General features: G+C 41.9%; 1 protein-coding gene across 1 annotated transcript; it reads left to right on the top strand.

The window, feature by feature from the left end:
• Positions 1-72,986: 72,986 nt before the first annotated feature.
• LOC135574798 (transmembrane protein 132C-like) lies at positions 72,987-142,134 on the top strand. The gene is made up of 5 exons (XM_065026998.1): positions 72,987-73,327; positions 80,805-80,948; positions 114,511-114,697; positions 139,742-139,885; positions 142,111-142,134. The coding sequence occupies exons 1-5, from the start codon at positions 72,987-72,989 to the stop codon at positions 142,132-142,134; spliced, it is 840 nt and encodes a 279-aa protein (XP_064883070.1).
• The last annotated feature ends 2,045 nt before the right edge of the window (positions 142,135-144,179 follow it).

The raw sequence follows: 144,179 nt of genomic DNA, 5'->3' as shown, positions 1-144,179 counted from the left end.
TGCGTTAGCAGAGAGAACAGTCAAAATGTCGGTCTGTGGTGATGGACAAAAAGGGAATTTGGCCGATGTGAAACGGGCAGGCCCTGTAAAGGAGACAACAGCAAAATGGATGGACGTGGATGTTTTATTGCATAATATACACAGGCTTATGCAGGAGCTGAATAAATCATCTCTTCTTCTGCTTGAAGTGTAGATGTCAAACCAAACATGGGCCCTCAAATACCTCTGACATTGAAGGTTGTTTTAGTGGGCGATTTTATAAGACATTCAATCATATCTCTCTCCTCTTCTGCCAAAACAGCCCCCCTCCAGTCTCTGCCATCTCCCTATTAGTTTATTTGGGTTGGATCAGAGTGGTGTAGCGGACGTGTTTACTCACTAGGCTGCGATATATGAACCCATTGACTCACCTCTATGTCATCTATCTGAACCATACATTCTCTATCCTTTCTCTGGTGGCTGTGCTGTCAATGTCAACAAATGATCTGCTTTTTACGTGCTCTTTGTGGAACTCTAAAGGTAACGGCCTTTATTTGGAATTACATTCGGTTGTACATCTGTTGAAACAATACAGAAGAAATACCTTAACTGATTGATTGTGTTTTGTCCACTACCAATCAGTCATTTAAATGGCCTGAGGAAGAGAACTGTAACTATGAGTTAGTTGTGTGTAATTGGAAAGCAGGAGTGTTTGTTTGTCGCCAAATAATGTGCCCAGAATCCTCAGAGCCTAATCAGTACACTTGCCTTTCAAACAGGAATTGGTTAATATTCATTAATTCCACTGAGTGAACGTTCACATCGCCTACACTCATTTTAGATAAATAACACCAAAACCCCAAGGATACACTCAGCCAGAAACAGTGTCTGTGAACTGTGCAATGTTACTCTTAACTATATTTTAGACAACTAAATCCTAGGTGGAGGTACTACACCCAGACCATTCTCTCAAACTCTAAATACATTTCTCTATTACTTGTTGCAACCACCTCCATTCTGCTACCCTCCCATCCTGTCTTTGCTGCGATGCCCTGTTGGATCCTACACAGCAGTTGCCCTGTCCTTGGCGTGCCAATGGCCTGCGACTCCTGGGCTCTCTTGCCATGGCCGTGTGGCATCAGTGAGTCAGAGACCCCCTGGCAGTCTCAGTGTAATGCTCAACACAGCTCTGTAGGCTCTGTGCACAAGAGGCTGCAATGGCACTGAGCATGACCTTCCCTTCCCTGCTCCATTATCTGCTCCTGCAGCCTTTCCACACCCCAGGGCCCCCTCTTTAACACAAATTGGATGGGGCCTCTACAGAATGCTGAGAATGAAAGAACCCGAGGATAACAGAGGATTAGCCAGAGAAACGTATAAAAATTGGATTCAAATTGGATGCAAAATGTATGAAGATGTTAATGTATCGCTGAATGATTTAGTGCATCACTGTCTGCTCCTTTTACAATCTGTCTGCCTCTAATTTCACTGTCTATCACAATTTTAAGTGCAGCAGACAGTTCATTTTATTTTCATGCTCAACTACCTATCCATTGTTAGAATATAAAATGCATAATCTGTGACACTGAAAGGTGATTTACTTCTGGATAGAAATCCTATGATGTCAACTATCTCTCTCTCTCTGTCTCTCTTTCGCTCTCTCTATTTCTCTCTGTCTCTCTTTTGCTCTCTCTATTTCTCTCTGTCTCTCTTTCGCTCTCTCTATTTCTCTGTCTCTCTTTCGCTCTCTCTATTTCTCTCTGTCTCTCTTTCGCTCTCTCTATTTCTCTCTCGGTCTCTCTTTCGCTCTCTCTATTTCTCTCTCTCTGTGTCTCTTTCGCTCTCTCTATTTCTCTCTCTCTGTGTCTCTTTCGCTCTCTCTATTTCTCTCTCTCTGTGTCTCTTTCGCTCTCTCTATTTCTCTCTCTCTCTGTCTCTCTTTTGCTCTCTCTATTTCTCTCTCTGTGTCTCTTTCGCTCTCTCTATTTCTCTCTCTCTGTCTCTCTTTCGCTCTCTTTTTGCGCACAAATCCTCTAGTGGTGTAACTGTTCACCAAAACCACAGTTCGGTACATATTGTGGTTTTGGGGTCACGGTTCGGTTTCGGTACTGTGGGGGAAATTAAATGCCATTCACAATGTTCAGCATTCCGTTGTGACTGGATTGTTATGTTGGGCCGCTCACGTTTCCACGCTGATGCTATGCTTGTAACCATGTGGGAGGCGGGAATTTACCAGTTGTGAAGTTGTAAATATTAGTTGGATGCATTCATGTGATTTGAGAAATGCAGATTGGCTAATGGCCAACAAGCTTTGTCAACCATAAACTTAAAGTACAGCTATCATGCTTGTAAACACAAAACACATTAATAGATTGCTTTTAATAAATCATATTTTGTTGTTGCATTTAACTGCTGAAAATGCTGTTATATAGGCCACTTCCTAAGTAGATGACGTCAGAGGTCACAATGTGTGAGATGTGGGTGCACAGGATGATAGGCGAGTTTCCCACTAGTAATTACCATTTTGAGGGCCTTTCAGGCAAACTTTTCTCAGTCGTATGTGGTACATTCCCTCTTCCCACTTTATTACTAATGCACCATGACACTGCCTCGTTCAATTCCAGATGTGCACTTGTGACTCTCATAAAGGGGGCTTGTCTGTAGCACGGTACATCTTCCTGGGGAAATTGTGATGTCACTGTTAAGCACAACACGGGGTGCATTGGGCCAATTCATTGAAAACTTAGGCTTTGGTTTGCTTACGTAGAGCGGGTACTACCTCTTTGCTGAAATGGTTGCAAAATGGAAGTTCGTAACGTGGCTCGAGCACTTTCATGAGGTGCTGAAACCCCTTATTCTCAACCACTGAGAAAAGGCACATATACGGGGCTATAAACCAAAGACTGTAAAAAAAATATATAAACATAGCCTGCCTATTGCTCTTGTAATTTCTTTGATCCGGCCATAATCAACTGCCAAGTGCTGCTTGAATGCAGAGGGGAGACGATGTCGTGTTGTTGTTTCTTTGCGTTTCCGTCTTGCTCTGGTATACTGAGGTGATGTCCGCGTAATTGTGTCAACATATTTGAGGTGTTAGCAGCTGCTATATGTGTACCGTTCCAGCCCTAAAATCCTCACAACCCAGCAAAAAGCTCTACAGGAATTTCCCTCAAAACACTTCAGAAACAAAAGTTTACCATCATCACTCACCAGTGGCAGTGATCCACAGACAGAGACAGAGGCCTTGGTCAGAGTGGTGTTGTGCTGCTACGGTTACTAATCCTTCAGTTACAATGTCAGACAAATAACAAATAAACAAACAAGTAAACACTTGAAACAATAATAGCAACGTCTCCTGCTCTGCCATGATGATAGATGTTGATGTTTAAAGTGTATGTTCATTTTTACACCAAACCAAGAGCATTAGAGATTTGAAGTAAAAGAGGTCTAGGCTATTTGTCTAAAAACAAACTAAAAAACTATTTAGATTTGTGAATGCAATGATATTTTGTGAAAGTGGATTAGCCTATCTAATCCTATACTGATGTTCAGATTGGTGTCAGAGCTGTGTCTTCGTCTCCAATTATTAGTAAGAATCAGTCAAATTAAATTACAAGATATAGCCTCCCCTGGCTGTGCATGATGTGTTTGGTTTGTTCTGCTCATCCCTGGCTATGTATGGTGTGCTTGGTTTGGTCTGCCCATCCCTGGCTATGCATGGTGTGCTTGGTTTGGTCTGCCCATCCCTGGCTATGCATGGTGTGCTTGGTTTGGTCTGCCCATCCTGGATGTGTATGGTGTGCTTGGTTTTGTCTGCCCATCCTGGATGTGCATGGTGTGCTTGATTTTGCCTGGCCTGAGTGTGAGTTGTGTTTGATACAGAGGGCTCCATAGGATGCGTCTCCAAGCTTATCTGTGTGTAGAGAACCACTTGTCTCTTTTGCAGATATCCATCTCCCTCCAGTTTACCTTCTCCCTCTAAAGTTACTCAAGTGTGAATTACTTTCACAGGCCTTTCATGACTCACAAACCACAAACTCATTCAATACCAATAGACAGACAGAGCGCCGACCAATCCATTGCTGCAGCTAGCTACAGTATGCAGTATTTATGATTCTTTCCACATAAGAGAAGAAACAATTGAATAGAAAAGAAGATGTAGATAGGAGAAAACTTTAATTATAAAATACAGACTCTAATCTGGCAGCTTCTAATGTGATGAATAAAGCATTGTCCTGTGCAGAAAAGGCCAGGTGTTTCTCTGTGAATGAGAAAAGTATACATAATCTGCTCGTCACAGAGTTGGGACCCAGTGTCTTAAGAGCAGAGCGATATGCAGGCCCTGACCCGCATGTCAAGGAGGTGACCTTTGGATGGAAATAAAATGTGGTATGACAGGGAGTGAGAGGCGGCAGTGTGCAGTCTAACTCTGCAGCCAGCCAGTGGCCCCCTGTGAATGGAGATAGTGGTTCCTCAAGTGAAAGTGGCGTCATACCACGGTATATCCTGCTCTCACTACTTTGGTATTGCACAGTAAACACCAGGAGAACATCTCAGGGAAAAACACTGAGACGCTAAGAACAAAATCATAGATCCTCTGCTGTGTACAAGAAGAATAAGTTCCAATACTCCAAGAACGAAACTGTGATACGTTGTGCTGCCCTATTACACTGATCACTAGATAACATATTCAGAATTGCTAGCCTTCATCAGCTCCTGAAAATAAGAAAAGTGAGTAAGTATATATCAGCTATTCTTTTATGTTGAAGAAAGTGTAACAGAAGGTTACAGTACTGGTATTTTCAGTAGCTATGGCACGACTAGCCTTTCTACAGTCCAGTGATCTCTCTCTACAGTGCTATAGTAGGCTGTGGTGATGAGAGAGACAGTAACTAACCCATATCGAGGCAGAGTTGGATACTGTACTCTTGCTCACTCGGTCTCGCTGTCGTTCCCGCTCTCTCTCTCAGCCCCAAAGCAGCCACTGATACAACGGCCCCGAGTTAAGAACAGAGACCTTATCTGGCCCTGCATAAAAGGAGCGCAGATGAAAAGAGGTGGGTTGTCTTTTGAAAGAACACATGAAAAGGAACTGTCATTTTAAAGCCCTTTTTAAATCACAGATGTTTTAACAGTTTACCATTTTCTGCTGTTTATGTGTAGCTCATGGATTTGATTGGCAGTATCATAATGCGTGTATTTTCAGATGTTGATGGCACAAAAAAATGACTTAAAACTGTGAGGTACGGGCCTCCTGAGTTGCGCAGCGGTCTAAGGCACTGCAGTGCTTGAGGCGTCACTACAGATCCAGGTCTCAATACCAGGCTGAGTCACAGCTGGCCGCGACCGGGAGACCCATGAGGTGACGCACAATTGGCCCAGCGTCGTCCGGGTTAGAGGAGGGTTTGGCCAGCTGTGATGTCCCATTGCGCTCTAGTGACTCCTGTGGCGGGCCGGGCACATGCATGCTGACACGCTCACAAGTTGTATGGTGTTTCCTCCGACATATTGGTGCGGCTGGCTTCCTGGTTAAGCAAGCAGTGTGTCAAGAAGCAGTGCGGCTTGGCAGGGTCGTGTTTCGGAGGACGCATGGCTCTCGACCTTCGCCTCTCCCAAGTCCGTAAGGGAAGTGTAGCGATGGGACAAGACTGTAACTACCAATTGGATTTCACGAAATTGGGGAGAAAAATATGTAAAAAAATACTATCTCAGGCTTTTCATGGTAGTGAAATGATTTGCGGTGAAGTAGTATCTCACACTGATTTTTTTTCTTTTTTTTTTCTGTTTTTATCTTTAGCTTTACCATGAAAAGCACCATGGTTCTGGAATGGGGGAGTAAAATAACTGCCCTGTCCCGGTAGCATTCCTCAAGACCAGCCTTCTTGGCCGTCCATCTTGGTAATCAAACAGGATGGCTTTGAAAACAAAATGTGCTCAGCATTGCCCTTCCCACAAATATTTATTTTTAAGTAAGAGACATTGTAGAAGCAAGACAGCACACCATATTTCTTTGTGATCTAGTCTGAAATAGAATACTCCCTCTCCCCTTGTTGTTGCCTTAATGGCTTTCTTCTCTTGGACAAAAATAGAGCTACTTGTCCATGGAGTTAGTTCTCACTCTGACAGCTTTTGGGTTAAACCACAGATTTAGAGCCAGTCCATCTGGAGCCGCAACAAAAGCTTTAAAAAAGCAAAGGGCCACAGTGAGGTGAATGCACACTTCCTCTTTAGAGGGTCATGAAATAAAGAATTCAAAGCCATTTGTGTATTTCATAATGGCTTTCACATTGAATACATATCTGTGGATTTCTTCAAAACATTGCAATATTTCCATAGATACACAATTAGGTTAGTAAGGTTCTGTTTTCAGTAAATGTAGAAATGACAGTATTTAAGAAAAGAAAGATTAAGCCAGGACAAAGGTCTAGCTGAAAAAGCTATGCATGGTTTTGCAGTCTGGTTCCCTTCATATAAATGCAGTGTTGTCAGGTTGTAGAAGTGGAATTTATTATCCAGTAATATGGTTGACCTTGGTGGAAGTTAACCAATATATCTAGGGAGGGTAGGAGTGCCTGTGTAAGTGTAAAATAATACTTAGCCACCGTACTGCACAAGCTCCTGCTCCCTCTTGAAAAATCTTGCTGTTATAAAGAGATTTGAGGAAAACCTTCTCTCAGCACAAACTGAGGAACCTGATGTAGCCCTTTCCTGCAGTGAAATGACCAAATTGCCCTTTAATGGCCTCATGGGTAGAATGTTATTCATATTCTTCCTAATTTAAGAGTTAATTAACATAATTATTTATTGAATTCCGAAATTCCGGTGTTTCTATGTCAAACGGTTTTGTTCTATTTCAGTCTTCTATGATTCATATAAAGTGTAATATTGTGATGCACACACAAAATGTAATACATTTCAACTCTGTATCTGACATGGTACAGGTGTCTTATTTCTGTTAAGCCCATAACCATGTGTGTGAGGTGTATACTTTTGTTTCAAAGTACATTTGTTTAAGACTACCAAGAAACACTCTGTGTGACCCTGATTTAGCCCACTGCAGTAAAGGTTAATGTTATTTTAGAGGTATTATACATGTGTTCCTTGGCCAGGTACAGTACAGACAAAGCACTGGGTTATTAACAAACTGAAAGAAATTATGAAAGGAATGTCTGGTCATCTTCAGCTTGGTAGTTCTGTACCAGATGTTTGACTGTTGTTGGACTTTTTGAGATGTTGTGAGAAAGTAGGCTTCTCTTCCCTGTCAGCCTAGGAGGATCTCATCTCAGTGAGGTGTCTGAACTGTGGCGGGATGCTAAAGAACATTCTGAGGCTGAACTCCACATCCTCCATCCTCTAATGTGAGCTCCCGTCCATCTCTCACATTCATTAAAGAACCCTGTAGCTCAGTCAGTTACTGGCCTCAAGCCCACACACTTCCCTTCACCACAATGCATAACAAATTATTGCCACTGCCACACTGCAGTATTTGGTATAGTCAGATGTAGTGACCAGCACTGTAGAAATATCCTGTTGAATATTTCCCATTTTTCATATCTATTTGACAGATTTGAGAATGTTGAGGGAAATAACTACGGAGAGGGTTTGAAAAAGTATGTGGCGGATGACTTTCTTACCTGAGATCACACAGCCACATATTGGATATGTCCTTTTTAGACTGCCTGGGTGTGTGTGTTCAATGCCAAGCTAGAGGCTTGACCTCTGACTGAAGAAGGAGCTATTGTCCTCAGGTCTCTCATGCGAGGCGGATGAGGCAGTCATTGTTCCACAGATCCTCTTACTCCTAAATCATTAAAAGTAGCTTTGATTACTTGTCATCGTTGACATTGTACGCAATCAGTGGTAATGGTTTTTCAATGTTCTGTACATTTCCTGATTTATGGTGATAAGAGGACAAGAGATCGACTGGTACTGTAGCTGTTATACTGTCCAATGAAGAGAGAGTCAAGGGGTTTGTCAGGGCCACTTGTAGCTGGTAAGAACCAGAGTCATATAGAGTCCCTCCATATGACTCGGGCAAGGACTATCCTTGACAGATATGACTGTTGCTTCAAAAGAAAATTAAAGGAAAAATATGCAATTGCTACATCAATTTTTGGGCTTAAATTAATTATATGTACCCGTTGATTCTTAAATAATATAATTTACAAATGCCTCATGAGCTTAGTTCAACTCATCAGAACCCCTTATATATGTTTGTTTTACTTCAATGTTTGTAAACAAAGTAAATGCAAACAAACACTGTATACCTTCAAGTCCTGGTTGAAACTATACTCTTGATATCATAGATGGTCAGTCCTGGCATCCATAGTTCTATCAATGAATTTGCGACTGGTTACATTTCTTCAGCCCCATCCCTCAGCTTTTGAACGGCAGAGAGCTTAACTGTTTTTTTTAAAACTCATGTAACGCCCAAATGACGCCAGTCAGTACAATTCCTTATGTTACAGCAAGTATCATCTTTTTTTCATATTTTGCATCGTAAGCCTTCTCGACTGAATATCACAGAGAAGCAAGTTGTGTTCTGAGAGCAATCCTTTGGGGGTGATATGAAAGTGTATTCAGCCTTTTTTTGTCCCCGTGCTTAATCAGATGTGATGAGAATAGACGTTTCTGTATGCGCTGTTTCCTGTAGTGAGACCTGGGGAGAATAGAACTGTATATCCAGCATTTTTCACACAATTTGGATTTTCTGTATCTTATTCTTATGTTTACTGGAACCTTTCTATTTAGTTACGTACTTGTTTTTTGACACCTGTTGTATGCTGCCCCGGGCAGTAGGCAATGCCGAGCAGCAGCGTATAGATCTTTGGTGGGTTTGTGTCCACTTGTTCTCTTGGTCGTGACAGGGCTCTGCTCTCATTGTTAAATGTCCCTCAGTGCACACAAAGAGGCCGACTCACTCTGCCCTGCAAGAGGCCCTGTGTTTGTCCTGATTTACGATATCGCTTTGCAATAAAGGGCAGTGTGAGGGGAAGAGATTCATTAGGCGGACAGTTTATGTTTTAGAAAACTCCGGAGCGGCCCTGAGAATACTGATTGGCACACAAATCCATGTTTGTCTCATCCTCCCTGTCCAGGCCAAAAGCTCTCTGGCCTGGCCTGTCCTCCCCTACAGCCGTGTGCTCTGCCTGCTCTGGCACAATGCAGCCATTCTTCTCTGCACCCAGGAGACCAGTAATGTCTGCAGCCCAGCCCAGGCCAGGCCACTCACTGACTGATATCCTGCTGTGATAACTGTGTTGCACACACAGGCCTCACCACCTAAAGGTTCCTTTTTAGCCCCTAATGGTGCTGCAGTCTCTCTCAGCCAGGCAGGCAGGCCCACATGGGGACCAGAATATGGTGTCCGTGGTTCTTCTCTTCTCCTCCCCACAGCTTTACCAAACACATCCAAGTAGTGCTGCTACTGCTGCTGCTGTTGTTTACTCTTCCCTGGTCGATACTCTTTAATCCCCAAGATGATGCTTTCTCTCATGAACTCGAAAGTAGCTCTTCCCTTAGTGAAGCCACAGGCCCATTAGTCTTTATTACCTCTAACTGTCTTAAATGTGGCCAATAATCACAGGAGGCTGCTGAGGGGAGGACGGCTCATAGTAATGTCTGGAATGGAGTGAATGAAATGGAAACCATGTGTTCCAGCCATTACTATGAGCCCTTCCTCCCCAATGAAGGTGAAACCAGCCGCCTGTGGTGACCATCAATTGGATGTCAAACAACAAACAGGTACAGCAGGTCCCCCACTATCGTCGAAGAGGAAACTGTTCTACAAACATAATTTTGCATTGCCCCTTATTCATGAGTAGTTATTATAGATTTAATTTAGCTCATCTCAGGGATAGAGAGGGGTAAAAACACCTAGGGAAAATGTCGGTTTAAAATGACCCCTTGACTTTTTTCACATTTTGTTGTGTTACAGCCTGAATTTAAAATGGATTACATATACTTCTTTTGTCACTGGCCTAAACACAATACCATAATGTCAAAGCGGAATCATGTTTATTTATTTATTTATTTTTTACAAATGAAAAGCTGAAGTGTCTCGAGTCCATAAGTATTTAAGTCCATAAATCCCTTTGTTATGGCAAGCCTATAATAAGTCCAGGACTAAAACTTTCCTTAACAAGTCACATAATAAGTTGCATGGACTCACTCTGTGTGCAATAATAGTGTTAAACATGATTTTTGAATGACTACCTCATCTCTCTACCCTACACATACAATTATCTGTATAGTCCCTCAGTCGAGCAGTGAATTTCAAACACAGATTCAACCACCACAACAACCATGGAGGTTTTCCAATGCCTCGCAAAGAAAGGCACCTATTGGTAGACGGGTAAAAAAACACAAAAAAACAGACACTGAATATCCCTTGAGCATGGTGACGTTATTAATTACACTTTGGATGTGTCAATACACCAGTCACTACAAAGATACAGGCGTCTTTCCTAACTCAGTTGCCAGAGAGGAATAAACTGCTCAGGGATTTCACCATGAGGCCAATGGTGACTTTAAAACAATTACAGAGTTTAATGGCTGTGATAGGAGAAAACTGAGGATGGATCAACAACATTGTAGTTACTCCACAATACTAACCTAATTGACAGAGTGACAAAAAGGAAACCTGTGCAGAATAAAACATATTCCAAATGCATCCTGTTTGCAACAAGGCACTAAAGTAATACTGCAAAAAATGTGGCAAAGCAATTAACTTTTCGTCCTGAGTACAATGTGTTATGTTTGGGGCAAATCTAATACAACACATTACTAAGTACTGCTCTCCATATGTTCAAGTATAGTGGTGGCTGCATCATGTTATGGGTATGCACTGTTATGCACTGGGCAGTTTTTCAGGATAAAAAATAAACAAAATGGAGCTAAGTCTGCTTTCCACCCGACACTGGGAGTTGAATTCACCTTTCAGCAGGACAATAACCTAAAACACAAGGCCAAATCTACACTGGAGTTGCTTACCAAGAAGAAAGTGAATGTTCCTTGAGTGGCCGAGTTACAGTTTTGACTTAAATGTACTTGAAAATCTATAGCAAGACCTAAAAATGGTTGTCTAGCAATGATCAACAACCAATTCGAGAGAGATTGAAGTAATTTTAAGAATGATGAATGAATTTTAAGAATGATGGGCGAATATTGCGCAATCCAGGTGTAGAAAGCTCTTAGAGACTTAAGCTCTTAGAGCTTAAATCAATGCCAAAGGTGCTTCTACAAGCACCCTTGGCAGACTCAGGGGTGTGAATACTTATGTAAATGAGATATTTCTGTATTTAATTTTCAATACATTTGCTAACCTTTCTAAAAACATGTTTTCACTTTGTCATTATGGGGTATTGTGTGTAGATGGGTAAAGATCCATTTTTTATCCATTTCGAATTCAGGCTGTAACACAACAAAATGTGTAATAAGTCAAGGGGTATGAATACTTTCTGAAGGCACTGTAAACAAGCAAAAAGTAATATCATATTATATTGTGTATTGATTCATCCACTAGTGCCTTTGCCATTTTCTTACATTTCTTGGTGACTCAACAACACAGTAAATCATCCTCAAATTCTAATTGAAAGAACAACTGTATTTATTATTCTTGACGCTTGGACACAAATTCAATACCCCTTCTTAATTAGATATGATGATAAATACGCTGTGGGTAATGCATAGGGAAGAGAGAGCTTTCTGTCATTCTTTATATTTAAGGAATGTCCCATTAGAAGTAAAGTCAGGCCTGGGGCCTGTGGGAGTCAGAGGGGTCAGAGAGAGATACATGTGACTGTGGGAGTCAGAGGGATCAGAGAGAGGTACATGTGACTGTGGGAGTCAGAGGGATCAGAGAGAGGTACATGTGACTGTGGGAGTCAGAGGGATCAGAGAGAGGTACATGTGACTGTGGGAGTCAGAGGGGTCAGAGAGAGGTACATGTGACTGTGGGAGACAGAGGGGTCAGAGAGAGGTACATGTGACTGTGGGAGTCAGAGGGATCAGAGAGAGGTACATGTGACTGTCAGAGGGGAGTCAGAGGGGTCAGAGAGGTACATGTGACTGTTGGAGTCAGAGGGGTCAGAGAGAGGTACATGTGACTGTGGGAGTCAGAGGGATCAGAGAGAGGTACATGTGACTGTGGGAGTCAGAGGGGTCAGAGAGAGGTACATGTGACTGTGGGAGTCAGAGGGGTCAGAGAGAGGTACATGTGACTGTGGGAGTCAGAGGGATCAGAGAGAGGTACATGTGACTGTGGGAGTCAGAGGGGTCAGAGAGAGGTGCATGTGACTGTGGGAGTCAGAGGGGTCAGAGAGAGATACATGTGACTGTGGGAGTCAGAGGGATCAGAGAGAGGTACATGTGACTGTGGGAGTCAGAGGGGTCAGAGAGAGGTACTGCCCAGGGAGAGGAGAAGAAGAGAGGAGGAGAAAACTGTCAAAGTCAAACATTGTAGCCCTGTTCTTATTAATTACAGAGAGCTCCTCCCCTCTCTTTGTTTCTGTCAGATCCTTTTGCTTTTTTCCTGACTTTTCTCTTTACGTTTATATCTTGTGGAGTTCTTTCTCTTTGCTACATTTTTGTTCTGTGCTGTTAAACTTTTGTCTCCCACTTTTTGGCTCTGCATTAGGCATACGAATCATACTGTCTTGTTGACGTTTGCAAGGAGCAGGAAGGCAGGGGCTGTCCATCTCTCCAGTGGCCCTCCAGTGGACACCCATATCATTAGACAAGGTAGAGGGCAGCAGAAACATTGTCTCCAGTCCTGGTGTCCTCTCCAGTGGCCAGTCATTTACCCAGCCTCATCCATGTGTGAAGGCTGCTGCTCTTCCCTGCCCGCTCTGTCAGTCCTGCTTCAGCTGTACACACACACTGGTCTGGAGCCTGTGTGATAGCACTGCTGAGCATGTGTGGATGAGGAGTGCTGCTTGGTTAGTCAGGAGCTCTGACTACCTGGTTTCTTCCTGGGATCTGCTGCACACTGTCCACCTGCCAGTCTATCTGTCATAACAGCTCAAACATTGTGTAGTTCTCCCCACGCCCATCCCCATACTGACAGTAGAATGAGTGGTCAGCTCTTCTCGGAAGAGAAGAAATGCCTCAAAAGGATTTGGAGTGGTCCCGCTCCAACAGAAACATGCAGACTCACCATGATTTGCATGCTTTTGCTTTTTATGGTCGCTACTTTAGAACGCTGTACTGTGATCATTTTATGTGATGATTAGTCCATTTCTTGCTAATAACACTGACTAGAAAATATGTTAGGAAAATACACATGAAACTGCCACACATTCACATGCCTGAATGTGTTGTCTACGATAAAGAAAATGAACCTATTTAACTATGAATCAGCATAATGCTGTATCGTATTTCAGATTCAAATCAAGATGATCCTGGTACAGCAGGCAGGTTGGTGACTCGGAGGAGGGCCACTGACCGACATGCTGGCCTTTCTGGCCCATGTCTGTCTGGACATTAGTAACACTCAGTTCCATCTTTACTGCAGGCGAAGTGGGCACAATGATTTCTACAAAAAACATCAAACCATGTTATGTTATGCCATGTTATGTCATGTTACTATTTCTCCTTTTAGGAGCACAACATCGAATGAGATACTGAAAGGTTTGAAATAGACTAAAGATTACAATACTGTGGTCCCCAGTCCACTTCCTTCACCTCAGGGCACAACTGGGAGCATATAAAAATTCCAGTAACCCTCAAGATATTTATATGCTTTATACATATATCTTATTTATTTCAATTCCAAACACTGCTGACTCTTTATTACTGTGGATTTGGGTTTAAAGTTCTCTTGATGGGAGTTTATTTTAAGGTTGTAAATTCAGAGCCAATTCCAGAGACTGATTGCATTAGAGATTTGCATACAAATATCCACAGTCTGGGAAATGGATCTCACAGTTGTTTGCAGGTATAAGCATATTGTACCTTGGATTATGCTGCAGTTACTCTACCACATACCTACTTAAAGGTTTGTGGCTTCATGCTGCTTTTTGAAAAATACAAAATGAATAAAGCATTAGTGTAAAAGGTTTGAGCATTATCTTCTGATGTAAAAACAAATTCAATGCGTTGTGTGTTTGTTGTAAACATACAATTCAAACATCATTCATTACTTCAATCAATTCCTCTATCTTCAACATATTATTTCAGAATGAGCATAGACAGGGTTCTTCTTTCTACATGGTTACCTTACAAAGGAAGTTCATAACTATTCTTTATTCGTAGGTTTAATGTGCACATGGGTTCCATCGGTTGCTGGTTCTTTGAATGGAATTCAATAAGCTGCCATGATTTATAGATAGCATTCCCTTTTCCCCCTTTAAATATATGTCCTCTAAGTTTAGAAATCATACTACTACATTCAGTCACAAACAGATAAACATTTTGAAGTGTTTGTTGTTATTATATGATGTCACGGTTGTCGTTGGAAGCATAGTTGGACCAAAGCACAGCGTGATCTGGGTTCCACATATTTATTGAAGCGAAACTTAGAACAAGACAAAATAAAGAAACAACGAAAATGTGATGTCAATGAAGTGCTAAATGGCAACATCACAAAACAAGATCCCACAAAACACAGTGGGGGAATGGCTGCCTAAATATGACCCCCAATCAAAGACAACGATAAACAGCTGCCTCTGATTGGGAACCATACCAGGCCAACATAGAACTAAATAACCTAGATAGGAACACCCCCCCCCTCGCCTCACACCCCGACCTAACCAAAATAGAGAATAAAAAAGTCTCTCTATGGTCAGGGCGTGACATCCACATCTTTTTTATTGAATTAAGTGAACCTCACAACAAAACAATAAAGAAACAATGAAACGTGACTACGTGGTGCACATGCACAAAACACAAAATACAATATCCCACAAAACACAGGTGGAAAACGGTTACCTAAATATGATCTCCAATTAGAGACAACGATTACCAGCTGCCTCTAATTGCGAATCATACAAATCACCAACATAGAAAAATAAACTAGAACCCCACATAGAAATAATAAACTAGAATACCCCCTAGTCACGCCCTGACCTACATGAGATCTGTATGTTTTTGTTATTTTATATTACCGTGCTTTCAGAAAGTATTCATACTCCTTGACCTATTCCACATTTTGTTGTGTTGCACATAATACCTCACATTTGTGAGTCTGGCTGGTTAAGTCTGTAAGAGGTTTGCACACCTGGAATGTACAATATTTGCACCAGGGGTTGGAATCAAAATAACTTTCCATTGTTTAGTTCTGAACAGAACCATTGTTTTTTTCAGTATGTTCCACTGTTCCGACCAGCCAAATCAAGTTCTGAAACAGTTGAAAACCCCAAAAAGTACAGGTTTATATTGTTCCTTCTGTTCCTTTTTAAACTTCTGAAATATAATTTTTGTTTACATTAAGCTCGACATTAAATTACTTCACCAATCAGTGTGGATAGAGAAGCTTGCTTTGGAGCGGTTAAGCAATTTAATCTGTATAGGAAAGTCGTTAAGAGAAAATTGTATTTTGCCGTAGCAGCATGGTTTAATCATAATGAAAGACAAACACACACACACACACACTGTGTTGTCACAGTGTAGGACGTGAGATGCATCTGAAATGTTGAGGTTGAGGAGAGAGCGAGAGAAGATGGAGGAAGCTTCCATTGAAACGCTGTGCATCTAGTTATGACATGCATTATCTGAATTAGGTCAACAGAATTATACCTACTGTATGGAGGAGCGGCTTTTTGGAGGAACTTTTCATGTCTTTTTGAGTTGGTTTAACACCGGACCAGAGGAAACAAGCTTGTGTGTGCAGAGCAGCACTACAATTAAAAATATGTCTTACCTTTTTTAGTTGATAAATCCAACGTGAAAAGTGATAACTATAGTATCCTTGAAAAGTCAATCCATTCTTCTCTAATGAAACATTTCTCCCTAATTTCTGAATTACGCCTGTAATCTAGGTTCCACATATTTATTGAAGTGAAACTTGGAACAAGACAAAATAAAGAAGGCTACAGTAACCTATTCTTCAGAGGGGAGGGGCAGGTGGCCTGCACACACACTGGCAAAGATTTCCAGCAGGCAGGAAGACACTGGAATACATTTCTGAGTGACAGAGTGAGGGACTTACATAGACGCTTTATGATTTTTTGTGGGACCCAAAAAAATGCCCCGAAACGTAAAAAAACATAGGTGAAAACTATAATCCCTTATTGATCTTGCTTGTTAAATCCACTTCATTCAGTGTAGATGAAGGGGAGGAGACAGGTTAAAGAATAATTTTTAAGCCTTGAGAATTTAGATATGAATTGTGTATGTTTGCCATTTAGAGGGTGAATGGGCAAGACACAATATTTAAGTGCCATTGAACGGGATATGGTAGTAGGTGCCAAGCACACCGGTTTGTGTCAAGACCTCCAATGCTGCTGGGTTTTTATGCTCAACAGTTTCCTGTATGTATCAATAATGGTCCACCACCAAAAGGACCTCCAGCCAACTTGACACAACTGTGGGAAGCAACTCACTATAAGGAAGGTGTTCCTAATGTTTAGTATGCTCAGTGCAAGTGAAAACTGTAACTAGGCCACTCAGGAACATTCAATGCCGTCTTGGTATGCAACTCCAGTGTAAACTTGGCCTTGTCTGTTATGTTATTGTCCTGCTGAAAGGTACATTTGTTTCCCAGTGTCTGTTGGAAAGCAGACTGAACCAGGTTTTCTCTCTGATTTAGCCTGTGTATCGTTCTATTCCATTTCTTGTTATTCAAAATAAAACTCCCCTGCCAATCAATCAGTCAGTCAAATGTATTTAAAACGCCCTTTTTATATCAGCAGATGTCACAAAGTACTTGTACAGAAACCCAGCCGAAAATCTCCCTGGCCTTTGTGGTTGAATCTTTGTTTGAAGTAACCTGCTCATTCATGCAACTTATTATGTGACTTGTTATGCAAATATCTACTCCTGAACTTATTTAGGCTTGCCATAACAAAGGGGTTAAATACTTATTGACTCAAGACATTTCAGCTAATCGTTTTTTTATTTCATTTGTAAAAATGTGTTAAAACATAATTCCACTTTGACATTATGGGGTATTGTGTGTAGGCCAATGACACCAAATCTAAATTGAATCTATTTAAATTCAGGTTGTAACACAAGAACACAAGTCAAGAGGTGTGAATAGTTTCCTTGTAATTGTAATTACACACATCGTTCATTCATTTCTTCCTGCTTCTTCTTTCTTTCGTATCAAATGTTCACAAGGCTAGAATGGGCCTCACGGAAATTATAACGGAATCAGCCAACCTTCCATTAATAGATTTGTTGACTCCATAGATGCGAAAATGTTGCCTGTGCAGTGTATCGTATCTGTCATTCATGGTTAGAAAATGGCCTAACTGTTAGAAAATAGCCATTTGACAGCTCGTAACAAGGGAATACATTTTACTGACTTTAAAAACAATCTTTCATGATTGACTAAGAAGATAATAGTGATCCCATTCTTAAAGGTGTATACTTGTACTTTGTAGGGTTTCCTTCAGCCTATATACTGTATGTGAGGCACATATGGACATTTAATTCCTTCTCAAGAATGTTATGTCATCTGGAAAGCACAGACGATAAATCTCATTATAGTCGAGACATAAAAAAAAATGCTAAGGCTTTTGGAGTGAGTGCTTTGTCTTAGAAGGCATGCTGGATTGAGACCACCCCTGAGATGCGAGTAAAAACATTGTCACCATGGGACTGCAGAGGATGAGACTTTGTTCCTGATTGTTCTGTCTTGTATTGCTCTTGCTGGACTATCAAGCTTTTCATTTGTCAGTGTCGTTGTACTGTCTGTTTCTTGAGTTTGTTCAGAAAATTACAAACTACACTGCGGTATAGTATTTTTCTATGGTTTCTGTCCTCTGTTGTAAAAGCCCCATATGAGTGCCGGTGTTTACTTTGAAGGAGCTAAGTGATGCTTAAGTGAAGATGTTAGTGATACATAGTGATCTCTGGGGTGATTGGGCTGGGCAGAGTGAGAGAGTGTTGTCAAATCAAATCAAATTTTATTTGTCACACAGATGTTTAGCAAATGTTATTGCGGGTGTAGCGAAATGCTTGTGTTGCCCTTCAGATGTGGAGGCAGCAGGCTGCGTCCATGCTGCCTCCATGGGACAGACAGGGACGAGGTCAAGTGGGCACCATGAATCACAAATCCCTGCCTGATTTGTAAATTGTCGGGACATTGATTTACAAGGCTGGGTCTAAGACGGGAGTGTGGTGTGCAGGCAGGCAGGCAGGCAGGCAGGCAGGGAGGGAGGGAGGGAGGGAGGGAGGGAGGGGGAGGGAGGGAGGGGAGGGAGGGAATAGTAAGCAATCACACAGCAGATTGCTCTTGAGAGGAAGGTCATAGCCCACTCTTTGGGTGATTAACACCTATTTGCACATGTATTGTTTTCTCACTCATCACACAGGCCACCATTGAGTGGGACCTGTTAGCAATGGCCCACCAGAAACAACTCTAGATTACTCCACATGAAAATTAACTCACTTTATCAGAACAGAGTATTTGTGATTAATCTTCACATAATTTAAATGTGTGTGTTAAAGTGTTAATACAGTGATTACATTCACTCATATGTTGATGTACGTATTATTTAACAAATGCTGGATTGTAGGCCACTTTTAGTTATCTTTGATATTAGTTGGAATATGATGAGGATACCTGAGCTCTTCATGAATTGTATATATTGTAGAATAATAGTGAAGACATCATAACTATGTAATAACACAAATGGAATCATGTAGTAAGCAAAAAAGTGTGAAACAAATCAAAATATTTTTTATAATTTAGATTCTTCAAAGTAGCCACCCTTTTGCCTTGATGACAACTTGGCATTTCCTCAACCAGTTTCATGGGGAGTGCTTTCCCGACAGTCTTGAAGGAGTTCCCACATATGCTGAGCACTTGTTGGCTGCTTTTTCTTCACTCTGTGGGGGAATATTGAGGCCAGGTCATCTGATGCAGCACTCCATCACTCTAATTCTTGCATTCCAAGAACCCTAACCTCAACAAAATTGAGATGGTTTGGGATAAGTCGGAACACAGAGTGAAGGAAAAGCATATGCTGAGCATATGTGGGAACTCCTTCAAGACGGTTGGAAAAGCATTCCAGGTGAAACTGGTTCAGAGAATGCGAAGAGTGGGCAAAGCTGTCATCAAGTGTGTCTACTTTTTTCGGTTACTACATGATTCCATATGTGTTATTTCATAGTTTTGATGTCTTCACTACTATTCAACAATGTAGAAAATGGTAAAAATAAATCAATTGGAGTCATTAAAACTCGTTTTTCAACCACTCAACACATTTCTTGTTAGCAAACTATAGTTTTGGCAAGTTGGTTAGGGCATCTACTTTGTGCATGACAAGTAATATTTCCAACAATTGTTTACAGACAGATTATTTCACGTATAATTCACTCTATCACAATTCCAGTTGGTCAGAAATGTACATACACTAAGTTGACTGAGCCTTTAAACAGCTTGGGAAATTCCAGAAAATTATGTCATGGCTTTAGAAGCTTCTGATAGGCTAATTGACATCATTTGAGGTGTACAGTGCCTCTTTGCTTGACATCATGGGAAAATCAAATAAATCAGCCAAGACCTCATAAATAAAATTGTAGACCTCCACAATTCTGGTTCATCCTTGGAAGCAATTTCCAAACGCCTGAAGATACCACCTTCATCTGAATAAACAATAGTACGCAAGTATAAACACCATGGGAACACTCAGCCGTCATACCGCTCAGGAAGGATACACGTTCTGTCTCCTAGAGATTAACATACTTTGGTCCGAAAAGTGCAAATCAATCCCAGAACAACAGCAAAGGACCTTGTGAAGATGCTGGAGGAAATAGGTACAAAAGTGAAACGAGTCCTATATCGGCATAAACGAAAGGCCACAGAGCAAGGAAGAAGCCACTGCTCCAAAACCGCAAATAAAAAGCCAGACTACGCTTTGCAACTGCACATGGGGACAAAGATTGTACTTTTTGGAGAAATGTCCTCTGGTCTGATGAAACAAAAATAGGATTGTTTGGCCATAATGACCATTGTTATGTTTGGAGGAAAAAGGGGGAGGCTTGAAAGCCGAACACCATCCCAACCGTGAAGCACAGGGATGGCAACATCATGTTGTGCGGGTGCTTTGCTGCAGGAGGGACTGGAGCACTTCATAAAATAGATGGCAACATGAGGGAGGAAAATGATGTGGCTATATTGAAGCAAGACATCAGTCTTGAGCTTGGTTGCAAATGGGTCTCCCAACTGGACAATGACCACAAACATACTTCCAAAGTTGTGGCAAAATGTCTTAAGGACAACAAAGTCAAGGTGGCCATCACAAAGCCCTGACCTCAGTCCTATAGAACATTTGTGGACAGAACTGAAAAAGCAAGGAGGCCTACAAACCTGACTCAGTTACACCAGCTCTGTCAGGAGGAATGGGCCAAAATTCACCCAACTTATTGTGGGAATCTTGTGGAAGGCTACCTGAAACATTTGACCCAAGTTAAACAATTTAAAGGCAATGCTACCAAATACTAATTGAGTGTAAGTAAACTTCTGACCCACTGGGAATGTGATTTTGTTTAAAAGGCCTAAATAAATAATTTTCTCTACTATTATTCTGACATTTCACATTATTAAAATAAAGTGGTAATCCTAACTGACCTAAAGACAGGGAATTTTTACGAGGATTAAATGTCAGGAATTGTGAAAAACTGAGTTTAAATGTATTTGGCTAAGGTGTATGTTAACTTCTGACTTAAACTGTATATATTTATATATATGAGAAAATAAATAGTACTGTAATGTGCAATGGTCTTGACCCCTTTTTAATATCAAAACATCACAATAACCATACACCATTAAATACATCTACAACATAATGTAATGTATTGTAATGTAGGCCTAATTTTAGGCATGACCGCAGCTTACATTACTCAATGTCTTTTCTGCTGTCTGTATGTAGTTTTATCAGTTCTCTCTGGTACAGTAAGCTCCGCTCCAAATGGCTGTCAGTACAGCCATTCTACTTTTACTGGAGGGAAGCTTTAGAGGAAATGTACAGGATGTACAACAAGTGAGCACTGACTGAGCTTGTCCTGACTCAGCTCTTCTTTTCTGTCTTCCAGTAGCAGACTGTCGAGTCTTGGAGGGATTGCAGAGGTTTTCATCCATCCCCACCTACTTGCCTGTCAACTACCAAGTGATCAACGCAGAGTCTGCTTTCTTCCTGAGAGAGGCCAACCAGGAGTTCATGAGGAACTCCAGCCTGCTGTCGCGGACAGAGCCCTTCTTCATCTACCAGGCCCGCAGCATGCCCTCAGTAAACGCCAGCTATGGCCCCCTCTCTGTGGAGCAGCCTGTCACCCTGGAGCTCATCCAGAACCCTTGGGCCTTCGTGGCCTCCTCCATGTTCACCTTCAACTGGAAGGTGCAGACTTTCATCATCCAGGACAGGATCTACCTGTCCAACCCCAGGGTCCAGGTGCTGTTCTACGTGGCGGGCAGGGACTGGGATGACTACAGCGCCATCGACAAGCTGCCCTGCGTACGCATGTTTGCCTTCCACGAGACCCAGGAGGTGCGTGGCACATGCCAGCTGAAGGGGGAGCTGGGACTGTGTGTGGCTGAGCTGGAACCCCTGGCCGGCTGGTTCAGCCCCCCCAGCGTGGTGCCTGGGCGCCAGAGGACCATAGAGCTGGCCGAGGGGACCACAGTGGAGCTCTACTACATGTTACAATCAACAGAGGCAGGGGAATGCCACTCGGAGGAGGCCCGAAAAGGCAATTCCATCCGCTCGGATCAGGAGGGTCTGTTTGGCTCGTCCACCTCCACCCCAATGAAGAGGATCGGCAGTGTGCGTCTGTACCAGAGCCCTGCCGCCCTGGCCTTGACAGAACACAGGCTGGATAGTAACTTCCTGGTCATGGTGCCGACCACGCCCATGAGGCAGAGGGACACTGTCTCCGCCTTCATCACTGCCTCGGCCTTCTCTCCTGTGGAAATGTTCACCCTAAGGTAAGCCAATACATTAGCATAGTCTGTATTAAAGGTTGCTCATTAGACCAGTGCATATCTTCATACATAGGTTCTCTGCAATGCTGTATTACAGATTGAATACATTTTTTAATTAACTTTCTGCAGTACACCCTAGTTGTAATTAAATTAGTAAACCCAGATTGTTTGCCAAGGATTGTAGGGCATTTGTAATGTTTGGCAGCTAGGCTGTTAGTCCTGATTTATTTGTTATCTCAGTGTTTTTTGCTGTCTCCAAAATTAAAGTTACTTTACTCAGTTTAGCCACGCTTATATAACACAGCAAAAACAGGGAGTGGAGTATCTTTATCTAAGATAAATAGTGAAATTCAATGAAGCTGTAGGTACTAATTAGAATGTGCAGATGAGACTAAGTGAATTTGATAATTAACACACAATGCAAATGAGGATGTCATTAATTAAAATGCATTCCCATTAGCGTAATCACTGTTAGCCTGATCTTAATCACGCAGGTTGAGAACATTTATAAACCATAAGAGATGCTGTGACTAGGGGTCAAGCCAATTTGTCAACCTGTGTAAATGAAAACAAACCAACTGGCTGATCCGATTGTTTTCTGCTAAGGTGAATGGGAATGCTGACCCAGCTAGCAATGAGGAATCGGCCCAGAAGCGGCCCTGTTCTGGGGGGCCGGAACTGATTGAATCGGCCCGGAATCATGTGTCGGACTCAGCCCAGAATCAAAAAGAATGACTTCCCAGAATAGACCCAAGTACATCGGGCCGTTTCCGTCTACCGGAATTCAGCCGACTTTGCCGGCATCTTACCAGAATCCCCCCAGAAGGGTCCAGATGCAAATTTAACAAGGACGTCCTGGCCAGCCAAACCCTTCCCTAACTCGGACGACACTGGGCCAATTGTGCGTCACCTCATAGGTCTCCCATCCAGAGAGTAGCCCCAATTGGCCCGAGGCTTAAGTAATACATTTGGGCCAGATAATCCTCACCGCAATCGGCCCGAGACCCAAGTAATACGTTTGGGCCACATAACTGACACCAGAATTGGCCCGAGCTAAATCCCCGCACCCTAGCCATAAGTAATACTGCCAAAGGCGACCCAGACTCGGGCCACATGATGTCGGCCGAGTCTGACACTCAGCCGAGGGAACCGACTCTCAGACGGAATCAGCCCAGATCCACTGTGCTAACTGAGGACTGCACACGGCTCAGAGCATATGATGTGTTGCACTGAAAATGGTCCGTGCGGGAAACACGTGCGCCTAATCGTGCGCCTAATGATCCCTGGAAAAGGGCCGCTTCTGGGCCGATTCCTCATTGTTAGCTGGGTCGTTATTCTCTATTTTGGTACACTATGCGTGCATCTTTGAGCAATAATTGTTATGTTAAATTTACAGGAAGTTCAACCATAAACACATTCCCAGGTGTTTCTTTAGATAACCTCTCTGGGATTTGTGGGAGTAGCGTCCCACCTCGACAGCAGCCAATGAAATTGCAGGGCTCCAAATTCAAACAGAAATCTCATAATTAAAATTCCTCAAACATACAAGTATTATACACCATTTGAAAGATAAACTTCTTGTTAATCCAACCACAGTGTCTGATTTCAAAAAGGCTTTACGGCGAAAGCACACCATGTGATTATGTTAAGACAGCGCCCAGTCACAAAAGAACATAAGACATTTTCCAGCCAAGGAGAGGGCTCACAAAAGTCAGAAATTATGATATTTGATGATCTTCATCTCATGGCACGCCCAGGACTCCATGTTACACAATAAATGTTTGTTTTGTTCAATAAAGTCCCTCTTTATGTCCAAAAACCTCAGTTTAAATTGGTGCGTTATGTTCAGTAATGCATTGTCTCAAATAACATCCGGTGAAATTGCAGAGAGCCAAATCAAATTATAGAAATACTCATCATAAATGAATGAAAGATGAAAGATACAAGTGTTACACATAGGTTTACAGATAAACTTCTTGTTAATCCAGCCGCTGTGTCAGATTTCAAAAAGGCTTTACGGCGAAAGCAAACCATACTATTATCTGAAGATAGCACCCCATCAAACAAACACAGACAATCATATTTCATCCCGCCAGGCGCAACACAAAAGTCAGAAATAACAATATATTTCATGCCTTATCTTTGAAGATCTTCTTTTGTTGTCACTCCAATATGTCCCATAAACATCACAAATGGTCCTTTTGTTCGATTAATTCCATCATTATATCTCCAAAAGTTCCATTTATTTGGCGCGTTTGATCAAGAAAAACACTGGTTCCACCTCGCGCAACATGACTACAAAATATCTAATAAGTTACCTGTAATCGTTGTCCAAACATTTCAAACAACTTTCCTAATACAACTTTAGGTATTTTTAAAAGTAAATAATCGATACATTTTAAGACGGGATAAACTGCGTTCTATAGCGGATAAAAAAACAAGTGGAGCGAGCTTTCAGGTCACATGCCCCAACCACAACAGTACACTTCACTTGACCCTCGTTCTGAACAGGGCTACTTCTTCATTTCTCAAAGGAAAAACATCAACCAATTTCTAAAGACTGTTGACATCCAGTGGAAGCGATAGGAACTGCAAGCAACTGCCTTAGAATTATAGATTCCCATTGAAAACGCATTGAAAAGAGAGTGACCTCAAAATAAAATGATTTGTTGATTTGTCCACTCACAGACATCGTTCAAACAGTTTTAGAAATGTCAGAGTGTTTTCCATCCAAATGTACTAATACTATGCATATCCTAGCTTCTGGGCCTGAGTAGCAGGCAGTTAACTTTGGGCACGCTTTTCATCCGGACGTGAAAATACTGCCCCCTAGCCTAGAGAGGATAACAGCAAAAACACAATTTGTACAGAAGAAGCTAGCTAGTTATGCTAACGTTAGCTAGCTAGCTAAAGAAAAAAATAATGTTTACAATGCCATGGCTGAATGCCTCTTGATTCAACTAACTTCCCACATAGATTTGAATCAGAACAGGACATCCATTCCATTTAGCTTCTTTGTTGTAATTCTCAGGTCAAAATATTTAAGCAAATGATCCCAATTCTAGTAGTAGTGACTAGTTAATATTGAACAACATGTTTAAGTAGCCTAGGCTATATTATATTTTATATGAACAGGCTGATCTGTTGTTATTGTCTTCTGTGGAATTCATAAGGGAGTGAACTTTATTTATAATAAGGTTTACATTGAGAAAATCGGACCCCTCTGAAATGAAAATGGATGGCCACCCTTACAGCAAAATATAATTTACCAAGTGACAAGGTGGATAGCAGAGAACATGTCTCCCGTTTACCTTCACTTTTTGGACAGACCAGAGACTTAGATATGCAGTTTTAGAAACTGTCCTTCGTCCTGTAATATTACATGGCAACGTGGGAATTTTGTGGTTTTGCAGACCCCAATGACAAGAGTAGGGATGGAAAGATCTCCTATATAGTAAAAACATTGCATTAATCTATTATCGTATTTGCAGGTCCGAGAAAAAGTAGCCTTGTAAACATTTAATGCAGTTCTACATCATTTTACATATTAGCAGAATATGTTTTTAATACCACACAAATTACAAAAAATGACAGGCTAAAAATGGACAAAGAGATAGGCCTATTTGTTCATCATATTTCTCCAATGCCAAATCGGCATGTCTTGTTTGCAACAAAACTGTCCCTGTTTGCAAATCATTTAATTTGAGACTTCATTGGGAATTTGAGCATGGTACTTTCAGAAGTTAAGCCTACATTTCCATCCCAGACAGAGTAGCCCTACCGATGCAGAAAAATGCAAGCTTTAGCTGCTTGCTTCTCTTCTTCCGTGGCCAACAAGAGAAGGTCACAAGTGTTTCCCTGAAGGCTGTCTGGATTTAAACATCTTCTATTGTACAAAAAATGAATAGCTTATTCAATTGATGGTGATAGAATTAGATTACCTCCCAAGCAAAGGCAATGCTATCCCCATATGCATCTTACAGTTTGTTTGTAGCATAAAGCACTGCGGACCGAAGCGCTGTTATAGATATCTTTATATAATCTGGTCTGTTTTATTTCCTTCAAAATCTTAAACTAACAAGGGTGTGCTTTTTACCATTTTCTTTAATAAAAGGTAGGCCTATGGCATACCCTCTCATACCCCCTCAATTTGAGTCTTGGTTTTAACTTAACAGCCCTTCATTGATACAGAGGAAGAGTATTTAAAGATTGCATGGTGGGTGGAGGAATTGACTGACACATCTATGGATATAGCAGCCTAGAGCCTACTTTTGTCTGTCAAAAGTGGTAGGCCCTCTTGTTTCTTAAATAGGCTCCAACACAAGGCTCTCTTGTTTTTAGTAAAGTCTTATTAAAATGAAGACAGGTTCAATTCATTATGTCTACTCGAATTTGCCTGCTGTCTGCCCCATGAGCTGTCCATTTCTGATTGATTATGCCTCAACTGCTGCTTCAAGTATCTTCACCGCAATGTAGCTTACTCAAATCTGTCTTATTGTGAGGTCAATAACTCTGATAAATACATCATGGGCAAGAAACACATTATTTTAATTAAAATAAATTATAGTAGTAGCAAGCTATCAAAGTTGACCTCTGGTCCTCCTTCTCATCTTCACGCCCTCCTTCTCAAACTGAAAAGAACATAGGCTATAGACTCGTCCGCAAGCAAGATAGTGCCTTTTTTGGACTAGGCCCAATCAACAATACAAATTGGGAAGAAACCTTGGACTGTTCTCCTGAACTGCCACCATAGCCCTACACAGCATAGCCATTAGTTAGGCAGTACACAATGGAATATCCATTGCGGTGTGTAATGCAGTCTAGTTTCATTTACACCATCCCAGCAGCTATCTTAGAAATCTAACTTTGCTCTGTGCTTCTCCGAGCATGCACTTCGTAGCCTATGGCCTATAGGCAATGGATCATTTGATTGAGACCACACTAAATAGCCTGTAGGCGCGCTTGATATTGCGCGCCCAGTAGAGAATCAGAGAAGATGAGCGGCACTGGGAAAACATTGATAAACATTCGGAGCACCTTCCTAATATTGAGTTGCACCCCTCCATTGTCTCAAGGCTTAGAAATCCTTCTTTAACCTGTCCCCTCCCTTTCATCTACATTGATTGAAGTGGATTGAACAAGTCACATCCATAAGGGACTATAGCTTTCACCTGGATTCACCTGGTCAGACTATGTCATGAAAAGAGCTTCTTAATGTTTTGTGTACTCAATTTTGCATAATAAGCAACTCATTCTAAAACACTGAGAAATATTGAATTGTTATCAATTACAAATTACATGACCCTCCCCTGGACTAAATTTGAAAAATTCTAAACTCTCCCCTTGACTGAAATTGAAAAAGCATGACCCTCCCCCATTTTCCTTCAGGTAACCATTCTGTACATTTTGATCCGTCCCTAACATTGTTGGACAGATTTAAAAGCTCTTTGTTCTTTGTATCCATAGAGCCACTTCTTTCTTCCTATAGTCCAACCTTCCAATCAGAAGTTGGCAGGACACTCATTTAGAATGCTTGAAGCTTTAACAGTACTTAAGTGTGGGTGTGTGTGCGTGTATGTATGTGTGTGTGTGTATGTATGTGTGTGTGTGTGGCAAGTGTTAAACTTCAAGAACATTGATAAGAGGGAGTAGGTCGACTTAGGGGCTCCGAGTGGGCTTCCGGCACACAATTGGCCCAGTGTCTTTAGGGTTTGGCTGGGGTAGGCCGTCATTGTAAATAAGAATTTGTTCTTAACTGACTTGCCTAGTTAAATAAGAAAATAAAAACATTGTTAGCATTAATAGCTGTATGTTACAGTGACTTTTGTGTTGTTTATGGTGAAAATGCCATTAAAAACATTATGATACAGATTATGTTGTGTTTCTTTCCCTTATAAACAAAACATAGTATGCCTATAACTCAATGCACTGCTTTTGTTAATAGATTTTTTTAGGGCCAAATTTGAGCAAAATTGAAAATAGATGAATGAGATGAATGAGATGAAATGCTATTAACTAATGTCATAAACTCAATTCATTATTTTAATTATTTGACAGCCTTAATAGGAACCAATAAACTTTTAATATATTTTATAATTGTTATACACATTATAATTTATAGGTTTGGGCCAACATCCATCTTTCTTCCTATTGTCACTTACCAATGCAGTAGAATAAATACATATTATGTATCCAGAATGATAAGAACATGATTAAACATCTCTTCACAGTAACAGTAACCTACTCTGAGCCACCTAGTTCAGCAGTATACAGGTCAAGCTAAATATAATTACAGTCTGTCAGTGGTACTGTAAACAACTTCGGCTGTGAGTCCCACTCTCAGTCTTCACCTCCCTCAACTCCATGTTTACTCAGAGACACTTGCTGCGACAGAAAGCAGTAATGAGAACTCATTTTTTATGTCCAATCATAGCCAATGGGTTGTTTGATTGGCACATTTCTTCTGGACCCACTTTGATGTTTCCATCTTGTGACAACATGTCTAGTGTGATTGGTTAGAGAAGGCAAGTTCGGATCTGGCCAAGCTCCATGGGTGATTTAAGAACTCAGAAGTGGGAAAGATTATAAGTATACTCTTATTTGTATACTTACAAGTTCATTAAGACTGGAAACAAACAGATTGAAAGAACCTAATATGGATTGTGAAGTGATTGCACAAACTTTGTGAGATTCACTTAATTACTGAAGTGAAAAGTGATCAAACTAGACAATTTATTCCTTTGAAGAAACGTCCAAGTCCACCTTTCTTCCTTGTTTTTTTTTTGGTGAAGATTTCCTCGAATTCATCAAACTAGACAATCTATAACTTGGAAGCAACATCCAAGTCCACCCCTCTACCTTGGTTTGTTGGCGTAGATTTGATTGACTTTCTACCGGAATTTCTTGACGTCCAAGTATGATGTGATACATATGTTAGATGGAACAATCCCCTCCACCAGACTCATCACAAGGGCCTCATCACTAACCACTGAATGACAAACTCCTCACTAGCAGAGTGTGACACAGATCCAGTCTCATCACTTTCCAGTCTCTCAAGAGGAAGAATGTGTTACCATAGTATAGATATATTTTTGTATGATTGGAAATTCCCCTCTTATTTAAATACAAAGGAGAATGTTCCTCTCGGTGTTAGTAACTATTGATGCAAGGCTGCTAACACGAGTCAGTGTTGAGATTTGCAATTCCCATTGGCAAATACTATAAGGTATCTAAGAAGGGTTCAAACAAGCTTTGGAATCAGAGAACATTGCTGTACACCATAATGATCCATCTGGACTGAATAGGATTACACAGGATTAGGCCTGATTATTGTTTGTTCTGGTGTGTTGATTCTCTTTTGATATTTTCCTGCTGTGCTAAGTTGATGAGTGGGTACTAACAGAATGTCAATACATAACTGATTGCCCTATCAAGTCCAATTATGCCATTTTATCTTGTTTATGAGTATTGGATTCCTGCAACCCGGCCTATTCATCTCCTTTTAAAAGAACAGTATTACAGAAAAAGGATAGGAATAGGCCTAGTATCCAAGATTTGAAGGACAATTAACAGAAATGTTCAAGTAATACATAACAAGAAGTCATTAATGAACATACAGGGCTATATTTTAACAAACCTAACGCAATGGTAAATCTGATGCGCTCTTTGGAAATGGGGATGGATACGAGCCGAATGGAGTATGCACTGCAGGTACTGTAGGCCTATGTGAGTTGTGAATAATGAAAAAGCATGATGGGTAGACCCCACGATTAGACCATTATAATTATAAGAGAGACACCAGACACATTTCTGTTGAACCAGTTTTTGTTATAGTAGGGTAGCTTACTAAGGGCTTGTTTTGTAATCAATCGAAACGGAAAACAAATCATGTTTACAGGAAAAAACCTTAACCCCTGTGTGGTGTTTGGGTCTGTGGGACCTATTTTCAGTGTTTACTAAAATAAAAATTATACAATTAATTATTTTTTCAACCTGAGACTCATTGGCCTTAGCTCATTACTGTGAAGAACATGCAAAATAACACATTTCCGTTGAGTGCACACTGTGCACCCCCCTACACATTAATATTACATATGTGGTGTTCGGGTCCACTGGACCCAAGGGTAATAAAAGTGTGGTAAAGTGTGTGTGTAGGTGAAAACAAGTAAAAATGAAACAAAAAGATTTGCTGTGTGCCTTCACTCTGTCTTTACCTCCTCGCTGGGCTTGCTGTTTCAACATAGCACCAAGAACCTGTCTGTCTCCCTGCCTGTCTGCCTGTCTCGCACTCTATACCCTTTGTGGTGTCTTGCGGGAACCTGCACAATGTTATTACAATACATTATTTCGATACATTGTAAAAAATGCTGTATTTTCCCAAACTACCCCAGCCAGGTGCAAATTTGGGGGATGGACACAACAAATAAATAGCTTTGTATGTGTGGCTCCTAACCACAATCAATCAGTATGGCAAAAATCATTTCTGCTCAGAGGCCCATAGAATTTTTCTTTGCAGAGAGAGAAGCTAGTGTGGAAGGAGTGTCTTCCACTTTGGAAGGTTAAGAATTTAATCTGTCAATTGGGAGTCTGACAGTCAGTTGGAAGAAGAGGATGAGATTGACCCTCATCCAGCCCCAGTACCAGCCCGTCAGCAGCCAGCCCCTGGACCAGCCCATCAGCAACCAGCTCATCAGCAGCCTGCAGGAGGAGAAATATGGATGTCAAAAAAATTGTGAAAATGAATGGTCTTCTTGCTCAAGGACTGAGCCACCCCGCATGGTTGCCAATGTGATGCGGATGCAACCAGGGCCGACGCGGATGGTGGTTACTGATGTGCAGGACATAAAGTCTTATTTTGAACTGTTCATCACATACACCATACAGAACATTATTCTGGACTGCATTCATTTGGAGGGAGGTGTGTTTTTGGAGAGGGATGGAAGTAGATGGGCCAAACTCATTTACATGCATAGTTTGTGGTTCTTATGCTTGCTGGTGTTTTAAGATCCAATGAGAAATCCACAGGCTCCCTGTGGGATGCAGAATCCAAAGAATCCACAGAATCCCTGTGGGATGCAGAAACTGGCAGAGAACTTTTCAGTGCAGCAATGTCTCTGGAAAACATCCAAATTGTGTACAGGAATATCAGCTTCGATAACCCAGACACCAGACCATCTCGGCGGCAGAGACACAAGCTAGATGCAATCAGGTCAGTGTGGGACAAGTGGGTGGACCTCCTTCCCCTGTTTTACAACCCTGGGCCCAACGTTACTGTTTATGAGTAGCTTATGCCATTTTGGGACCTCTACCCCTTCAGGCAGTACATACAGTCTAAACCTGCAAAATATGGAATCAAGATCTGGGCTGCCTGTGATACTGCTTCGTCATATGCGTGGAACTTGCATGTGTATACGGGCAAGCCAGATGGAGGAGCCCCTGAGAAGAACAAAGGGATGCAGGTTGTCCTGGACATGACACAGGGACTCCGTGGCCACAACATCACATGCGATAACTTCTTTACTTCGCACAAGCTGGGACTGGAGCTCCTCAAGAGGAAGCTGATGATGGTAGGAACAGTGTGAAAAAACAAGCCAGAGCTCCCACGTTAGCTGTCAAATACATGGAACAGGCCTATCAATACCTCTAAGTTTGTGTTCACGGCCGACATGTCCCTAGTGTCCTACGTGACAAAGAATGGCAAAAATGTGGTACTCATGAGTACGCTGCATAGGGATGGGAGAATCTGTGGCCAGGAACATCAAAAACCAGGAATCATAATGGATTACAATGCCACAAAAGGAGCTGGTGCCCCATCTGCCCTACCCACAGAACCAACAACTCCAATAACAGAAGTACGTGTGAGTGATGTCGTTGCATGTGTGTGTGTCTGACTCTCCTACTGCTGTAACTAGATATGTGAGTGAGTGAGATGTTAGTTAAATTCCTGAACTAAGTGTTTTCATTATTCTAGATTGCAGCCGGTAGCAACAAGAAGAAGCAGTGTGATGTGTGTGGACTCAAGAAGGACAGAAAGTGCAAGAAATACATTTGCAACACACGCACAGTACAACTCTGTCCCTCATGTGGTGTGTAGACCGGCCTTAATGTGTGTTCAATGGGGCTCATTATCATTTCCATAAAATGCTGGATGTAAAATGTTTCCTTACAAATATTAACCATGTATGCTGTCTATATTGTTTGTAATTGATATAAGACAACATCTAAGTATTAATAAGTATTAAATATTTTTACTGAAATTGTTATGGTTGTATTGTCCATCAGACTCGCGAACATTGTGTGAATAACAAAAACATGAATACCACACAAGGGTTAAATTAACACTAAGACCAGCTTTTGGTTGGTCTTAAAAGGATCCAACCCTTTTTTCAATTTTCGCCCAAAATGACATACCCAAATCTAACTACCTGTAGCTGGGGAAAATGTTGTTACCTACAACCTCATGCTATTCACATTAATCAAATAAAATCAAATGTATTTATATAGCCCTTCTTACATCAGCTGATATCTCAAAATGCTGTACAGAAACCCAGCCTAAAACCCCAAACAGCAAGCAATTCAAGTGTAGAAGCACGTTGGCTAGGAAAAACTCCCTAGAAAGGCCAAAACCTAGGAAGAAACCTAGAGAGGAACCCCTATGAGGGGTGGCCAGTCCTCTTCTGGCTGTGCCGGGTGGAGATAATAACAGAACATGGCAATGATGTTCAAATGTTCATAAATGACCAGCATGGTCAAATAAGAATAATCACAGTGGTTGTCGAGGGTGCAACAAGTCAGCACCTCAGGAGTAAATGTCAGTTGGCTTTTCATAACCGATCATTGAGAGTATCTCCACCGCTCCTGCTGTCACTAGAGAGTTGAAAACAGCAGGTCTGGGACAGGTAGCACATCCGGTGAACAGGTCAGGGTTCCATAGACGCAGGCAGAACATTTGAAACTGGAGCAGCAGCACAGCCAGGTGGACTGGGGACAGCAAGGAGTCATCATGCCAGGTAGTCCTGAGGCCTACGTTAGCTCAACGGTCCAGTGGGGGAAACACCGATCCCATAGAGGTTAAATATCCCCACCAGAACATGTTGAAATTGGCACTTTGCACATTTTTAAGGACACACCTCAGATACTGCCAACCCTCCCACCTCAGTCCAAGCAAGCTCATATAAAACAGATAAATTACCAATCCTGGCGCTAGGGTTTGAAAATAGAAGAGCGCCAGCTTTAACAGACGAAATTTCAAACGAACATGCGTTTGACAATTGTGCTGTCTTAACGCCAGCCGAAAATAGAGCCCAATATGTTTTCAGCAATCATTGTAAGACTATAATTAGTGTGGTTATAAGGCATTCATAATTTATCATCCCTCAGTATTAGATGGTTTATATGCAAATCGGATTATCACAAAAGCTAGAGTACTGACTTAAAATGATATTTTCCCCAGGACATGTAGTATCATAAAGAAAGGCAAGTTCACTAAAGGAACGTGCCCTACTTACAAACAATTCAATCACACAGCATGCTTACCGCCGACCACACTATCTTTGTAGCCTATGTACTGTTGATCAATGTCAATGGATTCGCCACATATCTTGCATTTTGACATAGATTGATGGGAGTCACACAGTGACTTGCTATTAGAGGAGGGAAGCCTCTTAAAACCTGATGGTTACTATGTCCCTGTCTAATGATCTAAATAGCCTCCTCATCCAAACAAGTGTAGAGTCCATATTTAAAACAGCCAGAGATGCATTAGCTTGAAGGTAGCTCAATAACACAATGCAGTGTTTCATGATGACACTCAATACGCTGAGACATTATGAAGTGAGGCTCAGGTTTTAGAAGTTCTTTTGAAACCACCTCTGTGTGATCAGAAAGCTGTCGTTAGAGGTCTTTATGACCTCTTTATGACTTCTGACAACAGAGACAGCAGTGCCTTCAGAAGGGCAGATTGAACACAGGGCACTGAGTCGATATTAGCATCAATACAAAGATGGAAAAACAGCTTTTGATTTCATGCTTCCTTCATGTAAGGTCTCTGATTTTTCTAGACTGAGGCCGTGTTTGTGTCCGTGCGTGCCTGTGTGCATTTGTGTGTCTGTGGCAGTGCACAGCTGTGTGTTTGCGATTGTTGTTGTATACAGTATGTTTATTTGTTTGTGTCTGTGTATACTTGTAATGCCAGATAAATAATCTTGCTTCTCCCTTTGTAATTTGTTTTAATCATTTGTCTCCCACCAAGAACAGTCTACAAAACATTGGCCTGAAAACGGATTTAAATTAAACTTGGAGCTGTCAGCTGTGAGAGAAATTGGGAAGTGTGTGTATATGTGTGTGTGTGTGTGTGTGTGTGTGTGTGTGTGTGTGTGTGTGTGTGTGTGTGTGTGTGTGTGTGTGTGTGTGTGTGTGTGTGTGTGTGTGTGTGTGTGTGTGAGTGAGTGAGTGTACTCGGGAGCGGGTGCACACTCTGAATGCCAATAGCATGAACTACTTAGGGGAATCAATTTGCCTCATCTTTAAAAGGCATTGCATCAGTGAGCATATTATCTGCTATTACGCTTCATTATGTGTGCTGATGGACAACAGTGAACTAATGTTTGCAGCGTGGCCTGACAAATCAGCAGGTGCAGGATGCTATGACTCAGAGGTTGCTCAGAGGAGGGGAATGGGGGGTGGAAGTAGGGACCTGCAGAGATGCCAGGTCTTTACTAAAGCTTCAGGGTTGAGTGTGTTAGAATGCTTGGCAGGAGGGTGCGCAGATTACTTGTTTCACCTCTTGTGAGAGGAGTGTTGTTAAATGATGAATTGTTAAGTGATTTAATTTGATTTCGAAAGGTTTTCCTGGACAGGTTTTTACCTCTGATTATACAACATCATGACCCAGAATGCCTCAGTAACATTGCTCTACAGTTGTGTTGGTTGTATTCTCTCTCCTTCTATTCCAAACACTATTCCAAAGGCATGCCCTAGGTATTTCTCTAAACCTCTCCTCTGCTCCAGGCTTTAGGTAAGGTTTTTTCTTCGTCACTTTTATTATAATAATTTGGTGGGTGCTTATATTTGTCCTATTTCACAGATGTAAAACTATGTATTATACACGTGTGAATTGCAATTTAATTTTTTTGCATATAGCAACTACCCTGAGAGAGGGGTCACAGCCAGGGTCTGCCATTATCAACAGTGACCCTGGAGCAATAAGGGTTAAGCGCCTTGCTCAAGGGGACATTGACAGATTTCTTTTTACCTTGTTGGCTCGGGGATTCAATATTGCGACTTTCTAGTTACTGGTTTTCATAACTGTGACCTTAATTGCCTACTGTCTGTAAGCTGTTAGTGTCTCAACAACCGTTCCGCAGGTGCATGTTCATTAAATGTTTATGGTTCATTGAACAAGCATGGGAAACAGTGTTTCAACCCTTTACAATGAAGATCTGTGAAGTTATGTGGATTTTTACGAATGATCTTTGAAAGACAGGGTCCTGAAAAAGGGACGTTTCTTTTTTTTTACTGAGTTTATGTATCCTGAACCCTGTGGTGGTGGTGCAGCTCAACTCTTTAGTGGTGCAGCTCAACTCTTTAGTGGTGCAGCTCAACTCTTTAGTGGTGCAGCTCAACTCTTTAGTGGTGCAGCTCAACTCTTTAGTGGTGCAGCTCAACTCTTTAGTGGTGCAGCTCAACTCTTTAGTGGTGCACCTCAACTCTTTAGTGGTGCAGCTCAACTCTTTAGTGGTGCAGCTCAACTCTTTAGTGGTGCAGCTCAACTCTTTAGTGGTGCACCTCAACTCTTTAGTGGTGCAGCTCAACTCTTTAGTGGTGCACCTCAACTCTTTAGTGGTGCAGCTCAACTCTTTAGTGGTGCACCTCAACTCTTTAGTGGTGCAGCTCAACTCTTTAGTGGTGCACCTCAACTCTTTAGTGGTGCAGCTCAACTCTTTAGTGGTGCAGCTCAGATCAGAGATCCAAAGGAGATATTGTCTCAATTCTCAACACTCTAGATCTCCCTTGGATGTATCTGGTCAACAGCAGTGTGCTCAGTATGAGTATCAGTATGGCCATCCAAGGCCAGGTTAAAGGTGAGTTACTTTTACTGTGGCCTGAGCCTGACACGGTGCACTGCTTTAAACTGGACCCATATTTACTGTCTGCTCAGGGTTTATACAGGAAGGAAGGACTCTCTCTGTTATAGTTTGTGTGCTTACTGCACAAAAGACCAGACTGTACGAAGGCTGATTCCTTTACTGTAACTTTATTCATCCCCCCTCTCTCTCTTTGTAACTAGAGGGAGGACACAACAGAACAATATTTCCATTAGGACGATAAGTACAGAATTAGATGGTTAAGTGCTTCTGTGTAGAATCATGGACAACAGTAACCAATGCCTGTGTGAGAATACACAACCTTGCTTATGGTGTTAAAAGGCCAAGCGAGTGAGTTCCTATCCCAAAGCTAATGTTAAAACATTCTGATCTGTCCCAGAAGCCTGAAACTTACTCCAGGCCCATAATGGGGTAATGACATTTCAGCGCCATAATCATCTACTATAAACAGCTATGAAATCAGATGCTAATTTAGTTGGAGTGCACAATAGTTATGTGATGAAAACCCAAGTGAATGCCGCTTCATATAATGTCCATGGTGGCAGGTAGCCTAGCGAGCATTGGGCCAGTAACTGAAAGGTCGCTGGTTTGAATACCTCAGCCGACAAGTTGAAAAAATGGGTGGAATTTGTTCTAGGGTTTGATGTAACACTATGGTTGACCCTTGAAAACAACACATTTCACTGCACCTATCCAGAGTATGTGACAATAAAACATCTGTATTATTCATAGCTGGCCACATTCTGATGAAACTATTATTTCATATGAAATTGAGATGTAAGCACCCCAGAGATCAGATGGTTGAGATGAGATAAAATATCCAAACCTGAGGTGGATTCATATGGCATTGAAGGCCGTACATGAGATGGTTAGATCGATAGGGTGACAAGCTGATCTTTAGATACTGAGGGATTTGTTGTGAGATCTACCAAAAGGCAGTTGTGCTTGTCTGTAGGTTCACAACATGCAAAATGAATCACAAATTGCAGCTGGCATAAATTAAATATCTTTCCTCCCTACAATTCCAATAGCCAATAGAGCCATTACCAGAGGCATGGATCAGTTTAATTATTGTGTGTCTGATTTTACAGCTGCCCAATTGCCCAGTGTGCCAGTGTAATTTCTTTGTGTGAGCTCATGAGCACAATGATAAATGTGTTCAGTAGAAAGGGACAAAAACACAGCCCATTTGAGCATGCAGCAGATCGTTTTACTGATAGCAATTCTCCTCACGTTTTCAATAAGGCAGCACGGGAGGCTCTACTAGTTGACAAAATCCGACACCTTTTCTGCTGAGCTTGTCTATTGGAACTTAGCCCATTAAGGTCTTACATTTTTATTAGCCGGAAGATTGGATCACCTGTGGCCCAGCCAGCAGGTGACACATGTCCTGTTAACAAACAGTCTTGCCAAAGTTCCACCGTCTGTCTGGAGAGAAATACTGTACTGTACCACTCATTCACTGGGCTGAGCAGGGCCCTGCCCACTTAGCCCCCTGGTTCAGTCACTCACCCACCACACTGCATGCAGATTCATAGGGCCACTTATCACCTGCAAAGACACTTGCAAAATGCAATGCTGTTGTTTAATATGGCCCTCGCTCAGACTGCACAGATAAGATCACTACTTACTAACATGGCCTGTGTTTTTTAATTATTCTTCTGATGTTGACTAAACATAACACTTCTTCTTCTATTTGTGAATATGCTAATTGAAAGCTGACCAGTGTGTGACACCTCACAGGTATAAATGTTCTCTGTGGGAAGTTAATGGAGGTCAGACTCTTGATGGCAAAAATAAAATAAATAAATAAACACTAATAACATTAGAGCTGTACACTCTTAGTTAAAAAGGGTTCCAAAAGGGTTCTTCAGCTGTCCCCATAGGAGAACCCTTTTTGGTTCCAGGTAAAAAACACTTTTTGGTTTCCAGTAGGACCGTTTTGGGTTCCATGTAAAGCCCTCTGGAAAGGGTTCTACATGGAACCCAAAAGGGTTCTCCCTAGAACAAAAAGGGTTCTTCAAAGGGTTCTCCTATAAGGACGGCTGATGAATTCTTTGAGATTCTATAAAACACCTTTTCTAAGAGTGTAAGGAATGGATCTTAACACATCTCTATATGTTCATGCATTCAAGTGAATGAATTATGTGCAGTACGACTGAATTAAATCATGATCATATATTCTATTCAGTAGAGAGAAATAATTAAAGGGTCGACTTATTCAATCATCATAGTGTTGTATTTCCCTGCTGCAGACCGTTTTTTCCCCCTGTCTCTGATCAAAGCAATATTCTTATAATTAATTACAATCTCTAATCCATAATAATGTCATGTGGCCTTTGTTCAGCTCCAATTTCATTATTTTGCTGATTGTGTTAATTGATTCAAGATCACCTTAGATGTCCATGAAAAGCATGTTGAATCACAAAATTAAGCGTTAGCACTAATGGCAGAGCATTTTGATTAGGGAATTGCAAAATCTGATAAAACAAGGACTTTTATGGCCATTTATTCATCAATTTAGACTTTTTCTGAACTATATTCAGAGTTGACAGATAAATGTTTTCTGACTCATTAAATGAATTAATCTGCTAAATAGATTGGGTAGAAAAATCAACTATCTTCCTCTGGGGTGGGTGGTGGGAGGAGTTGCTCATCCTAATATACTTCTGTTCATTTTCCTAAAATATTTTCAAAAAGACCACCATGCATGGAAATATATGTTGTACATTGAGACACAGAAAGTACCATAACATTTCCTTTCATTGATGTTAGGACTAGATTACCAGAATGTACGGTATGTCTCCTACATATACATATACAGTACCTCAAGTAGGTTATCCGTGTAGATTTTAAGTAAAGTGCATTTCATGAGTTCTCACTACCAATTAACCTCATTTGAAAAAATGTGAGAATTCTAAAATTGTTTTCCATTTCCTTTGAATGTCAAGTGCATTCTGTCACCACTGTGTAGCATATCAGTGAATAGATTCAGAAAAGCATACAGAAATGGAAAAATAGATTTGTATGCTATAATTTGCAGTTTGGGATATTAAAAGAAAGAGTCATCATGGTGTGCAATGTGATGTGTGAAAAGCCCAAGGACATATTTTGTGGGAGCCCACATAATCACTGTCTGCTCTATGTTTCTATTGATTCTAAAAGGGATGGTTCTGCAGCTTCAGCCATGGGTAGAGGGGGGTGTATTCCATATAATTAGCCCCCCCCCACACTTAAAGGTCCAGTGCAGCCATTTTTTATCAATAAAATAATTTCTGGATTTAAAAAAAGTATTACCCTACTGTAATAGTTTTCCATTAAAATGGACAAAAAAAATTTGGGGGCAAAAAACATATTGTGTAAGGACTGTCTGGGAGTGGTCTGAGACTGTCTGGGAGTGGTCTGACTGTCTGGGAGTGGTCTGAGACTGTCTGGGAGTGGTCTGAGACTGTCTGGGAGTGGTCTGAGTGGGGAGGGGAAAACTGAAAACAAGCCTTTTTTGGCAAAAAGGTTTGGAACTCTCTTTGTTGTTGGTATATTAATCAATTTGACGCCTGGTGATGTCACCTGGCCAGCCGGAACGCCCCCCATGCAAACCTGCTGATTATAAGGTCCTGTTTAGATTGTATATTTAAACCAGCAACAATAAGGAAAAAACACTGATCAATGTTTACAGTGTTAGTTTCATCAGGTGTTCTACAATATTAGGGCTGTCCCGACCCCAAAAAATCTTGGTCGACCGAAAGTCGTCTGTTCGATCAATCAAAATGTTTAAACGTGTATTTTTCCCATGTATAGACACACCTTAAGTGTTTTAATAAAATCAACTATATGCATTGAACTTGTCTGATGCTTTAAGCTTACCTCATGCCTTTTGCACACAATGTATATAGACTCCCCCCTTTTTTTCCCCCTACTGTGTTATTGACTTGTTAATTGTTTACTCCATGTGTAACTCTGTGTTGTCTGTTCACACTGCTATGCTTTATCTTGGCCAGGTCGCAGTTGCAAATGAGAACTTGTTCTCAACTAGGCTACCTGGTTAAATAAAGGTGAAAAAAATATATATATATATAAATTACGGTTTGATGAAATAAGACAAATGCCTCAAGCGAGCGCCAGAGATCTAGATAACCCCCCTAATCTTAACCTGATCCAACTATTCTCCTCCCGCTCCTGCAGGCTTTCGTAGATTCTGCAATTACTCTCCTGAAGTTGCCGGTAATAGGCTACATGAGGAGCCGGTAACCTTTTTCATGTGAAAAGGTTGACATTGTGAAAATGGCACCGACAGAGAGGGCTGCCATGTATTTTTATTTTTTATGTATTATTTCTCACACTATTAGCCCAGATTTGTTTTGTGTAATTACATATTGCCGGGAAGAACTATTGGATATTAGAGCAGTGGTAACTCACCAGCACTACCAGCATTATGATCACTTTAATGTCTAGTGTTCCCGAGTGGTGCAGCGGTCTAAGGCACTGTATCTCAGTGCTTGAGGTTTCAGTACAGACACCCTGGTTTAATTCCAGGCTGTATTACAACTGGCAGTGATTGGGAGTCCCATAGTGCAGCGCACAATTGGTCCAGGGTTTGGCCGGTGTAGGCCGCCAGTGTAAATAAGAATTTGTTCTTAATCTCATATGTATAAACAATATTCTATTCTACTCTATCTTAGTCTATGCCGCTCTGACATTTCTCGTCCATATAGTTATATATTCTTAATTCCATTCCTTTACTTAGATGTGTGTGTGTATTGGGTATATGTTGTGAAATGGATAGATATTACTGCACTGTCAGAGCTAGAAACACAAGCATTTGCTAAACAGGTATATGTGACCAATAACATTTGATTTGATTTGATTCCACAAATCTGCATGCCAGTTATGTTTATCATATGCACATTTTCGGGAAACTGTTTCTTTTAATTTATAATAACGTCTTCATATCTCAAAATTATTGTCATGTGGTTTATTCTATTGAAATCTACATGAAAAGTATTGCCATTGCCAACTATGTAAAAATAGCCTACATAAATCCAACAAATAAATACATTGAAGCCTGCAGGTGGAAAATATCCTGATAAAAATAAATATCCTATAAATCTCATTGACTACACATCGCGTGTCTGGGACGAACTTGAAACATTGTATCAACTATTAAGTTGGGTCCAGCCCGAAGCTTCTTGCAACATTATATAAAATATTATGGGCCCTCAGAGTTTCCACTCCAATGAACTCGGGACAGACACAGCTGTAGGCTATTTGCGCAAGGGAAAAGAAGCAGTACTTGACTTGAGCAGGAGCTCACTAGAACCGAGTACCAGCACTTCACATTTTCTACTGCTTGAGCTCTTGTTCCTCTTAGAATATTAGCTTAAAAGTATTGTGGAACTCCAGCACCTAGATATATACAGTACCAGCACCCACAATGAGTACTGGAACCTATTTCAGTCCATGTCAAGCACTGCCAAGAAGTAATCAGGGAGGCGTATTTTATGACATTTCCACTGAATGAGAGCATGACATTTTTCCCTTTCACACCCGAGTGGTTATCGAAAGGGAGTGAGCTGGAAAGATTTTTCAAATACATTGAGGATTTTTTTATTTCTCAATGGATGTCAAAACAGACTTTGTTTGCTTGCTGTTTGAAGTGAAGAAAACATGACTTTGATAAGCTCCAAAGGTCAATTAGTGGTGGTGCGTTAAGCCAATCAGAAATGAAATCAGATCCCCAAATGAGCACATTGTATGCCTAAATTTGCGCGCCGGCCAGGTAGCCTATAGGTCTACTTCTATGTGTGCGAGTCCTTACTCAACATTGACAGGAGCGCTCCAAACAAAAGACAATGACTACATTGACAAAACTCGTAAATGGAATGAAATAAACCAAAACGTATTTCTCACAAGTGTAGCATATGTTGTGCACTCTGCAAACAATGTGTCCACTGCGACAATGAGAACGGGAAGACTATAATAATAACATTGACTGTATTAAAATAAATTACCATAGTCAAAGTAATAAACATTGTAAATGAGAAATTATCGAAATTAACGATAAATGTCATGGGGAATTGATATACACTAACAATCAAATGCAAACAATTCACACAATGAAGTTATGAAATAATGAAGTGCACAAATTGGCGGGAGAGAGCACATTCGGGACAGAATGCATTGTGCATCTGGGCGCATGGTCAATCCATCGTCTGCATTGGCCATGCAGCATTTAGGTTGATATAACCTCAGCAGAAGTCAGATCATTCATACTTTTTGCACATTGTGGAGCAAGGACGTTCCGCCCCCACCTACCGTCAACCAATCATGGCAATGCGGAGCTATACAGAGCCCTCTGCATTGTAACAACATTTGGGAGGCGCATGGCGATGTGGTACAGAACTCGATTTGGCCTCTGCATGCTTCTGGAAGCTCCTTAATTGCATTATCCCCTTAACATGGAGTCCCCGACCACATTTTCAGATCAAGCAAGAATTGGCTGTTAGTCTGGGCGTCTGCAATGGATTAGTTCAAGGAGACTCGAAATTGAGCTCAGGTGCATCCTGTTTCCATTGATCATCCTTGATGTCTCTACAACTTAATTGGAGTCCACCTGTTGTAAATTCAATTGACTGGATATGAGTTGGAAAGGCACACACCTGTCTATATAAGGTCCCACAGTTGACAGTACACAACAGAGCAAAAACTAAGCCATGAAGCCAAGGAATTGTTTGTAGAGCTCTGAGACAGGATTGTGTTGAGTCACAGATCTGGGGAAGGGTACAAAAAAATGTCTGCAGTATTGAAGGTCTCCAAGAACACAGTGGCCTCCAACATTCTTAAATGGAAGAAGTTTGGAACCACCAAGACTCTTCCTAGAGCTGGCCTCCCGTCCAAACTGAGCAATCGCGGGAGAAGGGCCTTGGTCAGGGAGGTGACCAAGAACCCGATGGTCACCCTGACAGCTCTAGAGTTCCTCTGCAGAGATGGGAGACCCTTCCAGAAGGACAACCAACTCTGCAACACTCCACCAATCAAGACTTTATGGTAGATTGGCCAGACGGAAGCCACGCCTCAGTAAAAAGACCTGAAAATAGCTGTGCAGCGCGACGCTCCCCATCCAACCTGACAGAGCTTCAGAGGATCGGCAGAGAAGAATGGGAGAAACTCCCCAAATACAGTCATTCCAAAGAAGACTCAAGGCTGTAATTGCTGCAAAGGTGCTTGAACAAAGTACTGAGTAAAGGGTCTGAATACTTATGTAAATGTCTAAACTGTTTTTGCTTTGTCAGTATGGGGTATTGAGGGGAAAAAATATTGAATCCATTTTAGAATAAGGCTGTAACCTAACAAAATGTGGAAAAAGTCAAGGGGTCTGAAAACTTTCTGAAGGCACCGTATATGTATACTTTACTGTAAGTTGCTTTGGATAAAGCATCTGCTAAATGGCATACGTAGTGAATGTGTGTGGCTTTTATTTAGCCGTCTGGCTGCAGGCAGAGATCAGGCCAGATAGACTATGTTCCTCACTTCTCTCCTCTGCTGGGAGAGTAACCCTCTGTGCATCACATGTCACCACCACTGCCAGTCCATTCCTTCTCCTCTCTGACCTACATTAAATAATATGGTTTTGTGAATAAATGCCCTATAAGCTTCTCCATTGCATTTAAAGTAACTAATGCGATTTGGAAGAAAAATGGTGTGTGTGTAATTCAAATTTTGTGGTGGCATTCTATCTCTCTGCCAAATAGTCTCTGCTGTATTCAAGCTCACACTTTCATTTGACCAAGAAGATGTTTCTTTAACATCATTTGCTCAGTGTTTTGTTTCCATAGACACCACCTCACCTCACTCAGTCATAGGTGAAGAGACTCAGTGGGGTCATACTTGCGAAAATGTGAAAAAGTTTATCCTGGACCTCCATCTCAAAATGTGCATCATCCAATTACAATCGTCGATGTAGTTGCGTGTGATAGAATGCCACATTGTAGCTCGTCCCATCAGGTAACCTGGCACAAGTTAGCCCTATGCTAACCTCACCAGCCGACAGTCATTATTTATATCCACCCCAAAAAAATTCAAATAGGTCAACTTGGCCACCAGAGGGATGTTTTAAACTTACAAATTGAAGGTTACATTTTGTTCCACTAGGTCTGTAAAGTGTAGTGTAGAATACTAACATTAGAAAAATTCAGAAGGGACATTTTCGCATATGACAAAATCCAATATTTTTGCCTAGCCGTTTCATACACATGCATGCGCTTTCACAGCCATAAAGATGTAGGATTATATAAAAATGTATGTTTTGTTCATATATCGTAAAAGAAAAGTTTAAGACGCTTGAGGTCATGTCAAATAGCTGTAATTTACCCCTTACTGCTATCACTAATTACTGGCATAATCTATTAAGCCGGTAAACCCAGATTTGGTGAGATATGATGGCTGGGAGTTTGAATCCCCCCCCCCGGGGCAAGGATTTTGAGGACAAATGACACAGTCAAATAACGTATATGGGAAAAAGTAGATGATTATAAAAATAAAAAGATCCGTTTTTTTTTGCATGGGCTGCGTCTCCACTGCGTCCACCTGTGTTGGTCTTCCACATCTGTGGTGGAAAGTGGCAGAGCTACAGCCCTGTTTGTCAGACCAGGAGAAAAATCTGAATGGCCTACAAACTAATATGACAGCACTATCTAAATAACACAATGGTGTTCTCCATTGTTGTGGACGGAATTGCAGAATGTCCACATGAGACCTGGACGGAATCTGAGGACAAAGTGAGAGAAATGATCTTGGACAAACTAAAGATGGACCACAGGAAGATTGAATTGGAGCACGCCCACAGGATTGGAAATCCTACCACTGGTCCAGGTGACAGGCCCAGGCCGATAGTGGTCAAGTTCTTGAGGTTCAATGATAAAGTACTGTAGCCATTCTGAAAAGAGACAATAACTTGAGAGGAATGTACATCTTCCTCAATGAGAACTATCCTGAAGCTATGTGCCAGATGAGAAAATAACGTATCCCGGCCATGAAAGCTGCCATAGCGCATGGGGACATTGCTTACATGCCCTATGACAGGCTTATTGTCCACCCTCCCTCCCAAAAGCCTCGAAGAGATGAAATAGCCAATCCTATGAGTTCAAAGCTTCAACCTCACAGCGCGCGCAAGCACACACACACACACACACACACACACACACACACACACACACACACACACACACACACACACACACACACACACACACACACACACACACACACACCAACTGATTAATGGACTCCTGAATGTTTTAGGTTTTTTTCTCTTGCTTTGTTTATTCTTTCCCATATCTCTGAGAAGCTACCCAAGAAAGGGCTGAAACTATCCCATAATAATATATGTATCTTTAGAAATTAAGTTAATAAAATCAATAACTTACTAACATCAGATAACATTAATATATTATCAATTTCTGAGACACATTCCTTTGATACAGCAGTAGCAATAAAAAGGATAAAACATCTATAGAAGAGACCGGAATGCTTATGGGGTAGGTGTTGCTTAGGACCCTGTCTTTAAAAGATAATTAGTAAACATCTAAATAACTTCACACATCTTCATTGTAAAGGGTTTAAACACTGTTTCCCATGCTTGTTCAATGAACCATAAACAATTACTGAACATGCACCTATGGAACGGTCGTTAAGACACTAACAGCTTACAGGCGGTAGGCAATTCAGGTCACAGTATTGAAAACTTAGGACACTAAAGAGGCCTTTCTACTGACTCTGAAAAACACCAAAAGAAAGATGTCTAGGGTCCCTGCTCATCTGCGTGAACGGTTCTTAGGCATGCTGCAAGGAGGCATGAGGACTGCAGATGTGGCCAGGGCAATAAATTGCAATGTCCGTACTGTGAGACGTCTAAGACAGCGCTACAGGGAGACAGGACAGACAGGCAACTGCACCTCCCTCAACCACAAGTCTCTCCAGAGGGTAGTACTGTTTGCACAACACATCACCGGGGACAAACTACCTGCCTTCCAGGACGCCTACTGCACCCGATGTCACAGGAAGGCCAAAAAGACCATCAAGGACAACAACCACCCGAGCCACTGCCTATCATCCAGCAGGCGAGGTCAGTACAGTTGCATTAAAGCTGGGACCAAGAGACTGAAAAACAGCTATCTCAAGGCCACCAGACTTTTAAACAGCCATCACTAACATAGAGAGACTGCTGCCAACATACAGACTCAAATCTCTGGCCACTTTAAGAAATGGACTTAATAAAGGTATCAGTAGTCACTTTAAATAACGCCACTTTAATCATGTTTACATATCCTACATATATACTGTGTTCTATACCATCTACTGCATCTTGCACAGCCATCGCTCATCCATATATTTACATATTCTTTTTCATCCCTTTACATTTGTGTGTATAAGGTTGTTGTTGTGAATTTGTTAGTTTACTTGTTAGATATTACTGCATGGTCAGAATTAGAAGCACAAGCATTTTTTGCTACACTTGCATTAACATCTGCTAACCATGTGTATGTGACCAGTAACATTTGATTTGAGTTTGCACTGCAATGCAGTGTCTCAGACCATTGTGCCACTCAGGCGCTGTACAATGTGACCGGTTGGGAGTGGCTACAGTAAGAGCAAAATAATCCTAACATTTACACACCCTAATTGTAGTCTAAGTTTCTCTTAGAATAAAAACCTTAGTGTAACAACAGTTTTATTAAGTAATACTGAGGTCGTGCACAATTATCTATTTGGTTTATGTCGCCCATTCATTGTCAGTTAGAGACACAGTAGCGCCTTGGGACCCAAAAGCATAATCAGCGCTCTATGTCCCCCTTGCACTGGTCTGGAGCAATGAAGTAGTGATGCACTATACAGTACTAAACCACAAATTAAGTCCCACAACATAATCGCAACACTTTTAGTTGAGCAACCATTATGTATTGCTATATAGGCTATGTGTTCCCTTTTTAAATGTATAGAGTTCTGTCCTTCAGCTGTTCTTGTCTATTAATGTTCTGTATTATGTCATGTTTCATGTTTTGTGTGGAACCTTGGAAGAGTAGCTGCTGCTTTTTGCCACAGCTAATGGGGATCCTGGAATAAAAAAATGGATCTGTGTCACGTCTACTCCCGCTCCTCCCCTCCGGGGTTCGACGTTGCCAGTTTACTAACCACCGGTTCTGGGAACCATCATCACGCGCATTCATGATTTCGCGCACCTGCGCACACCTGGACTCCAGTACCTCACTCATTACCTCCCCTTTATGTGTCACTCCCTTCGATTCCTTCCCCAGGCAGTATTGTGTTTTGTTGTTCATGTCTAGATGCTACTCCTACTTTGTATCGTTTTTTGTTATATTTAACTTACCACCTGCTTCTCGACTCCCAGTGTCTACGTTACAGAATACAGGACAGGAAGTTCAGACGGAACTGGCCTGTCGAGACAACAACCTCTCCTTGGACGCACTCATCGCGATGGCCATACATCTGGATAACCTTCTTCGGGAGCGTCGGCACTCTCATTGCTTCTCTCCCTCCCTCAGTGAATACTTTGGATCAGAGCCTGAACCCATAGAGGTAGGGGGTCACACGCCTCCCGGAGAGACGCAGACGGAGACAGCTGGGGTTTTGTCTCTATTGTGGTCAGGGAGGGCACCAGCTCCAGCAGTGTCAGATATGTCCCAACATGGGATCCACGAGAGCAGAGGGACGGTCACGTGATCTTCCATTTCCTGGGGCAGGAGTGAGTATCCCCTCTTCATCACTTTCTTCCAAACACTTTTTCGTGTCGATCGCTCTAGTTGACTGTCCCTCCTGTATTGTTTCTACAGCATTAGTGGATTTCGGTGCAGTGGGGTACTTTATTGACAAGACCCTTGCCTACTCTCTCAACATCACCTCATGCCTGCTCTCCTCTCCTTTCCCAGTTCAAGCCCTCGATAATCATCTATTAGGTTCCAGAACCATCACACACATCACCAAACCACTCACCCTCACTGTGGAGTCCATCCATCAGGAGACCATCCCCTTCTTCATCACCAGTGCATCAGCTCACAAGATCATTCTCAGCCTCCCTTGGCTTCAACGGTCTAATGGTTAGGATTCGGCGCTCTCACCGCCGTGGCCCGGGTTCGATTCCCGTCAGGGAATAGATCTTTGGGTCGGCAGGTAGCCTAGGGGTTAAAGCGTTGGGCCTGTAACCGAAAGGTTGCTAGTTCGAATCCCCGAGCTGACAAGGTAAAGCTGACTTTCCTAGTTAAATAACTGACTTGCCTAGTTAAATAAAGGTTAAATAAACAATCAAAATTAAAAAGGCCACAACCCCACCATCTCATCGTCGAGAATGAAAATCCCAGATTTGTCACCTGAATGCCAGAGGACCTGCTTCGCCATCCCCTGTGGTTCCACATCAATTGAGAGTCCTATGGTTGCCCTTCAGCCCAACATCCCGGAGATATACCAGGACATGCGGAAGGTATTTTACAAAACTCGCGGCACCTGTCTCCCTCCTCATTGCCCTTGGGACTGTCCCATCGACCTGCTTGCAGGCTCTCTACCCCCACACAGACGTATCTACCCTCTGTCAGTGGCTGAAACCCAGGTGGTTTCAGCCACTGAAGAATACTTCCATGAGGCGCTCCAACAAGGTTTCATCCGCACGTCCACTTCTCCTGCGTCAGCTGGTTTCTTCTTCGTGGCCAAGATGGATGGAGGGATACGCCCATGTATTGATTACAGAGAACTCTATGAAATCACCACCAAGTACCGCTACTCTCTCCCGTTGGTGCCGACAGCTCTGCAGGCCCGGTTCTTTACCAAACTGGACCTACGGAGTGCATACAATCTCGTCCGCATCCAGGAAAGGGATGAATGTAAGACAACTTTTAGCATGATGTCTGGTCACTACTAGTACTTGGTGATGCCTTTTGGTTTCCCCAATGCGCCATCTGTGTTCAAGGCATTCGTCAACTAGGTATTCTGGGACATGTTTGGATGCCAGATGGTTGTGTATATCAATGACATCCTGGTCTACTCGGCTACCTTAGAGGATCACATCGCTCACGTCTGAGTAGTCCTAGAACTGGCTAACCACATGTTTGTTTAGGCTGAGAAGTGCCAGTTTCATCAGGAGGCTGTCTCCTTCCTAAGCTACCAAATCAGCCCACAAGAAGTGAAGATGGACGTCAAGAAGATAGATGTGGTCAGGTCAAGGCCAGTCCCAAACACCATAAAGGGGTTACAACAGTTTTTGGGGTTTGCCAACTTTTCATCAGGAACTTCAGCTCCATCGCTGCTCCTCTCACCTCTCTCCTCAAGGCTGGTCCCTTTAGGTTGGTGTAGAGTCCAGCAGCCGACGAGTCCTTCCGTCTCCTCAAGGGTGGTCCCTTTAGGTTGGTGTAGAGTCCAGCAGCCGACGAGGCCTTCCGTCTCCTCAAGGGTGGTCCCTTTAGGTTGGTGTAGAGTCCAGCAGCCGACGAGGCCTTCCGTCTACTCAAGGGTGGTCCCTTTAGGTTGGTGTAGAGTCCAGCAGCCGACGAGGCCTTCCGTCTACTCAAGGGACGTTTAGTTTCATCTCCTCCCCATTGCTAAAATTCCCAGATCCCACAATATTATTTGTGGTGGAGGTGAACTCTTCAGAGGTGGACGTGGGGGCAGTTCTGTCTCAACAACAAAGTAATTCCACAGAAATTGTATCTGTGGAATGGTCCTGGGAACCATCATCACACAAACCTGGCATTCATGATTACGCGCACCTGCACTTCATCATTAGGCACACCTGGACTCCAGTACCTCACTCATTACCTCCCCTTTATGTGTCACTCCCTTCGATTCCTTCCCCAGGCAGTATTGTTTTTTGTTGTTCACGTCTAGACGCTACTCCTAAATTGTATCGTTCCTTGTTATATTAAACTTACCACCTGCTTCTCGTCTCCCAGCGTCTCCATTACAATCTGTAATTAACCTGTTGAGATCTCTGGCTAGGCCTCCCGGGTGGCGCAGTGGTTAAGGGCGCTGTACTGCAGCGCCAGCTGTGCCATCAGAGTCCCTGGGTTCGCGCCCAGGCTCTGTCATAACCGGCCGCAACCGGGAGGTCCGTGGGGCGACGCACAATTGGCCTAGCGTCGTCTGTGTTAGGGAGGGCTTGGTCGGTAGGGATGTCCTTGTCTCATCGCGCACCAGCGACTCCTGTGGCGGGCCGGGCGCAGTGCGCGCTAACCAAGGTTGCCAGGTGCACGCTGTAGCCTCCGACACATTGATCTCTGGCTAGTGAAACACGCCCTGTTGGAAGGAGCAGCAGAGGGCAATGTTGATGAAACTTGAAAATACTTTACAAGATTGTGTTTCATGCTAGGAAGCCATAGTGGTATTACATTACAGAAACCTCCAGGTTGAGTAACTCTGATTTCATATGAAGATTATGTTCTTCCTCTCAACCTTATTGAAAAATATGTTTAATAATGTCAGCATACGACAAGAAAAGATACTGCGTGGTAGATTTGAGTTATTCTGCAACGTGTTCAGCTAGTCTAAGCCTCTCTTCATACCACAGTATCATTGGATTTAACCAGAGAATAAATGCTGTTGCATTTTACATGTGTTTCCCAAATTTGTTGGGTTATTTAATAGGGTGGCATTTTCAAAGGTCATGGTTTTTCTTTGTTCATTTGGTGGTTTCGATGTCAATGTTTCAGTGTTCAATGTCAGTTTTTCAAGTGCCTGTTTCACCAGCCTGATCCCTGTTAGAGCTTCCGAATTGGCTTATCAGCAGGAGGATTTGATTCTTAGCCAGCTCCCTGTGATCTTTTCCATCTGTCACTCTCCCTTTCATCTCCCAGGCCTAATCGATGGGCTGCACCCAGATACTAAACTCTGCTGAATTACAATTGCACCCGCCAGACACTTTAGGGAGGGACAGAGGCTCGACAATGATTTACAAGGCCCCTGTGGCCTATAGGTGTAGCTAAACACACAAATGAATGACTAAAAATGTACCCATACCCTTTACCCTTGAGTCAGGAATAAAGAACTTCTCTAATGTGAACTTCTTCTAGTCTGCTGTTGAATTGTTTCTGCTTTTTAATGTTTCATTCCTTCAGAGGAAAATCCTGTCCATTTCCAATGATTATCAGAGTTCAGACAGTGGGAAAATGACATACTTTCCTAAGGCAGGCAATGAAACATTATGGCTGAAAAAAAGTAGTAGAGAGAAATTGTTTGTCAGAGATTAGCCTCGTGGCCTTTTCTAACCCTTAAAGGATCGAGGTTAAGGGTTCATCACTGACCAGAAAATAAAAGTGTATGTGTGATCAGGGTGACTGGGCCAGCAGCGCCGGGGTAAATGGAAGACTAATGGGCTGGGGGAGCAGGCCTGACGGGCTCTGAGGAGCCCTGTTCACTCCCCCTACACCTGTCATCCATCACACTTCCAGCTGATACTGGGAGATAGCTGTCCTACACAAAGGGGGACCAGGGACTGAACAGCCAAACAGCCAGCCAGCTGCATGGGGACAATACCTCATGTCATTAGGAACAGCCTGTGTTGAAACCATTCTTTCTGTCTCACATATTGAGGCAAAGAGTGGGTTGTCAGTTTGGGTGAAGGAGACACCTTGGGGTACACGAAGGCCAGGCAGGGTCTGCTTTCTCAGAGCTGCGGAGTCATGCTACTTAATAAAACTACTTCCAGCGAATCACTATGTCAACATGTGGCATATGATGTTATGTATTCTGTTATGTGTTTTGTTAGGGAATTCTGATCTTATAGAAGTGAGAGAAACAAATCAATAGCATTTATATGAGGAAGATGATTGAACCTCCTCTCCATATTTGTCACTTTAGATTGTTTTTAATTAAAATGGTGGCATGGTCTTATGTGATCTGCTACAGCCTCAGTGGCCAGTCTGGATGTCTCTGTTAAACAGTGAGGATGTTTTTTTTTGCAGTTTAGGAGCTTAGGAAGGAATGTGAAAATGATTAGGTCTTGGACCATTACTCACCCTCTGTGAGACGGGGAGAAGGAGAGCTCCTGAACCATCACGACTGTGTCTGTCTCTTTCTTTGTGAATTCACTCTAAACACACACAGACACACAGATGTCACCTTGAGGGTAAAGAAAATAGATTATGGATTTATTTGATCACCTGCCCTCCAGGAGTCCTTGTCATGGCAAAACTTCAAAACTCTCAGAGTAAAGCCTTCCTCCTGAGTCCTAGTGGAATGCCACAGTATCTTTCAGAAAATGCTGCAGCATCTCTCTGTTCAGCACGGAGACAAATAGGGTTAAAGCAGCCGGCTGTTCTGTATACTCTCTAATGTATGAGGCCGTGACAGCATTTGTATGCCTTTTATATGTATTTTAAGCATATGGCAGCCCTGGGAAAACTTAAGTGCTCCTCCTCAAGACATACAGTACAATAGATAAAGAGATGTTGAATAAAATGTTTGGGAAATGATTACAACCTATACTGCACTGAACTATGGTGAAATATTAAAATAGACTTCACACTATGTCTCTGATGCAATTTCAGGGACAGCTAGACGCCCATTAATTGATGATCTACTTTTTCAGTTATTCTGGATTTTTAATGATACCACCTGAAACAATGATTTAATATATTACATAAAAATAATAAGTTGGTGGGTGCTTATATTTGTCCATTTCCACACCTGGACAAATATATAATTTTCCCTTTTCCTTCAGAAAGTATTCACAACATTTCTGAAAAATAAAACACAAATGTAATATCTTGATTACATAAATATTCAACCCACTGAGTCAATACATGTTAGAATCACATTTGGCAGTGATTACAGCTGTGATTCTTTCAGGTTAAGTCTTTTAAAGCTTTCCACACCTGGATTGTGTAACAAATGGCAATTATTCTTTAAAAAATTGTTCAAGATCTGTCAAATTGGTTGTTGATGATTGCTAGACAGCCATTTTCAGGTCTTGCCATAGATTTTCAAGTAGATTTAAGTCAGAACTGTAATTCGGCCACTGGAACATTCACTGTCTTCTTGGTAAGCAACTCCAGTGTATATTAGGCCTTGGGTTTAAGGTCATAGTCCTGCTGAAAGGTAAATTCATCTCCCAGTGTCTGGTGGAAAGCACACTGAACCACTTTTTCCTTTAGGATTTTGCTTGTGCTTAGATCCATTCCATTTCTTTTTTTATCCTGAAAAACTCCCCAGTCCTTAACAATTAAAACCATATCCATAACATGATGCAGCCACCACTATGCTTGAAAATATGGAGGGTGGTACTCAGTAATGTGTTGTATTGAATTTGCCCCAAACATAACATATTTTGTTAGTGCCTTGTTGCAAACAGGATGTGTGTTTTGAATTATTTGTATTCTGTACAGGCTTCCTTCTTTTCACTCTGTCAGTTAAGTTAGTATTGTGGAGTAACTACAGTGTTGTTGATCCATCCTCAGTTTTATCCGATAACAGCCATTAAACTCAGTAACTGTTTTGAAATTCAATTGGCGTCGTGGTGAAATCCCTGAGCAGTTTCCTTCCTCTCCAGTTAGGTAGGACACCTGTATAATTGTAGTGGCTGGGTGTATTGATACACCATCCAAAGTGTAATTAATAACTTCACCATGCTCAAAGGGATATTCAATGTCTGCTTTTTTACATTTTTACCCATCTACCAATAAGTGTTCTTCTTTGTAAGGCATTGGAAAACCTCCCTGGTCTTTGTGGTTGAATCAGTGTTTGAAATTCACTGCTCGACTCAGGGACCTTACAGGGATCTCTCAGGGTACAGAGAGGAGGTAGTCATTCAAAAAACACTCCATGCAACTTATTGTGTGACTTCTTATTCCTTAACTTATTTAGGCTTGCAATAAGAAAGGGTTTGAATACTTATGGACTCAAGACATTTCAGCTTACATTTTTAATGAATTTATAAACATTTTTAAATTAACATCATTCCACTTTGACATTATGGGGTATTGTGTGTAGGAAAAAAACTACATTCTATCCATAACAACAAAATGTGGAAAAAATCAAGGGGTGTAAATAATTTATGAAGACACTGTACAGGTGTTTATTGGAAATGTGTTTCTTGCATATCCCAACTCCCCCTGAGACACCCTCAGAGAATGGGGTCACGGCCAGGGTCAGCCATTATCAGTCAGTGGCAACTCTGGAGTAATCAGGGTTAAGTGCCTTTCTCAATGGCACATCAACAGATATTTGACCTTGTCGGCTTGGGATTCTAACTAGCGACCATTCCATTACTGGCCCAATGCTCTAACTTCTAGTCTACCTACCGCCTGTACAGAGATTTCCCACAATTTCCAACCAAATATAACCTGCCAAAGCAACAATCTACTTACAGTAGCTTGTTATAGAACTCCATTCTTAACCTATGGCATATGGTGAGATTGTTTATCATAAATACAGAGGGGAGACAGGTCTGCAGTGTGTTCTGTGCTCCAGCAGGTCTGTTGCTGTTTAAGCACTGGGCTGGTGCCATCTCCTGAGAAGCCTCAGGATGGGACTGCTGATGATTGCAACAGCTGGATTCTCCACACTCCCTCTCTACCAGCCCCCTACCTCCCTGCCTCCCCCCTCACTTCCCAGTCCCTTTGCCTGTATCTGAGTAGGAGACTCTATGCCTCTGAGAGCTGGGGATTCTCAGCAGTAGAGATCTCACTAGCTAGACTAACATCACAGCCCATTTGTAAACATGCAGCATTAATTGTCACAGAGACTGAGAGCGTAAACAGAGCAAACAACGTTAGCTGAGATGAAATGAAGCTTACTGCAAATAATGTGCGTTTGGCACGGGGAAGAAGGATAATGTGTGTTTGTGTGTCTGTGTGTGTGGGCGTACGTGTGTTCCTGCCTGTATGTACGTGTGTGTGTGTGTGTGTGTGTGTGTGTGTGTGTGTGTGTGTGTGTGTGTGTGTGTGTGTGTGCCTGAGTGCATTTGTGTGTGTGTCTGTGTGTGTGGGCGTACGTGTGTTCCTGCCTGTATGTACCTGTGTGTGTGTGTGTGTGTGTGTGTGTGTGTGTGTGTGTGTGTGTGTGTGTGTGTGTGTGTGTGTGTGTGTGTGTGTGTGTGTGCGTGCCTGTGCGTGTGTGCTTTAATGCATCTGTGTGTGTGCGTGCCTATGTGCATTTGTGTGTGTGTGTGACTGGTTTCCATCAGGATTACAAAACACTTCCCTCCCCTATCCCCCGTCATGACATTGAGTCATCACAGCCTCAGGGAAGGGCCCTTGCCATGCCATGAATCGCACTCTATTAAAGAGACTGAATAACTTTTGTATATTTTTAGCCAGTATTTCTGAAAGCAGCGTCCAACAGCAAAATAGGGTCCCAGAAAGTTGTGTATTATGTCATTGCGTAGTACATCATTTTTATCACTAAATTACAATCCTAGTGCAAAACTAATACTTAGATGTCTCGATCATCATCTTAAAGGGAAAAATACGAAATTAACAAATACCTAACGCAACAATGCTGTAGCGTTAGTAAGAGGAAATTACACTTTAATAACTGTGTAATTTAACTGTAAATTGGTTAGACCAAAAACAAAGAGAGTTCCAAACCTCTCTGCCAATAACAGCTCATTTTTATGTTTGCTTTTTATTTACTCACTAAGCTGCATGACTTGAACAAGTGGGTATCTCGTGCACTAAATGATGCCAAGTAAAAATCTAAGGATTCTGTGCCTTTCTCCACTATGGGAGGGCTGTAGGTTTATTATGCATGTATGAGCCACACATTGACTCCAAAATGGGAGGTTTAAAAAATAACAAGGTTGTTTTCAGTCCTCTGGAATGCCTCTTTAACACGCATCTTTTAATGGAGGAACTAGTCATGAAATAAAGATCACTTAATGAGCCTCTTTAATCCCTGTTTAACATGGCATCTACTTACTAATCCTGGCTGACAGTCAGCATGGGCACAAACTGAACTTTTCTCCTGCAGATTTATGTGAGAGTAGATATTACTGCACTGTTGGAGATAGAAACACAAGCATTTCGCTACACCCGCAATAAATGATAAACACGTGTATGTGACAAATAAAATGTGATTTGATTAGATATGAGACTATAAACCGACTACACTGGTTGAAATGGGTGTTAGAAATGTGAGTTTGTGTCCAGTATTTCGTACTAGAGGTCGACCGATTTTATGATTTTTCAATGCTGATTATTGGAGGACAAAAAAAAGCCGATACCAATTAATCGGCCGATTTTTATATATATACATTTGTAATAATAACAATTACAACAATACTGAATGAACACTTTTATTTTAACTTAATATAATACATAAATAAAATCTATTTAGTCTCAAATAAATAATGCAACATGTTCAATTTGGTTTAAATAATGAAAAACACAGTGTTGGAGAGGAAAGTAAAAGTGCAACATGTGCCATGTAAAAAGGCTCATGTTTAAGTTCCTTGCTCAGAACATGAGAACATGAGTCTTCAAAATTTCCAGTTTAGAAGTTTTAGATCGTAGTTATTATAGGAATTATAGGACTATTTCTCTCTATACCATTTGTATTTCATATATCTTTGACGATTGGATGTTCTTATAGGCACTATAGTATTGCCAGCCTAATCTCGGGAGTTGATAGTGTCATGACGTTGCCCTCTTTGGGTATAGCAAGCCCCATCCCCCTCTCCCTGCCTCCCCCTTTCTTCCGTCAACTAGGCTGCTGTGGTCAGAGAGACATCGTAAATTCCTGAGGATCTCCTCATGGACACACAGTATAGAGAAAGTAAATTTTCATAGAGCACAAATTCATTTCTTCCACCTCACAGAACTTGAGGTATGAACTAATTTCATGTTCCGGAGCAAGTATAAAAGATCGGTGAAGAATCCAGCTACGAACTGGTCCATTTGTCACAACTTGGGGAAGCTCATGGGAGACGGTGTGGCCACATTACCATAACACTGTTTATATAATAGCCTCAGATATGAGGTTTACATCTAATTGTTGTATAAGATGAATGAGTGAGTATGATACTGTTTACACAATTGTCCAATGTGATTTTGGACTGTTTAATGAAGGAAAACTCAAAAAGAGAATTGGAGTTGACCAAATCAGAGGACCGCCCCTGAGCCCAGTTAGGGTCAAGCACCCTGGGACAGCCCCTTTTCTGCAATTCCGAATAAAACCCAACTTTGAGAAATTATCACCAGACCATGTTTTTCCCCATTAGGAGAGGACAAAGATTGTAGACCATTGCTGAATCTTTTAACCATACCACGTGGTTAAACTCTTAGACTATCGATACCGACAGAATAAGAACAAATCTTTGATATTAATTACTAGCCTGCAGCTAGGAATTCGGTATCATTGAACGCGAAGAACGACAACCGCCGAAACATTCATTCTATAACGAAACAAATGAATGTCACTCTGAACTATTCACTATAACCACGACAGAGAGAGTGTCACGGTCGTCCTCCTCTTCATCTGAAGATGAGAGGCGAGAAGGATCGGAGGACCAAAATGCGGCGTGGTAGGTGTTCATCATTAATTTTAATAAAGAAAACACTGAAACACTATACAAAAACAATAAACGTAATAACAACCGTGAAGCTAATGCGAACTGTGCTGAAACAAGCAATCAACATAGACAATCACCCACAAACAAACAGTGCAACCCAGGCTACCTAAGTATGATTCTCAATCAGAGACAACTAATGACACCTGCCTCTGATTGAGAACCATACTAGGCCGAAACATAGAAATCCCCAAATCATAGAAAAACAAACATAGACTGCCCACCCCAACTCACGCCCTGACCATACTAAATAATGACAAAACAAAGGAAATAAAAGTCAGAACGTGACAGTACCCCCTGCCCCCCAAAAGTGCGGACTCCGGCCGCAAAACCTTAACCTATAAGGGAGGGTCTGGGTGGGCGTCTGTCCGCGGTGGCGGCTCTGGCGCGGGACGCGGACCCCACTTCACCATTGTCTTAGTCCGCCTTATTGTCCACCTCCGTGGCTTTCTAACCATGGCAACCCTTCTCAATGACCCCACTGGACAGAGGGGCAGCTCGGGACAGAGGGGCGGCAGCTCGGGACAGAGGGGCGGAAGCTCGGGACAGAGGGGCGGAAGCTCGGGACAGAGGGGCGGGTACTCTGGCGCCTCTGGGCTGAGGGGCTCTGGCGCCTCAGACTCCGGCAGCGCCGGACAGGCGGGAGACTCCGGCAGCGCCGGACAGGCGGGAGACTCCGGCAGCGCCGGACAGACGGGACCACCTGTAGGGAGGAGACAGAGAGACAGCCTGGTGCGTGGGGCTGCCACAGGAACCACCAGGCTGGGGAGATCTTCAGGAGGCTTGGTGTTAGGAGGAGGCACCTGAAGGACCGGGCTGTGGGGGAGCACTGGAGCTCTGGTGCGCAGCCTTGGCACCACTTCCCCAGGCTGGATAACTACTCTAGCCCGGACCCTCCAGAGTGCAGGCACAGGTTGAACCGGGCTGTGGGTAAGCACGGGAGATCTAGTGCTTACTACGTGCACCTCTCCCTTAGGCTCCACTCCCACATTTGCCCGGCACAAGCGGAGCGCAGGCATAGGACACACTGCACCCTCCCAGCGCCCCGGAGACACAGCACGCAGAGCCGGCGCAGGATACCCTGGCCCGAAACGGCGTACCGGCAACCAGACACGCTGACCAGGCACCATACGCCCTGGCTCGATGCCCACACTCGCATGGCACTTTCGGGGGGGCTGCCCTATAGCTCACCGGGCTATGGGCACGCACTGGCGACACCGTGCGCTTTACCGCATAACACGGTGCCTGACCAGTAACGCGCTGCTTATAATAAGCACGAGGAGTGAGCCCAGGTCTGCTACCTGGCTTAGCCCCACACCTCGTCTGCCCCCCCCCCCAAAATAATTGGGGGGCTGCCTCTCGTACCGGTCGCGCTGCCGTGTTGGTTTCGCCAACCTCATTCTCCTGTAACCTTCCTCGCACTGCTCCATCGAATCCCAGTCGGGCTCCGGCACTCTCCCTGGGTCGACCGCCCACCTGTCTATCTCCTCCCAAGTAGTGTAGTCCTGTGATGCTGGCCGCTGTTGTTGCTGCTGCTGCTGCTGTCGTCGCTGTCTTTTACCACGCCGCTTGGTCCTTGGTTGGTGGGTGATTCTGTCACTGTCGTCCTCCTCTTCATCTGAAGAGGAGAGGCGAGAAGGATCGGAGGACCAAAACGCGGCGTGGTAGGTGTTCATCATTAATTTTAATAAAGAAAACACTGAAACACTATACAAAAACAATAAACGTAATAACAACCGTGAAGCTAATACGAACTGTGCTGAAACAAGCAATCAACATAGACAATCACCCACAAACAAACAGTGCAAGCCAGGCTACCTAAGTATGATTCTCAATCAGAGACAACTAATGACACCTGCCTCTGATTGAGAACCATACTAGGCCGAAACATATAAATCCCCCAAAACATAGAAAAACAAACATAGACTGCCCACCCCAACTCACGCCCTGACCATACTAAATAATGACAAAACAAAGGAAATAAAGGTCAGAACGTGACAGAGAGAGAGAGGGAGAGAGACGGACAATTCTATAAAAGAAACAACTTTTCACCAGCGATCAAGATGACACACTGAGCGTAAATATATATATTGACTGCAATTGTTCCCAATGAGTGAGCGTTCATGTGTAAAGGATTAGCATTTCAATTGTTATAATTATCACTTTGTAGTGACTTCTTAGTCGACCCCCACTTCCCCTTTTGTCTAACAAGCTGCCATGCCGGTTTAACCCACTGGGGCACATTCTCCTATCATTTCATGTAACCATATTTATTGTATGTTTATGCATTTCTGTGAATTACTTAGTTAGTAATAAATAAATAATTTAATACAATTGATGCATGGATGACTCATAGTGAAGACTGGGTTCTTGCAGATAACCAACAATTTACGACGTTTGGAATGAGACTAACGTGAGGTAAAGTAAATAATTAATTAATTCGAAGACTAATTGATCAGATATAATATCTGAAAAGTTATTTTAGGAAATGATAACTTTGTAATCTGAATATTTTTCCCTGGTGCCCCGACTTCCTAGTTGTCACGGGATTCTTCCCGGGAAGGAGAGGTTATTTTGATACATCTTTAATAAAGATGAAAATAGAACAATATACAAAACAAGAAACATGAAAAAACGAAAACAGCCCTATCTGGTGCAACAAACACAAAGACAGGAACAATCACCCACATAACCCAACACAAAACCGGCTACCTAAATATGACTCCCAATCAGAGACAATGACCAACACCTGCCTCTGATTGAGAACCATATCAGGCCCAAACACAGAAACAGACAAACAAGACATCCAACATAGAATGCCCACTCAGATCACACTCTGACCAAACAAAACATAGAACATACAGAGCAAACTATGGTCAGGGTGTGACACTAGTTAATTACAGTTACATGATTAATCAGTTGATCGCGTAATACTAATTACAGAGAATCTTTGATAAAAACTATAAGTCATCAATTTAATGATAGGAAAGACACGACAACAGGCTTAAAGTCATAAACAGTGCTTCAAGCATTGTGAAGAGCTGCTGGCAAACGAAGGAAAGTGCTGTTTGAATGAATGCTTACGAGCCTGTTGCTGCCTACCACCGCTCAGTCAACAGCTCTATAAAATATCAAATATTGACTTAATTATAATATAATAAACACACAGAAATACGAGCTTTTGGTCATTAATATGGTCAAATCCGGAAACGATCATTTCAAAAACAAAACATTTATTCTTTCAGTGAAATATGGAACCGTTCAGTATTTTATCGAACGGGTGGCAACCCTAAGTCTAAATATTGCTGTTTCATTGCACAACGTTCAATGTTATATCATAATTATGTAGAATTCTGGCAAATGAATTACGGTCTTTGTTAGGAAGAAGAAGAAGAAATGGTCTTGGTTTTTCACGAATGTGCTTTTGTTAAATCATCACCCGTTTGGCGAAGTAGGCTGTGATTCGATGATAAATTAACGAGCACCGCATTGATTATAAGCAACACTGGCCAAGCTAGTTAAACTAGTAATATCATCAACCATGTGTAGTGATTATGTTAAAATGTATTGTTTTTTATAAGTTTAATGCTAGCTAGCAACTTACTTTGGCTCCTTGCTGCACTCGCGAAACAGGTGGTCAGCCTGCCACGCAGTCTCCTCGTGGATTGCAATGTAATCGGCCATAATCGGCGTCCAAAAATGCCTATTACCGATTGTTATGAAAACTTGATATTGGCCCCAATTAATCGGCCGTGCCGATTAATCGGTCGACCTCTATTAAGTACAGGTCTATTATAAAGACATTAAAGTGATGCTCCAGAACTGTATAATATCAGCCAGTAGTTTTGAAAGTGCTGATCATGAGCCAAAACGTATCCCCGTTTTTTGGGGGAATCATGTCATCCAATTGTGTACTACCTCATCAATTTCGTATGATACGTTACATCTTGCAAAAAAAACTAATATTAATAAAAATGTTGATATGTTACGAATCCAATTCGTACAATATGTTACGAATTTGTTATGCTATCCCATACTGCATCTGTTAGTGTGCATAGTAATAAAGCTCATATTCCCGTCCAATGTGATGCCAGTATGTCAGATAGCATTAATCCCACTGGGTAAAAATTGGAATCAACGTTGTTTCCAAATAAAATCACTGTGATGATGTTGAATCAACATGGAAAACTGATTGGATTTGCAAAAAGTTGTCATTTCGTCTTTCTTTCACCCAACTTTTAACCTACATCCAATGACAGGGTGAGATTTTTGGTTGATTTCATGTTGAATTCATGTTAGTTGACAAGTCAATCAAATCAAAACTAGACATTGAACTGACATCTATGCCCAGTGGGATACTGTTGATGTTCAGTTTAATGCATGATACAAGACATGATGCTCAGTCTCCACCTGCAGGTAGCCACTCCTCATCTCTGCCTTCTGCCATCATATCTGTGTCATATAGACCTTGCATTCATTGTTGGGTCATCAATCAATTAGATAATGTAGAGGTGTTGTATTATTCATAAAGCATTAACCTCTCTAGTGTTGCATATGAGGTCTGTGTAACATTAACCTCCCTAGTGTTGCATATGAGGTCTGTGTAACATTAACCTCCCTAGTGTTGCATATGAGGTCTGTGTAACATTAACCTCTCTAGTGTTGCATATGAGGTCTGTGTAACATTAACCTCTCTAGTGTTGCATATGAGGTCTGTGTAACATTAACCTCCCTCGTGTTGCATATGAGGTCTGTGTAACATTAACCTCTCTAGTGTTGCATATGAGGTCTGTGTAACATTAACCTCCCTCGTGTTGCATATGAGGTCTGTGTAACATTAACCTCTCTAGTGTTGCATATGAGGTCTGTGTAACATTAACCTCCCTAGTGTTGCATATGAGGTTTGTGTAATGAAAAGTCTAGCCATCATTCTATAAGACTTATACAGAAATTCATGATGAATTACTCAACGCTCAGTAGCATAATATTTCAATACTTGATCACAATGACTGACCGAATCTGTCTTCTACAGCAAGACACACGCGCACCCTCGCACAAACACCTATTGTTTCAGAGCAGTGATGTTTTAGGGAGAGAGGGAACATGGGGACTGAATGACACTTCCACTATGGTGAAAATAAAAAGGCCCTTTGAGTGCACCTTAAAAGCTGAGCTGGTGGCACAGGGGACAACCTGGGCTGTTGTCTGACTGATCTGTCTATCAACAGGGCTGAGGCTGAGTCCTGGACACACAAACAGGACATGGACACAAAAAGCCTGTCCTGTTCTTCCCCAGCTGTCCTTACCTGCTCACCTCACTGGGTTTAATGGGCTCTAGAGTTCACATTCAAGGACATGGTGACCAGTGATATTCTAGGAATGATTTACTCTGTGGGAGACCATTATAGTATGAGTCAAAGTGTCTTTGCTGCAACCCTATGATCAGTTTTTGTCCAGTAGAGAACGTGTGATTGTAAAATGATGGGATGTGCTCCTTTTCTTTTGTATCTTCCTGTCATGAAATGGAGTGGGGGCGGGGAGTGGAGAGCCGTGTCTTTACTCACGATTAAACACCGGCATCCAATACTAGCTCATTAATAACATCCATTAGATTAAACTTTGTTTTGGGGCTCCTTCCCTACCCTCCTGCTCACCTTTCCACATCCTCTGAAGAGTAGATGGCACCTGATTGACACATAAACACTTTCATGTCCCGTTTAGTGAACCCAGTTCCTTCTAATCCCATCTGGCCTGTGGTTAGAGACAGATAGACAGGGTGCCAGCAGAGCCACTCAGCTGAGAGAATGGGGAAGTAGGCTCTAATAGGAGCATCACTAATTCAATTGACATGAATGTGTGACTTTAATGGATTTGACCTGGTGGGCCTGAAATTTGAAATATTTCAAGGCATATTAACCTGTTCAAAGTAATTGCAAAAAAAAAAGCGGTTTTCATTTCATTTCGTGAGCATTTGGGAGGAAGAAAGTCAGTGACATCCAGGAGATTTTGATCTATTTCTTGGGCCACTTTAGAGTTTTGATTCGGCTTAGTGTTCCTTCCCTTCCTGCCTGTGGAGTTGGTATTTTATCTCCCCCATGACATTTGATGTACTCCTCCACAGAGACGCTGCACAGTGCACACCAAGCTCCACCAAGCCCTCTCCGCTCCTCTCCTCTCGACTCTCCCACAATGTGTTTTTAGGGGATGTTGAACTTCTTGCTTTGTCATCTCTTCTGTTTCTCCCTGGTGAGGTCTTGGTTCTGCTGTCTGCCAGGAGGGGCTGGCCCCCTTTTATTCCTGCTCTTTTAAAGGTCATTGTGTCTGGGATAAAAATGTGTCGATCACAGGTGCATCCTGGACGGCCGGGTAATTTACATCAAAGCTGATTTGAGAGGGGGTTGGGTTCTGGACCACCCAGGGGCCTCTCTCTCTCTCTCTGTGTGTGTGTGTGTGTGTGTGTGTGTGTGTGTGTGTGTGTGTGTGTGTGTGTGTGTGTGTGTGTGTGTGTGTGTGTGTGTGTGTGTGTCTGTCTCACTCTATCTCTGAGGACTCCTCCTCAATACTAGCAGCCCCACTGATTCACACTGGAGATTTGGCCGTCAGTCAGCCTCTCTCTTCATCTCAGCCCAATGTCTCTGCACAGTACATCTGTATTTAGTATTCCATTGGTGATGCAGCCAAAATTAGTGAGCATCACAGAAACATTCGTGTTTTTTAGAACAGTCACCTGACAGAATTTCCAGAGGAGCACAGCAGTCGATCCACCCACTCTAGACTTTGTTCCTCTCTTCCTTTCTTTCACTCAGTCTCTTTTCTTCTCCTCCCACTCCTTCTCCATGTGAGTTTCAAAACAGGGTTTACATTGATTTATTCTCATCCACCAATTAAATGCAATTTTGTGAGCATTAGAGTAAGCCATGCCGGGGGCCTTGTAACACAGCAGGCTGTTCATTACCTTACTGAGAGCTTGTGCGTACAGTGTGTGTGTGTGTGTGTGTGTGTGTGTGTGTGTGTGTGTGTGTGTGTGTGTGTGTGTGTGTGTGTGTGTGTGTGCTTGTGTCCGTGCCTGCTTTTTGTGTGTGTGTGCGTACGTGGGTGTGTGTATATCTGAGATTCCCATCACGTGCAGGGCATTAGTTATTTGTTCTCTGTTGGAGCAGAGTCAGTAGCTCTGCTGCCACACAATACTTCACTTTTACAAACTCCCTGCCCCCGTGGGTGTGAAGGGGGCATTGGCCCTGGGAGGGGGCTGTATTAGGAGGAGGAGAGGAAGCCACTGGTGTAAATAACCCTGGGCTGTGACGGTTGTGAACATGGCCTGGACGCCACCAACAATACCAAGTGTCACAGCTCTTCCTCCCCACATAGCCTACTACCTGTTGACTTAGTAGCAGTGGCATTGGAGGAGCTCTGACTGGTTCTATATATAGACATGGAAGTGAATATTGATGGACCTCGCTCCATCCTTCATTAGCTTTCCTCTTTTCTCAGCAGCTGATCATCTTGTGGAACTGGAACATCATTTTCTCCAGGGAACACATCTGGAGCTTTCAATATGCCTTCCATTTACAATCAATTTCCTCCAGATACAGAACTATTTATTCCACCTATTTTCAAAAATAAGAATGAACAAAAAAAAAGTGCAATGGAAGAAAAAGGGGGAAAACAACTATGAGTGTAAATCCGTCATCTGCCGTAGGCGACGCCCCGGCATTATCTCTCTGTCACAGCTCAGTGGAGACCGTGTGTGTGTATGTTGAGGCTGAGAGGGGGTGTTGTGCTGTAAATGATAGGCATGTTTATCCTGCGCACACGTTCGCCTGCAGATTAGCCTGCGCCTTCTGTAGGAATCAGTGGAAATCCACACTTCTGTGCTCTCATGCAGCACAGCAGCCTCTCTCTTCCTATACTGAGCTGTTCTCTCTCTCTCTCTCTCTCTCTCTCTCTCTCTCTCTCTCTCTCTCTCTCTCTCTCTCTCTCTCTCTCTCTCTCTCTCTCTCTCTCTCTCTCTCTCTCTCTCTCTCTCTCTCTCTCTCTCTCTCTCTCTCTCTCTCTCTCTCTCTCTCTCTCTCTCTCTCTCTCTCTCTCTCTCTCTCTCTCTCTCTCTCTCTCTCTCTCTCTCTCTCTCTCTCTCTCTCTCTCTCTCTCTCTCTCTCTCTCTCTCTCTCTCTCTCTCTCTCTCTCTCTCTCTCTCTCTCTCTCTCTCTCTCTCTCTCTCTCTCTCTCTCTCTCTCTCTCTCTCTCTCTCTCTCTCTCTCTCTCTCTCTCACCGACTGTTGTCAAAATCCAATTAGGAGACAATTTTGTGAGGAAACTACAGAACCGCACACCATGATAGCAGGCATATGAATTCTCAATATGGGTTTGTAATGCTTCCTTTTTGCGCATAGCGTGTTGACACAGAGGGTGGTGTAATTGGCACACAGATATGCATACACAACAATTTCCCCCTATCCTGTACAGGCACTCAGGAGAACATTGTCCCAACGTAATCTCTGCTGTGTAATTCTGAAACGAAACGCCAATGAAAAATGTCCCCTCTGTGCAATGGAATGGCCGACCACTGAGGCGATGTTGTAGACACTTGCAGTTCTTGGTATACAGTTGCAGTAGGCTACATATGCCAGGGAGCCACATGTTCACTGTTATGCGCCATAGTCATATTGGTTGCAGCCCTTTCTGTTTACTGAGTCACTTCAGGTCGTCTGCTGTTCCAGCCTGCCATGCCCCTGTCAGTATGTGTAAAATGACACAAATACATGAGGCTATATAATGGAATCAAATACTGACATGGGCGCAGGTGGGAATTCCAAATGCTTTCTTATCATTCATGTTGACATTGTGATGGTTAAAATAGACACTAGATGAATAATTCATGGTAAGATGAAAAGTGGGGGCTGATGTGGCTCTGATAAAATGACTGTCCTGGAAGATATTTTGTTTACGCTGCTTTCCTAAGGTGTGGGTGATGTGCTGTTGACAGACAGTATATTCCACCTTTCTGAGGCTAAGCTGTTTATATTGGGAGTTCATATTTAATCATTATTATAGAAGTATGCAATTTGTGACAGAATGTTCGATTTTTTTTTGTCATCCTATTAACATTTATTATGACTAAAAACTGCTTACGAAAGAACATTTCCAGCCGGTAGTTGCTGTTGTCTTTCATAGTATAGCAGCTGTTTCCCATCCCTGCTGAATGCAAGAGATGAGTGGCACAACAGATTGATTTAACTAGCAACGGAGTACACAGCACTGACTGCAAATACTTACTTACACACACACACACACACACACACACACACACACACACACACACACACACACACACACACACACACACACACACACACACACACACACACACACACTGTGACTTATTGAGTTGTCAAATGGGAGAAGGCAGACCATACTGTTTATGTCACACCCCAGTGGCCCACAGAGAACTGACGAAGAGAACTGACCGGCTAGCATGCCCATGTAGTAAACTCACACAGATACAGTATATGTAAACACACATTACTGTAATATATGTGTGTTGAATGAGACATCGGCGCATTCCAGAAACCTGCAAGCTCTGAATACCAAATATATGATTTACTAACATTGACTCAACTGGTCTCAGACAACCCTTAACAACAATGTAATGCTGAATGAAGCATCTGTCTTTGTGGGTCTCTTAGTGCCTGATGTTTGTTCTGTTTAGTATCCAAATAGTAGAGTTGGTAAAACATCCAATTTCTTGTTGTGCATTGCAGTATAAAGATTTTTATAAAGGTGTGTGTGTGTGTGTGTGTGTGTGTGTGTGTGTGTGTGTGTGTGTGTGTTACTAGCTGTCACTCATATGGCGAGGGGGTTGAAGCTCATTGGTTGAACTCAAAAATAAGAATTGCTTGGGGGCAGGCCTGCGTGAGAGAAAATGTAGGGAAAATGGTGCAGCACAGCTTTCAGAATAACAGTTGCATTCAAACTCAGGATTTCGTGGATAATTGAGGTAAGACAGTAATGCTGCTCATAGATTATGCATGTGTGAACCACACAACCTCCCACCCACACACACACATAAAATACTTGGTAGTGGCAAAGTTCCGGAGCATTTCTTTAATTGGATACCACCAACTCGTGGGCAATCTTTTAGTGCTTCTAACCAGCTTCTAACACCCGTAACTAGTTGTGTGTTTGAACAACAGACTTCGGGTATTTGTTCTGAATCCGACCATATCAGTCATTTTCCTGTGCGGTCTATGGGGGCTGAGCTAAAGCGGTGTTAGTGAGAGAAGAGACTATGCTGAAAACGGTTCTTCTCACGATAACCTGAGAAGGGTTTGAGCTACAAACTATTATGAGCTACAAACCATCCTGAAAGTCTGAGACTCTCACGAACATGTAGTCTGTTTTGCTGTACAATGCTTACAAGCCGCACAGGACTCGTTAGAAGGTGAGGGTTTTTATATATGTAGAAGATCATACAGACATATTAGATTGTGATCGTTATTGATGCTTTCCTTAGCTTTCTTATATCTCAAAGACAGAGTTCTAACACCTATGCCGGTCTTACACGACACGACTTCCAAAATCCTAACATCGGCGAGATAGGTAGTCCATCTAATGCTTTGAAGGTTAGCAGTAAAACCTTGAAATCACCCCTAGCCTTAACAGTAAGCCAGTGAAGAGATGCTAGCACTGGTAATATGACTGAAGTAGGCATAATCACAGATGACGATGACACAGCCAATAGCGAGGAGGTCAGAGACCTGGCAGTGTGATGCCAGGACAACAACCTCTCCCTCAACATCAGTAAGACAAAGGAGCTGATCATGGACTACAGGAAAAAGAGGGCCAAGCATGCCCCCATTCACATCGACAGGGCCGCAGGTCAAGAGCTTCAAGTACGTCGGTTTCCACGTCACTAAGGATCTATCATGGTCGAAACACACCAACACAGTCGCAAATAGTGTACGACAACTCCTCTTCACCCTTAGGAGGCTGAAAGAATTTGGCATGGGCCCTCAGATCCTCAAAATGTTCTACAGCTGCATCATCGACAGCTTCTTGACTGGCTGCATCACATAACTGTATTGCATTGAAAGGCATGTGCACATTTGTGGATATTCCTTGCTAGTTTGTGGGTAGGTGCCCATTTATAGCAATTTCTTGGTCATCAAGCAGAGTTCGTACGGTCATGAAAATCCTGGAAAAGTCATGGTGTATGAATCACCTGTGTGTGTGCCAGTGCGAGGGGGGGCATTGAGGAGGGACAGACAGCTATAGGTAGCCTATAATTAATAAGAGACAACAGACTAACTACATAGCCAATTCAAAACATATTCTGTATAGCCTGGCTAGCTATCTCAGTAGTTAACTATGCAGCTATTAACATGTATTCATTTCATAATTTCACATCTGATGTCCTAAAAGAAGTTTCACCTGCACTCATTACCGCAGTTGATAAATGGGTACGTTATTTGTTGTAAACCACCTCTCAAGTGCTCGCATAGATTTGACACTGTTGTAGAGCTGGGAATCCCCTTTATTCAACATTGGCCAATGTTAACATAAAAAATAATTGATACTGTCTATAGATCTCCCCTGGAACCTGAATATTTTAGCCTCACAAGGTTAAAGATAAACGTGTCTTTGTTAGTTATCTTGCTTTGAAGAAGCCTACCTTAGCCACCTGATCCATGATTCATTCAATGACGGAATTATTTTATAAAGACATGAAAAGTATTTGGTTGTAATTGTAATGTTGCAATATTTTATAGGCTACTAAGGATGGCCAACCATCCCCCCCAGGAGAGCCTTAAAGGGGCAGTATTGTATTTTGAGACAGGCTTGAATTTGCGAAGAAGCTAATAGGCAGAGGATAGCCTACATTTTTGGCTGCTTCTATGGTAATAATAGTGATGATAATCAGTGGATATTTTAGCATGTAAATCTTGGTAGGGCAAACGCATGCCAGAGAAACCACAACACAACACTAAACAATATATTTAATGCACTATAACGGTGACCTGCGGTGCCCACAAACTGTTAGTGCCTACATGAAGCTTTCCCGACAACAGACCTTTCCATTCAGCACCATGGAGTGAATCCTTACCACCGCTACACCTGGCTACCAGTGGAGCCTCATCTAGCAGCAAATCAGTTCATTCAGCCTACTTTTCTGCCTTTTAAAAACCATAGCTGATATTGCTGACTTGTTTAAATAAATATGGTTTCCACTGACTCATTGTGGATTTGTGTAACTTGATAAGAACTGCATTCTCCTTCAGTGATAACGAACGCCAACATGAGTTTTGACTTCTGGACCACACACAAACATTATTACATTTATGTTCAGTAAATTCATCATGTTTGTTCTTATACCATTACCACTTAGCTCTAAGTATAAGCAAGTGCAAGCAAGCGATCTGCGATGAAGTAGGCCTATTTGTTCAGCATTTCCGAAATGGACAGCGACAGAAATTCAGATAAATGTTAGTTCAGATCATTTCAGCAAGATGTTGAGACCTTAACTTTATTCTTCTTTAAGTCGCGTCACAGAGAGAGAGAGAGAAAGAGAGAGACGCGGACTCGACAGCCTACCATTTGAAGTATTTTATTATGTGGTCTAAAAAGGAATGAAAATACAATAGCAAGGATCCACTTTTATAAACAATATACCGACACACAAACAGCGCATTGTGCAAACAAAACAATCCTTGCAATATGAACTGGAATTACATGGGTCTATTACTGAACTTTTTGTTTAACAAAAAATTGGAATAGACATTCACTGGCAAACATGGTTACAGACCCCAAAACATTATATAGTATCCCATCTTCTGAAAGAAAGCACATTAACTAATTATAATGCACAAGGTAAGCAAAACAATGAAATACATCATTCTACCATTGCCTAAAATGAGGAATAAGATACTAATGAGATAGATCTATATAAGCAATATAACAATGGAGATGTACAAACTAACTCTGGCATAATGGAAGGACGAGCGGATAAGAGCCGTCATTTCAATGAAGACATGAGCGAGCTGAGAAGGACGTAGCCTACATGCCCATTCACTAAGCATTTTTGGTATGGACAGCGGCATAATTCAGAACATGGGCCGTTCTTACAGTGTTCTCCCTGTATATCAAGTCAGAACAGTAGGATAAATAACGGTGACACATAAGCAGACAATGAAAGCTCTTACAATATTTGATGATGATGTTTCTCTAAAACAGGCTATAGGCTACATGCACACCACCAAGTCAGAACAGTAGGGGAAGGGATAGAGGGACCAAATTCTTAGGGTGAGGCACATAGGCTACTAACAGCTTACTACATAACATACACATACTACACAACATACACATACTACACAACATACCCATACTACATAACATACACATACTACACAACATACACGTACTACACAACATGTACATACTACACAACATACACATACTACACAACATACACATACTACACAACATACACATACTACATAACATACACGTACTACAAAACATACACGTACTACACAACATACACATACTACATAACATACACGTACTACACAACATAGCTTACACTTAGTGTTACTTTCTTAGCTACAGTATACCTATCACCCAGGCATATTACATCACCTATGCAGCAGCAAGACATATTTCTGGACTCACCGTTGTTGTGCAGGAAGGTGGCGCGGCGGTCCTTCTTGTGGGCAAACCTCTCAATTTCTTTTTCATTAATGTCTGGAATTCTCTGGATAAATGAATGCTGGATTGAAATGGCCAATGCATTCAACCTTTTCTGGCCCATGGTGTTGTGTGTGTGAAGTTTTAAAAATCCTTTTAAGGCTGTTTGTTTTGGATTATGCTTGATGTACACTTAAAGACGTTGGTTGTCATAATGCCGTTGTGGCCTGTAATCACCTTCACGCCTGGTCGCAAAAACGCACCTTAAAATGCCTGGCCAGGAGTCGACCAACACGTCATGGCCTCGCAGTGCTGTCTCACAATTGCCACACAATATGCTATAATTCTGGCAAGCACTTACCTATTCTCCTCCATTTGTTGGTTGTGAAGGTTATGGCTCATCTACAGTATATGTGGTGTCTAGTTGAGCTACAATGTTTGATTTCCCCAGTATAATGCCTTTGTAGCCTGTAATCTCCTTCACGCATGGTCTCAAAAATACATCTGAAAATGCCTGGGCAGGATTCGGCCGACTCGTCACGGCCCTGCAGTGCTGTCTCACAATTACCACAACATTTAATGAATGCTATAATTCTGGCAAGCACGTACCTATTCTCCTCCGTTTGTTGGTTGTGAAGGTCATGGCTCGTCTACAGTATGTGCAGTGTCTGGTGAGCCACAATGTTTAATTTCCCCCAGTAACAGCATTGTCTACAGGTGATGGACAATTGTCATGTTTTGAGACCCTTTCAGACAGATGTTTTACATCCTTAAAACTAGACTTGGACCACACACCCTCTCCATTGAATAGCAGACAGGGGAAGCAAAATAGTGATTGGTTTGCGACTCGCAGTTAGCCACTGCTGTCTTCCGTGATTGGCACAAGGTTCTGATTTACGACTTGTTGTGTAATGTTTATGTCCAATGGCCGAAGACGTTTTATCTCTAATTTCTCTTCATATGACAAGGATTGAAAAAGATTTGAAATAGATTGTCGACGTGGTTCATGATCATGACTGAAAGTATGATGTTAACCTGATCAGTTCAATCAAAGCTACAGGAAATATAACGTGATTTGACATATTTTTATCTGTGGCCAATGACCTTGAGCCTTCTTGGAGGGGCACTTCTACTGTAAATCTATAGCAGCACCCAAGGGGGGTCTTGAACTGCCTAGCTCTCCCGTAGATTCTATGGTGTCCTGAAGAGTGACAGAACCTTGTGCCAATCATGGTTCAACCAGAGAAGATGAACAATGCCTACACTCTATGCTTTCGCTTGCTGCCCCTCCACCACATAAAAAAACTGAGCTAGGCTGGAGATGCATTACTCAAAGAAAGAGACCAAATTTGTATGCTTCTTTATTAATACAAGGATTATTATTTTTGTTTTTAATTGGTGGGGCTCAAAACAGGTGGGGGGGGGCTCTGCTGTCCCCTGATGCCGACCTTACTCTGTCTCCCTCCCTTCTGAGTTGCCTCATTCCCCCCACATTGTGTGTGTTGGATGGGCTTGACCAAGGGAACAGTGAAACATGGCCTCTTGCATGCAGCGCCTAGCCTGGTGTTGGACGATGCAGATGGGTGTCAGCAGGGTAATGGAGGGAAACAGAGTGCTATCCCTGTCCTCTCCACCGGCCCGTGCTGCATCCTGGAGCCAGGCAGACCGGAGAGAGGCGAGCAGAGGGAGAGGGGAGCAAGAGACGCCCAGGCGCATGCAGGGGACTGCCGGCTGGGGACTACCACCGTCGCTCAGCGTCCAACTTATTGGATTTCCTCTGAAGATGTTTGTTTCCTTCACTGTCTCACTGAGGGACAGTGCTCCATTTCTAGTTATCTCATCATTATTTATTGAGGGAAATGCCAAGGAGTCCAAGTGTGGCTTCTGCAAGCAATCAGTGAGGAGGGATAGGGGGTAGGAGAGGGGGTTGGCTGGTGGTGGGGGAGGCCCGATGTTATTCCTCTGCACCCATTGAAAGAATCATGATGAGCTGAAATAGTGTTAGAATTGAGAATGGACTGCACTAGCAGTTTTTTGATTGCAGTGTCCATTTTGCTATGGTTAGCTCCATTTTGTTTCCGACTTAGGCAATAAAGAGGAACTTACAACTTTCATTATAGATGCTGACAGCTTTGTGAAGTAGCATATTGTGTCTACCATGCAGTATTAGAGAGCAACTTATTGTTCATGAAGTATTGTCAGTTTTAAACAGTTAAAAACATATACATGACGTTTCCTCTGTACATGTTGTTGTGGGTATTGCATTTTCTTTATTAATTTGTTACTATGCATTATTTGATATTCGGGACATTCAATCTGGCACGTAGCTCAATAAGTTCATAGAAAATCTATTGTACAATGGATTTGAGCCCACAAGTATGGATATACATAATAAGCCTCCACCTTTCATTTCTGTGAAGTTTCAGCTCACAGCTTTACTTTGTTGAGAGCAACACACGATTGCTGCATTCTATTCTGTGAGTCCCAGATTGGCCCTTGACTTCACTCACTATTCGGGTGCTGATTCCCAATAGTACAGTGTGTGATACTGCATTCATTAGAGTTCCTTTGTGAGATGGAGATGTACAAGGAGAGCTCTAAAAGGACATATGAAACATTTCTTTTCACAGCTGTCCCCTCTGTCTGTATGCTGTTTTTTGGGTGAATCAGCTGAGCTTCTTTCAATTATGTAAGTGTAGCATTTTCAAGAGTCCAGAGTGTATTGTTGAGGCATGAAGGCTACAATTGTTTTTACTTTTCATGTTTCATAAGAACTTTAGAATAGTTGTACTATCAATCACTTTCAGCACCATGGCAATCGCACTCTCTCCCTCACACTGTAATAGTACATCAAATCAAATAAAATTTATTTATATAGCCCTTTGTACATCAGCTGATATCTCAAAGTGCTGTACAGAAACCCAGCCTAAAACCCCAAACAGCAAGCAATGCAGGTGTAGAAGCACGGTGGCTAGGAAAAACTCCATAGAAAGGCCAAAACCTAGGAAGAAACCTAGAGAGGAACCAGGCTATGTGGGGTGGCCAGTCCTCTTCTGGCTGTGCCGGGTGGAGATTATAACAGAACATGGCCAAGATGTTCAAATGTTCATAAATGACAACCCCTAAAAAATGTCTATTAATTATAATCCACAGAGTAATTCACATTTCCTGTTGCTGCAGGATTATTTTCCTGTTGTAACAAACTGGTTCAAATTAAGATCCTATATCTGTAACTGGATGCAAGGCAGTCAGACAGACAGACAGACAGACTCAGACAGACAGACAGAGAGAGACAGACAGACAGAGACAGACAGACAGACAGACAGACAGACAGACAGACAGACAGACAGACAGACAGACAGACAGACAGACAGACAGACAGACAGACAGACAGACAGACAGACAGACAGACAGACAGACAGACAGACAGACAGACAGACAGACAGACAGACAGACAGACAGACAGACAGACAGACAGACAGACAGACAGACAGACAGACAGACAGACAGACAGACAGACAGACAGACAGACAGACAGACAGACAGACAGACAGACAGACAGACAGACAGACAGACAGACAGACAGACAGACAGACAGACAGACAGACAGACAGAGAGAGAGAGAGACCTTGGAACGTACCTCTATAGTGTATTAAGCATCTCTAAAATGTGTGCGAGGCGAATGCCACATTAGATGAACATGTTTACCTGAAATATTAGCTTAATTAATTCAAATTGAGCATTCAGTGGGTACGGCATTCAGTGGGTTTGCTTCATCTTAAGCTTTCAAGTATAACATGATGTTCGACTCTCTTTTTCATATGGTCCTGTCACATTAGGCTTATCTGTCGGGCTTCACTGTTCTACATCCAAAGGGAGCCTGATGCCCACACGAACATCCAAGAGAACAAACCAGCTGGTCAAGAGACCTCAAATTTCTAGAAAGTAACACGCAGCCATGCATTCTGAGTGAGCATTAGCCCTGGAGTGCATCCCCAATCCTGTAGAGAGTGGAAGCACACAATACCATCTGTGCTGCTGTCTTATTACGGATCCCCCGCTCCAATCATTGTTCCTGTCACATGCTAATAAGATTTCACATCAAAGTATTCCTTTTGACTGGCCAGTGAGGGTCTTGTCATTGCATATGTGTCTGGTGATATAATATGTTTCTTACTGCTGTTGTGGTAGTGGGCAGCTGCTATACTAGACAGGGTCTCAAGGCACAAAGGATCAGTAAAATAGGGTTATTATGGTCAAAACTCACTTTAATCTGACAACAAAGTCTCACCAATGCCACTACATTATCAGTCTCCTATAGACATATCCTGTTTGCTGCTTTCTCTACAGTCTCTCACTTCTGCAGGTCTTTGGGCTGGGTCTGGTCCCTCCCTTGTTTGAGAATCAGCCTTATTTATTTATTTTTGTACATTTTACCCCTTTTTTCTCTCCCCAATTTTGTGATATCCAATTGGTAGTTACAGTCTTGGCCCAATGCTGCAACTCCTGTACAGACTCGGGAGAGGCAAAGGACGAGAGCCATACGTCCTCCGAAACACAACCCCACAAAGCCACACTGCTTCTTGACACACTACTCGCTTAACCCAGAAGCCAATGTGTCAGAGGAAACACTGTACAGCTGGCGACCACAGTCAGCGTGCATGCACCCAGGCCACCACAAGGAGTCACTAGAGCGCGATGGGACAAGGACATCCCGGTCGGCCAAACCCTCCCCTAACCCCGACGGTGCTGGGCCAATTGTGTGCTGCCTCATGGGTCTCCCGGTCGCGGCTGGCTGCGACACAGCCTGGGATTGAACCCGGATCTGTAGTGACGCCTCTAGTACTGTGATGTAGTGCCTCAGACCACCGTGCCACTCGGGAGGGGAATCAGCCTTATTTAAAGGGAAATTTAACAAAATAATATGTTGATATTTTTTTCATTAGTCCACTGTTGATACAGTCCCAAAATGTTTTGCATGTCAGCAGTCAAGTGTTGGACGGTGTTGGAATGTGTGCGGTATTGGGAAGGTGTGTGATGTTTGGAAGGTGTGTGGTGTTGGGAAGGTTTGTGGTGTTGGGAAGGTGTATGGTGTTGGGAAGGTTTGTGGTGTTGGGAGGGTGTGGGTGTTGGATGGTGTTAGATGGTGTGTGGTGTTGGACGGTGTTGGAAGGTGTGTGGTGTTGGAAGGTGTGCGTTGTTGCGAAGGTGTGTGGTGTTGGGAAGGTGTGTGGTGTTGGGAAGGTGTGTGGTGTTGGACGGTGTTGGAAGATGTGTGGTGTTGGACGGTGTTGGAATGTGTGCAGTATTGGGAGGGTTTGTGGTGTTGGGAAGGTTTGTGGTGTTGGGAGGATGTGTGCTGTTGGAATGTGTGTGCTGTTGGGGAGGTGTGTGGTGTTGGGGAGGTGTGTGGTATGTGGTATTGGGTAGGTGTGTGGTGTTGGGAAGGTTTGTGGTGTTGGGGAGGTGTGTGGTGTTGGGGAGTTGTGAAGTGTTGGAAGGTTTTTGGTGTTGGGAGGGTGTGAGAGGCAATGGGTGATTGTTCCTGACTGCACTACACTGCCTCAGCCTTATTCATAATGTAAAGAAAGGCAATCTTTTTAATTTCTTGCCCTCATTTTCCCCTTTTAAACTACACTGCTCTATGTGCAGTGAATGCACTAAAGACAGAGCTTTTCAATTGCAGATTTTCCCTTTGAACATAATCACTTTTTCTTTTGTGCCAAGGACATTGGCTACTGTAATTTGCTACAGTCACTGAACATCTTTCATTCTGGCCTTTATGGATTCAGAAATTTTCGACACGCACCCAAAGTTTATTTCTCTCAAATTTTGTGCACACATTTCTTTACATCCCTGTTTGTGAGTAGTTATCCTTTGCCAATATAAACCATCCACCTGACAGGTGTGGCATATCAAAAAGCTGATTAAAGAGCATGATCATTACACAGGTGTACCATGAGCTGGGGACAATAAAAGGCCACTCTAAAATGTGCAGATTTGTCACACAACACAATGCCACAGATGTCTCAAGTTTTTGGGGAGTGTGCAATTGTGATGCTGACTGCAGGAATATCCAAAGGATCTGTTGCCACACACCTGGTTCCCATTTCCCCTGATTAGTATGTTATATATGTGCCCTCTGTTCCCTCTGTCGGTTATTGTTCCCATGTGTGGTGGTCGTGTGAGTACCTATGTGTTGGTGCAGCTGTTATGCTGCATGTTTTTCTATACGTGTTTGTTTTGGGTGTATTAAAAAAAACTATTGTGTATTCCTGTGCCTGGTCTCCAGTGTGACAATTCAATTGTTTCTTTATTTTTACAATTTTCTACATTGTATAATAGTGAAGACATCAAAACTATGAAATAGCACATATGGAATCATGTAGTAACCAAAAAAGTGTTAAACAAATCAAAATATATTTTATATTTGAGATTCTTCAAAGTAATCACCCTTAGACTTGATGACAGCTTTGCAGCCTCTTGGCATTCTCTCAAATGACTTAACCTGGAATGCTTTTCCAACAGTCTGGAAGGAGTTCCCACATATGCAGAGCACTTGTGGCCTGCTTTTCCTTCACTCTCTGGTCCAACTCATCCCAAACCATCTCAATTGGGTTAGGGTCAGGTGATTCTGGAGGCCAGGTCATCTGATGCAGCACTACATCAGTCTCCTTCTTGGCAAATAGCCCTTACACAGCCTGGAGGTGTTGAAAAACAAATTATAGTCCCACTAAGCGCAAACCAGATGGGATGGCGTATTGCTACAGAATGCTGTGGTAGCCATGCTGGTTAAGTGTGCCTTATTCTAAATAAATCAATGTCACCAACAAAGCACCATCACACCACCTCCATGCTTCACAGTAGGAACCGCACATGCGGAGAGCATCCATTCACCTACTCTGCGTCTTACAAAGACAGTGGTTGGAACCAAAAATCAAAAACATCACACCAAAGGACAGATCTCCACAGGTCTAATATCCATTGCTCATGTTTCTTGGCCCAAGCAAGTCTCTTTTTATTGGTGTCCTTTTAGTAGTGTTTTTTTTTTGCAGCAATTCGACCATGAAGGCCTGATTCACGCAGTCTCCTCTGAACAGTTGATGTTGAGATGTCTGTTACTTGAACTCTGTGAAGCATTTATTTGGGCTGCAATTTCTGAGGCTGGTAAATCTAATGAACATATCCTCTGCAGTAGAGGTAACTCTGGGTCTTCCTTTCCTGTTGCGGTCTTCATGAGAGCCGGGTTCATCGTAGAGCTTGATGGTTTTTGCGACTGCACTTGAAAAAACTTTGAAAGTTCTTTAAATGTTCCGGATTGACTAACCTTCATGTCTTAACCTCATAGTCCGACCAAACCCGTATGCGGTAGCGTAACTACAGCCTCAAGCTCATTAGCATAACGCAACGTTAGCGATTTCTAAAAATCGCAAATGAAATGAAATAAATATGCCTGTTCTCAAGCTTATCCTTTTCTTAACAATCCTGTCTCAGATTTTCAAAATATGCTTTAGAACCAGAGAAAATCACTAATTTGTGTAAGAGTGGTGATAGCTAGCTTAGCATTAGCGTTAGCATTTAGCACGCAACATATTCACAAAAACCAGCCAAGGAATCAAATAAAATAATTTACCTTTGAAGAACTTCAGATGTTTCAATGAGGAGACTCTCAGTTACATAGCAGATGTCCAGTTTTTCCTGAAAGATTCTTGTGTAGGACACATCGTTCCCTTTTGTTACTATGCATATGGCTACGAAACTAACCGAAAATTCAGTCACCTACATGTCGAACTTTTTCCCGAATTAACTCCATAATATCGACTGAAACATGGAAAACGTTGTTTGAATCAATCCTGAAGGTGGTTTGTCATATTTCTCTCCATTGAAAGCACCGTCCTTGTAGCCTGGTTTGTTCTGAGATTTGAATGGAAAAATACCGGGACCTGACTTTTGCGCACCGATTGCCACGCAGACACCAAGCGGGACACCTGGTAAATGTAGTCCCTTATGGTCAATCTTCCAATGATATGCCTACAAATACGTCACAATGCTGCAAAGACCTTGGGGAAACAAGAGAAAGAGTCCGTTCATTCCTGTCGCATTCACAGCCATATAAGGCGATCATGGAAAACGTAGCCTCAGAAATCCTGTGCATTTCCTGGTCGGTCATACATCTTGGTTTTGCCCGAAGCATTTGTTCTAAGGGACTCACAGTGAAAATCTTTGCATTTCTGGAAACGTAAGACTGTCTTCTTTCCAAAACTATCAATTCCAAGCATATTCGAGCATCTTTTCGTGACAAAATATTGCGCTTAAAACGGGCACGTCTTTTTATCCAAAAATGAAATACTGCCCCTAGAGTCTTAACAGGTTAAAGTCTGATGGACTGTCATTTCTCTTTGCTTATTTGAGCTGTTCTTGTCATAATATAGACTTGGTCTTTTACCAAGTCCATATTGGTCTTTTACCAAATATCTTCTGTATACCACCGCTACCTTGTCACAACACAACTGATTGGCTTAAATGCATTAAGAAGGAAAGAAATTCCACTATTTAACTTTTAACAAGGCACATCTGTTAATTGAAATGCATTCCAGGTGACTACCTCATGAAGCTGGTTGAGAGAATGCCAAGAGTGTGCACAGCTGTCATGAAGGGTGGCTAATTTGAAGAATCTAGTTTAGTTACTACATGATTGCATATGTCTTATTTCATTATTTTGATGTCTTTACTATTATTCTACAAATAAAGAGAACTCCAAACTTTTGACTGGTACTGTATATATATTTTTTTGAGATGGAAAAACACTTAAAAATTACTAAAACCAGATATAAAATATGTAGAAAAGATAATGGATCTATATATTTTTCTATAATATAATCTTTGACAACTAACAATCACCAAAATAAAAGCTACACAGTCTGGGGGAATTGAAAATGTATTTAGTATACATTTTGCTATTGTGTTTGAGAAAAATAACACAGGATTAGCCATGATAAAATGCATAGAATTGTACGATATTGGCAAAATGGCAGAATGTGTAATATGTAAAATCACTTGAAATTTGCTTTAAAACTGCAAACATTTAACACATCTCCATGAAAACACCCCCTGCCATGCCCACAACCTAAGCCCCCTTTTGATTAAGAAAAATAAAATAAGATAGATGAGACACATATTGAGAGAAAGGAATTTGAAACCATCTGATCCTGTTTTGTGTATTTCTATAGTGAAGACGTCATGGTCTGTTTGGCCTCAGATGGATGCATTCAATGATTCAATACCTGAAAGATCTGTTTGATATAGCCACATGTTTAACCAACCCATGCTGCACTGCTATCTATCATTCTCTCGTCCTGAGCCTATGTGTGTGTTGTTTCTACTTCCCTAGGGTCAAATTGAAAGAGGGCATGGCGTTTCTGGGTGCCCGGCCCAGCAACCCCACCCTGTGGATGGTGAGCCAGGATGTGAGGAGCGAGGGGCACAGGGTGGTCACCCTCCATTGCCGCAGGAAAGAGTCCAGCTACGGACAAAGGTCAGTTAGCAATACTGGATCCTATTGGACATCACTTGTATACTGTACGCACAACCATCTACGACCTTCCCACAACCATCTACAACCTTCCCCTGAAGGACCGCTGCCTTATAACTCTTGACTCCAATATATATATATATTTTTTTAATTTATCCTTTATTTTACCTGGTAAGTTGACTGAGAACACATTCTCATTTGCAGCAAAGACCTGGGGAATAGTTACAGGGGAGAGGAGGGGGATGAATGAGCCAATTGTAAACTGTAAATATCACAGTGTTGGCTGGAGTGAAGCATAATCTCTGTGGTTGTTCCTCCAGCAAGGAAGAGGTTAACAACCCATCTCCAGCTCTCTTTTGATTAGCATATTCATTTCCCCAACTGAAATAGACTTCAAGTTGTTTTGGTCATTTCCTATCTGTATTACGTACTTAAATTAATCTAGTAAATAGGAAACGGATTCCCGGGATGCGAAAAAGGTTGCTGCTTGTGTTAATTAAGTTCTGATCCAGGCCCTTTGTGTGTCCTAATGGTTTTCTTCCATGGATCAGGAAGTTGGGTTAATAAATCTAACTTTCTAGTGACAGGTGTAATTTTACGGATTAGAGAATGATTGGGAGGTTGGAAAGCTCTGCGTATTAAGTCCATCAGCATCATTCCACTGACTACTTACTTTTAAAGAAAATACAAGACTTAAGAGTTTGACTCTGTGAAATTCAATTCAAAGTATGCCCTGAGGCTGTTTGAGTTTAGCCTTTTAAATGTACTTGTGTAATTCTGTTTCATTTTGAAGTGTTCTTTTTTGAAGTGTTGTATAAAACAATTCCTAAAAATGTTATATTAGGGCAGTAACCCTTGGTTACTTTGGTTAGTCCAATGGAGAGAGCTCAAAAGAGGTGAAGAGGGATCGCTATTCCAACCTCGAGGAGTCTAGAGACTTTGAATGTTCAGGCCTGTTGTATAATCATCTTGAGCGTTACCCCTACATGGTCCTGAGAAGTACTACAACACTGACTAGCAAGCGTTGTGTACACACATGTCAATCTCATTCCACGGAGGGCTGAGTGTCTGAGGGTTTTTGCTCCTCCCTTGTACTTGATTGATGAATTTAGGTCACTAATTAGTAAAGAACTCCCCTCACCTGGTTGTGTAGGGCTTAATTGAAAGGAAAAAATGAAAACCCGCAGCGCAGTGACAACACTCTCAGCGCTCTGTCTCAGCAACACCACCATGGGCTGAGTGTCTCTCACATGAGTGCGTAGTTAAATCTGTTTTTATTGATTTAAGTGAGGGAGTCAGAGACAAGAGCGAGCATATTCTGTCTAATCCCTGGCTATCCTGTCGGGCTGTGTCGGGTGGACTCCTTCTCCCTAATCCCCCAGCTGTCCAAGTCACCCCATAAAGAAGCCATAAGAAGCCCAGCCGTGGCTATAATATACAACTATGATACATTTTTCTGTATTGTCCCTCAACCCCTCCACCCCCCTGCCCACTCCCACCCAGTCTTTTCACTGGAGCCCCTTTGGAGGGATTAGACAAAGCCATCTCATTTTTTGAGCTGTCATCCAATTTCTCAGGCTCACACTGACTGTAATGTTTCTTCTCCGTTTCTCCCTCCCCTGTTCTCTCTTTTCCTCCATCCACAAGGAGTGGATGTGAGTACTGCAGGTCAATCTCCAGTTCTTTTACCAGTGGGAATTTGATTACCCACATTATTACCTGTTTACTAGCACCTTTAACCTTGTGTTTATGATCTATTTTTATGCCCAGCAGCAGCAGGCATATTGTTGTTGATTCTTTTCTATGGTGTATTAAAGGGAATATTATATGTGAGTTAAAGGAGTCACAAAATCAGGAATGGACTATTTTCATTTCAATTCAGGTACATTTAGATTGATTGAAACCAATAAAATGAGTCAATGATTGAATTCTACATTTCTCAAAATAAGATCCTATATCTGTACATTAATTTGTTCTAATGAACAGAATCGGACTTCATTCGCCAAGACACAACTGCTAACTCAACATAATAATGTGCCAACTTCCACCACCTTTGGTGGTAAGGGTAGGTAACAACACATCTGCCACGCTGATCCTCAACACGCGAGCCCCTCAGTCCCCTCTTGTACTCCCTGCTCACTCATGACTGCACGACCAGAGACGACTCCAACACTATCTTTAAGTTTGCCGATGACACAAAAATAGGACCGAGCACACCCACATTCTCATCGACGGGGCTGTAGTGGAGCAGGTTGAGAGCTTCAAGTCCCTTGGTGTCCACATCACCAAAAAACTAACATGGTCCAAGCATACCAAGACAGTCGTGAAGAGGACACATCACCAACAAACTAACATGGTCTAAGCATACCAAGACAGTCGTGAAGCGGGCACGACAAAACCTATTTTGGAGATGAAAAGATTTGGCATGGGTCCTCAGATCCTCAACAGGTTCTACAGCTGCACCATCGAGAGCATCCTGACGGGTTGCATCACTGCCTGGTATGGCAACTGCTCGGCCTCTGACCGCAAGGCACAACAGAGGGTAGTGCGTACGGCCCAGTAAATCACCATGGCCAAGCTTCCTACTATCCATGACCTCTATACCATGCCTCTATACCATGCGGTGTCAGAGAAAGGCCCTAAAGATTGTCGAAGACTCCAACCACCCTAGTCATAGACTGTTCTCTCTTCTACCGCACAGCAAGCGGTACCAGAGTGCCAAGTCTAGGTCCAAGAGGCTTCTAAACAGCTTCTACCCCCAAGCCATAAGACTCCTGAACCTCTAATCAAATGGCTACCCAGACTATTTGCATTGCCCCCCCCCCCCTTCTACGCTGCTGCTACTCTCTCTTATTATCTATGCATAGTCACTTTAACAACTCTACCTACATGTACATATACAAATTACCTCGACTAACCGGTGCCCCCGCAAATTGACTCTGTACCACCTGCATATAGCCTCGCTATTGTTATTTTACTGCTGCTTTTGAAATATTTGTTACTTTTATTTCTTACTTTTTAGGGGGTATTTTCTTAAAACTGCATTGTTGGTTAAGGGCTTGTAAGTAAGCATTTCACTCTAAGGTCTAACCCTGTTGTATTCGGCACATGTGACATATACGATTTTATTTTATTATGAGAAAACACGTAATTTGATAGAGTGGGCTTTTTCAGTTGCAGATTTTCTGTCTAATTCAGTACATGTCACGGAAATACCAGAATAAGCTCCTATAGAAACGCACAGAACCGTTACATGCACCTGATATCAGCTAAAAGAGCACTCTGGGAGATTGGATATTCACCGCCAGTGCCATTAAAGACCAGCAACACATTTAAAACAACAGCAGTCCTGCTTCCTCAGCATGTCATAACCCAGTCTAAGTGGACGCTTCTCTTCTCAGTAAAAGTGCCATGTCTGGCCCAAGTTAATGAAGACTGTCTCAGTCCAGATGGATATCCCCTCAGGTGGAACCAGCTTCATTAATCCCCCAGCCTGACTGGCCATTGGGAGAGACCTCATGTAGAGCGGTAACAGGCTCTTCACAGAACTAGCTCAGTCATTATAGCCCGTTCCTATCCCTCAGTGAAGAGACACTGTCACCCAGACTGAGATTGACACTTACATGATTGAGTAGAGTGTAGGACTCAAGCATGTCTTCTTTTACATTTCCCTCACCCATCACTCATTTTCTAACACATTATGATTGCATTGACTTGGATTCCAGATTATGTGTGTTTAAATTGGAAACATGTGGTTGAAAGTTAAAGCACATCTTTAAATGTATATATTCCATATCCATAACCCCTAAAGCCCATTTCTCCTGTGGGTCTCTCAACACTGTATCCCAGAGGGAAGGGGCCATCAAGGCCTCTACAATAGCACTGTAACAACAGCAGAGAATGAGCAGTATGCAATATGCTTATTGTAGCATAAATCAAGGCAGACATGAAATGGGTCTATTACATTAAGCCCAGAGTTGGCTGTTAACAGGACTGTCCTAATGATAACACCCTTAATAATGAAGCTGCTCTTTTTCCCATGGCCTTCATTCATGCAGCCTCAGAGGAGGCTCATTGACCTTTACACCAATGTATAATTGAGTCTCTGCTGCTCGATTTATATGCTTCTCTCACAATTGGAATGACATGTGATCAATCACCTCAGAGCTCTTTACTGCTGGGTTTTTGTCAAGGCAGAGATGGTGTGTTATGCAGGGAATCAGCCCTCCTTGAGAAAGAGCTGATATGGGGTCTACAATGTCTTTTGACACACTGGTGATTACACCTGAGTAGCACAGTGCTCTTTCTACTTCGGTTACCTGGCAAAGCCAAGTAAACAATATGGAGATTGAACAACATATCCTGGTGTGTCACAATGTTTGCAGAAATCAGGAGGTAATAACTACCATTAAGGATGTGTGTCACAAATTCATATTTAATTACATTTTTTCTTTATTTAACTAGGCAAGTCAGTTAAGAACAAATTCTTATTTTCAATGACGGCCTAGGAACAGTGGGTTAACTGCCTGTTCAGGGGCAGAACGACAGATTTGTACCTTGTCAGCTCGGGGATTTGAACTTGCAACCTTCCGGTTCCTAATCCAACGCTCTAACCACTGGGCTACCCTGCCGATTCTGATTTCAGCTCCCATGCTCATTATTGATTCAATAGCTTGTGTGTGACACTGAACATTGTTGTTGGAATTCATTTGTGCCTTAAACAGTAAATGTGGGCCAGGCTGCATTGTGAGCCAGAGGACAGATTGACATATTGAAGTTTGCATGTGATCTCCCTGGCCCATGGGTTCATGTGTTTCAGATTTATAAGGGTTTATGAGTTTATGTGACTGAATATCCTGCTCTTAGAGGTTAATCCCCAAAGGATTTGAATGTGGCTGCTCCACATTGGTGTGCAGTGTTGTCTCTAACAACACACAGTGATATCCAAACTCCTCCCTGCCTGCCTGCCACAGTACTGCAGCATAGACCTAGATTCAGCACTCTACAGAGGAGGTTTGGTTTTATTGCAAATACTGCCGTACAAAACAAAATGACATAAATAAGCACAGCATGGTCTGCATAAGCCTGCATAGATGTATTACTCATCCATTTTGCCCAGATTTATGACTACATACCCCTGCAGGCAGTTCCTCGTGTTGTCTGAAAAGCCAAACACAATTTTCTTTAAATTAGACCTGTGGTGAGAGGCAATCTTGTTGTTTTAGAATGAGTCTGCTAAAATGAGTACTTTGCTGTGTTAGCTACATGTGGTACTAAGCTTGGAAGACAAAGTGGTCTTCTGCATACACAGTCATCCGTCTATAGTTGACTGTGGAAGGATTTCCTAGAAGGAAATGTACTATTAATGCACCATTATGAGTCATATACTATTACTATTAACATGAACATATTCTAATGGTTACTTTTTACATTTGTTCTGTATTTAGAGTATATTGTATGAGCGGTTTACCTTTCCTTACCTTGGTACATTTATAATCCATTCCCTAAAGGTGAAGATTAAATTGTGATGCAGTCCAGCAAAATCACCTCTTCCGCTTTCCTCAAGACTTCGACATGACGTTGTGCTATGAAAACATTAAGTTTTATAAATAATCAGGATCCTCAATTCATTACTTTATCGATGTTACAAAAGATCCCTGGCTTCCAGTTTATTCCAATTAATTCCTCTCGCCCTCTCTTTTGAGATTATTGGTTTTTATAAAGCATATTCCAAGAGTATATGACTTTAAGATTGCTTGTCTGGCACTAGGGCTGTCTCATTTCTGTAACCTGTGCAGGAGAGATATTCAAATGACCCTATTAAATGAAGGCCTAAGTTCTGCAGCAAGGTGGAGGAGTGGAATGAGGGACATAGTATGGGCTGAGAAAATACAAGAACTGAGATTGTGAAGAAGAGGAGAAAGAGACCTTTTTATCCCGCTGAGTGTTGGGCCACTGGAGCCCTTGTCACACAGAGCTGGGAGCAGCTCTTCTCAGTCAAAAAGCTTACAGAATCTATCAGCTAGAGGGGAATGAAACAGGGAGAAAAGATAAATGGATTGCCAAGTGATAAATGGATTGCCAAGACCAGGCTCTTTGTGAGAGCGTCTTTTCCATGGTGTGTGCTAACTGAGAGCAGCAGGTTCATGGCCTCCCCCTAGTTGTGTCCCCCTCTTCTCTTATCCCATTCCTGCACCAAGCCAAGGTTAAAAGGTAAAACAGGTGTCTGCTTGATGGAATGCAGTAACAACTAAAACACTAAGCACTCCTTGTCTGTGCTGCTGCCTGACTCATTTACCAGTCATTTACCAGCACTGACATGTAATCAGCCGCAACGCGCTCCCCAGCTGTGGGTCTCTGGCCACTGGGATATCAGTACGTCCAACCCAGGCCCCGGACCCCGTCATTAGCAGGGCCTCTCACTGGCCTCGGCCCCCCAGCAACATTCACCACAGCTAGATGAGATGCCATACTCTGTTCATGTCAACTGCTGCCCCAACAGGAGACGCCAGCGTCATTCAGAGACAAGTCTCCTGTAGCAGGGTGTTTGCCTGAGGAACACTGTGTTGTTTTTGGAGCGCCAGGCTACTTCTGTGACCTGATGTGTTATTGGACAATCAAAGAACTTAGTGTTTCACGGGTGTCATCAATGGGAAATGTATGGCTTTTAATTAAGCAACTCACAAGAATGCAAGTGCTTGATGATTAAAGGGTCACACTTTATTTGGATAGTGTGGATTGTCCATCAGTAAAGGCTCTACAGATGGTAAAACTATCAACAAACTCTCTGTTGATAAGCAACTGCTTGCTACGGTTACGTTAGGGTTAGGTTTAGAATAAGGGTTAAGGTTAGGGTTAGGTTTAGGGCTAGCCTCTTGACCACTACCTCACAAAGCTGGTTGAGAGAATGCCAAGCGTGTGAAAAGCTGTCATCAAAGCAAAGGGTGGCTACTTTGAAGAATCTCAAATATAAAATATATTTTGATTTAACACTTTTTTGGTTACTACATGACTCCATGTAGTAACCAGTGACGGCAGGGTAGCCTAGTGGTTAGAGCGTTGGACTAGTAACCGGCAAGTTCAAATCCCTGAGCTGACAAGGTACAAATCTGTTGTTCTTCCCCTGAACAGGCAGTTAACCCACTGTTCCTAGGCCGTCATTAACAATAAGAATTTGTTCTTAACTGATTTGTCTAGTTAAATAAAGGTAAAATTAAATATGTGTTATTTCATAGTTTTGATGTCTTCAATACTATTCTACAATGTAAAAATAGTCACAAAAAAAAAACTGGAATGAGTAGGTGTGTCCAAACTTTTGTCTGGTACTGTATATCCAATGAAAGCCAAGGATCTGGAGATGAAAATGACAAGTTGACTTTGATTGGTCCAACACGCCGAAACACCTCCAGGTGGTACCACCTCGCAACGCTAAATATGGAAGAGATACAACCAAGAGCGGCACGGTCTAAACTAGAAATGGTCTGAAGGTTAGAACTATCTAATGATTCATTATATGTGATTTAGAATGATATAGGGGAAAGGAAACTACATTTTGACATTAATTTCATAGTTCGCTCTTGATTTGCCCCGTTTTTTTCTACATTCTAGAGTAGTGAGTGAATGACCTATAATATGTCTGAAGGTTAGTAATGATGTTAGGTACAGTGGGAATTTTTGTAGAAGGGCTTTATAAATGAAAAACAGCAACGTATTGAACTATGCAACATCAAAGAGAGCCAACCTACTTTCTGGTAAAGAATGCAGCGATGTGTACTAAACCAGTCACCCGTTAAGAAACGAAGTACGCTGTGATAGACTGCATCTGACGGTTTTAATGAAGTGGCAGCTGCATTCATATAGATCAGGGCTCTCCAACCCTGTTTCTGAAGGGCTACCCTCTTATCAATCCAACCCCAGTTGTAACTTATTCAGCTAATCAACAAGCTAATTATTAGAATCAAGTGCACTAGATTAGAGTTGGAGCGAAAACCGGATGGTATAGTAGCTCTCCAGGAACATGGTTGGAAAGCCCTGAAATAGATGATGTCACCATAGTCTAGGACAGGACGAAACGTTGATTGAATGATCTGTATTCTATTATTTACTGATAGGCGTGACCTATTTCTAAAGTAGAAGCCTATGTTTATCCTCAGATCCTTAACTAACTCATCATTATGCTTTTTGAAAGACAGCTTAGCGTCTATACAGATTCCCAAATATTTGAAAGCAGGAACACAATTAACGTGGGCACCATCCAGAGTACATATTCTTAAACATTTGCATGATTTTTATGCACTATGGATACTTAATTTTACCTGCATTCAAAACTAATTTAAGGTCAGTAAAGGTTTTTCTGCAAAACAAAGTAAGCAGACCAACTCAGATAGCGCCTGGTAAACAATGGAGCCAACGGTATACAGGTGCAGGATACAATTTTTAACATACAATCCAATATTGTTAATATATACAGTAAAAAGCGCTGGACCCAGAATAGACCTACGCTGGACACCTTTTGTTATGTCCAGAAAACCTGATTTAACACCATTAGTGGATGAACATTGAGATCTGTCAGTCAAGACAATGACGCCGGAGGGGATGGCTGTCATTTTACGGGCTCCTAACCAACTGTGCAATGTTGTGTTTTTTCACATTGTTTGTAACTTCTCTACCATCAGTCCTCTTAGCAAACATACAATCACTGGATAATAAACTGGATGAGCTCCGTTCGAGACTATCCTACAATGGGACGTTAAAAACCGTAATATCTTATGTTTCACCGAGTCGTGGCTGAACGGCAGGATTTTCCGTGCATCGGCAGGACAGAAAAGCTATGTCCGGTAAGATGAGGGGTGTGTTTCTATTTGTCAATAACAGCTGGTGCGCGATGTCTAATATTAAGGTAGTCTTGAGGTATTGCTCACCTGAGGTAGAGTACCTCATGATAAACTGTAGACCACACTATCTACCAAGAGAGTTTTCATCAGCACTCAATGAGCTGTATAAGGCCCTAAGCAAGCAAGAAAATGCTCATCCAGAATTGGCGCTCTTAGTGGCCCGGGGACTTTAATGCAGGAAAACCTAAATCTGTTTTACCTCATTTCTACCAACATGTCACATGTGCAACCAGAGGGAAATAAAACTCTCGACCACCTTTACTCCACAAATAGAGATGCATAAAAAGTTCTCCCTCGCCATCCATTTGCCAAATCTGACAATAATTCAAAATCAAATCAAATTTGATTTGTCACATACACATGGTTAGCAGGTGTTAATACGAGTGTAGCGAAATGCTTGTGCTTCTAGTTCCGACCATGCAGTATCAAATCAAATCAAATCAAAATCAAATCAAATTTATTTATATAGCCCTTCGTACATCAGCTGATATCTCAAAGTGCTGTACAGAAACCCAGCCTAAAACCCCAAACAGCAAGCAATGCAGGTGTAAAAGCACGGTGGCTAGGAAAAACTCACTAGAAAGGCCAAAACCTAGGAAGAAACCTAGAGAGGAACCAGGCTATGTGGGGTGGCCAGTCCTCTTCTGGCTGTGCCGGGTAGAGATTATAACAGAACATGGCCAAGATGTTCAAATGTTCATAAATGACCAGCATGGTCGAATAATAATAAGGCAGAACAGTTGAAACTGGAGCAGCAGCACAGTCAGGTGGACTGGGGACAGCAAGGAGTCATCATGTCAGGTAGTCCTGGGGCACGGTCCTAGGGCTCAGGTCCTCCGAGAGAGAAAAAGAAAGAGAGAATTAGAGAGAGCATATGTGGGGTGGCCAGTCCTCTTCTGGCTGTGCCGGGTGGAGATTATAACAGAACATGGCCAAGATGTTCAAATGTTAATAAATGACCAGCATGGTCGAATAATAGTAAGGCAGAACAGTTGAAACTGGAGCAGCAGCATGGCCAGGTGGACTGGGGACAGCAAGGAGTCATCATGTCAGGTAGTCCTGGGACATGGTCCTAGGGCTCAGGCCAGTTGAAACTGGAGCAGCAGCATGGCCAGGTGGACTGGGGACAGCAAGGAGTCATCATTATCAGTAATATCTAACAAGTATTCTCTTCTAAGAATTTCACAACAACTACCTTATACTCACAAGTGCAAAGGAATGAATAAGAATATGTACATAAAAAAATATGAATGAGCGATGGCCGAACGGCATAGGCAAGATGCAGTAGATGGTATAGAGTACAGTATATACATATGAGATGAGTAATGTAGGGTATGTAAACATTATATAAAGTGGTATGGTTTAAAGTGGCTAGTGATACATTTATTACATCAATTTTTCAATATTAAAGTCGCTAGAGAGGAGTCAGTATGTTGGCAGCAGCCACTCAATGTTAGTGATGGCTGTTTAACAGTCTGATGACCTTGAGAAAAAAAGCTGCTTTTCAGTCCCTGCTTTGATGCACCTGTACTGACCTCACCTTCTGGATGATAGCGGGGTAAACAGTCAGTGGCTCGGGTGGTTGTTGTCCTTGATGATCTTTTTGGCCTTCCTGTGACATCAGGTGGTGTAGGGAGGCCTGGAGGGCAGGTAGTTTGCCCCCGGTGATGCATTGTGCAGACCTCACTACCCTCTGGGGAGCCTTGCGGTTGTGGGCGGAGCAGTTGCCGTACCAGGCGGTAATACAGATGGACAGGATGCTCTCGATTGTGCATCTGTAAAAGTTTGTGAGTGTTTTTGGTGACCGAATTTCTTCAGCCTTCTGAGGTTGAAGAGGCGCTGCTGCGCGGGGTCGAGACCCAGGGTTTCGAACTTAATGACGAGTTTGGAGGGTACTATGGTGTTAAATGCTGAGCTGTAGTGGATGAACAGCGTTCTTACATATGTATTCCTCTTGTCCAGATGGGGTATGGCAGTGTGCAGTGTGATTGTGATTCCATCGTCTGTGGACCTATTGGGGCGGTAAGCAAATTGGAGTGGGTCTAGGGTATCAGGTAGGGTGGAGGTAATATGATCCTTGACTAGTGTCTCAAAGCACTTCATGATGACAGAAGTGAGTGCAATGGGGTGACAGTCATTTAGTTCAGTTACCTTAGCTTTCTTGGGAACAGGCACAATGGTGGCCCTCTTGAAGCATGTGGGAACAGCAGACTGGGATACGAATTGATTGAATGTGTCCGTAAACACACCAGCCAGCTGGTCTGCACATGCTCTGAGGACACGGCTGGGGATGCCGTCTGGGCCGGGCAGCCTTGCGAAGGTTAACACGTTTAAATGTTTTACTCACGTTGGCTGCAGTGAAGGAGAGCCCGCAGGTATTGGTAGCGGGCCATGTCAGTGGAACTGTATTGTCCACAAAGCGAGCAAAGAAGTTGTTTAGTTTGTCTGGGAGCAAGACATCCTGGTCCGCGATGGGGCTGGTTTTCCTTTTGTAGTCCGTGATTGACTGTAGACCCTGCCACATACCTCTCGTGTCTGAGCCATTGAATTGCGACTCTACTTTGTCTCTATACTGACGCTTAGCTTGTTTGATTGCCTTGCGGAGGGAATAGCTACACTGTTTGTATTCGGTCATGTTTCCGGTCACCTTGCCCTGATTAAAAGCAGTGGTTCACACTTTCAGTTTTGCGTGAATGCTACCATGAATCCAAGATGGCATAGCAGTGCAGACGTGGTTTGTTGTCCTCTCGTTTACTTTTTGTATTTTTAGTCTTTTTTTTTGTATATATTCCTATTTATTTTTCAATCTCTTTTTCAATTTTTTTATTCAATTTACCTTCCGGTAACCCACCTCACTCAATGTGACATGGATCCGCTATTTTTTTAGACCCTATAGCCAAAACTTTCATCAGAAGGTAGCCAGCTAATTAGCCAAGTTACTAGCTATTTAGTCATTGTTAGCCACTGCTAGGCACCAGACGTTTTTTTAGCCTGGATAATACCTGCCAGCCTCGGACTGTTTTTCTCCACTGCAACGCCAGATTCCTGCCGTAAACCTTGGACCATTGATCATCACAGCGAGCTAGCTGCCACTGAGAGGCCCAGCCCCGAAGCTAGACCTGAGCCAGGCGCATCTCCCAGCTAGAAAATGAAATTACCACAACTACAATACCTCTTTCGCCATCTGGCCCGGTCCCTTCGTCGACACGGAGCCCCGCCGTACCACGACGACTGTTCCACAGACTGTAAGGGATTTCTTCCATTGACGGAGAGGCGGACCAAAGCGCAGCGTGGTTATTTTGATTCATGTTTTAATAAATCACTTCACATGAACAAACTAACAAACTAACAAAAACAAGAAACGTGAAAACCCAAAACAGCCCTATCTGTTGCAAAACACAGAGACAGGAACAATCACCCACAAACACACAGTGAAACCCAGGCTACCTAAGTATGATTCTCAATCAGAGACAATTAATGACACCTGCCTCTGATTGAGAACCATACTAGGCCCGAAACATAGAAATACCCCAAAACATAGAAAAACAAACAGACTGCCCACCCAACTCACGCCCTGACCATACTAAATAAATACAAAACAAAGGAAATACAGGTCAGAACGTGACACATACGTAATTACATCAGCTGTGCCTTCAACCGGCCTTTGCCAGACGACGAAGAGAGGCTTCTACTTACCCCGGACTGCTAACTTTAAACGCTGTGTCTCCCGCATGATAGCTTAGTAACGACTACCTAGCAGCTTCCCTGTTTCATCTATTGCTGTACACTGGACCCTATGATCACTTGGCTACATAGCTGATGCCTGCTGGACTGTTCATTTATCACGGTACTCCACTTTGTTTACCTTTGTTTATCTGTCGGCCCTAGCCCCGAACTCAGGCCCTGTGTGTAGTTAACCTGTTGTTGTTGACTTAGCTGATTAACTGTTGTTCTATTACCCATTGTTGACTTAGCTAGCTCTCCCGATCAACACCTGTGATTGCTTTATGCCTCACTTTATGTCTCTCTCAAATGTCAATATGCCTTGTACAGTGGGGCAAAAAAAAGTATTTAGTCGGCCACCAATTGTGCAAGTTCTCCCACTCCTTTTAAGTGGGAGAACTTGCACAATTGGTGGCTGACTAAATACTTTTTTGCCCCACTGTATCTGTTAGAATATCCAAGGGGCTTTTATATCATTCTAAATTAATAATATTCGTTTTGTATAAAAATAACAATATTTTGGAGATGATTTCATTTTCAATTTGTACGGATCCAGGTTTTGCAGACGGCCACCTGGACTGTTGACATTGTTTTTACACTGGCGCTATTTGCTGTTTATTATTTATGTGTAGTCACTTTACCCCTACCTACATGTACAAATGACCTCGACTAGCCGCACATTGACTCGGTACCCCCTGTACATAGCCTCGTTATTGTTATTTTATTGTGTTACTTTTCATTACATTTTTTACTTTAGTTTATTTAGTAAATATTTTCTTAACTCTTTTTGAACTGCATTGTTGGTTAAGGGCTTGTAAGTTAGCATTTCACTGTAATGTCTACACCTGTTGTATTCTGCGCATGTGACAAATAAAAAGTTATTTGATTTGTTTTGAAGTTATTTTTAAACCAGTTGCACACAGCCTGGTCTAGGCCAATTGAGGAAAGCCTCTGAATTAGCAGTACATGTACAGTATACCCAAAACACAAGACACTATATCCAAGTTAATTACTATAGTGCTGCAAAAATGTATATAATTTAAAATGTGCCTAAATTCATCATCAATACCATTATATGGTCAGTATACCCGGTTTGCCCCTCCTTTCCATGACTTACCCTTTCTCTCATAGCTCTCTGGCAATATAACCAATGTTAAAACAGTGTGAATATGTAAATATTTGCCATTAAGTTCACTTTCTTTAATTAGTTTTCAGATTTCATGACTGACTGCTTCCAATTAGGGATCAATGGCTCATTTCTGCAGATGGACCCCTGGGTGAGTGGAGGTAGTTAAGCAGTTATGAAATGCTTCATAATTTCTCTGCTGAGAAGAGTGCTCAGCTCACACCAGACCGATTATCTGATCGATGGAAAGTTGCACAGGCTCCTGCAAAACTGTATGTGTGCATGCAAATGAGGTTGTTTTTGTATGTGTATGAGTAGGTTTGTATGATGTGTGTGTGCGAGTGTGACATGCATGTGTTTAATTGCTCTGGCTGTAATTTAGCACTCAGCTCATTAACTGGTGTACCACAGAGTGGGCTAAATTCTGCTAAATACTTAAGCATACTCCTGACACTGTGGGAGAGAGATTCAGCTGTGATGTGGGTTGTGCTCACAAACATGAACCACTGTAGTGCTATAAAATACTGTAGTGCTGTAAACCACTGCCATTAATGTCCATGGATGGATGATGTATAGGAAGGAGTATACGGATAGGCTATATTACTATTAATGTCTAAAGGTGATGCCATGATAGGTAATCATAGTTGTTGTAGTAATCAGTCTGCTGTTGTTCACCTGTAACATGTATTGGTACAATGTCTCCCAATGACCTCTGTACAGTACATGGAGCCTAGAACACTGAGTACACTTGTATTGTTATTGAACATGTCCTCTCTGTGTGTGTTAACATCCCATCTCAGGGCTCACACTGCAATCTGAGCTTGTGTGTGAGCGTGCATGTGCGTGCATGTGTGTGTGTTTGTCAGTGTGCATTCATGTGTTTGTTTATCTGCCTGTACTGTATGTGCACGCGTGACTGTGTGTGTGTATAATGCTCCTGTCTGAGAGGGGGGAAAGGGATAAGGGTCTGCGGGCGGGGCGGGGCTGGTGATTCTCTGTCCTCTGAACCCTGACTGACTGCAGTGAGCCTGTGGGGTGTGAGGCACCAGAGCCAGCATGGGACTGGAGTCTCTCCTCAGCCTCAGCAGTACAGCAGCCCCTCACTGCCATTTCCATTATCCATAACCTAAAGGGTGTGTGTGTGTGTGTGTGTGTGTGTGTGTGTGTGTGTGTGTGTGTGTGTGTGTGTGTGTGTGTGTGTGTGTGTGTGTGTGTGTGTGTGTGTGTGTGTCACTGAGTAAAATGGCCTGTTTGTGTGTCACTGAGAATATCTTTAATCAAAATTCAATAGTGAAAAATAATACAAAAATAAGTCTTGAAGTCAGCTCTGGAAGGACTATAATGTTAATGCCTCTAACACCTTGTCTATATTTATACAATCATCAATGAAAGATCCCATATCTAATTAATAAAATCAAAAAACTATTTAATATACAATCATCAATGAAAGATCCCATATCAAATCAAATTTATATTCTAATTTTATTTTAACCTGTGAATTTAAAATAGCAACACACTTAAAACAATAAAATGAAAAAATAAACACTGCAATAAAATAGATCAAAGAACATAAAACACAAAGGCCTCATTGATTAAAGGCCAAGCTAAAAAGGCTGCTTGACAAAGATGGTGGATAAATTAAGATGTCTTACTCAGGCAAATTACTATTACATTTTTTTCCTAACAATTCTGGTCTACTTAAAGGAAAAGACACCCAAAACCACTCATTCCTTAAATTTACAGTGTTAAATAACACTAATATATTATGTGAGAACAATGTTTTTTGTAAACAAATGTTTCATTTTGGCATTATAATAAGGTTGGTAGCAACATGGAAAATCATTGTGGAAATCTGTTGCAGCTCAAGTCAACTACAAAATCCACAATGCAATGCTTTCTTTATGGGCTGGCTGGCTGGCTAGCTAGCTATTATTGTGTGTAGCTATGTTTGCCAGCTAGCTAGGTAGATACACACAATAATACCAAAAACAATATTAGCATGTAATGTAGCTAGTTAGCTGTAAAATTTCCACAAACAAACTGCATTATCAATTTAGGAGTCTACAATCTAACCATTTTCAACCTGCAGATCGATGTGCCTGACATTTGCAATGGCAGATATACTCTGGAGGAGATGGGAAACGTTTCCCATGCTACGTTAATGGGCCTGTGTGGTGCATTCTAGGCGATTCTGGGACAAGGAGTGCTCTCTTTCAAGGAGTGAATGGGAGACTATTGGGCACTAGTTAAAAAGAAACATGAGCACAGATTTCGTCAACAAGAGGTACAACATTACAAATCTTTTCCGATATGTGAACCTGCCATCTGTAGCAGTGTATATCTTTGGAATAGTGACATTACGTACTTTCGAGGAAATTAGGTATGTTTCTCGACATGTACACTGACTTTGAGAAGGGATTTCCTGACGGTTAGCTTAGCAACCATGTGACGCAGCATGACAACGTGAACGCGATTGGTTGACATTCTGCTGGTGGGGGGGGGGGGGGGATCAATAGAACATCACTCAGAGATGCACATAAACAATATAGCATTCAAAATGGGTGAACCTTTCCTTTAAGGGAGGACCCTGATTCATTTTTAATAACCTCCCCACCCTGGCGCTTCCCTGAGTTTTTGAGGATCTGAGTCAGCAGACTGGAAAAGGGCCAAGAGTGCTTATGGGGACACAAGGCTCAGTCAGAACAAAAACTGGAGCAATAGTCCACACCTACGCAGCCCTACCAGAACATCTGATTGTCTGTGGTCTATTGCACAATCACCTGCAAAGTGCCTCTGTGTCTACATCACTTAGGAATGAACATGGTCCACACACACCCACACAGTTGTGAAGAGGGCACGGCAGCACCTCTTCCCCCTCAGGAGGCTTAAAGGAGGCGTAAAAGATTTTAGCATGGGCTCTCAGATCCTCAAAGTTCTACACCTGCACCATTGAGAGCAACTTGACTGGCTGCATCACCGCTTGGTACTGCAACTGCAAGGCACACGACTGCAAGGCGCTACAGAGGGTGGTGAGTACGGCACAGTACATCACTGGGGCTGAGCTCCCTGCCATCCAAGCCACAAATCGAATCAAATCAAATTGATTTATATAGCCCTTCGTACATCAGCTGATATCTCAAAGTGCTGTACAGAAACCCAGCCTAAAACCTCAAACAGCAAGCAATGCAGGTGTAGAAGCACGGTGGCTAGGAAAAACTCCCTAGAAAGGCCAAAACCTAGGAAGAAACCTAGAGAGGAACCAGGCTATGTGGGGTGGCCAGTCCTCTTCTGGCTGTGCCGGGTGGAGATTATAACAGAACATGGCCAATATGTTCAAATGTTCATAAATGACCAGCATGGTCGAATAATAATAAGGCAGAACAGTTGAAACTGGAGCAGCAGCACGGCCAGGTGGACTGGGGACAGCAAGGAGTCATCATGTTAGGTAGTCCTGAGGCATGGTCCTAGGGCTCAGGTCCTCCGAGAGAGAGAAAGAGAGAAAGAGAGAATTAGAGAGAGCACACTTAAATTCACACAGGACACCGAATAGGACAGGAGAAGTACTCCAGATATAACAAACTGACTCTAGCCCCCCGACACATAAACTACTGCAGCATAAATACTGGAGGCTGAGACAGGAGGGGTCAGGAGACACTGTGGCCCCATCCGAGGACACCCCGGACAGGGCCAAACAGGAAGGATATAACCCCACCCACTTTGCCAAAGCACAGCCCCCACACCACAACTCTCTTGCACTGACTCTATAAACATACTGTACACACACACACACACACACACACACACACACACACACACACACACACACACACACACACACACACACACACACACACACACTTCCACTCACCACTGTCTATTATCTATCCTGTTAACCTCTACTATACTATATGTACATTTCTACCTCAATTATGTCATACCCCTGCACATTGACTAGCTACTGGTACTCCCTATACACAGCCATGTTATTTTTTACTTGTTTATTGTTATTCATTATTCACTGTGTATTTGTTCCTCATATCACTATTTCTATAATCAAATATATTTATATTTAACTCTGTTGGAAAAGGACATGTAAGTAAGCACTGTTACTCTACACCGGTTTACGAAGCATGTGACAAATACAATCAAATGTTACTTGATCAGAGACTTTTCACAAACTGTCACGCCCTGGCCATAGAGAGGCTTTTATTCTCTATTTTGGTTAGGCCAGGGTGTGACTAGGGTGGGCATTCTAGGTTCTTTATATCTTTGTTTTCTATTTCTTTGTTTTTGGCCGAGTGTGGTTCCCAATCAGAGGCAGCTGTCTATCGTTGTCTCTGATTGGGAATCATACTTAGGCAGCATTTTTCCCACCTCTGTTTTGTGGGTAGTTTGTTTCTGTTTAGTGTCTACACCTGACAGAACTGTTTCACTCTGCTATTTTGTTCGAGTGTTTTCTGAGAAAATAAAATATCATGAACCCTTACCACGCTGTGCTTTGGTCCGATCCTCATTCCGACGAGAGCCGTGATACAAACTCTTTACACCTACAGTTGAAGTCGGAAGTTTACATACACCTTAGCCAAATACATTTCAACTCTGTTTTTCACCATTCCTAACATTTAATCCTAGTAAGAATTCCCTGTCTTAGGTCAGTTAGGATCACCATTTTATTTTAAGAATGTGAAATGTCAGAATGATAGTAGAGAGAATGATTTATTTCAGCTTTTATTTCTTTCATCACATTCCCAGTGGGTCAGAAGTTTACATACACTCAATTAGTATTTAGTAGCATTACCTTTAAATTGTTTAACATGGGTCAAACGTTTCAGGTAGCCTTCTACAAGCTTCCCACAATAAATCGGGTGAATTTTGAGTCATGTTTGTAGGCCTCCTTGCTTGCACAAGCTTTTTCAGTTCTGCCCACAAATGTTCTATAGGATTGTGATGGCCATTCCAATACCATGACTTTGTTGTCCTTAAGCCATTTTGCCACAACTTTGGAAGTATGCTTGGAGTCATTGTCCATTTGGAAGACCCATTTGTAACCAAGCTTTAACTTCCTGACTGATGTCTTGTAAACCCCTACAACTCATCCAGAACGCCGCAGCCCGTCTGGTGTTCAACCTTCCCAAGTTCTCTCACATCACCCCGCTCCTCCGCTCTCTCCACTGGCTTCCAGTTGAAGCTCGCATCCGCTACAAGACCATGGTGCTTGCCTACGGAGCTGTGAGGGGAACGGCACCTCAGTACCTCCAGGCTCTGATCAGGCCCTACACCCAAACAAGGGCACTGCGTTCATCCACCTCTGGCCTGCTCGCCTCCCTACCACTGAGGAAGTACAGTTCCCGCTCAGCCCAGTCAAAACTGTTCGCTGCTCTGGCCCCCCAATGGTGGAACAAACTCCCTCACGACACCAGGACAGCGGAGTCAATCACCACCTTCCGGAGACACCTGAAACCCCACCTCTTTAAGGAATACCTAGGATAGGATAAAGTAATCCTTCTCCCCCCCCCCTCCCTCCCCCCCTTAAAAGACCTAGATGCACTATTGTAAAGTGGCTGTTCCACTGGATGTCATAAGGTGAAAGCACCAATTTGTAAGTCGCTCTGGATAAGAGCGTCTGCTAAATGACTTAAATGTAAATGTAATGTATATGTCTTGAGATGTTGCTTCAATATATCCACATAATTTTCCCACCTCATGATGCCATCTATTTTGTGAAGTGCACCAGTCCCTCCTGCAGCAATACACCCCCACAACATGATGCTGCCACCCCCATGTTTCACAGTTGGGATGGTGTTCTTCAGCTTGCAAGCCTCCCCCTTTTTCCTCCACACAAAATGATGGTCATTATGGCCAAACGGTTCTATTGTTTCATCAGACCAGAGGACATTTCTCCAAAAGTACGATCTTTGTCCCCATGTCCAGTTGCAAACCGTAGTCTGGCTTTTTTATGGTGGTTTTTGAGCAGTGGCTTCTTCCTTGCTGAGGGGCCTTTTAGGTTTTGTCGATATAGGTCTCATTTTACTGTGGATATAGATACTTTTGTACCTGTTTCCTCCAGCATCTTTACAAGGTCATTTGCTGTTGTTTGGGATTGATTTGCACTTTTTGCACCAAACATCTCTAGGAGACAGAACTCGTCTACTTCCTGAGCGGTGTGACGGCTGCGTGGTCCCATGGTGTTTATACTTGAGTACTATTGTTTGTACAGATGAATGTGGTATCTTCAGGCATTTGGAAATTGCTCACAGGGATGAACCAGACTTTTGGAGGTCTTGGCTGATTTCTTTTGATTTTCCCATGATGTCAAGCAAAGAGGCACTGAGTTTGAAGGTAGGCCTTGAAATGCATCCACAGGTACACCTCCAATTGACTCAAATGATGTCAATTAGCCTATCAGAAGCTTCTAATGCCATGACATTTTGTGGAATTTTCCAAGCTGTTTCAAGGCACAGTCTACTTAGTGTATGTAAACTTCTGACCCACTGGAATTGTGATACAGTGAAATAATCTGTCTATCAACAATTGTTGGAAAAATGACTTGTGTCATGCACAAAGTAGACTGTGCCTTGAAACAGCTTGGAAAATTCCAAAACTATAGTTTGAAATTTGTGGAGTGGTTGAGTTTTAATGACTCCAACCTAAGTGTATGTAAACTTACGACTTCAACTGTACTTCTAAAAACTCACCCACCGTTACACACACACACAGAACATTACCCTATTCTTTTTACTACCCTTCATACATTAATTTTTTATAAATGTCTCTATTGTATCATTTTTTTCAAATGTGTTGTACACTTATTTTTTTACAGAACCAGTGAAAAGTTTGGACACACCTACTCATTCCAGGGTTTATGTTTATTTTTTACTATTTTCTACATTGTAGAGTAATAAGTGAAGACATCAAAACTACGAAATCATGTACAGTAGTAACCAAAAAAGTGTCAAACAAATCAAAATATATTTTAAATTTGAGATTCAAAGTAGTTACACTTTGCCTGATGACAGCTTTGCACACTCTTGGCATTCTCTTTTTTCTTTACTTGGCTTATCTTGTACACGTTTAGATTGTTTTATTGTCATTAGACCTATTTTATAATTTAAACTTTTGAACACTTTTTTTTAAACGAATAAAAGCATGGCCTTTCCTTTGGTGAAAGAATTAGCACCCATGGGGGGGGGGGGGGGGGGGGGATTTCTAGTCTCCACCAAGTGTTGTTAACACGCTATGCTTTCCCTTATCCAACTGGCGGTGGAGAAACAAGCTTTTGAGTATTCAGAGATAAAACACCTACGTTTTTTCACGACTGCCATGGAAGTGGCCAGAGTCTTCAAAGGTCTGAAACTAGGGTATTTGGTGCAGTGTGTGCATTCACATCATTGTGTGAATCACTGTTATTGTCTGCCTTAACAAGAACTGTACAGGTAAGGGAGGCAGGTAGCCTAGCGATTAAACCGTCGGGCCAGGAACTGAAAGGTCGCTGGTTTGAATACCCGAGCCGGCATGGTGAAAAATCTGTCAATGTCCTCCTGAGCAAGGCACTTAAGTCTAATTTGCTCCAGGGATGCCATACTACTATGGTTGGCCTTGTAAAACAACACATTGATAAACAGTGTATGTAAAAAAATATATATATATAAAATAGCATCTTAAATCTATATGGTACTGTTGTGTCTTAATAGGCTCCATTTAGTTCTTGATACCACTATTCATAAGATGTTGGCGCATTTCTGTTTCCCTATTAAGGCAAATTACATGGATGGGTGCAATTGCCTTGTTTACCACTGACCAAATTGATGAACACATCCTTGTTGAACTAGAACTGATTCCCACCGTATCCTCTCCACTCTCCAACTTAGGGAGACTTAACTAACAGGGAGGTTGTTAACATTTTCCTTTTGCATTTTGCCTCAACTAAAGACTGGTTTTGATGGAGTGCCATTGATCGGACACTCTGGGCCCCTAGTCAATGGACCTTGTGTGTATGCCCTGGGTGCGGTTGCCGTGCCAACAATGGTGGACTTCCAAGGTCCAGTCCCATTAGGCTGTAGAGGAGGACAGGCTCTCCCAGTCTCTGAGCTGCAGGTGGCCATCACATCATGTCACTTACTAAACACCCCAAGAGAGCAAGGAAAAGGATATCAGCTTATCGGCACAGGCATCATTGCTGCAGACAGCTGGGGTTTGTATCTACTGCCCCCTAGTGTGTGGATGAGTGCTATGCCCACTGCCCAACCACAACTCCAGTGGTCAGCTGTGGTCAACTCAAGCTACAGTTTGTTGCAGAATGTGAAAGGGCGGGGTTGAGATGTAATGATCTTATCTCTTTGGGTGAAAGGAATTTGTGGGGTTTGAAGTGAGAGAGTTGGAATGGAATGATTTGGAGAAGAGCAACAATACCTTTGGAACGGTAGCCTTAAAAAAACAAGCACACTAATAGCACAAAACCATAACTATAAAACTGAGGTTAAGGGGTGGCTGTTGATGATTAGCATAGTCATTTTGGGTATATTAAAACAGCAGGGTTGCTTCCACTAATGGTGCTAATGATGTTCTTCTGTAGAAATGTATTTCGGATTGGACACCTGGTGGCACAGGGCATTTTCTTCTCCTCTTAATGACCGCATTACCTCTCGAGGTAATTTGCTTTGGTTATAGTCACTTCCGTGTACAATTCCACATAAGCTGACACCACGACGGCTCTCAAGGAACTCCACTGAACTTAGTGCAAACTGGAAACCGCATATTCTGAGGCCACATTTATTGTAGCTGGGGGCGTTAATAAAGGAAATCTAAAGAAAACACCACTGAAATGTTGCTATTCGGGGCGAAAGCATTCTTGACCATTGCTACTCTCCCTTACGGGACAAACATCTACTGATGCACCATTGAGAGCATCCTGTTGGGTATCACCAACTGGTATGGCAATTGCACCGTCCACAACTGCGGGGCTCTCCAGAGGTTGGTGCGGTCAGCCCAACGCATCATCAGGGGCACACTGCCTTCCCTCCAGGAAATCTACAGCACCCAGTGTTACAGAAAGGCCAAGAAAATCATCAAGGACCTCAGCCACCCAAGCAATGGCCTGTTCACCCCGCTACCATCTAGAAGGCCGAGACAGTACAGGTTAATGAAAAATGGATATGAGAGACTGATAAACAGCTTCTATCTCCAGGCCATCAGACTGTTAAATAGTCATAACTAGCCGGCCTCTGCCCAGTACCCTGCCCTGAATCTCAGACACTGTTACTAGCCGACTACCACCCGGTACTCTACCATGCACCTTAGAGACTGTTGCCCTATGTACATAGTCATCGAACACTGGTCACATAAATAATGTTTGCATACTGTTTTACCTGCTTTATACTGTATCTACTGCTGTACATATAATTCCTAGTATACTGTATCTTGTATAAATGAATCTGGTGTAGATACATATAGATTGCATTTGGATTACTGTTACAGTGCTATTTGGGTTGCTAATTGGATTCATTCTGACATATCTTAATTTCCTTCTTTTGACTTTTTGGATAATGTGTGTATTGCTAGGTATTACTGCACCGTTGTACTTCTGCTCTGTACTGAATAATATCCACTACTTCTTTCTGTCTGCAGCATCTCAGAGTTTCACTTTAAACTGCCTGTCTGTTTTGTACAAAGTGGTACAGTAGCTTACTTGCTAAATATGTTCTCCTTATGAATATAGATGATTTTGGAATCAAATAGTTTTGCCTTAAATGCATTTGGATTTTTTTCCAGAAAGATGTGGGGGAGAGGAAGATATCAACTGGCAGCACTTTGAATAATTAGTTGGTATTCGTGCTTCCTCAATAGAGCACTGAATTATACTGTTTATATAGCAACCTATGACAACATTACTGCTAACTGAATGCATGGCCCTGTGAGGCTCAAAGTAAATACATAGCATGCCTCCTAAGTAAAGAGACTACCTCTGTTTGTGTGTCCTTCTTCCCAAGTGCATGGCCACCTACATAGGCATCATTCTTAGCAGAGAACATGACAATGACTATAAAGGGCAGTCTTCTTTTGTGTGTGTGTGTGTGTGTGTGTGGTGAGATAGGGAGTGTGTGAGCTGGGGTTTGTTAGCTAATGAATGCTGCAGAATGCTGTTAGGCTAATAGGAATGTGATCCCCTCCCTGGGTTTGATACACACTAGCGAGAAGCCTTTGGTTTGTGCCCATGGTTCATTATAATGGTATAATTAATACCGCTCAGCCTTTTCTCTGTGTGCCGCAGTAGAAAAGGTTGAAGAATAAATGATTCATTTAAAATAATCTGATGCATATTAAAACAGTTATTTAATTAATTAAAAGAACAGTAAGTTATTCCAAATCCATCTGGCAAATATTTTTTGTACATTTCATCTCTCTCTCTCTCTCTCTCTCTCTCTCTCTCTCTCTGTCTCACACACACACACATGCCATATTGCAATAGCAATTGTCATTCCTTCCCACTGCTTAATCACATGGACAATTTGCCTTCTTTTCTTAGCTGGGTCTGTATTAATGTTTCAGCCAAAATGTTGCTGGCAGTGGCACTTGTGAATTCAAAGGCTGCTTGACTTTCATGCCATTAGAGAATATCAACAGCTTTATAGAGTGAATGTTAGGTCCTGCTACTCATGAACTGCAGTCAAGAAGCACTTAGTGGGGAATTGTGACCCTGTGACCGCAGATAGCCTATGCTCAACATCTCTCAGTTCAGGCAGATGGGAAGATAACAGTCTGGTAACCTTCACCACTCAACAGTACTCAACCTCTCTGCTTTCACCATGGAACATACTATAAAACACCCTCTTGCACAACCACTCCTGAACAACATTATGCAAAAGACTAATACTACACGCTGAATACAAATATTATGGGTGTGTTTGGCTTGATTACTGTTGTTTTCTGAAACATGACGATCCAATGCGTCTATTTGCTCCTCAGCCTTTTCTTTAGCCAGGCTAGCTTCATCTCTCCTGTGGCCACTTCAGTAACCCATACATGTCACTACATAACCATGAATATCCCAGAACAAACGCCAAGCAACATCTCCCTGACATTTATCTCTATTATTCTTATTCTTGTCTTCCATTCAATTTGACAGTGTTTTAGTGGGAGTTTGTCTTTTCTCCTCCTGTCGCCATATCTGTTATTTTCTGGACAGGCTGAATTGAAGAGCTCTGTTGGGTATAGGTCTCACAGGGGACTCGGCTTGCTCCTCATCTCTCTCTCTCTTTCTTGTTCTTGTCTCTTTCTCATTCTCTCGCTCTTTCTCTTCTCTATCCTCTCTCTCTCAGTTTCTCTCTCCGTCAGTTTTTCTCTCTCTAACAACATTTCCATCCACAGTTTTTATGTGATTAAAGTCATACCATATTTTTTTTTAAAAAAAAATCACAACAGCTGTGATGGAAAAGTTTCGGTCCAATTTTACAAGTGCTGACAGATGATTTGTTCATTTGACATGGTGGGATCTTTTTGTGTAATTATACAAGAAATGGTGGTGGAAACACCTTTATGTGCAAATATTGCTATAACAACCATCCTATCGAATTAAACTTGGAGTCACACGATGACATGGTGTGTGGTCCTCCCACTACGACTCGTGAAACCATGCAGTTTATTAAGCTACAGATTAAATAAACTGTGATGAACTTCACAGGATTGTGAAAGTGCAAGGTGATCTTGATGCTCCATTCCAATAAATATTCAGGGTCTTATTCTGGTAACATTACGATCGATGCTTGACTGCCGTCTGATGAAATACAAATATTCTTGCTCTTCATAATAATCTCATCAAGTACACTAGCCTACCCACACTGTATCTGTTAGCCGTTGGCTAGAGCACACGTGCCAAGAAGAGTGTAGGCACGTTTTCTATTGAACACAACCATAGAGTTGAAAATGCAGTGGAGAAGCATTGAACTTTAGATTTGTATTTGTTACATGAAAGCGAAAAAGTACATTTTGTCTGCACTACGTCATGACACACTGATTTGTTTTTTAAATATGCAACAAGTCAGTTTGGTGGAAACACACCACTGCTGGGAAAATGGGCATATTTTCTTTTGTGGATTTTCAAATATTCACATGAAAATCTGTCGCCAATTGGATGGAAACCTAGCTAGTATCGCTAAATTGTTTCCACTGAATAGTAAGACAACTGGAAACCCTATATATAATAGTATATTCCATTTTACATATGGGTGGTCACAGGAAGCAAACCCACAGCCCTATTAGACATTTGTATATTTTTGTCTTCTCATATTTCCAGATACTTTTTCCCGACACCTTCTTTGCCTACTGTCAGTAGTGAATACACTTGAGAGGCCATGTCAAATACCCAACCAAATGTACTGAAAATGATGTATCCATGGCAACAATACACCTCAGGTTGCCATATGCACATCTTAAATCTTGTCATGGTTGTAACACAGCTTTCCATTTCTTTTCTTTTTCATAATATTGTTGTCCTTTTCAACATAATTTTTTACTCTTGGCTCTATCTCTTGGTGTTTGTATTGCACTGTATTTCTCTGGCAGTAGCCAAGCATTGAGGGATCTGGTGAAGGGGTAGGTTAGGAGATTGTTAGGTGGGGGTGTATATACACTCTGAATGAACAACCTACAGTGCTCCCATATCAGCTCCTAGATTGGGTTTCATGCTCTGACTATTGGGGTCCGTTCTCACAATGCAGACCTGACAACAGACTCTCACCTCGGGGTTGGGTGTGCATGGCGAGAGAGGCCTGGGGTAATATACTTCTGACGGGCTCCCCCATGGCTGTGAAATGAAATTCCCCCACAGCTTAGTGAAATTTCAGCTGGGCTTTGCTGGCTATTACCTCTGAAGCTCCTGCTCGTTCTATTTCCTTCCCCCACCCCTCTCACCCTGTTCCCTCCTCACCCTCCTGGTCCCTTGTAGTTGTGGTTTGACTTAAAGGGCTTTGTAAGGTCAATTGATTCTATCCCTTTGATATATTGTTATTGTCACGGCTAACCAAATTGCAGCCACATTTGAAAAGAGTGGGCAAAGCTTTTCAGCACAGCACAAATCTTCTTCCCAGCACAGACAAGCGTATACTGCACTGGTTCTTTTCATGTGTGACTTCCATGGATTTAATTTGCCGAGGGATGTAAGGAGACAAAATATTATGGGTGTGCTAGGGTTGTTTGTATATTTATGACTGCCGGTAGCTTTGCTGAGAGACAAGCCAGATGACACTAAAACACAAAATCCGTCAGCAAACAGGTGAATGGCAGTAGTGGGAAATTGGCAGTTAGTGTATTGCATAATTTGTGTACAATAAAATTACCTTCTTAGCCACAGGTTATACTTTACACTGCATCCAGGAATTTCAAAAAACGGGGTCTACATAATTTTGAGCATGTTCTATAGTCTCCCTATGAGTTATATACATAATATCATTCCCAAGTCTTTATTTAATCTATTGATGTATTACATTTGGAATGTCTAGAACTTCAGTAAAGCAATTTGATGTTTGTGAACTAATGATTCTTGATATAATATGACTGGTTATCTTGCATGCGCGAGGAGTCCTCCTCTCAGAGTAAATAAGTTACTGTGTGTGTGTGTGTGTGTGTGTGTGTGTGTGTGTGTGTGTGTGTGTGTGTGTGTGTGTGTGTGTGTGTGTGTGTGTGTGTGTGTGTGTGTGTGTGTGTGTGTGTGTGTGTGTGTGTGTGTGTGAGAGAGAGATATGCATAGGGCTGGTATATCACTGTTCTACCCCGAGGAGCATGGGAACAGCAGACATTCAGGGTACTGTTTTCAAGCACCACTGGAGCCCTAAATTTGATTATTTTTGGGGGGAGTTTGCACCCTCCCTGCAAAGCCTCCTTGTAGTGTGGTGTAGTATAATGTAGTGCATTTATTCTACTGGCTATGTGCAGGATATGTCCATCCCCACATCTCACACTGGCCCCAACTTATTTCCTCATCTTTACAGACTGTGTGGTGCTGTGTGTGTCTGCATCCTGGCTTCTCCATGTCCAATTTGCTATGTATGTTTTACACATGTTCAAGATGATTGTGTCAGACGTAGGGAAAGTCTATCTCTTTCCCTAATATCACAAAACCAAGAGAGGGATGGAAGTGCTCTGTCTTCAAGATCTGGAAATAGAGATATTGACACTCCAAATGTCAACCTACCTCCTCCAAAGACACACACACACACACACACACACACACACACACACACACACACACACACACACACACACACACACACACACACACACACCACTGATGGTTGTATCGCAGTGTAAGCCCCAGCGGTGTAAGGGAGAGGACACAGAAGCCCCTATCACATCTCCCAGAGATTAAATGACAGTGTCACAGTGAAACATTGGCTCTGATAATAGGACAATAGAGCCAGTTTCAATTATAGTCTTCCTCTAGAGAGGACTGCAAGAAAGGAATTACCTCAGGAAGGTCTGTTTTATTTTTTCTGTCAGTTTATTCTCTGTGACATTGAAATCTTTATTTCTTTAGACTCCTTGGGGCTTAAAACGTAATAGCTAGCCTGATCTTACCAAGGTGGGCTTTTGTTAGCTTTGTGTGACTGAAATAGCTCAGGTATCTCAAATGTGAGTTTCAGACCGTATCAGAAATACTAAAACAATACAACATGAACCACATCCTGCTGTATGTAAAGGACTTATTATTAAATTAGTTCCTCTCTCATTGCAAATGTCAGAATGATGTTTTATTATTTGATCGATGGGTCTTATCAATGTGTTTATTTCACCCCTGCTGGTAATGCTGTGTTGTGGCGATTGAGAGGTTTGAGATGGCCTCTCCTGTGTGTAGCCTGTCTGCTCATTCTCCTCTCCATGCCAGAGTCAGGACTCTCAGTATTGTCAGGTCCCTCTCCAGCCTCCCATCTCAGCCAGCCTGCCAGATGCTCTTTCCACACTCCTCCACAGTCTTTATCTAGCTCTACCCCAACTTCTCTCTGTGGTGCTGTTGGCTTAGCTGTCTGTCTGTGAGACCTGGCCCCCATCCCTGCCTCAGTAGAACAACACAGACAGTTTACAGGTGATTATCAGCCCAGCCGCATAGAACACATCCAGAGGCCTTTGGTGTAATTGAATTAGAGTCCATGCTGGAAGTCTGAGAGATTGTCAGTCCCATGGGCTGGAGGGACAGGCCTGCTTCTCCTGTGATGAGACCAGTGTTTTCGAAAAAAAATAGAAGACAGTCTTTTCAGCCTTTCTAGTAGTTTATTGGCTACATTAAGTAAAGTTTCTTATCTACCAGTAACATTAGCAGCTTCAGATGTTGATTAGCTTAATTTGATCTCCCAAAAGGTCAGACAAACTCCATAGCAACAGTTGTCTCAACGCCACCTTAAGTCTACTTCTATCACGTTTCAAGGTAAGACCCAGATGCAGACTATGTCGAAGTAACAATGTTTATTACAACATAGGCAAAGGTACAGGATGGCAGGCAGGCTCAGGGTCAGGTCAGGCAGAGGTCGGTAATCCAGAGTAGTGGGGCAAAGGTAAAAACGCTGGTAACAGGAGACACAGGGCTGTAAGACATGGTTTTAATTCTAGACACAGGAAAGGTAGGAAATATACGGAGGGTACAGGGCAACAGAGGAAGAACAGCAGAGGGGCTGCCAGGGGTGTAGCTGTGGGACTATAGCGGTGTGCCAGCGCATCTGGCTTGACCTTCTTGGATACCGGTTGGTGCTGCGGAAGTGAAGTGGCCAAGAGCCAAAAGAATCCCAATACCATGGGAACCTGCGGAGACTCAACTAGCAGGAATTGGATCATCTCGCTGTGGTTCCCTGACACTCGTCGGTTGATGGGGGTGGTATGGTTGGTGACCCGGCCTATTGAGCGCCCGTCCAGCACTCTAACATTCATGGGAATGGAGAGGGGTTGAGTGGGGATGCTCAGCTCGGACACCAGGGTAACGTCCAAAAGACTTACATCGGCCCCCGAGTCGATGAGTACCTGGAGAGACATGGACTGGTTGCCCCACAGCAGAATGATGTGGAGAGGGGGACGAGTAAAGGGAGAAAATGTTTCTTTAATCCCCACCAGAGTACTCACTCCAACGAATGAGCCAGGTCTCTTGAAGGGACAGGTAGACACAAAATGACCGACAGTACTGCAATACAGACAACTTTGGTTGTCAATTCTGAGTACGCATTTGGCTGGAGACAGCCTAGCCCTGCCGAGCTGCTTCGGCTCGGGAAGAGGTGAATCGGCAGTCTTCAGAGACTCTTGGAGGAACTCGGGTCAGCTCAGATCTTCTCGGGGACGTAGACACCGGGAACTTCCGGAGTTCATCAGATGAAAGCTGGGATCCTTGGGTGAGCGATTGGGACAGCAATCAGACCTCTTCTCCCTCCTACATTCTCATAGCCGACCATCGAGCAGGATGGATAAAGCAATGAGTGAGTCAAGATCCGTCGGTAGTTCCTGGGCTGTAAGCTCGTCCTTTACTTCCTCCGATAATCCGTGCAGGAACGTGTCGAACAGCGCTTCCGGGTTCCAGGCACACTCCACTACTTGCGTGCGGAAATCCACCACATAGCCTGCCACACTGAGGGAGTCCTGTCGTAGCTGGAGTAACTTCCAAACAGCCTATCTCCCGGACACCGGAGCCTCAAACGTTTTTCACCTCCGCCACTAATTCCTCCAGACTGAAGCATACGGCCGACTCACAGTGAGGAATTGCTCCCGCAATGTGTCCATTGCTTGGTCGTGACGTTTGGCCATAGTCTGGAACCCTGCCATCGGACCGCGAAGCAACTCCTCGTGCCTACCAATGGTGGCTCCTTGGGAGAAGATGGCGTAGCGGAGCTGGTCCAAGTCTGCTGGGTCAGTAATGGCCAGTTCGTACCATCACATTTCAAGGTAAGACCCAGATGCAGACTGTGTCGAAGTAACAATGTTTATTACAGCAACAGGGGCAAAGGTACAGGACGGCAGGCAGGGTCAGGTCAGGTCAGGCAGAGGTCAGTTAATCCAGAATAGTGCGGCAAAGGTAAAAATGCTGGTAGGTTCTACGAACAAAACGAACTGGCAACAGACAAACAGAGAACATAGGTATAAATATACAGGGGCTAACGGGGAAGATGGGCGGCACCTGGAGGGGGGTGGAGACAAGCACAAAGACAGGTGAAACAGATTAGGGCGTGACATCTTCATTTAATTAAATGCATCACATGCTGACAGCTTACAAGATCTGTTGAATAGAAGCACTAAGACACTCACACGTTCACGCTGTATTTGACCTATAGCACCCGTTCCTATTCAGTGACTCACAGTGAGTGTTACTATGCTGTAGAATCATGTTTTTTCCAACTCCCACACCAGTCCGTCAAGTGTTAAAGGAGAAGTTTGCTTTTTTACAACCAAATCTACAAGTTGCAACAAAATTGAATATAACGTTGAGGATAAAGTTTGGAATGAAACAATTTCATGTATAATATTTAAAGACATGCATCACTATACTGAGTTTTCCCCTTTCTAAAAGGACATATTTGAGTGTTTTTGGAGCCTTCGTTCATGTTCTTTCAGAGCCCCCGTACTGCACAACAACAATGAGGAAGTGAATTGCTGGTTGGGGTAAATGTAGCAAAAACAAGTGTATTGCTAAATTCTCCTTTAATATGCATTACTGTGCCTGCTCACCAGGACCTATCTAACACAAGCTACTGCTCTCATGAACAAGGTGATGTCATCAAAGTCAAAGGGCCAAAATAATACACCCATGTAGCTGTGTGAATTCCTCTTCTCCTAAATATTTCCTTCACAATCTCCTCCCATATCCTCCCCTCTCACCTCCTATCTCATTTTCTACTGTCTTCATTATTCAAACATTTTATTGCAGTCAGATTTTTCAGTTTTCAAAATTGCAGAATGTCTGTGTTAAGGTTACGCTCATAGAACAAAGAAAATTGTCATCTGCAATTGTATCTCCCTGACATCTCTGGAGCTGGTGTTCTATATTCAGATGAAACCTCATAAAGTCCTTCATTTTCACGGCAGTTATTAAAAAATGGCACCTATGATTGCCGTAGGGAGGGCAATACTTGACATCTCTAAATAAAAAAACTGAATGGATTTGCTCAGAGAAGAGACAAACGGTGAAATAATTTCAGTGTTTGAGTTCACGTCATACCATGCACAGCTGAATCCTGCTTCTCCTTAGACACCTTCATTAGTTTGACTCTGTAGTTTGTATATTCTATTGTATTCTGAATTTGATGTTACCAGAGGATCATGTTTGCACTGAAATCTGAGTGGGTGAGGAAACTAGGGCATTTTTCAGATTACCAGTGACACAGCCCAAAGTGCAGTCATGTGACTGTACATACTGTTCAAAGGTTATAAACTCTGGTCAATCTGTTCATCACCTGTCATCGTTGTTTGCTTGATGACCACACGGCTTTTATTGGTCTTCCAACCCAAATTGGCATCTGTTTTGTTAGAGGGACTGTGGATGTAGTAGTTATGTAAGGCCGTTTTCTACCATGCCACTGCTCTGACAGCCCAGCACAACCCAGCTCTCTCCACACTGATTGCTACTCTGTTATGGAATGCGGCACAAGTTATTTGGTTGGTTGTCATTTTAAATATTTATACTCACTTCCGTTTCTTGTAGAAATTGGGTTGTTGTGTGCTAGGACACAACAAATCACTCATTCTCTCTGATTGAAAATAAATAAGAGAAAGGGAAGTGAGTATGTGCCTTACAAAAACCCAGGGTTCAGCAAATAAAACGCCTGGTCTATTATTCATAGTTTTCCTGTTTTCTGAGTCACATTCATAATTGAGAACATTATATATTTGCTCAGATGTCTTTTCTCGAAGTACTACGCATGTTCTTTGTTCACCACAACAATACAAAAAATGGGCAAATAGATTTGCGGTCTTGGAATGAAGCTGGTAAAGTAATTAGATGTGTTGATCTGTACTGTAGGGTGCCATACTGTATCTGCCATGTGCCATAGGTACAGTAGACAAACTGCCGTCGTTGTCCTGAGGCCAAGCAGCACCAGAAGAGATTGAGAGTGGGTGCATATTTTTCCTCTTTCTCACTCGTTCTTTCTTTCTGGTCAGCCTCAAATGAAGGAGATGCTGTTTAGTGCCGTTGGGCCTTGGAGACAGTGCGTGAAATGTATTGGCCCTGAGCCCTGCCATTTGACACGCCAGACAAGGCTAACAGATCTTGTGCCATTTCCATTTCCTGCTTCTGTGTAAAGCTGACCTTTGCTGCCTCCTGGCTATTTATTTAAACTCTGAGCACCAGAGACTTATGGTGTCACCAGGAAATGATATTATCAACGCTCTCCATTTGTCTGCCTTAATGCAGCCCTGCCATATATTCTCCCTGTATTGCATATACAGTAATGCTATATATTCATACTGTGCTGCTGCTGCAAATGAGGGCAGTGGTTAACACCCAAGCCTTCATGTCCAGAGCAGGGGGTGACAATTACTTGTAGCCTCCCTCTGAGATAAAGATTAGTATGTATTACAGTACTGTACAGAGCAACTGTAGCCGTATGGGCAGTATGAAGAATGTCAATATAGAGCTGTGAGAAATAGCTATTAACAGTGCATATCATACCATGGACCAGAGTTGACCTTTTGTAGAAGCACAGTCTAAAATGTCAGGGACATTGATTTAGTCATCAGACTCCACTATTTTTTATAATTCGATTAGGACTGTGTGTTGGTAGAGCTCATGGACGGACACACTGTTACTTTCTAATAAAATACTGATCCTCTCCCATCTCTTTCTCTCTGGTCTGTGCTGCAGGTCTGAGGAGGGTGTGCAGAGGGTCCTACAGGTGGACCTGGAAGTGGACAGCTTCCTGGGTCCACTGGGCAGCCGCTGGATCACGTGGCAGGTGGAGTACCCGGGCAGCCATGCCACCACGCAGGAGGCAGAGACGGAGATCCGACTGGCCCAGAAGGACCTGGGGGGCATTGTGCCCCTGGCCATGGTGAGTGGTGCCAGTCAGCCAGTCAGTCAGCCAGTCACAATCACTACAACACACAGAGCAGATGGACTGTGCCAGAGATCTGAAGAGCACAAAGTTCACTCACAGTTTTGTAGGTTACACACTGTGCATCCTGCTGTTCACAGCAGTGACGATGCTTCACATAATTGTTTTTCTATTCACAACTTTGACTTTTGTACATCTATTGCATATTTTGTATAATCACTTACTGTATATTATTATTGTGGAGCAATATGTTTAAAGGTCTTGTACATTACACATCTAAGAAATCTTAGATCTTTGATTCCTGATGTAACTACACTGAAATCGCAGACCTTTAGCTTCAGTGTTTTGCCTGTGGAGTGTGTGTTTTGGCATGGAGGAGGAGTGGGTGCATGTGGCCCTCTGCAGGCCCTGTGTGGGGCCTGGAGGCTCTCTGTGGCCTGAGGGTAGGCCTGCAGGTGTTTTTCTCTCTTTAGGCTGCTATACAGATTAGCCTCTCTTTTGGATGGATTCACCAAAGCTACTCCATATTAGCAGCGCCTATAGCTACATAACAGGTGCCTGTGGGTGGCTGCATTTGCCTGTGTTGCTGTGCTCAGAGGAATGCAGCTACTCTAACTCTTGTACCCCACAGATCTATTTTCCAAATCATTGATGCTTCTTTTCTTCTTCTTTTTTTTTACAGAGGTAGATTATTACCCATAGTTCCCTTCTGATATTCCTTTCATTCTCCTGACGTGTCAATAATGTTTCTGCCATATAAAAGGGATATTTGCACCCACGCTTTGCATTGACACAAATGTATAAATAGCATTTCTCTTTTTAACATCTGTATTCCATACAGTCTCTGAGGGAGCTTTATGTAGGTACGAGAATGAGCACGATATCCATTTAAGGCTCAGTCATTTCTCTGATCATTTGCAGATACATTTGCTCATGTTTTGGTATACAGTATTTGCAAAATTATAAATGAGGAAATGCATTTGAAGGTGTTTTTGTGGCTGCCAGATTTATAGACCGACTTGGGATCTTTGTGAAAGCACTGCACACTTCTACGCCCATGTACTAATCCATCACTAATAGTGCCTGGTATTATGATGAAATCATTATACATTTTGAGTGGAATAAGGATTTATGGTTCAAGGCTGATTAATAAAGGCTTTTCTATAGCGACAAAGAGCCATCATATTTAACCTGCTATTAGAATAATTTGATAATCTTGGCTAAATCAATTAATGCATAAACATTATGGTGCAAGGCTCATATGAGAAGATGAATGGTGTATTCAAATACATTAGAACAGATTACAGATGTGTACTGTATGGATGTGCTATGTAACCTCTTGTGTTTAGTTATCCTGTCCTGATTCAGTATTCTATTCAGGAAGCCTTCCGTTAAGCCAGTGATGACCTTAGCAATAGATGCCCTTTCTAGTAGATATAGATTTCCATTCTAGTAATTATATTTCTATGGTCACAACACTACATGTAATGGAGGGACTTAACATTTCAATGCATATCTCAGGACTACACCTGGTCAATGCACGATTGACGTTTCCATTGCTGATATTGACATTTTGACATGAGCAACCAATAAGGTTGACAGGATATAGGGCTGTTGGTGTCCAGCCTTACTCCAGTCCTATAATCAATAGTTTGAGAGGGAAATACCCTAGCCTGTAATGTGCAGACTCGTGTCAGACCATTTTCTTGGTCAGTATACTGGTTTTCCCTCGCTGCCTCTCCTTTGTGGAATGTATTTTAAGGACATGACACCCTGAGTCTTCCCACCTTCTTCATCACTAAACCCCAAGAGAAACAAAAAACACACAATAGACTCACATTGTGTACACAACTCACACACACAACCTCAGACATTGTCACAGAGCACATACAGTACCCTCACTCACTCACTCACTCTCACACACACACACACACACACACACACACACACACACACACACACACACACACACACACACACACACACACACACACACACACACACACACACACACACAGAGAGACTTGAGCATGTGTCTGTAAATGTGTTTGTGCAATCTGCATGCGTCATTGCAAGAGAAGGCAAACCAGCGAAGAAGGCTGAATTAGATTACTTGAGATCACTCTGGCATGAAAAGCCCATAGATTACTTCCTCTCCTCTCATCCTCCCCTCCTCACCCTACTCATCAGCCCCACTTCCCCATTGCCAGTGAGACAAAGACAGTGTTACATTGTGTCTCTGTGGTAGGACAGGACAGGAGACTGGACAAAGACCTGTATCTGTGACACAACAATGATGTCTTCCAGCTGTTGATCCCTTATGTTTGGGGATGTAGAGGGTTCAGAGAGAAGAGCATGCAGCTCTTTACAGGCCAGGGAGAATAGAACAGCGTTATTATCAGTGATGGGTGACAGAGAATCAGAGAGAAAGAAAGAGAGAAAGAAAGAAAGAAAGCGAAAGAAAGAAAGAAAGTGGGCTGCTCAAATCTCTTTAATCGAGTTGAGTGGGGAGACTTCAGAGAGCATACTGCAGGCATCTGTTGACACAACAGCGCTGTCACTTTGGTTAAGAAGAGGCTTTCATCTGTAATTAGGACTAATTAGGCTAATAGGCTAGATTGTCTTTTGCCATGACAGAGAAGCTAATTGAGTTTAGGCCAGAAATAATCCCTTAAACAGAAAGGGGGAATCCATAAGTGACCATGCCTTAAAGGTTATAATGTAATAAAGCTAATGATTATTAATAATGGCAAGCTTATTCAGGGTTGGATAACATTCATGGCTTATTACCTCAGTTGCTCCTCAACCCATTTACGGCATGCTCTAAATGACTGTGCCCTTGTTCTAATTGATTATAACAACAAAAAAAGGCCTTTTATTGCACTTCCGGAGTCAAGTGATAGGGCTCTACTGTAGATGACACCTCTGAGAGAGAGGATTTTTTTGAAAGATGAGCTCTCTTTCTTTCCTCTTTGAAGCAGCCTCCTCCTGTAGCAGGGACACCTGCACACTGCCAGCTCCCAGCACTGTTCAATGGTTTGTCACCCATTTCAAATCTTGAAGCAGGATTTCTGCAAATGCTGCAATTATTTTAAAAGCCTTTAAAAAAAAGGGAATTCAGAAGTATCGGAGAAGAAAACAGAGAAACACCTTAAACACTTTTCTCTCTCCTCTTGTCTACAGCTGTCCTTTTCTCACTTTCAGAAGAGTTTTCCCTCCCACACCATTTTCCCTCCTCCCTCCTTCTCCCCCTCTCTTCTTCCCTCCCTTCTTTTGTTTAATACAGACAAACATACCTTAATATACAGTAGTATCTCTCCTCACCTCCTCCCTTCTGCCCCTATAGTGGTAAGTAGCTGTGTGTTTTTTAGGTCATGAGTGGATGGATCTTAATGGCAGTAATTGGTGGCTGAGCTGATTCCTCAGCAACGCAGCAGGAGGCTGGCCCATTTTCCTTTACTATTCTGAAGTAATACGCTCCTGCCCAGCCTCATGATCATTACCCACGCTGCTCTACTCCAGGGATGAAAAGAGAGTGAGAAGACTAGGCATGCATCATATCACCACTCATATGTCTTCCTGCTCCAGCATCGGCAGCAAACTGTGCTCGCTTAAACACAGCTCATTCAAACAGCATGGAGATGAGGAGAAATTAAAGAAGTGGTTTGTATTCATATGCTTTCTGAATGGTATTGTTAAACAATACATCATCACCCTGGCCTTCTCCGGCCACTTCCTCTCCCAAATGATACAGTAATCCATCAATGATACTCAGTTGGATGTTTGGTAACCCTTTACTGTAGATTTCCTTATGCATTCATAATGTTTCCTTACTGATGTGTTATTTTCCCACATTAATTTAATTCCTTGCACCTTAGTGCCAGGCAAGTGAAATAGCAGGAAAGTGATTTATCAAACACATCGTCAGACACACAGGTATGTGAGCAGAGCATGTATCCAGTACCCTGTCAGACATGAGCACAAATACATCACAGTGAAGTTTGAAGTTTGTGCATTGTTTTAATATCGGGCTGGGTGCAGATAGAATATTCAGTTGTATATTATTCTATGTATTAAGGTATACGTGTAATAGAGATGTCAGAATACACTGGTCTCAATCAGTGTCTGAGCAGCACACGACACGATGCAACAATACACTACACCAAGGGTTTTGAGGGCAAAGTTATCTTTTTTTGTATTAACAATTTGCGACTGTTTATACAGATCTAAAGCTTTAGGCTAGAAACAAGAGGTCAAATTTGATGCACATGGGAATATCTTTGGTTTATCTCTGTAACAGTGAGACTACGACCTTCTAAAGTCGAGGAGTCAAAGAAATTGGACTTTGCTTAGGAAGTAATCTTATACAATGTGTGACTCTGTCGCTATCAATTGATCAAATCAATTTCTGTAAAACAGAATATGTATAATTAAATTGAGGCTTCATTTAAATTATCATAATTAAACATATTAAAACTGTAAGGGACTTGGGTTTTTACATTTGAATATACATAGTATATAGTCAATTTTTTTTATTTTATTAAGAGGGTACAATGTTTTTTAGAGCTGACAGGATGAGTAGAGGGGGAGGAGTGGCTATCTATGCTAAAAATTACCTCTCCATTGCACTAATTAAATCTGTCTCCATTCCAAATCAGTTTGAAATGTTAGCTCTAAGTCTCACATTAGGTAACAACTATAAAGTTACAATTGTTGGAGTATATTGCCCACCTTCTAGTAAGAATATGCGTAGCCATTTAACAGACTTATTAGGCACTTTTATATCAACTGAAGTAATTTTCCTGGGAGATTTGAACTTTGATTGGAAAACACAGGACTCAGACAGTTTTAAAGACTTTTCTACTGAGGTAAATCTCACACAATTAATCACTGAGCCAACAAGACCAACTCTTAAGGTGCCTACAAAGTCCTCGTTGCTTGATTATATACTAACAAATGCACCTGAGAAATATAGAGCTAGGGGAGTATTTCCACTAGGTGTCAGTGATCACTGCCCCATTGCATATACTAGAGATGTCAAAATGCATAGGGCCAAACCTTATATTATCACAAAAATAAATTATAGAAACTTTAGTGAACAAGCTTCCTGACAGGATCTTTCCCATGGTAATCTTGAATCTATTTGTAATATAAATGGAGCCGAGTTGGCGTTCGAAAAATGTACTAGTGTTTTTATTTCCATTGCCGATAAACACGCTCCATACACTAAGGTTAGAGCAAAGAATAGATCAAACCCATGGTTTAGTTCAGACATTTCTGATACTATTGGTAAAAGAGATAGCATGGGCTAAGGCAAGATAAACTTATTCTAGTTCTTACTGGCTAACTTTTAGGCACCTGAGAAACCTGTGCATCAGACTTATTAGAAGAACAAAATTGGATTACTCTGTGACCAGTTTAAATGACTGTTTCGGGAATCCAGACAAATTCTGGAAAGTACTTAAAACATTAAATAACAATATGCACTCTACACTCCCAAATCAGATAGGGTTGGATACTGGACTCATTACTGATAAGAATGCCATTGATAATTCCTTCAACAATCATTTCATTGCAGCAGGCAATCTTTTGGAGAAAATGTCGACCACAAATGAAGGAAGAAAAGATAAATATGAAGGGATTATGCATGAGTATGCTGATGCTGATGGTCAGAGTTTCTCACTAAGCCTCTTCCCAGAGGATAAAATTATTGATGCCTTGCTAACACTAAGAAAGCATAGACACTAAGAAAGCAACGGGCTGACAAACTTGACCCAGGGTTGCTGGCTAGAGCTGCACCACTTATCTCTGGTGTTCTCACTCATATTTTTAACCTCACGTTGACCTCTGGCGTCATACCTAAGATTTGGAAGACTGCCTATGTGCTGGCTCTGCACAAAGATGGGGATACTGGTGACCTTGATAATTATCGAACAATCTCTAAGCTGTCTTGTCTTGCAGAAATGTTATTCATTGGTAAATGTACAGCTGCACTCTGTCTTGTCTGACAACTGCATACTGAATACATTTCTGTCCGGTTTTAGACCGCCCGGGGCACAGTACTATCACAGGCACCACACTGGTTGTAAATTGTATTGTAAGAGCTTTGGATGAGAAGTTGAACTGTGTTGCTTTGTTTGTTGACCTGTCGAAGGCTTTCAATACAGTTGATCATTCTCTTCCACTGAATAGACTGACCTCATTGGGGTTGGCCTCCGATACATGTGTGTGGTTTCAGAATTATCTCAGTGATAGATCTCAGGCTATTATTGCAGATGGAGTAAAATAAGGTTTTGTCACTGTTCACAAAGGAGTCCCACAAGGTTCGATTTTAGGTTCTTTATTATTCACTATATACATAAATGATATCTGTAACTCAGTGAAAAAATACAACTTTAATTTCTATGCTGATGACACAGTACTATATGCCACAGTCCCATCACTCACTCAAGCATTTACATTCCAGCAGTTTGACTTTGAATTGCTTCAAGATGAACTTGTAGATCTTAGGCTGGTGCTTAATTCATGTAAAACTAAGTATATGGTATTTTCGCAATCCAAAAGTATACAATTGTAAAATCTGAACAAAAAATCTTGTCTGTCATCACAGGACAAAAAGGAAATTGTACAGGCCACTTTCATGTCAGTGCTTGATTATGGTGATTATGGTGATCACAGACAAACTGAATTGGTCCTCTCACACTGACAGCGTCGTGAAGAAGGTGCAGCAGCGCCTCTTCAACCTCAGGAGGCTGAAGAAATTCGGCTTGTCACCAAAAGCACTCACAAACTTCTACAGATGCACAATCGAGAGCATCCTGGCGGGCTGTATCACCGCCTGGTACGGCAACTGCTCCGCCCTCAACCGTAAGGCTCTCCAGAGGGTAGTGAGGTCTGCACAACGCATCACCGGGGGCAAACTACCTGCCCTCCAGGACACCTACACCACCGATGTTACAGGAAGGCCATAAAGATCATCAAGGACATCAACCACCCGAACCACTGCCTGTTCACCCCGCTATCATCCAGAAGGCGAGGTCAGTACAGGTGCATCAAAGCTGGGACCGAGAGACTGAAAAACAGCTTCTATCTCAAGGCCATCAGACTGTTAAACAGCCACCACTAACATTGAGTGGCTGCTGCCAACACACTGTCATTGACACTGACCCAACTCCAGCCACTTTAATAATGGGAATTGATGGGAAATGTTGTAAATATATCACTAGCCACTTTAAACAATGCTACCTTATATAATGTTACTTACCCTACATTATTCATCTCATATGCATACGTATATACTGTACTCTACATCATCGACTGCATCCTTATGTAATACATGTATCACTAGCCACTTTAACTATGCACTTTGTTTACTTTGTCTACATTCTCATCTCATATGTATATACTGTACTCGATACCATCTACTGTATGCTGCTCTGTACCATCACTCATTCATATATCCTTATGTACATATTCTTTATCCCCTTACACTGTGTATAAGACAGTAGTTTTGGAATTGTTAGATTACAAGATTACTTGTTGGTTATCACTGCATTGTCGGAACTAGAAGCACAAGCATTTCGCTACACTCGCATTAACATCTGCTAACCATGTGTATGTGACAAATAAAATTGGATTTGATTTGATTTGATATATATGCATGGATCAGCATCAGTACTGAAGACATTGGAAGCAATGTGTCATGCAACATTGCGCTTTGTTACTGGTGCAAACTTTTGCACGCGTCATTGCCTTTTGTACACTTCAGTTGGCTGGGACTCCCTGACTTTTAGAAGGGCCAGACACTGGTTGATATTTGTCTATAAAGCTGTTTTACAGAAACTTATCTTAATCCTAATTATCTTAACTCAAAATTCCAGTGGTCAGATAGTATTTATCTGACTCTGTCACAGGACATGCTAGAGATACCCCGGATTCACTCCGAGTTAGGCAAAACAGCATTTGAATATCATGCTCCACACTCATGGAATGATTGCAGAGAGAATTCCAGTTAGATGTGTTGCTGACTGTAAGACAGTTTAAATGCACATTACATTAACTTTAAACTGCATTTTGTAATGTGTGTTTTTCTTATAGAAATGTATTTATTTTAATATTTTTAATCTCCATCTTGTACTTTGTATATGTTTTAATTTAGTTTGTTTTTACATTTCTATTAATTGCTGTGTTGTTTTTATTGTACCACAATAAAGGGCACAACTGTAAAAGAGACTCTGTTTCAGTTTGTTTCCCCTGTTTAAATAAAGGTTAATAAATATTTGGTAATACAATAACATTTGGGGAAATTAGGTCTGAAAAAAGTATTATTATTATATTTAAATAGCCGACCTAAAAGATTTCAAGAGTCTTATTAAACTACATAGAATTGCAGGAAATTAGCTTAAAAAAAGGTCCCTCAAATTATACAAAATCAAGCTAGTGTTGTATTTAATATACTGTAGGCTGTCAATAAACAATAAAACATTTCAACTGTGAAAAAGGGGGCCCTGTGGAAAAACAGTTGGGAACCCCTGCATTACACTACACTACACTACAGGGACCTGTATTTTCCTCCCATTATTGAATGGCACTCATGCACTACTCTAGCTGATTGCCTTGCCAGGGCAAAGCATTGCATTTCTTTGCATAGCATGACTCATAGAGTCTACAGTTGAGGCTGATGTATGAATCCTGAAGTGGCAATCCATTAGAAGCTGGTATAGTAGAGCTGGGGGGCTGATGAGAAATAGCGCTAGCTAATTGAGTCTACTGCGGTGTTCACATGTGTCATAATACATGTAATGTTAATGAGTACAACACATGTAATGAAATGTCCTCTGATCCGGAGCCACTCTCTCCTTGACACATAGGACGCTCTGTTTAAATACCTATTTAATCTGCTTTCTAAATGAGAAGGATCTGTTCTATCCATCCTTGTTCCTTCTCTACAAAGCCTTTTCTACAATAGACTGGAAGAGAGAGGCAATTCCCACTTGTTTTTGATAAAGTGGCAAGCCTAGTGTGGGTGGGAACTGCACTTGTGCGGAACTAAGTTTGCGAGTTTTCCATTTTCAAAGAGTGGAAGTGCTTATTTTAACAGTGTATTATTTTGGTGTCAGATGTCAAATACAGACTTAAAAATACAGTCTTAAAATATCTACATAATTGAAAGGCTTAAAAAGGTGATGTAATTGTGGCTTCCTTTAATGTTCGTTATTTTATTAGTGTATAAAGTTTTGCTCTCCACATCTGGCCAAAATGTAGATGCCCCATTGATACAAAATGTGTTGTTTTCTTCCCCTATGTAAAACTAATAGATCAAATCCCTAAAACATTGGATCGAGAGGATTGTCAAAAAGATGAATTTCTTGACATATCATTAAGGCAGTATTTTCAGAGATGGTCTGTTTTGGTCTTCTATCTGAAAGCAAACGTGACCCTGTGAGGCTTGAGAGAGAACCGGGTGGGAGGATTTTGGTGGTGGTAATGCATTTAGCAGTGGAGTTGACCTTTGAGCCTGAATAGGGAGGTTTCTGTCCAGAGGGCAGCTAAGCCAATCTAAGCTGGCTATATGGATCTTGATCAGAGTCGAGTGAGAAAATCAGTCTGAGAGATCAGGCCATCCCTACCAGGCCTGTACCCGAGTAGGGGAAGAGCTCTCTATCGATCGGCTGAAAGTGATAGATTTGAGGCTGACACAGAGCAGGCTGATACTGACAGAGCTGCATCCCTGGCTGCATTCCTATAGCCCTGAGGCCCAGCCCAGACTCCACGAATGTGCAGGCAGAAGCAGAATATCAGCAGGGCATCGCTATACCATCACCAGCCCATCCAGATGCATTAGCCCCCCTGCTGCTGCCCTCATCCCTCCACAAACCCTGCCTGTGTTTTGGGGCAGGCAGAGAGCCCATTGTGTCCCTGGTGCCTGACCTTGGTGTCTCCTCTCCTGGAGTGCTGAAACTCGCTGTCATTTGTATTCATCAGGGATACAGGCTCCTCCCACCCACCTGATCAATTGATGTAGATATTGCAGGTGTGGTATTCATGAGCCTTGCAGGCAATTTGTCCTATAAAGTTCAAATATAGTGGTTCTACTTCTAGACATGTTTTATTCACCAGCTTCCTAGCCCCGCATGAGAAGAAGAAATTCCTGGCCACTGTGCTCCAGAAGGTGTTTTACTTCCTGTCTGTTCACTGTAAGAGCCAATATTCAGTAACTACTCAAAACTACCTTCCAAAAGGAAGTTAATTTGTATTAACTCAGAGTTCTTGTGTTTACCTGTGAAGAACACTAATTTGTAAACATACATTACATGTGGGAAGGAGGCAGTCTAATGAGAGAGCATGCTAGTGAATAAGTTGAACATGGGTACACATTAAAGATAGAATAGTATTGTAATTTAAAAGGTTTTATGTCCTAAGATTTGAAAGTGATTCCCTTGAAGAAATCAACGAGAAGTTTGAAGAGCTCGCAGACAAATACATTTTTTTAAGACCGTGGAGAGAGCAAGAAATCACCAGAAAGCTTTTGAGAAACATAATCACAAAAACTTAAAAAATATTTTTAATCCATGTTTGATGCTGTTGTTTATGCAGCTTCAAAGTGCTTCTGTAGTTTTGTGATTTTTCCACCTTGTATTTTCCACCTCTCAACTCACATCAAGGTATTTTCTTTTTTATTGTAAACTCCATAATGTAATTAATATTTTAGGGAAGGATTTTTCCAGTCACCAGTGTGTCGTTGAGAAACTTCAGTTGGTGTAGGAGAGGTTTACCCATAAATCATGTGTACTCATAAATAATGTAGAACTAGAGCAATTCAATGAGACCAAAGGTTCAATACTATCCATGAGCTGTCATATGTATTCCCATGCCCCAGCAACCCCCTTATACACATCCATGACAGACAGAATGTATGTATTGTCTGTCAGAGCAGCATGTTATTTTCCTTACAGTATAGGGTCGTCTATGAATATAGGAACCTCATCAATCAGTGAATACTGCACTTTCCTTAAAAATGTTTGATCAAATTATAATATTTACTTGTGATATACACTTGTGTCTAAATGTTATCTTCTTTGGGATTGTGGGCAGCATTTTCACTTTTGGATTAATAGCGTGCCCAGAGTGAACTGCCTCCTACTCAGTCCCAGATGCTAATATATGCATATTATTATTGGATAGAAAACAATCTGAAGGTTCTAAAACTGTTTGAATGATGTCTGTGAGTATAACAGAACTCATATGGCAGGCAAAAACCTGAGAAAAAATCCAAACAGGAAGTGGTAAATCTGAGGATTGTAGTTTTTTAACTCAGCCCCTATGGAATTCACAGTGGGATATGGGTTATGTTGCACTTCCTAAGGCTTCCACTAGATGTCAACCATCTTTAGAATGTTGTTTTAGGCTTCTCCTGTGAAGGGGGGCCGGATGGGAGCTGTTTGACTAAGGGGTCTGCCAGCAGCCTCGTTCTCAGTCACGCGCATTTCATGAGAGGTATCTCTCGTTCCATTGCTTTTCTACAGACAATGGAATTCTCCGGTTGGAACATTATTGAATATTTATGATAAAAACATCCAAAAGATTGATTCTATACTTAGTTTGACAAGTTTCTTTGACCTGTAATATAACTTTTGGAACTTTCCGTCAGAATGGACCTGAACGCGCTTTTGGATTTGTTTACCAAACGCCCTAACAAAAGAAGCTATTTGGACATAAATGGACAAAATGATGGACATTATCGAACAAAACAAACATTTATTGTGGAACTGCGATTCCTGGGAGTGCATTCTGATGAAGATCATCAAAGGTAAGTGAATATTTATAATGCTATTTATGACTAATGTTGACTGCGCAACATGGCGGATATTTCTTTTGGCTGGTTTGGGCTCTGAGCACCGTTCTCAGATTATGCTTTTTCCGTAAAGTTATTTTGAATTCTGAAACAGCGGTTGCATTAACTTCTTGGATATAGGGGGCGCTCTTTTAATTTATGGATAAAAAAACGTTCCCGTTTTAAACAAGATATTATGTCACGAAAAGATGCTCGACTATGCAAATAATTGACAGCTTTGGAAAGAAAACACTCTGACGTTTCCAAAACTGCAAAGATATTATCTGTGAGTGCCACAGAACTGATGCTACAGGCGAAACCAAGATGAAATTTCAAACAGGAAATGTCCCAGATTTTGAAAGCACTGTGTTCCAATGTCTCCTTATATGGCTGTGAATGCGCAAGGAATGAGCCTACACTTTCTGTCGTTTCCCCAAGGTGTCTGCAGCATTGTGACGTATTTGTAGGCATATCATTCGAAGATTGACCATAAGAGACTACATTTACCAGGTGCTCGCTTGGTGTCCTCCGTTGCAATTATTGCGTAATCTCCAGCTGCGTGTATTTTTCCATTTGCGTCAGAGGAGAAACCCAACTGCCACGAATGACTTATCATCGAATAGATATGTGAAAAACACCTTGAGGATTGATTCTAAACAACATTTGCCATGTTTCTGTCGATATTATGGAGTTAATTTGGAAAAAAGTTTGGCGTTGTAATGACTGAATTTTCGGGGGGTTTTCTTAGCCAAACGTGATGAACAAAACAGAGCGATTTCTCCTACACATAATCTTTTTGGAAAACATTTGCTATCTAACTGAGAGTCTCCTCATTGACAACATCCGAAGTTCTTCAAAGGTAAATTATTTTATGCTTTTCTTGTTTTTGTGAAAATGTTGCCTGCTGAATGCTAGGCTTAATGCTATGCTATCTATCAATACTCTTACACAAATGCTTGTGTAGCTATGGTTGAAAAGCATATTTTGAAAATCTGAGATGACAGTGTTGTTAACAAAAGGCTAAGCTTGTGAGCCAATATATTTATTTCATTTAATTTGCGATTTTCATGAATAGTTAACGTTGCGTTATGGTAATGAGCTTGAGGCTATGTTTACGCTCCCGGATACGGGATTGCTCGACGCAAGAAGTTAAGGAGAAGTGTATCTAAAGTTCCATGCATAACACTTGAATTTTCAACAACATTTATAATGAGTATTTCTGTGAATTCATGTGGCTCTCTGCAATATCACTGCGTGTTTTGGAACTACAGAACATAACACGCCAATGTAAAATAAGATTTTTGGATATAAATATGAACTTTACCGAACAAAACATACATGTGTTGTGTAACATGAAGTCCTATGAGTGTAATCTGAGGAAGATCATCAAAGGTTAGTGATTAATTGTATCTCTATTTGTGCTTTTTGTGACTCCTCTCTTTGGCTGGAAAACTGGCTGGGTTTTTCTGTGAGTTGGTGGTGACCTAACATAATAATTTGTGGAGCTTTCACTGTAAAGCATTTTTGAAAACAGACACTGTGGCTGGATTACCGAGAATTGTATCTTTAAAATGGTGCCTAATACTTGTATGTTTGAGAAATTTGATTTAAGAGATTTCTGTTGATTTGTATTTGGCGCCCTGCAATTTCATTGGCTGTTGGCGAGGGGTTCCGCTATCGGAACAGGGTTGCCCTAGACAGGTTATCTCTCCTAAAAATGATCCTGGATCTTCTCTTCAATCCCATTCCTCCTTTCTTTAGGGCTTTGCAGTTAGTTAATGAGTGAATGAACAGTGAGTTCAGTGCTATCCAGAAAACAACCAAATCTCTATATAATGTCCCTGAGGCCTCCGTCGTGATAGTTGTGTTATTTCCAACAGCATCAGACCCTGGCCATGGGATTCCCAGCTGGCTCTCTCATTAGACCTCTGTACCCAAGCTGGCACTCAGTGGAGATCTCCACTATCAAAGTAGCCATTGAATCCAGCAGCACTTCTCACCCTGCCTCCCCTGCACTGGCCTGTTCTAATAAGAAGATAAGCTCTGAGATGAGGGGGCTCTGGAGGTCCAGCTGACACTATTGGAAAGTGGTTAGTATTGTTTTAGGAGGCAGTGAGGGATGACTGCCTGGTGGACAGACTGTATGACCTGTTCCCGGTGACACACACACACAGCAGTCCACCCTGTTTACAACCTCTCTGAGGGGAAAGAAGGGAGAGAGAAAATAAACATAGAGAGAGAGGTGGCTTGGTCTCAGGTGGAGAAAAAGAGTGTGAAATGGAGAGACCCTCATTAAAAGGGAGCGTTCATTTCACAAATGTCCCCAACACTTCAATGAGTTGTCATGCAGTGATAAATTGTTCTGCGTGGTGCAAACCAGGCCTTTATTCTCTTCTCCTCCACCATGTTCACTTCCTCCCAATTAAATGCCCATTGGACTGAGAAAGAGAGAGCACACTGGGCACTACACAGAGAGGAGAGTGGAGTGGATGAAAGGACATGGGAAAGTAATTCTGCTTTGAATGTCTCTTAGCCTGCTTAAAGTGGAACTGACAGCGTTTTAACTACTTTGCAGATATGAAACAATCAGACAGAAAAGAAACAAACAGAAAAGGTTTGAGATGGTTTAGCTAATATCCCCTCGTTAGATTTTAGCTCATCTTGCTCTGGCTAGCATTAGTTGTTGATCTTGTTCTTGTTGATGTGCATAACTGAGGGAGAAAGCACCTACCTTTTCATGGTTGTTTGATCAATAGGACTGTAAAGTTCCCAAATGTAAGAGGACTCCTGCGGTATTTACATATGTGACCGACCGGCTCGATTCGGTCTTATGTAGCAACATTTGAAATGCCGTTTTTTTAAAAACATTGCATAAAAGTAGAGACTAGAAAATGGTATATCGGGAAAGTAATTCTGCAATTCTGAAAGTTGCTAAACTTGTAACCGCACTTTTGAGAAAATGGCCCTTGATGATTTTTGGTATACCTACTGGAGAGCTCTTCTTTGTCTACACCCATTCAGCATTATTCTCACCCTCTTAAGCCTTAGCTCCACACATCTCTTTAACCTGTTACTCCTACCCCCTACTTTTTCAAACATTCTGTTAAAAATCGCGCAACATTTCAGCGCCCTGCTACTCATGCCAGGAATATAGTATATGCATATGATTAGTATGTGTGGATAGAAAACACTCAGAACGTGCGTTTCATCGAAAAGTGCAGGAAAATCTGATCACTGAAAATGGAAAAATATATCCATGCGCAACTTCAACCCATTGATAAAGGTGAACCACATTTAATGGGGCCGAGGTTGCAATTACCTACAGCTTCCACACGATGTCAACAGTCTTGTCATTTGCCTACTATTTGTTTCTTGGTCAAACGGACGCAAGGCAGCGCCTTTCTTCCGGTCTCCGACCGGATATTTTGGTTGAGATTTACCCGGACATTATTTCCAGACGTACAGCTATAGAATATACATCGCCTCGTGATCAATTTGATCGCTTATTAACGTTTACTAATACCTAAAGTTGCATTACAAAAGTATTTCGAAGTGTTTTGTGAAAGTTTATCGTCGACTTTTTTAATTTAAAAAAAATGACGTTACATTATAAAACGTCTTCATAGATCGATATCTAGGCTATATATGGACCGATTTAATCGAAAAAAAAGACCCAATAGTGATGTTTATGGGACATCTAGGAGTGCCAACAAAGAAGATGGTCAAAGGTAATGAATGTTTTATATTTTATTTGTGCGTTTTGTGTAGCGCCGACTATGCTAATTATTTTGTTTACGTCCCCTGCGGGTCTTTTGGGGTGTTACATGCTATCAGATAATAGCTTCTCATGCTTTCGCCGAAAAACATTTTAAAAATCTGACTTGTTGCCTGGATTCACAACGAGTGTAGCTTTAATTCACTACCCTGCATGTGTATTTTAATGAACGTTTGAGTTTTAACTAGTACTATTAGCATTTAGCGTAGCGCATTTGCATTTCCAGATGTCTAGATGGGACGCCTGCGTGTCAGGTAGGAGCAAGAGGTTAAGGATCCACATGAGGCCATGTACTAAACAACCAAAGATTTCAAGACTAAAGGTTGGTGTATTTTAACACCAATAAACCCACCTGTTTAAAAATGAATATAGGATATGTCAATTTAGCAAACCAGGCAACTGGAAGCTACTTCCTAAACAATGTTTTGGTTCGTTTCTAGCTAGCTAGTTAATGTTACCTTAGCTGGCTAGCCAGTTAAAATTGTGACCATGTCATAAAGCTAACAACGTCTTCACTTTAGCTCATTTGTATTCATTATTTCAGGAAAAAAACTCTAAACAATATCATTATTTACAAGTAAATCAAATAAATTTTATTGGTCACATACACATGGTTAGCAGATGTTAATGCGAGCGTAGTGAAATGCTTGTGCTTCTAGTTCCGACTGCAATAATATTTAACAGTAATCTAACATTCACAACAACTACCTTATACACATATACACAAATGTAAAGGGATGAACCAATTATGTACATATTAATATATGGATTAGCGATGGCGTGCGGCATAGGTAAAATGCAGTAGATGGTATAGAACACAGTACATATACATATGAAATGAGTAATGTAGAATATGTAAACATTATTAAAGTGGTGTTATTAAAAGTGACTAGTGATACCTTTTATTGAGTCCATTTATTTAACCTGTTGTCCAGGGTGGAGGTCCAAACGACGAGCAATCCCGGGAAAGACGTGTTCCTGGTCTTCTGATGGTAAGTTGACATCACTTTTATATCAGGGAGCGTAATGTATAGTACATTAAAAAAGCTCATTACCATAACGCAACATTAACTATTCATGAAAATCGCAAATGAAATTAAATAAATATATTGACTCACAAGCTTAGCCTTTTGTTAACAACACAACCAACCGGATTCAATATCAGATAGCTAGCTAACATTAGGCAATAACTAGCAATTAAATTGACTCTGAGATACAAATAATATTACTACACAGATCATACATGCAACATTAGCTAGCGAGCCAGCCAGCTAACATTAGATAGCTAACTATAACAGTACGCTTTAACTTGCAATGAAAACAACATTTGAAACGTATAATATCTGAAAATGTAGCTAGCTAGACTCTCTTACCCAGAAATATGGATGGTTTCTCCACTCTCGGTCATGGATGCCATGGTTGCCCTTAGTTTGAAGATTTATTCCGGAGACAGGTGTGTTCTCTTTTTGACTCCCTCTGCATATTTGCAATCAAATGCCAGAATTTTGGAGAGCAAAACTTTTGCAGTTCTACTATGTGATGGCTTTAAAAAAAGCTACATTAGAAAGGATTACCTACACAGCTCATGTTATAGACAGAAGCGTGCTACATGGCAGACCAATCCGAACTCATGTCTCGGCATGTCCAGCCCATCCATTATGTCAGCCAATCATGGCTACCCGGAAGGTTCCTGTCATTTTTCATGGCTAAACCAACTACAGTAGGCTCATAATTTAATTTCTGGCCATACGCCTAGTTTCCTGAAACGAGTCACATATTTGCAGAAATCCATTCAGTATTTTGTAGCTTTTGGCGAATGTGTTCCACTGATCTAATGTCATGCTGTTGCTACTGCCTGTAAACACACAGTCCAGTTTAAAGTGAATGATGGCAGGCCGGTGTGGTAAATGGCTTATTTGCATAAAGGCCTAATGTAGTTCTGATTGGCTATGGCGCACCAGTCTGTGTATTGTCCGGTCCTGGACAAGACTGACACATTTTTACTAGGTTTTATTTACTGCAGTATTAATTGTTCAACCGCACGGCCGCTTCCCGACTCTATACTGCTATAGAATTTTCACAAATGCCGTACACTACGTCATTCCCAAACATTCTATGAATTTAAGAAAATATTAAAATGACAATTTCTACGGTGCATTCGGAAAGTATTCAGACCATTTGACTTTTTTTTCTTATTCTAAAATGTATTAAATAAAAAGTCCTAAGAAATCTACACACAATACCCCATAATGACAAAGCAAAAACAAACTTTTTTAAATTTTTCAAAATGTATGAAAAAAAGAAAAAAAACGTATTTACATAAGTATTCAGACCCTAATTGCAAAATTGAGCTCAGGTGCATCCTGTTTCCATTGATCATCCTTGAGATGTTTTTACAACTTGATTGAAGTCCACCAGTGGTAAATTCAATTGATTGGACAAAATTGGAAAGGCACACACCTGTCTATACAAGGTCCCACAGTTGACAGTGCATGTCAGAGCAAAAACCAAGCCACGAGGTCGAAGGAATTGTCCGTAGAGCTCAAAGACAGGATTGTGTCGAGGCACGGATCTTGTGAAGTGTACCAAAAATTGTCTGCATCATTGAAGGTCCCCAAAAACACAGTGGCCTCTGTCCTTCTTAAATTGAAGAAGTTTGGAACCACCAAGAGCTGGCCTCCCAGCCAAACTGAGTAATTGGGGGAAAAGGGCCTTGGTCAGGGAGGTGAGCAAGAACCCGATGGTCACTCTGACAGAGCTCCAGAGTTCCCTCTATGGAGATGGGAAAACCTTCCAGAAGGACAACAATCTCTGCAGCATTCCACCAATCAGGTCTTTACGGTAGAGTGGCCAGACGGAAGCCACTCCTCAGTAAAAGGCACATGACAGCCCACTTGGAGTTTGCAAAAGGCACCTAAAGACTCTCAGACCATGAGAAACAAGATTCTCTGGTCTGATGAAACCAACATTGAACTCTTTGGCCTGAATACCAAGCGTCATGTCTGGAGGAAACCTGGCACCATTGCTACAGTGAAGAATGGTGGTGGCAGCATGCTGTGGGGATGTTTTTCAGCGGCAGGGACTGGGAGATTAGTCAGGATCGAAGGAAAGATGAACGGAGCAAAGTACAGAGAGATCCTTGATGAAAACATGCTCCAGTGTACTCAGGACCTCAGAATGGGGAGAAGGTGCACCTTCCAACAGAGCGACAATACAAGCCAGACGCGAGCACACAGCCAAGAAAACGCAGGAGTGGCTAAGGAGCAAATTTAATCCATTTTAGAAAAAGGCTGTAATGTAACAAAATGTGGAAAAAGTCAAGGGATCTGAATGCTTTCCGAATGCACTGTAAGTGCTCACTTGTCAATTTTTCTTTTAAAATGTGTTATTCTCCCTGGGGGTGTATATGAACAGATTTGAACAAGATTTCATGTTGCTAAAATGTTGGCAGTTCCACTATAATAGCTTCATGACACAGATGGATTGTCATTTATTTTCTGAAACATATTTGTCATCTTCTAATGCCCTTTTTATTGTCTCCCTGTACACAAATAATAATAATAATAATAATAATAATAATGTGAAAGGTAGAAAACGTTTGTTTATCTCAGAGTAGTGGGTTATCTACGCTTTAAAAAAAAAAATAATGAACTTAAATTGCTTGACTGTTGAAGGGCTATCACATTTTATATGTGCATCTGTCATATTAATTCATCACCTGCTCAAATTGAGAGAAAAAAATATGAGTGGGCCAGCATGCCCAGTATTATAATAGGTTATGCACACAACAATCAAGTAAAATATTATTGAGTAGATAAGACTGCATTGGTCAATGATGTACTCCTACTTATTCGTACTGTAGGCTACGTGAGCAAGGCACATTAAGCTGGGTTTCAAACTGCCCCAGTGGTTTTGACATAGGTATAAGCACAGATGGGTCTCTCTCCCTCTCCACACCAGATGTATTTTTACTGCTTTCTCTCTCGCTCTCACCAGTGCTTTATGAATAATACAAGCCTTTCAAATCCCTGGCTCAATGTTGTGCTTGACCTGCTCTAGTGGGAGCAGTGGTCAAGGTGGCTGGGTTAGAATGTGAATGTTTTAGGGCAGGCAGAGGCAGATGTGGCGAGCGGGATCACTAGCCTGTAGCCTGGGACAGCACAGGGAGCTTGGCTGGCTGCTTCTCATGCTGGCTGTGTCACTCTGGCTGACACTATAAGTCTCACTTATTTTCAGATACAAGCCAGATGCGGGCAGAAATTATGGCCCAGACCACATCTCCAAGCAGCGACCGCACTGTGCTGAATGCTAACAGAGGCCCATGATAAACTGGGCAGCCACTTCTCCCAGATGTTATAAGGCAAAGGCCGAAAAACAATCAATCTGTGTGGCTGAGACAGGGCTGATTGGCTATCAAATAGGGTCTCCAGAACTGGTAGCTATTTGCTCCTGTGTCACAGAACAACCCGCATCAAGGCCATGCAAGGTAATAGTGTTAAGGAGTCACTCAATATAAGTGAGTTTTAGGTATATGGTTTCTCAGGGTGACAAAAATGTATCACATTCCTAAAACGTCTAAGTCTCCCATCCAGGTGGTAGCATTACACTGTTAAAACGAAGTGCTTTGTAACACTAAAACTAGTGGCAACTCAGCTGGCACCCCCTTAAAGGAGACAAAACCTTATATTTGCTGGAATATTGAAACACATGGTTGTGAGGGTAGTGTACTGAAACATTCATCCTGAGGTGTTCTGAAACCTGACATGGTTTGTTCTAACACCACATAATCAAGAGTTGTGCACCACCTTGACAGAGACTGGGAGCACTAACCTGAAAAGTCATGTCCAGTGCAGAATTAGATCCCTTCTCTTTCGGTGTTGTTCCCTCTAAAGCTCCTAAACACTATGAAGGTGTTTTGAATCCTGTCTAGTGCAGAATTAGATCCATTATTTTTCGGTGTTGTTCCCTCTAAAGCTCCTAAACACTATGAAGGTGTTTTGAATCCTGTCTAGTGCAGAATTAGATCCATTATTTTTCGGTGTTGTTCCCTCTAAAGCTCCTAAACACTATGAAGGTGTTTTGAATCCTGTCTACTGCAGAATTAGATCCCTTCTCTTTCGGTGTTGTTCCCTCTAAAGCGCCTAAACACTATGAAGGTGTTTTGAATCCTGTCTACTGCAGAATTAGATCCATTCTTCTAGAGTCTCCCAATACTGTAAATGGGAGTCCCTCTTATTGTATATTCCCTGCTCTGATATGGTGTTGATTAACTGCTCATCGGTAATTCCAAAAGCTCAAATGTACAGTACTATGCTCAAACAAAGAACACCAGAAAATATTGTTTTGTGAAAATAAATGGTTTGTCCAGGATAATAACTAATGAGTACAACATTACTTTTTCAATACAGGATTGAAGCTTCAAATGCTTTCTGTTATTTGCAAATTATTAAATGACAAAACATTAACAGTCTTTCACTGTCATGTGTTCTCCCTCGCTGGCCTCTAGGACACCAGGCTGCTCGTTATGGCGCACACCTGTCACCATCGTTACGCGCATCTGCGCATAATGACACTCACCTGGACTCCATCACCTCCTTGATTACCTGTCCTTTATATGTCACTCCCTTTGGTTCCTTCCCCAGGCGTCATTGTTTCTGTTTCATGTCTGTGCGGTGTTCGTGTTTCCTGTTTTGTATTATGTTTTCGTTTATTGATTAAATCACTCTCTCCCAGAATTTGCTTAACGACTCTCAGCGCACATCGTAACATTCACATGTTTATATTGATAAAGATATGTATAATATTCTGCAAAATCAACAGAAATGTGGCATATTTCACATTCATGGAAAGAAATACAGGCAATGACTGCTAACGTTAGCAGTAGCAGTCATACAAAACTTCAGCCCAGGGCTCATTGTGATCCACCGGTCATCCATTATGCGAATGTCCTGACCTGAGTCTTTATTTTCAGATCATGATACATGGCATGGAAGGTTGTTCAGATGAATTGAATCACAATACAGTTGAGATAGACAATATGATTGACAGCTGGCAGTAGTCTGTGATCCAGGTCTTGATTGGTTGTGTTTAGGACTGGCCAGCCTGTGGGTAACATTGTATGTATGTTTTTCTGCAGGGAGAAAAATAATAATAACAAGCAATACAGACAGTACATGAAAGTATAATTACGTTATAAAATACTATAATATTAAATTGCAATATGAATACAATTATTAAACATATCAATACCAATATGCAGAAAGCATATACGTGATTAAGCTTTGCAAATATAGATAGCATCAAGATAACAAAAATGTATGTCAAAGTGGGATGCAATAACATGTGGTGTGTTAGGCCAAAGCTGTAGCAGGCAAAAATGGCAGTGGCTATTTAGTTTAGCATATAGTATGTTGGGTATACATCAAACAGTAAATAAAACTCATCAAGCTAGTAGGCAAACAAGCCAGCAGTATTAACTAAAAAGCAGGCCTTAATTTGCATAAATTAGCACGAAGGGTGCAAACAATGAGGTGTCAATTAACTCCAGTAGCATCAAGAACACTGATCAATTAATCAAAATGGCTGTTTTACTCAGACTGTTAGCATTAAAGGCCAACGTCCTACACAAAACAAATGTTTTATTGAGTTCATTATTTTTTTTCTGTTTCCTTTTTCAATGTGATAACATTTTGTACTCACGTTTTAATTGACATACTTTCTTGGATTGTGTAAAACAGTTTAGTCCTGAAGAATGGCTGAGTATCCCAAGGCAGTGTTTTGACAAGTAGGAGACCTGGGTTCACCTGCAATTAGAATATCAGTGATGAAGGCCCACTTTATACATGTTACCTCTGCTATAACTTGCATAGCCCTAAACATTTTGATTGTAACATTTATTTGTAAATGCCTGGTCAACTGTAGCTATAATTAGTGCCAAAGTCTACCCTAGGAAAAGTATTACATTCCCAGTGTCTTCTTTAAAATGTTTACCAAAATATTGACAGAAAATTCAATCAATATTTATAATCAATCAATATTTATGCAATAAATTATTTGAAATTCAAAAATATTTGATTATACGAGAGACACAGTCTGCCCAAAAATATTTTGTGTGTTTTGATGATGCCTTTTACATGCACCGAAACACCAAAAAGTGTTTAACACTCCATTCTGTTTAAAAAAAACATTCAATGTATCATAACACTTGCATTGGGTGTCACGCCCTGGCCATAGAGAGGCTTTTATTCTCTATTTTGGTTAGGCCAGGGTGTGACTAGGGTGGGCATTATAGTTTCTGTATTTCTATGTTTTCTATTTCTTTGTGTTTGGCCGGGTGTGGTTCTCAATCAGAGGCAGCTGTCTATCTTTGTCTCTGATTGGGAATCATACTTAGGCAACCTTTTTTCCTTTCGCATTTGTGGGTAGTTGACTTTGTTAGTGGCACTATAGCCCTAGTAAGTTTCATGGTCGGTCTATTTTAACAGTCTACTAGTTAGAGTAATAACTCCTGTACTACAGGAATCTGGCACATATTTCACTATGACCTCTGTCTCATTCAGAGTCAGCTGTAAGTAACTCTTCTGTTGTGCACCACATCTCTCCATTTTGCCAATAATCGCGCTTTCTGTGTGTGTGTGGCTGGCTGTGTGGGCCATTGAAGCATCTTATTATTGACCGGGCCTGCTCTCTCACTTCTGCTGGTCCCAGCTTGCTGGGTCACTTCCAACATACTGTAACTAATGTAACACTGCCCTGTGTTTCAGCAGGTCTCAACCATTTACCCCATCTATTATAAAAGACCCTCTGGAAATGGAGGAATCCCAGCAGACAAAGAATTAATTTCCTGCAGCCCCTATTTTAAGGGGAATTGAAGCAAAGTCAGCACCAGAGTGAGAGCGAGAGAGGGGTTTATATGCTATGTAACACTGTCACAGTCAATAAAAATGTAATGAAAAGCTATTTGAAGATGGTGCCACATTAAGTGTTTTTGTGATTCCTTGGTATCTTTTGGCACAGCTAATAATCATTTCACTCCAAAGCCTGAATGGACTGGGTAATTGACGCTTACAAAAGTCCAGGCTCCTTTTAACGGAACTTAATCCCCCTTTTCTCTCTTTTTTTTCACAAGCACACAGTCATAAGTGAAAGTATTAAGGACCCATGCTGGCAGTATACGGAGCAGTATACAAATTCATGTGTTCTTCCCTCATGCAGAGAAAGGAACATGTTGACAGGAAGTCATACACACAGCAGATAGAGCCTGTTACAAGGTGTCAGTATTAGTGATATGAAAATATGTCAATGTCTTCTATAGACATCATTTTGGAATTAGGTTAATAACCATACCTTAATTCTGCATAATGTCATGCCATCTCAGAAGCTTTTGAAAGCCAAGTCTTCAGTATAGACACAGCTTTAACCAAGGTTTTGTAGTAGCAATTAAATGAGAAGACCTTGCTTGGAATGACATTTTTCACTCTATAGGATTAAATAATGTCATGTGAGGTCCTCAAAGCAAAGAGCAGACAGTCCTCAATGATCTAAAGGCTGTGTACCTTGGCTCCAAGGCCTTTCTCGTGCTGGTTCAGCTTGCTTAGCTGTCTAATTGAAATCAAACTGTAATGAAGTGAATGGCTATAACAGACAATTTCATGTTCATGTCTGGCTAAGACAGTAAAGCCTTTCCCAGGCCTGTCGTAATTGGCCCAATTATCTCCTCTGACAGTGCGATGGCTGTGTAATGAAAGGTTAGGGGCTTTATTGGGAGTAATGAACCCCTGCTGATCCTCTTTCTCCACCAGGGTTTCCATTTAATAAAAATACTGAGGTCAGACACAGCTGCCCACTCACTAATAGAACTGAGCTTGTTTCTCTACCCAGAGCTGTGAACTCACTAACAGTAACAGATCTATCCACTCAGTAATGGAGCTGATTCTAGAGCTGTCCACTCAGTAATGGGACTGATTCTAGAGATGTTCACTATAAAGCTGTCCACTCAGTAATGGAGCTGATTCTAGAGCTGTCCACTCAGTAATAGTGCTGATTCTAGAGTTGTCCACCCAGTAGCAGTGCTGATTCTAGAGATGTTCACTATAAAGCTGTCCACCCAGTAATGGTGCTGATTCTAGAGCTGTCCACTCAGTAATAGTGCTGATTCTAGAGTTGTCCACCTAGTAGCAGTGCTGATTCTAGAGCTGTCCACTCAGTAATAATGCTGATTCGAGCACTGTCCACTCAGTAATGGTGCTTATTCTAGAACTGTCCACTCAGTAATGGTGCTTATTCCTGAACTGTCCACTCAGTAATGGTGCTGATTCTGGAGCTGTCCACTCAGTAATAGTTCTGATTATAGAGCTGTTTTTCTCCATGGTGTGTAATGTACTAATATTACCCTGTGTATGACTGTTGCTGGTCCTCTCTCTCTTTCTCTCAGGACACGGAGATCCTGAATACGGCAGTGCTGACAGGGAAGACTGTGGCTGTCCCAGTTAAGGTGGTGACCATCGGAGCGGACGGCATGGTCACTGACGTCTCAGAGGCAGTGGACTGTCATTCCACAGATGAAGATGTGGTCAAGGTCAGTCATTAGAGGCTAATCAGAAATAAATTATTAGATTTGTAGACAAAACAACTTTTTATCATTATTTTTTTTATTTTTTTATCCAATGAAAAATATATTGTAGGTTTAAATATGGTTTTCCTATGGTCTGAATAAATGTGTTTGCGCGAGGCTCATGCAATTGCTGTTTATTTACATGTTGGTATTATTTGAGTGTGCAGATGTCTTAATTGAATTCCAGTGACCATTGTCCAGTGACCCGTGTTTAGTGGTTGGATGGTGACTGATTGAGATGGAGGTTCCAGTGAGATGGGTTTAAGCCATTTCATGGAAGGTGGAGCGTAATGAAGAATGGCCAAGTGCACTCAGTTGCATGGCCATTTATTGTTGTATTGACTGCTGGCACAGTCCAAGCCTGACTCATTGCCAGTTGCAAAAAGGGATAAAACTCAAGTACATTTTGAAACATTGATTTGTGTTGAATTTTGTCAGAATTCTTTTCAATCTTCTGGTGATGAAAATACTTTGGATATTGACTTCTGTAGTGTCTTTTTGTCTAAGTGTCCTGCCAGTGTTCATCTATAGTTTAATTATAATCTCAATGGCTATATACAGGCTGTATTGTGCCTTGGGATCAAAGCTTGACTTGGACTGAAATAGGTGCAGGAGCTCCACAATACTTTTGAGCTGATATTCTATAAGAGGAACAGGAGCTCAAGCAGTAGAACATTTGAGGTGCCGGTCGTGAGCTCCGGTGAGCTCCAGCCCAAGTCGAGCACTGCCACTCAGGTTAGTCACTGACAGGTGACAAATGCCGGTAGCAGGCACACATAATTGTCTAATTTGCACAGCAGTAAAGAGAGAACAATAAGGCATATCCTGTAGGTGTGCCTGATTATGAAACGACTAAGACACTGGGAATCATTTATTTGAACCAAATAGGATGAATGAGAGTACATCTGTGTTGATTGACAATATACAGGCATTTGTACATTCTACATAACCGCTTGTGTTAAATCAATAAACAAATCCGGAACAGATAAGAAGATTCTATTTTTAGAGTATCTATTTTCAGATTTAAGCCTAAAGACAGGATAAACAAACACTCAGCGAAAGAAGGCATTTGAAATGGAAACATCAATGACAGGTGGCTTGAGTTTTCTTTTCTTTTCCGTGCCACTCTCAAACCGAGGCTACACGCACAAAACACAACACCAAACCCCAAACAGTACAGTGGGATTCAGGCAGAGCCTCCACATCAATGGCTCACTTCTGTTCTCGGAGAAATCCCCCCTCTGACTCGTGACAATGACTGGTAAATTATCCATGGATTGGCTAACTCTCCAACTGGTGTACAGAGACTTCAATCTCTGCACAGTCTGTTTCCCATCCTAACTGGCTGAGCTATCTATAGACAGGCCCATTATGTGCCAAAGACTCCGCCAATTGATGTCTGTTTCACTCTCTTTGAACATGTCATGACGATGAATTCAGCCAAGGAGACAAAAACCTGGGCCATCCTAATTACAGGTCTCACTCTGTCTACACTAATGAGCTATAGTGAGGAAGGAACTTTGGCCTCGTTTTTGCACTCAACATCTTAAAGATGATTTTCTTAAAGTGTGTTTAGGAGGACACTTTTTCTGTAGCCTACTCTACCACATTAGCATTATGTTATACTGTATATTGAGAACTGATGTCCCTCCACGCCAGAATAATGAGTTTCAGAGGAAAGGGAGCAACCTCAGATAAAGAGGTTGCTGACAGAGGATGTTAGTGCCTTGAGTAGGAATAACTATGTTTATTCTTGCATAAACCAGTTTGGTGAAGAAGACCTAGATTGTATCAGTTCATTTCTAATCATAGCCGTGGCTCATCAGTGTAAACATGACTAATTCATGTCATTTGGGCCTGGGGAATTAAAGGCAGTTTTAAGTATATTTATGATTACACTGCATGTTTTTAAAAATATACCTCATCTGACATGCTTCTCCCTTAACCCCACACTAGAGAATAATGCTACTTAAACAAATCTGTGTTGACAGGTACAGGCAGAATTTAGGCTCTGTCATAGTTTTTTTTGTGCATGCATATATAGTCAATAATTTTTGTAGGTGAAATAGGACAGATGATACCAAATGCAGCAAATGTGCCAGGATGTGTAGAGTGCGATATGTGAGATGCCCATACTCTCCCCTGGTCCCAGATTAGTCTGATATCCCACTCTGTGTCGTGTTTGTCAGTTCGCGGAGGTTATTAGCCCCTGAAGTCGGTAGGTGAGTCACCCTCTCCAGGAGAGGTTAGGCAGTCCCACGCGTAGGGCTGTGGCGGTCACAACATTTCGTCAGCCAGTGATTGTCAAGCAAATAAGTGTCGGTCTCACGGTAATTGACTGTTAATTAACAGAAACACGTTTAGAATCTCCTGGCTTCCACACATAGCCTACAAGCCACTGATACAGACCTTTTGGAACATCTACGTTCTAAAAAGTCTAATAAATCCATGTAATATAGCCTACACCTTCAAAATAAATATATTATTGATTTAAGACAGGTCTAAAGAAGCATGATATTAAGAAAATGTAGTCTATTTCAGAAGAACAGAATACCATACTCTTGTCCTAGTGTTAGGTCCTGATCTGGCAATGCTAAATTGCTGTGGCTAGACTAGTTCATTTAGCAGACAAGATTTGCTTGGAATTCCATGGCATTGTTTTACATTATTTTATAGTATGAATAATACAATTGAACAAGCTGAATAAAATACAAATATTTTCTCCAAACGATTTGAGGGAGTGTGCACATGCGGCTATTCTGTGTTGAGCAGTTAACAAAGATATAGGAACTCCTATATGTTTAATTTAAAGTTATTCATGTAACTTTAGTTGTTCTACAATCGTTGGGTTATATGTTTTGATTTTAATACATTTTAAGGCTAATGATGATTGTTTTTAAAGCACTTGATAATGCCTCAAATTTCACGGCGGCATCCCCTTCCTCGGATGAGGAAGAGTTGTCGGACCAAAGCGCAGTGTGGTAAGTGTTCATATTTCTTTATTGCACTGAACACTGAATTAACAAAAACAACAAAGGGAAAAAACCCGAAACAGTCCTGCAAGGTGAAAAACACTAAACAGAAATTAACTACCCACAAAAACCCAGTGGGAAAAGGCTACCTAAGTATGGTTCTCAATCAGAGACAACGATAAACAGCTGCCTCTGATTGAGAACCACACCCGGCCAAACAACAAAGAAATATAAAACATAGAAAATTAACATAGAATGCCCACCCTAGTCACATGGGCATGACACGGAGTGCTGCGTTGTGCCCTTCTCCCCGAGTGCTGCACGCTCCTAAGCACCTCGCACTCACATGACTCTCCATCACGTGATCAGGTCTTCCTCACAAGCTACAAGTGAAGACAGGCACATTGGGGACGTAACTGTGCACGTCCTTATCCAATTCTGATGTGCATATTGAAGATATTGGAAGAACAGTCCACATTTACTTTTCGCTAGCCAACAAGATGAGTAGGCCTAATGAACATCAAAAGCACTAGCCTATGTTAATCTACTTTCCCCATAGTACAAAAGTCGACCTATTCTATATTGTGTGAGAAATACATATAATAAGTGACCGCAAATGCAATTATGCATGTAATGCTTTTATTATAAAGTTATTATAAATTCCCCAAATTTGAAGCTCACTCGCTGCTAATGTATGCCAGATAGGTTTAAACCCCTTGTAAAGCAGATTAAGCATTATTATTTGGCCACTTTAGTTGTTATACAAACCCTATCCAAACATATAGTCCACTATGGGCTAGGCTACATGAGGTGTGCGACTATGAATCGAAAAAGTCGCAAAAAAGGCAGTTTCTTATGCTGGGCATCATTGACAATTGATAATATATAATTCACAAGTGATAGGCTAATATTGTCACCCATCAGACTTTTCTTGATTTAATCTTGTCTTTACATACTAAATAATATATGTGTGAAATTTATTTAGATTTAGAATGGACCATTATCATGCACTTGTCTCAAAACAGGGGCAGCGGGAAAAATACATGTCATCTATGCACTTAAATAGAGAATGGAGGACACTTTCCCCATGGTTAATTTTCATTCCAGCCAGTTAGACCATACTCATGTTGTAAAGATAAATAATGTGCTTAATATTAAGTTGAGAAATAAATATAGTACGCCTAGCCTATAGAGGGCTAATGGGATCCTCCACTTTTTAGTAGAGGCCATCACTGTTTTTTCGCGCAATTGCATAGACTATAGAAATGTTGCGTAACATGAGCTCA

Source organism: Oncorhynchus nerka, linkage group LG13, assembly GCF_034236695.1.
Source record: "Oncorhynchus nerka isolate Pitt River linkage group LG13, Oner_Uvic_2.0, whole genome shotgun sequence".
Classification (NCBI taxonomy): Eukaryota; Metazoa; Chordata; class Actinopteri; order Salmoniformes; family Salmonidae; genus Oncorhynchus; species Oncorhynchus nerka.
The sequence above is the reverse complement of the archived record's forward strand: the minus strand, read 5'-3'. Positions and strand labels throughout refer to the sequence as shown.

Excerpts from the sequence above, each read along its gene's own strand:
- LOC135574798 (XM_065026998.1), top strand. The coding sequence starts at position 72,987 with ATGCAGATGGGTGTCAGCAGGGTAATGGAGGGAAACAGAGTGCTATCC. Across the intron at positions 73,328-80,804 it reads TCAGTGAGGAGGGATAGGGG|GGTCAAATTGAAAGAGGGCA; the intron begins GTAGGAGAGGGG and ends CTACTTCCCTAG. Across the intron at positions 114,698-139,741 it reads GCATTGTGCCCCTGGCCATG|GACACGGAGATCCTGAATAC; the intron begins GTGAGTGGTGCC and ends TCTTTCTCTCAG.